This window comes from Cavia porcellus, unplaced genomic scaffold (assembly GCF_034190915.1).
Source record: "Cavia porcellus strain 051 isolate PalLab524CR breed Dunkin Hartley unplaced genomic scaffold, mCavPor4.1 scaffold_30, whole genome shotgun sequence".
NCBI lineage: Eukaryota > Metazoa > Chordata > Mammalia > Rodentia > Caviidae > Cavia > Cavia porcellus.
Genome location: NW_026947513.1, coordinates 4,467,525 through 4,611,703, shown reverse-complemented (window position 1 = coordinate 4,611,703; position 144,179 = coordinate 4,467,525). Strand labels below are relative to the sequence as shown.

The 144,179-nt window shown below is 37.5% G+C and overlaps 1 long non-coding RNA gene across 1 annotated transcript; it reads left to right on the top strand.

Moving 5' to 3' along the window:
* The first annotated feature begins 46,414 nt into the window (after positions 1 to 46,414).
* LOC134474091 (uncharacterized) lies at positions 46,415 to 119,664 on the top strand. Its single transcript, XR_010044695.1, has 3 exons — positions 46,415 to 46,751; positions 82,025 to 82,163; positions 114,821 to 119,664. It is a non-coding gene; the product is annotated as an uncharacterized LOC134474091 (long non-coding RNA).
* The last annotated feature ends 24,515 nt before the right edge of the window (positions 119,665 to 144,179 follow it).

Genomic DNA, 144,179 nt, shown 5'->3' with positions numbered 1-144,179 from the left:
CTTAAGATTCAGAGAGATAGGTTGTCTTTATCTCAATTTTACAAATCAGAAAAGGGAGGCAGATAAGTTATGTAAGGTTACTGTTATGGTTTATTTCTACATGTCCTCCCTTAGCTTCATGTGCTCGTAGGCAGGTCTTAGGCGAGATAAGAGCGTCGTGGGTGAGTGATACTCATCAGTAGATCAGACTGCTGATGTGTTTATAGCTAAATGTGATGTGGGGAGGTGAAGCCTGATTGGAGGAGTTGGGTCACTGAAGGTGTAGCCTGGAAGAGTCTGTTTCCTTTCCTCCTTCCTTGGCCTCTTTCTGCTTCTGGGCTCCGCTTCTTGAACTGTTTCTCCTCTGCCGTGTCCTTCTGCCAAGCACTCTTACATTGGAGCCAGCCAGCTATGGATGAGCCTAAATAAACTTTTCCTCTTTTAAATTGTGAGTGTTGGGTATTGTATGTTAACAACTAAGACAGTTACACATCTCCAAAATGGTTCACCCTGTAATTTAAACTCAGATTGCTGCTTTCAAGAATATCAGTCTCATCATGATGTTACCTTACTTGCAAGAAAAAAAGTTTGCAGCTGTAATTCAGTTACCCTTAGTTACCCTTGAGCTAATCAAAGGAGAGGTTATCCTGAGTAGCCATGACTTAATCAGATGAGCCCTTAAAAGGAGGCAGAGCCATGCAAAGTCTGAGAAACTCTCCTGTTGGACTTAAAGGAGGATCAACAAGCCATGCTGTGTGCCACAGATAACTCTAACACAGCATGAGGCCTGGGGGTAATACTGGTCTTCATTTGGGAGCCCAGCTAATTAGTAAGCAAACTTTATGTGCTTTCCCCTTTCATTTCTCATTTGACTAAAACTACAAATGTCCTTGGGTCATTAGCTGCAGTGACTTACATACTCACATATAGAATTAACTATTGCTGGTCATTCTGTGACTGGGACACACAGACCTTTAGACCCCAAGGCAGCCCAGTGAACTGTTTGCATGTGTTATTCAACATCTTTCTTTTGCTAAATTATGTGTTCCATTGCTGGTAGCAATGGACCTGTTAGCAAAGAATTTGTTTTTTGTGGAAAAGAAGGAGAAAAGGAAGTTCCTGGCTCCAGCTCTAACCACTGAATTTGGCATGTTCTGCATTAGGCATGAAATAGAATAAAGCAGGATCTCAACAGCCTGGAGTTTCATATTGATTTTGTAAAGCTTTAGTTTTTTTCATTTAAGTAATAATTTTTAAAAGTTAGGACTGGTGATAGCTATGCTAGTGTCACCCTGGGAGAATTCTGAGGTAAAATTGAATTGTCATGCTGAATGTATCTTATCTGTGTGAATGTATAGTGCAGTACAAGATGTATTTGTTTAAATTGCTGCATAACAAATTATCGCAAACAAATGGATTATAACCATGTTTATTTTTTCCTCCCAGTTTTGTAGGTGAGAGCAGGGCTTAATTATGTTCTCTGCTCCGTGAGTCAGAAGACCAGGACTTTGTCCTCATCTGAAGGATCTGAGGATCTCCTTTGTTGTGCCAAAATTTAGTTCCTTGTGGTTGTAGGAGTGAATTTCCCCTCTTTTGCTGCCTGTTGGCTGGAGGTCATCTCCTAGAGCCTTCCTGCCCTCCTCAGCTATGTGGCATTTTTTTTTTTTGGACCGGGGATCGAATTTACCACCACGCACTTGCAAGGTAGGTACTTATGCTGCTGAGCTAAATCCCCAGCCCCATGTGGCAATTTTTGTTAAGAGCAGTAGGAAACTTTTTCTCACTTTTCATTTCCAGGTTCACCTGCCAGGACAATTTGTCTTTTAATTAGTTCAACCGATTAGAAACTTTAATTACATATGTAAAACTCTTTCTTTAATCTACGAATACATCATCATGAGGCAATAAGTCATCAAACTTACAAATCCTGTTTATAATCATGGAAAATAGAGAACATTTTCCACATGTAACTGTCAGGACTTGGCAGTTTGGGAAGACATTTAGAATTCTATCTATCAAAGAGCATCTGAGGAAGACAAAGCTGATGATTTATCATATTTTTATTTGCTGTCTGGAACATTAGCGTGAGACTGGTTAATTCTAGAAAAAAAAAGTCAAGTTCTTGAAAATATATTCAGTTCCTCTAAAACAAATATCCATGTTTTGAGAAACTCTGATATTCGATCTCAAATGATTGCATTTGAATTCTGCGGTTGCAACTTAGCATAAATCAATAGCAATGTGACTTTTGCAAACTATTTAAAATTTCTTGGCCTGTTTTCTCATCTCTCATATGGGAATTTATCTCAGAAGGTGTTTTAAAAATTAAATGATTTAGTATATGTAGAGTATTTAGAAGAGCGGCAAACATACCACAACTAACATATAAAATTACAGTTTTAATTTTATTTAATCAGTAATGATATATACTGTCTTCCTTTGAGAAACTAGGGTCATAAGAATTCTATTAGTTGGGACTGGGGATTTAGCTCAGTGGCATAAGCACCTGCCTTACAAGCAGGCGGTCATGAGTTCAATCCCCGGTACTGATTAAAGAAAAAAAAAGAATTCTATGAGCATCATTACTGTCTTCATTTTATAGGTGAGGAAGCTGAAGCATAAAAAATTTAAATAATTTGTTAAAAGCCAAAGTTCTGGGCACAGATCCAGGATTTGAATCAAGACAGACAGGTCTCTAATGAAATTTTATTAGCAGAAAATGACAATGGAGATTGTCAGGGGCAAATTCCTTGTGCAAGAAGGAGAAAGCTAAGCTATTATAAACCAATGCCTGGGCTTAAGATGTTGTGTGTTGGGGATGAGGAAATTGGTCCTAGTTCAACAATGCGGATGAAGCTGAATGCCTTTCCTAGTCAGTCACCCTCACATACGTGACGTACTTTGAATAAAGTTAATTGTAGGACAGCAGAACTATTGCTTCTTGTTCATGATGGATTCTCAACAGCTGAATCAGAGTCTTGCTTATGGTCAACACTTTTAATGGACTAAATGTTTATGCCCCCCCATCCATATGTTAAAATCTTAGTACCAATTGTCATGTTAATTAGGGGACTTGGAAGTTAATTAGAAGGTGAGGATGGAGCCCTTACAAATAGGATCCGTGCACTCTACAGTTTGAATTTGTCCTCTAAATTTTGGTGATGTTAATGTGAGAATATTAACTGCCTTTAAGAGGTGGTCATTTAAGAATTATTGCTCCCTCATGAGTGGGATCAGGTACCTTATGGGATGGCTTCCAGAAGGAATTAGTTTCTATTACTAACCATCTTCTATCATGTGAGAATACAGCTTCTCCCCATTTCAAGCGTGCAGCATCAAGGGTGCATTTTGGAAAGGAACAAAACTCTGAATCCTCAACTGAGCTTTTCAGATTTCTGTGCTTATAAAGTATGACACCTCAGATATTTTGTTATGGAAGCAAAAACAGACTAAGGTGGTGTTTGATGAAAGGAACCCCAAAGAGCTCCTTTGCCAGTTTGTACCACATGAGGACATAGACAGATGTTGACAGTCTCCAGTCTGGCAGAGGGTTCTTTTTTTTTTTTTTTTTTTTTTTTTTTTTAATCAGTACCAGGGATCAAACTCACAACTGCGTGCTTGCAAGGCAGGCACTTATGCTACTGAGCTAAATCCCCAGCTCCTGGCAGAGGGTTCTTACCAGCAAATGTAGGCCTCTTGATTTCAGGTATTCCAGTCTTCAGAATGACAAGAAAGAAATCTCTAGGGTTTATAAGCCCTGTGGTCTGTTATATTTTACTATAGGAGTCCAACATGACACAGGCAATGCTCAAGAAAAAAAAATGATTAAATGATTGTGATTTAATACCTTGACTTTAGGAAGCTCAAACATTGAACAGCCTTGGCCGATCGTAATAGTGGTAAAGGAATGAAATGATCTTTCAAGGAACACACAGATCTGCCATAGCAGCACTGTTTAACATGTCATAACATCAGGTGTTTGACTCAAGTTGTTATGTGACGTCCTCTTCCAATACCTTGTGGAAGAGAAGAGTGGGGCTGGACAGTACAGTGCCTTCACCACAGCCAAGAGAAATGGCAGCAGCAAATGGGACCTCCTGGTGGGTCATCGCACTGCTGCACATAGTTGTCCTGGTGTAAAGGCATTTTTAAGCAAGACAGACCTCTGTAATTTAAGGAAACTAAAACTGAATAGTTCAGAGATGAGAGAAGAGTCTGAGAGATGCTGAGTTATAGTTAACTTTTATGTATAATTTTCAAAATAAAATTTGACTGTATCTGAGATATAGGAGTCATAGTGGTTGATGTTTGAGGCTTTGATTTGAGAGCAAATGTTATTTATTTTAGAAGAAACTGAAATGCCAACATATTCGTGAAATAATCTGGACAATCTCCTAGGATTACATTCTTCCAGAATATTTTATTTTGCAGAGTTTTTATGTCTCAAAACTCTTACACAGCATATCAAGTATGAAAGTCTAATCTGAGTAGATGCCTTTATCTTACTCATGATAGTGTCCAGACACATCTCACTTCACTGCAGAGTGTTCCAGCCTGGGTTTGAGAAGCATCACTGTTACCCAGGTAGGCAGATTTTACAGTCTCCTCCTACAGTGTCCTCCACTGCTGCATTTATCTCCATGCTGCAGACCGAGGAAGCACAGCAGAGTGACCACAGATGAGATACCCTAAATGAAGTTCATCTCGGGGTCTTCGCTGATAGCAATCCTATTTTTGTCTGTCATGTCCAGCTTGATAGGGATACGACTGGGAACTTGTTAACTCAGCACTATTTATCAGGATTCAGTTTTGTTGTACAAGAGACGCTCTTTGTTACTCCATTTAATCAATAACTAAAAGGAGGAGTGGTGGGGAGGTAAGAGCATTCATGGGTGATGAATAGTTTCTGACTTATGGAAAAATTCAGCTTGGATATTGCACTCACTGTTTCATCTGAAGTGGCCTTTCTTAGAACAAAATATTCCCAAATAATCCAACAGTGTTGCTTGTATAGATCATGGCTGCTATTTCATCCCTTCACAGATGGAAGATTCAAGATGCATCTTAATGCATCGAGCACTGCGTTATTTAGAAGATAGTCTTCTGCAGGCAGAATGATTACAAATTGGGGGAAGAGGAAAGAGGGAGAAAAAGAAGGGTAGCACTAGAGGACTACCTACTATTTAATTAAAGAGGTATTGAATGTCTGTTTAACTTCCCTTATGTAATGAAGCAGGTTGTAAGCTTATTCTATACACATTAAAAAAGACCCTGTGTCATGGAAATTTAGAAAGGTTGACTAATAAACCCAAGGGCCCAAGTCAAATGGTGACAAACTTAGTTTCAGACTAAGCACTCTGTAATTCAAAGGCCAGGGGTTATTTTCCCGTATGTTTTTCTTTACCCAGTAGATCACTGTACTTTTTGTTTGGGCTTGTTTTTATAGTAATAGAATTTTCTCTCATGATCTATGGTGAGGAATTTTGTGAGAATTTGCCATAGAATGGAAGAGAAGGATCTTTGGTATTATGTATGTATCTCTCAGTATTTTTCATAGCTCATAAAATGTGGAAGAACTAGATTTAAAAGCAGGAATAATTAGTGGCTTTTGTGAATATAAAAGCGCATTATAAAACTAAAATGAGCTGAGTAGTATAAGAAATACCAAATCTTGTGTTGTGGTTTGGATCTGAAATGTTCCCCAAAAGGCTCATGTGTCAGGGGAAGGGTGGTGGTAGAAGGTGGTTGGGTGATGAGGTCTGTAACTCTTTAGTACACTGATTTATTGATGGAGTCCTGGTAGGATAATATTATAAGGGTGTGACAGAAACCCTGAAAATAGAAACCAGAAAAAAATTACAAAAACAAGTGTAAAAATGCTTCCAAATATGGCCAGGATGTGGGGCCTACTTGAAGGGAGTAGGTCATGTACTCCGCTCTTGGGAACTATATCTCATGCCAGCCTCTTCCTCTCTAGTTCTTTTTCTCTGTGTCTCTGCCTGTCTCTCTGTTTCTATCTTTCTCTGTCTCTCTGTCCCTCTCCCCTACTTTCTCTCTGCTTCCTGACAGTTTTCCTCCACCCTACCCTTCTGCTATGGGGTTTCTATCTCACCACAAGCCTGAAACCAATGGAGCTAGCAAACTGTAGGTTGAAATCACTGAAACAGAACCCAAATAAGCATTTTCTCCTTTGTGATGGTTTTATCAGGTATATTGTCACAGTGACATAAATCTGGCTAACACATCTGGTTTAAGGGTCCTAAGTAAATAGAAAAAGAAAATGAGCTGAGTTCTGGTGGTGGCCGTAGTGAAACTGGGCCTTGTGGTTCCTTTGTTTGTGCTCTGAGTGGTCTCCAGAGTTGAGAGACAGGTTATATTATTTTTCTAGGATTGGTGTAATAAGGCTGAGTGGTCTGAAAGAAGCAAAGATTTTTTGCTAGAGGGCAGAAATTCAAAATCCAAGTGTTGGAAGGATTGGTTCCTCCTGAGGGCCGTGAGGGGAGGATCTGCTGCTCTTCCCTCTCCTTGGCCTGCGGATGCCTATCTTTTCCCTGTTCCTCTCTACACTGTCTTCCCTTGGTGTATGTCTCTGTATCTAAAAGTCTTAGCCTTTTCATATTAGGCCAAGACTCACCCAATTACCTTATTTTCACTCTACTGTAATGAAGACTATCAGTAAGTCAAGTCACATTCTGAGGAACTAGGGATAGATTGCTAGCATACGAATTCAACTCATAATAGCCTAAAGTGATATGTGGGAAAGAATATAGCTTTGGGTTTAAATTAGGAAGGACTGTTTTGTTTCATTGGGCAAAATTAACTTAACTTCCTTGAACTTCAGCTTCCTTGTCTATAAAACAATCACAAAGACATCTACATTGTTGGATTGCTATAGATATTAAATGAGATTTAGTGGATATGAAACCTGTGTCTGACATGTACTAGACGATTACTAAAAAAAAAAAAAAAAAATCCAGATTTTTACTTTAGACCTAAGTATTCACTAATACAGGAAATAAAAATGTAGATGAAAAAAGTAGAGGAAAGAGCAGAAAAAATTACAAAAACAAGTGTAAAAATGCTTATAATATGGCCATCCTTTGTACAGTAATATGGTCAGCCTTTGTTTGTAAATATAATATGTGCTGGAAACATGATTGTAATACAAACCACTTGTCTATCAAAGTAAATTTCCCCATGAGAAATAATGGAAACTCAGATAATGCGTTCCACAACCCAAAAATAATTATACAAATCATAATATTGCACTGTAATACAAGATAATAAAGCAAATGCAAAATATATAGAAAAAACAAAGAAGTTAACCTGCATTTGTCTCTGAGAACCTTCATGGCTGGTATAAGGGAGACAAGAGAGGAAGATTACTGTGTGGGATCACATTCACTATCACTAATGGAATCACGGCTGTCTGTCAGCTCAATGGAATCCTTTTCTTTTGGTGCAACTCTAACAAAGAACCCATTCAGTGATGCTTCCTTTTGCCTAATTTGAGGATTTTGTAGACTTCCATTGTTGTTAAACAGATTCATTGCTCACACTGCTACAGCTTTATTTTTGTGGTGCTTTTCTATAACATTTTGTACTATTTCCCAAATGTTATACATTCCCTAATCTCTTTGGAAGTAAAGAATTCCTGTGCCTTTTTCTCCTGCTCCTCTGCAGTTGAAATTTCCTCCTCTTGCTGGTGGAAAGTGATCACCAACAGTCCTAGAGCTAGAGAGAGAACCACCATTGGCTCAGTTGTGATCATGTGACAGTGGGTGTTATTTGCTACTCTTTTGGCAAGACTGCTCATTTCTCATTAAAATTTATTGGAAATGTTCTTCTTGAGGAACACTCACAGAAAAAGTCACAGTTCAAGATTTTATAGTAGCATGGTGCTATTAAACATGACTTGCTTGGTTCTTGAAAGATCTGGGTCTGAAAATTCCATTAGATTTCTTTTGGTTCTTTTATCCTTAACAGAAGAAAGGGATGACAGGGAACCCAAAAGCAGAGAGATAAATCCACACCAAGCCAAATTTCACCTGCATCATGATCTGCTCAGACCAGTTCTGCTCTAGAAATGCCCTATTAAAGTGCACTCAAACACAGAGGGTGCTAAATTTAGAGATATGCTACCAACTCTTGATTCATTGTGTGAGAAAACCAATCAAGGAAAATGAGTTAGAAAGGATTATTGTTTTAAGTAGCCTGAGCCCAGACTTCCTTTTACTATTACATACAATTTCTCCCCTTGCAATCATTTCCAGAGAGAATTTTACATTCAAATGCTTTTCTTTCTCCTACTTCCTTTGGAGCAATGATATATGAAATCATTCTGAGAGAGAATGCCCCTTCTGTGAGGAGATTAGTCTGACATGTGATAGAAAGTAATGGAAGATAATAGAATGTCAAAAAAGCTGGGGCATTTCTCAAAATGAGATAGGTTTTACACTGCACTTAGGAGTGGGTATTCAGGACCTGCTGAATACACTGCCCTAGCCATGACTCACTCCACTTAGGACAGACACCTGGAAATTTCAGTTCAGACATAATTATGACAAAGTATAATTTTCCCAGGCAGAGCTATTCGCTCTGACTCAGCTGACACAAAACCAACCACATTTCCTTCACTTGGATCATGAGTAACACACGGGCACTGAATAGAAAGAGTTATTATGCTGTTCCACCAAAGAACCAACTTGGGTTGTTATTATCAGGAAGGGCACATTTGACAAGATACATTTACCAAAACATCAAACCAAAATCCACTGCTACACCTCCAAGTACAAATATTTGCTAAGTGTTGCATATTTCCCTCCTGGGAAGTAGCATACTATAGTATATTAGTTCTTTATTCTCTATAGGTGGCTTGAAACTAGTATCAAAATGCTTGAAATCAAATAATTTAACTTTGATCTGTAAAAAGCTCCCCATTAAAACATAAGAGTATGGCCAGAAAGCTTTATTAGTTTAGAAATGCTAGATTTAAGAAATAAGGTTGTATTCTCTCTTAGACCTAAGCATATATTATGATGCGATAACATTAGCTCAGATTTGCTAAAGCTGTGCCTCCTATTACAAGAGGTGTAGAACACCTAATTAAAGGCAAAAGATTTATTATTTTGAAAATGAACCAGCTCAAATAGTTTCTAATTGTTATCATCCAAAATAAGGCTAAATTAATAGAATCATTCACTGAGATATTCATAACCATTGTAGACACAAGAAAAATATTTTTAGTAAGTGTTCTGATTTGATTGAACTGTTTATTTATATCAATCTTTATATTTTCCAAATCCCAAGATAATGGCTTACCTCGGAGTTAATATGTCTACTTGAATTAATGAATGGATAAATAAAAAATGGGAAAGTATATTATTTTGAAAAAAGAGAAAGTACTATGAACATCTTCACTTTGGAGAAAAAATTTCTGTTATGAAAGGTAATTTCTTTTCATTAGGACAGATGGCAGTGGTGTTTTTGACATTATAATGTATTGGTTTGCAAGGGAATAGATTTAATATAGGACAACTAATTTATAGGATTATTTTATAATATTCACTTAAAAACTCAAATGTAAAAGACTGTAAAAGATCTCACTGCACTTGAGTCTGGCTGAGGATTTAGACCCCATGGAAATGTTCCACAGTAGGCCCAACTGGAGGCCTAGAGCCCACAGCAATGTCTCATGCAAGTCTTTATCAAGGACCTGCACTGGGAAGGTCCAAAGGTCAGTGGCAAAGCTAGAAAGTCTGTGCTAGTGAGTTGAAGGATTTGTGTCAGGAGGTTAAGAGATTTGCACTGGAAGCGATGCTCAAGATAAGGACCAGGTCTCTCCCGAAAAAACCCACAGCCAGCCTCAGTGACAATGAGAACCCGAGCTCCTACCTGGAAGCCAGCATGACAAGCTTCTCCAGGAGAATCAACAGGGCACCATCTTCCCCTCCAGGTCTCCTTTTTTGCTGTTGGTAACAATCCTCAGGCCGGCCTTCCACAGCCAGAACCAAGCTGATTCAGTTCATGCAGATTCAACCTGGGCACTACAGGTTGGCCATTAGGTAACCCACCACAGAATCAATTGTTCTTTTACTTGGGCGTGATCTGTATAATCAAGCCCCAGAAAAGGTTTTGTTGCTCAAAACAGTTCAATACAAGTGCATATGGAGAAAGAGCCAGAGAGAGCGAGAGAGAGACAGAGAGAGAGAGACAGAAAGAGACAGAGGCAGAGCCAGAGCGAGCGAGAGAGAGAGAGACAGAGAGACAGAGACAGAGACAGAGACAGAGAGACAGAGAGAGAGAGAGAGAGAGAGAGAGAGAGAGAGAGAAATTAGAAGAGTTTGAGTAATATGACCAGCGAGTATCCTACAGAGGAGTATGGCCCACAGAAGTTTTCTTCTCATAGAGATTAATAAGAGTTTTAGGACAGTAAAATTTAATGTTTCAGATTACTTTTGCTATTATGGTAACTTCTTTTAACTTCTCTCTTTTATCTTTAACTTTATTCAAAAGATTAGCACATCTAGAAACACTGGGGTAGTGTTTATTTTTTAATCGGCATCCAAGGTTCATGAGTTGCCTTCGCTGTCACGTGTCCATTCCTTAGGTGTTTTTGTTTTTGTTTTGTTTTGTTTTAATTTTTAAACAAGGTCTCACTATATAGTTTAGGCTGGCCTTGAAGTCATGGTGATTCTCCTTTCTCTGCCTCCGGAGTGTTGGGATTACAACGGTGTGCCTCCATGCACACCCAGCTCCATGTTTGTATTTGAGAATGAAGAAATTCAAGATTTATACAATTTGGAGCAAGTGGTAACGTAATATTGAAAATAAAAAGACAGGCAACAAAAACGAGATGGTATTCATTTTCTTCTAGTGCTTTTCAGAAACCACTAGAAACAGAAAACCCAGAGGAACTTAAATCTGTCTTGAATCTTTCAGATCCAAAATAAACTGATTTAGGTGTAGTAAAGAGGTACTTTTCTCCTCAGGACAAATATCTGTGTTTATGTACTCAGTTTCTGTTAACTAATTGTAATCATGCCTCGTAGGAAAAGCTAATAAAAAGTGCACAATCAATATAGTTAATACTGCCGAAAAGTCCAGCCTTTTGGCAGCAAAATCTATTTTCATTTAATTAACTAGTAGCTGGCGGATATATTTTGCTATAATTGTCTAGAAGTAGGAGTTTCATATGTGCTGACGGTCTGATTAGTTCTGGCTAAGGTGCATTCTCTACCGTGTTTGGATATGCAATTTTTAGGTAGCTGTCAAATTCTCTAACAGAGAATTGTATAATCTTACAATATTTTTAAAATAAAACCTCAGTTTACTGTGGTCACTTTTCTATGCTGCAGGCAGTCTGTATCGCAAGTCTGTGCCTAGTTCGCAGAAAGAAGCTGAGAAACAGTTTTTTAGACGGATTGATAGTTTCTGGTAAAAGTTAGGGTCCAAGTTTTGTTCGGAAAGTAAAGGGCAGCTGGCTACATGGATTCAGGTTTCATTTTTCTATTTCCAAAGATGTCTAGTATGAAATATCTGCTCAATGTTCACTGACTTAAAAGGAAGAGGCAGACTCTTAAGGATACACAAATTTCTGTCTTGTCTTTGGCAGGAAAATCCTTCTCTAATTTTTTTTACCATGATAAACTTCCACCTGCTATTGAGGTTGACATTTCTGGATAACTGTAAATTCTACAGGAGACAATATTTCTTCTGGAAGATTCTCTTATCTCATTACATGGAGGGTACTACTGCCATGGAGCAAGCTTACTGAATTAGGAGGTTCTGGGTGACACAGAAACTAGGAGATATTTTTTTCTACAGGCTTCATTCTTTCTTTTTATTTTAAACTAATTTTTGTTGCGTCTAATTTTTCTAATAGAAATAAAAACTAAATTTTGAACACTCTAAAAGTTTTTTTTAACTCCACCAAGATATTGAAAAAATACTCCCTTTGCAGGATTTTATCTGGTCTAAATAGGGATATTTTAATCAACGGGACAGAGCTCAAAGAGCTGTTTTCAGCTCCAAGTGCATGAAACTATGGTGCTCTGAGGATGTAAAGCCTTGTAATGAGCTTCTTTCCTTGGAGCACAATTTCCTTTTTGTTTTACTACAAAGTTATTTTTTTAAAAAAGGATTTGGAGAATAAATTGTATGAATATGGCTGAAAAATGGGAATCATATCTTTATATGCCAGTCATTAGTTCACTGTTCCAATAACCAGGGTTTCCAGCCCTCAGTTATCATCACTGTATCGTGCTACAGCCAGAGAGAACAACAACTTGAAAATCATAGGGAAAAAACAAAGTTGATTGGTGTTTATATTTTCAAAGAAGATATTACTTGGACTGGAATGAAATCCAAAATCTCTGAAAAATCAGTTAAAAGGCCAAGAAGAAAAATAATTGGGGGACATTTTGATAATTTTAACTTGTGATTGTTTACAGTTATTCCTTAGTATTCAAGGAATATTCCTTTTAGAACATATCTGGGGGTAGAAGAATCTGTGAGTCACCAAGTCACATATAAAATGATACAATATTTGCATATAATCTATACAGTTCTCTCATCAGTTAGCTCATCTTCACATTTATTATAGAACAAAAGCAACACAAATGTTACACAGTTTTCTGTTGTATTAAGAAATAATGACAAGAAAACATCTACGCCAATGAAATTATTTCCCTAAATGTGTTCAATTTGTGGTTGCTAACCAGTCTGCGGATGCAGCAGCACCCAGCAATACAGAGCACTGACTACTATTCCCACAGATTTTCAGTTATTCTGAGAAAGGGATGTACACCAAAGAATGTCATTTTACCACCTATGAAAGATTTTACAGAGAAAATAATCAAGCTGACATAAAAAACTGTATGTAAAACATGTGTAACTATATCTGTATGTTCATGTATATGTGTGTTTGTATGTATGGATGTAAGTACATGTATATATACAGAATCACCTGTACTAATTTTAATGCTGGTCTTCTTCATTTAGACCTGAATTTTCCACTTGTGCTCGCTGTCATAAAATTTGTTTATCATCACAGTCTTGAAAGTTCTCAATGGATGTCACATCTGCAGATCCAAGTATTTACAAATAAATGACCCAGCACTGTCCAGGAGTTCCCTGAGCCTCTCAAGGGTTGGGCTTCAAAGCTGATGGCACCCTTCTCACAGCCACTTTACTTTCTAAACAAATATTTTTTATTGAAACAAGCTAGTGCATACTAGCATACTCTGGTAAGGGAAACAATATAATGTATAATAAAATAGTAATTTAAAGCAAGAAAGAAGACCCAACCTATGTAATCCTTTCTGCTAGTCAATTTTTTGACTAGCAGATCTTACAAAACTTGTCTCCTGTCCTTATGTTCTCTGAGTCAGATGCACATGACAGTTTAAGATGCTTCCGCAAATGTTAGTGGTTTTGGTGGGACGTGGTCTGGAGTATGTTCTCTGGCTCTTTGTGTCTTGAAAAACATGGTTTTGTTCCAGGATTTGGCAGTTCTTCTGACGTCTGTTGCCAAGTTCATTCAGCCTCTTCACAGCAAATGAATGCCATTAAGTGCTGACTCTGCCTTGTCAGGTAATGTGACCCTACATGCACTATCTTTGGATGAGTCCCTTCTTTTGATCACGTTGTCCACAAAATCAACAAAGATAGAAAAGTCAATGAGAAGTTTCCTCCTTTCTAAGTGAATTTGGGTTAAACACCTACTTTCCTACATGTGACCAGTGACTCACACTGTCCCTAGTTCTACACTCTTTCTGCCTCTTAACCTTAATTTTAGACATTGCATGCTGAGAAATGTTTCTGAATCCTGCATTGGATTTAGTCTCTGTTACTCCAGTAAGACATCTATCAGTCTTCCTTTTCCAAAACGTGATCTTAATGCTCTCCTATTTGCTCCCATCAATTCTTGTTATGACGACTTGTATTATAAAGGAACTGTCCATTTTACAATGTCATACTGAAAAGACAGGATTTCCTAAGAACAGAAACTGTCATATTTTCTGGAATTCTCAGCTTCTAGGACAGTTTTAGTGTAGAGAGAACATGACATTGAAATCAATTTCATTGGCTTTCCCAATGAGACAGATCAGAATAGTCAGGACTCTTTCCTACTTCTCATTGATGACCAGAAAGAGGTACGTTCTGAGCAACAGCTCCATACCTCTCCCCACACTCTCCTTTGTTCTCCTTCACCTCCGCGAAGGTCAGCTTAAGGGCCAGCTAGCCCCACTGTTTGCCCTTCACCACTGATGTTACCTTAGGGCCGTTCTCCAAGCTACACTGACAGGGGGCCCAGATGGGCTGAAAACTCAGAAGCATCTCTCCTGCTCCTAGTGCTCCAACCATTGCTGCTGCCTTTAGCAGCAGCATGGAAACTCTTCCTGATGGGGCAGAGGTTGGGGAAGATCAGGGACAACTGTTAAGATCCCTGAAATGTCCAAACTCCAATAAGCCATTACTTGCATGGCCAGCCCTCTTAGAGATTCCTTGAAAAGAGCAGTATCTCAATTTTAGCTCATTCCATTTTTGCAGAAATTTGTTAGCTATCAATTAAACAGCCATTTAATACTGATGTCCTGTAAGCTGTAAATTCTGTAAGCTATAGCATCTCTATAGCTCAGGAAGCTATAGCTTCCTGGCTCCAGGAAGTCTCTGTTTTGATTGCAGAATGCTGGAATTTGGATCATTCTCAGAAGATACTATAGCAGGATTGAACATGGAGTAGTCACAGCCCTGTGAAATGTACAAGATGCACAGGTGCAGTCCCACTTCTTTGTTCTAAAAGCTTTACTTCCTTCACACTCTTTCACTTAGTTCATGGAAGCTTTCCCTGGTACACTAACACATTTTCACCCCTGTGCTGCAAGAGGTCCGTATGCAGACTTGCTCTGGCACTTCTCTAAATCTGCTTAGGATTCTTTTCCAGGAGAGTGTGGGGGAAAACAGATCTCATTAAAAACAGTTATAGCACTAGGAGCTCTGTGACCATTAATTGTGTTAACTCACAAGTGCACTTCTGGGTGTGCATGAGTAGATAATGGAGGTGTGAACTTCAGGACTATATATGGTCCCTGCCCTCTTCCTGCAGTATACTTGCTTTGCTTAAATTCCCAACCAATGTGAACTAAGCATCTTTGCTCTGCCATTCTCTACTGCTATGATATTTCTGTCTTGGAGCTAGAGGATCATGGATTGAGTCATCTGAAACTGTGAGACAAGTTAAATCTCTCTTTTATTTTGTGGGTGTTGGGTATCATGTCTCAGTGAAAGGAAGCTAACTAATAATGGAAAATTTCTAGCAGAGAAGTGGAATATTTTCTCTGATCATTTGTGGTCCTGCAGTTTAGAAGCCTTTGGAACTGGCTTGCAGGAAGAGTTTGAAAAGGTTTGGAAATGCTGATAGAGAAGCTCAAGGGTGCTGTAAACAGAGCCTGATAGATGATTCTGATCAGAGTTCAGAGGACCAGAACACTGAAAAGAATATGGAAAGTTAAGGCTAGAGTCAAGAGGTTTCAGTTGGTAGCAAAGTTTTCAATGACAATTGAAATAGAGACTGTGCATGTTACGCCCAGAGAACCTGCCTCCCACTAGTTTTCAACATTTGGCTGATGTCTGGAGACTTTACAGGAAACTCAGATGAAGGGAAGTGGACTGATTGATCTGGCACAGGAAAATTTAAGACAGCCCAGTGTTCAGGCAGTGGTATTGGTACTGTTGGTTGCTTTTAGACAGATGTACAGTGAAAATTTGGAACAAAAAAAATAGTAGAACAATCTACAATAGTTAAATTTTGGCCCCAAAGGAGCCATATGCATAGTTGGGTCAAAAAAGGTAAAGAAATTAGTGCTACTGAACAGAAATCATATGCTTTGTAAAGGGAAAAGAAGATACATTGGGAGCATCTCAGAAGTCAGCAAGACTCCTGTCACCATCCACTGCAGATGCAAATATGCAAAATTATGAACTTTTTGAGAATTAAATTATTCTCAAATATTCTCTTTGGGGGAATTGATTCTCTGGGATTCATTTCACCATGTTCAGCCATCTAGGTACTCAAATACATAATGGACCTGGCTACTGTTTCTGCTGCAGCAGACCTCAGGATCAATCATATGATACTAGTTTTACTGGCATGCAGAATGTAAGAATTGAGGGGTCAAGGGGGCTTCTAGATTTCAAAGAAAGGTCTATGAAACCAAGGAGAGAGCACATCAGAGGGAAGTGCATGAAGCCATGGAAATAGAGCCAGAGTTACAGTGGAGCATCTAGAAAGTTGAAGATGAAAGTTGAATAGCTGATAAAAGCTTCAGGTAGTGAACAGAATGAGCCCAGGAAAAGGGTTATGTAGCAGTAAGCAGCACAGCCATAAATGTGAGAATACTATAGCCCCATGAAACTCACATCTTATCAACCTGTGTCCCAGATAGTGAGTATACAGGACTTCATATTCCCTTGCTGTATTTCAGTCTTGTTTTGGTCTGATTCTTTTCTACCCCCACTATTGCTCCCTTTCAGAGGAGGAATATTTACCCTGTGCCATTGTACCTTGGGCTTCTGTAGCTTCTTGTGGATTTTTATGGAGGTAAACAGCTCAGAGTTTGCCTTAAGTCTCAGAAGACATTTTGACTTGAACTATTGATAAATGTTAAAACATTGATGTTTTAAAAGGGAATTAGTGCTTTTCTTGTTTTTACAGGATAGTTGTATCTGGTTACATGCAGTTATGAACTTCCTATTGTCTTTATTTGGACATTAAGTGTGATTTTAAGGAATGGTTTTGGTTGTCAAATTGAGAGGGAATGATTGTGACTATTAATTATGACATATCAATTTGACAAGATTAAGAAATTTGTAAGGGATTAGTAAAGCACACTTCTGAGAGGGTCTAGGTGGATATTGGAGGCATCAACTTGGGGATTGTAAGTGATTGTTGGCTCCTTTCTTATTCGTGAAATTTCCCTGTTCTACTTCCTGACCAACAAAAAATCTTTACTTTCAAATGTCCTTTAGTCATGATGTTTCTGCTTTTGAGACAGTAGACTAAGGACTGCATATTCTAAAATTATTAGTCAAATTAAACCTCTACTTCTTTAAATTGTGGGTTTTATGTATTGTCTCAGTGTTAGGAAAGCTGACTATATAAGCCTGTAGCCTCAAGGAGATTAAGATATTACTATGGTAGAGACTGCAGTAACTGATGATGATAAGCAAGACCAGGGGTAGATATCAGAAGATTAGAAGTTTTGGCTGGCAGCAACTAGAGATAGCCTTCCAGCATCAGTGGCAGTCAGTCAGTAGGCAGCAGCACTTGGCAGATATCATCTCTAGAAAGTCACACTGGTTCAGAAAAGCTTCTAGAAGATTTCCAAGTAGCTGTCAAGGGGATCATGAGATTGGCTGGTGAGAAGCTAATAGAAGTGGCTATAAAATAACAACAACTCTGGTTACTCTAAGATTTGAGCAACAATGGCATTTAAAGCTCAGAACCACTAATGGAGTTGTACTTTGCTGATTTGTTGTTTTCATCCAAATTGAACAACAGCAACAACAACAAAATAACTATCAACATATGAACTACGGACACCAAATATTTAGCATATTTAGAAGATGGCATAGCTTTGCAATAAAAGGAAATACATTGTTTTTAAAATGCCACTTTAAAAATTATGACATGTTTGTAGTCAACCATACAACACCAGCCAGCAGTTTCTCTATTTTCCTCTGGACGTATATAGCTCTAAGAGTAGGTGGGGAAAAGGTCTCCAGTCTCTTTGAGTGGGTGTCAAAGTAAGACTGAGGATGAAGAGGGAGCCAGCTTAACGTTCCAATCTCTTTCCAGGTGCTCTACTTTTATGGTCTTGCATAAAGACTACACATTTTAAGAGACACATTTCAAGAGAAATATAGAAAGCAACAAAGAGAAGCAAGCAAGGAATCAACTTTTTATCAAGAGAAGGAAAGTGCCCTGCCACTTGTTACAGAAGCCTTAGGGACCCCGTTAGACCAGTTATACCATCAATAAGAAACTGGTAGCATTGGCTTCACTCTAAAGTTAGTATATATTATTATTCTTGGCTGGACAACTCTGAATTCATCTTCCACATTTGTCTTCGCCACTGTTTGCCCTACAGGGATGAAAACAGCATCTGAGATCCTAAGCCATTGCTCCAAACTATTGAGTCTGGGAGCCTCTGAAATGTCTTTATTTGGAGACTAAGAATCATCACTCAGCCCTCATTATGTCATACTTACAACTTAGTTATTGCTTTCCAGATTTTAGCTAGTAAATCATTAATTGATCATCTACAGCCCATTGAAATGGATGAAGGGGTAAACAGTGCTCAGCCTGCCCTTCAAAGGTATTGTGGCAGCAATAATAATCTTTAGTACCTACTATCACTATTAAAATACCTGTTTTTATATCCCACTTAACCCTCATGTAATCTTTTTATTGCTAGGTATCTTAACCCACTCATCTTAGAAACAGTGAAGAAGTGGAGTCAACACTAAATTTGTTGTTTTTCTTACTCACTTGCCCTAATATGGGTTTAAAATATTTTTCTCTAACTGAAAACGGGAACAGTTGTACAGTGGTTCTGATGTTGTGCACCCAAGCCATCTTAGAGCAACTTTAGTTCATCTCATGTTACTTTATGATGTTCGGTCTGGCTATTGTTTAAATCCTGGACAGTTTGTAGTCCTTTTTCTAAAATAGAGACAATGGAAACAAAGAAAAAAACAAAAAACACACACAAAAATGCAAGGCCAACCAGAAAAGTTTAATTTCTGATTGCATCAAGGAGAATCATTCTTCATTGTCCCTCTTAATTTTCAAGTGTGTTGAATACACTTTCCATCACATAGTCTGGTGGTCATGTTGCAGGAGAAATTTGCATTACTTAGTTTCATTCTCACAGTGACTAAAACTCCAAAATTGTTTAGTAGAATATTTCAGTTCAGATTTTCAAAAAAAATATGCATTAAGTGCTAATATCAAGGTCTTTTATCATTTTCAGATGAGTAGAGATAGAGGGAAAATGATACAAATGGTAGATTCTGATACAAATGAGTTGCTCTGAAGAAAATGGGAAGGAGCAGGACAGAAGTTTTGGACTGAGACCTGAAAGTTGAGAAGGATCCTGATGTATGAAATATTTGGTGATGATGATGAGAACAAAGAGCAAGTTCAAAGACTTCGAGCCTGGTCTAGCACTAGAGAATCTGAGAACTGAGCATGAAATTGTCATAGGAAGGAAAACGGCATGACCCTTCAGCAAAACAGGCGGGGCTTGACCCTTAAGACTTTCAGAAACCTATCACTTTGTTCAGTATGGAAGAGGAGACCAAGAAATGATTTAATCATTGAATTAACAGAGTGGGAAAAATTATATTTTCTCCAAAGCTATCTTAACCACATTTAAGTTAGTGTCTAGATCTGATGGATACCAAAACATTTAGTTCTGTCTCTAAAATCTTTGTCCAGAATATTAGGCTCCAGCTTTGGCTTCCTTTTAGTTTTTCAAATGTTCCAGGTTCCTTACCAGTCTACGACTTTTGTTAAAGTGTATACAAAATAACTGAAATGTAATCCATCTTCATTTAGGTTGACCAATTCCTGCTCATGTGCTGGTCTCTGACATCTCCGGAAGGGAAGCTTTGTGTTCTAGTCTGCCTACTTCCCCTGTATTTTGCAGACTAGACTCTGTTTTATAGAATAAATTATCTCTTCAGTGTTTACCTCTCTCAATAAACTGTAAGCTCTCTGTGATTTCTTTTTATGTATCAGTTTGGTTATTCCGTAGTACTCAGCTATTAGTTAAACTCCAGGTTTTGCTGTGAAAGTGTTTTGTGACTAGGATCTACAATGACTTGATTTGAAGTAAAGGAGAGGCCCTTTGATGATGTAGTGGGCAGCCCCAATCAGTTGAAAGGTCTTAAAAGCCTGAGGTTTCCTTGAGGAAAAAGCACATCTACCTCAAGACTCAAACGTGAATTCCCAACAAAGAGTTTCTAGCCCATCAGTTTGCTTTCTTGATTTTAGTCTTGATGGACCTCAGAGATCAAAATAGACAATTCCTTCAAATAAATCTCAATCAAAACCCGTGTGTGTGTGTGTGTGTGTGTGTGTGTGTGTGTGTGTGTGTGTGTGCGTGTGTCCTACTCTCTCTGTTTCTCTGAGAATCTGGACTGACATTCGATCTGAGTGGAGGGATCTGGTTTGTCTCTCCGTCACTGTGTCCTTCAAACTTTGCACAGGGCCTAAATATACATTTTTAAAAACGAATGATTGAAAGAAAAAGATTATGAGGATTCTGTGTGATGCAAACCCAAACTTTCATCTTGGTTTAAATCAGACACAGAAGTCCCCATCATTTGAAGTTCACTCAGAGATTCAACTCATGCAAAACAATTCCTTCCAAAGGTTTGCCAGCTCAAAGAAATGGCAGAGCTGAGCTGAAGTCAGGTTCTTTCTTTCAGCTTCTCTTTTAATGCTTATTCAGTCTCTCTCTCAATCTCTCTCTCTCTCTCAATTATGCTGCAGAATTGTGACAATTGTTGTACTAGACAAGGAGCATCTGCATATGCAGAAAGCCTTTGCAGATAAATCTATTCCTACAGCAAATTCATTAGAATTTGTTTTACAGTAGTCAAAAGTCATCCATTAGAAAGAAATATTAAGCTAAACCTTACATAATATTGGGACATGTCTTGTTTATCTATCATGAGAATTCATGCCATTATTCTCCAGCTGCTGGCAGAAATAGAAAAAAAAGTTATCTGTACATAAATGAAAATTTTAAATTATTTAACAAGTTTTCAGTTAGACTTGGGAGAGCCACAGTTCTTGACAATATCTTGGGAAGGAGAACAGCTCTACTAATGCAGTGATTCTGAGCCATAGGCAATGATGAATCCATGATTACTTGGGCTGTCACTTTCCAGCCTAAAAATCATTTAGCCAAAATAAGAATTAGTATAATTTATAGTTTTGTTTTTACGACTGGGACAAGGGAGGAATTGATCAAGAAGCAATCTATCAGTCTTGCTCAAGGCCTTCAGTGTTTTCTCCCTTAAATTAAAATGAAAACCATGGAGACTATTGATTCAAAAATCTTCCAAATTATATTTAATTTCTAACTCAGAAATTATGATCCCCTTAGAGCTGGAATTGATTGCACATTAGCTCTTTTAGTGAGGGTGTTTCATCCCCCCCCCATTACCCCTGCTTGACCATCAGATAAATTATATTGGTCCTACTGTTTGTATCAGTCCAGTTTAGGCTTGTTGGACATAAGCAAGTATTTACTGAATGCCCTTGATGTTCCTGCTATTTTAATACACTCATTATGAGGTATGTTGAAGAGGCAAATAGCCTGTGTTTTCGAAAATTTGCATTCTGAATACATAGGCATGTTCATATTCAAAAATAAATTCACAAAAGATAGATAACTGCAGACTCTGAAGAGCTGAGCCCTACTTTTGGAATTTTCTTTAAGTAACAGCATAGCCATTGGTCCTGTTTGGGCCTTGGTTCACTCAGATAATTTCCCGAGTTTCTTGTTTAGCATGATATATACGTATGGTAAATGACATAAGGATCAATATAGAAAGACCACTACAGAAAATAATGCTATGTAATGGCCAAGAACAAATACAAAGATGTATGTTGAGCACTTCCTGTGTGTATATGGTGGTGGTGTAAATATATGCAAGGCACATAACAATCATGTCTTCAAACAGGTCACCTGTTAGAGCAATAGGAACAAGTAGCAGACTGGGAACCAGGACTAAAGCTCAGACTTCAAATCTGCATTTAGATCTTTACTCTCCAACAGCTGCCTGAGAATAGAGGATATAGTTAATTATCCTCTTAGAGGAGGGTAAGAGAGTCCCTGCCTTAAAGATTACTGAAATCCTTAAGTGATTTAATTCATTCAATGAATAAATCTCTATTGAGTGCCTACCCTATACTCAATATTTTAACAAATGCTTACTATATATTGATGAACAAAAGAGACAAAGATAGCTGCCTTTGTATGGCTTAGTTTTCAGTGGGAAGAGATTAAAAATAAACAGTAAGTATAATAAAGAGGAGAACTACATGTGTTAAGTTGCTCAGCAATAATGAGGAAAAAGAGCAGAGCAGAGAAAGGCAGCTGGAAGTTAGATTCCGAGAGAACCACACTTTTAATTTGGTAATTAGGGGGCCTCACAAAGTTCTATTTTAAGAAAAGACATGAAAAGGCAATGAATATTGCCATCATATATCTTACAGGGAGAGAGAACAGCCAATGAAATACCCCGAGGCAGGAGCAACCTGGAATAATAAAGGAATAAAAACGTCAGTGTGACAGGGCAGAGAAAGTGTTGGAAGCATTTAAGAGATTAAGTCAGGACTGTGATGAAGGATCACCTTGTGTAGAGCCTTCTTGGCCAGTGCAATGACTCTGGCACTACTTCAGGGCCTTGGAAAGTTTTACTAAGAGGGAAGTACTCTAAGCTGGAGGCACAATGCAAAAGATCAGAAGGAGCAAAATTTAGGTAAAGATAAGCAAGAAAGAAGGATGAGAAGGCTACTGAAATTCAGTAAAGAGACAGTGGTGGCTTGATCAGGGACCATAGCAGTGGAAGGGATGGGAAAGATTTAGAGACTGTATTTATTTTAAACACAGTCTACAAGATTTTTTGATGGTTTGTAAGATGTATATGGCAGAAGCAATGAGTCAAGGAAAATCTTATAGCTTTTATCTTGCATGAAAGAAAATTGTAAAGTATAGAAAGCATGTTAAGATATTGAAAGTACTTAGCACAGTATGCAGTGCGCAGGAGGTTAACAACTAAGGAATTAAGGTAAGCGATGTTTAGAAGTAACTTGCCAATCTGCTTCTCTCTTTTCATCTATTTTCAATTCTGTGTAATCATCAACTTTTGTCAGCTCCCTCTGGGTGAAGTGCTGCTTCCATATAATCTCAGGTCTTTGCAATTTCTCTTCCATATTGACTCTTATCTTACAATTTGTATATAGCTGCTTCAGGGAGGAAAAACAATGCTTGAAACAAGAGTCCTTTTTGCTCAGAGATATCAGTAAAGAGTTATGGGAGAAGCAAACATTCAAGATGATTGGGGGAGATGGGATGGAGGCGAGAGAAAGGGAAAGTTAAAAGGATCACGTCCAATGTGTGTAGGTAGCAAACCCCCACAATGAACGTACTATGGAATTATGTATCACAAACATATACAAATAAGAATTTTAAAAAATGATTTTAACAATAAAAAATTGAGACAAACCTTGAAAAAATGATTAACTGGAGCATGTGGCAAGAGCTGAAGGGATAAAATTAACCAGAGTGTGGGATGCATTTTCTTGCTCACTGGTCAGAGAATTTTACACAGCTTTCTAACTCCCACTAAACTGTCTCTGGTAGCAAGCAAGCAAGAAAATAAAAAAAGTTCCTAATTTGAGATTTCCATTCCTATCTTGTAGTCTAGATAAAGGCCACTGGATTGCTAACAGTTTTCCATCCTATGAACCAGCCTGTATGCCTGTCACCTGTAGTGAGTAAGGACTCATTAGTGATGCCACTGCTTATAGGAGTTTGTGGATGTGAGTATAAGGGGGAGGCACCAAAATATAAGATAGACCATGGTGTTAAAATTTTATTTCTGGCTTTGAGTATTCCATACTGCTTTGAGACAAAGTAGTTATGGCAATAATATCAACACCTGCGGTCAACATCTGCACATAAGATATCCACACTCTCACATAAGACTATTTCAAGCTAGTATTTGTGTAAATAGGCAGCTTATCTTTCTGTGGCCATTGTAAAGGTTAATGAGGTCTATATCATGCACATACATAGTCTTATTCTACACAAAACTTCATAAATGTATACACTCATTAAAGGCACAAGTCTTCAGTTTTTCATGATGAAATGTTATAAATGCTGTACCATGAAGCAAGAAAATCAAATGCAAATATATGGTTTTATTCAGGTAATATATAAAGCCAACCAAAATATAACCTCTTTTGAATCTGTTCCCATTGAGGGATTTTTCTTTCTTGTATGAAGTTAATCGTTTTTGTAAAATATGAGTCCAAAACTTTCAATGCAAGTTGCTATTTTTGAACCTCAACTGCAGTAAGTAAGATATTCTTTGCTGCAACAAAGAATTTTAAACTATTTTCAGATTAAGCTTTGCTTTTTGAAAATGTTGATTCAGTGTGCAGTATGCATGAACGTCTTTTATATGATTGAATTTGCAAAAATGAATTCTGGACATTGGTGGCAAGATTTTTATTACATTACATCTTTTCTTTTATAATGGTAATGTAAGTCAAATGTTTAACTTGGTGGTGGCCTGTAGGGAACTATCTTCTGAGTAAATAGTAACTGTGACTTTAGTGTAGGTCTTGAGATGTACAAAGAAGTAAATGTATTAGACTTCTACATCGGTAGTTTCCAAGATGGAGCCATATCCAGAAGTGGTACTCACAGGTGAGTCTTCAATTCTGAGGATGGTAGTATTTAGCACTTAAACAGGAGTCTCATTGGTAGGAAACTGGGGCCCTAAACAGATTATCAGAATAGAGACCAGCAGTACCTATGTTAACAGGGCTCAGCCATACATCGGGCAGATGATGGAGTTGCCTCATAGGAAAGGTTATCATTCTCAGAGGTCATGAACGTAGCTCTGAAGGAATCCTGTGGTCTTCAACTCAAGTATGGACTTTACGTGAAAATAGGTAAGTTAAACCTGCAGGTTGGCTCAACAATGAAAAAGAAGGAAGAAAAAAACCTGAGATTTCAATAATTACATTGTAAGTGCCAAAAGCATACACGGTATTACTCTCATGGGCTCCTGGTGGAATGAAAACTGATAAAGCCATTCTGAGGGGTAATTTCACATTCAATGTGTATCAAAAGATAAAAAGAAAAAGTGGATCAGAAGACCTTGGGCTCGACCTTCAGGAGCATTAAAAAAAGAGAAATACGCACATTTCATTTCAAATGTTTATTCTAGGAATTTTATTATGTGCAAATCATGAGGAAATTATAGGTGAAATTCTTCAAAGATACTGTGGTTTATAGTTATAGGTAGATATTTGATTCCAATTAAAAGGGAAACACTATGGAATTTTGGTTAAGTGTATTATATTTCCTTTTGTTTGAAAATATCTCAACTGACCTCTCTGTCCCTCTCACTCACCAATCTGTTCTCTTCATTTTTCGAATATTAGCTCGAGTGTCACAGACACTGTAAACCTTCCCATCTCCTAACCTGGGTGATCCCTTCTTCCATACCCTCTCATAACCCTTTCCATTCCTTCTTAGTATCTATTCATATCTTACTTTCTGCTAAACATATTGTCTATTTTCATAATATGTTTCAAAAAATGTTATACCATATATATAAATATCAAAGAGAGTTTTATCCTCCAAGCGGAAATGATATTAAGTGAAAACTCAAATAAATACACAGAAAATTCCACTGGAAATAGTAAATGTGTGGCTTACACATAGATAATTTTTGTTCTCTTAGTTGAAAAGCTACTTTGCTTTTTAAAGCAAATTAATGACAATGAATTCTATAGATCATAGAAAATGTTGAAATAAAACCTATGACAATTGACCATAAAAGGAAAATGAACAACAGGAAATATATTTTGTGAAGATCTTATATTACAAAAGAAATAGTATAACATTAGTTTTAAAATGTTACTTTAATATAAACTCTGACAAATCAAAGATATATATATATATATATATATATATATATATATCTTTGAATATATATATATATCTTCCTAGGCCAATGATAAATGACAGCAGTAGAACATTTGTTAGCAGAGAGACAAAAACAAGAAAAAAGCAAACAACAAATGGGACAAATAGAAAACTAGTAGCAAAATGGTAGCTCAAACATATCAATAATTAGATTAAGCATAAATGGAGTAAATGGTCCAATTAATTGGGAGAGAGTGACAGTATAAAATTTTAAAAAATATAATTATACACTACATTTTAAACTTGAGGAACAGACTCATTAAAAGTAACAAGATAGAAAATGTTAGCACCACACAAACAACATTCATAAGTTGCTTGGAATGATTCTGTTAATACCAGACAATGTTAACCTCAGGGCAGAGAAAAAATGCCATATCAGTCAAAATTTTAGCAAGTCTCTGGCAGAAAGTGAAAAGATTCTAAGAAAGTTCAAAGACCTAATGTAACTAACACAATTTTAAAAAAACTACAATAGTTGACTTACATTATCTTGTTTCCAGACTTACTTTGAAGCTACAGGAATTGTATAAGTCTACTGCTGGCTTAAGTGTAAACAGAAATATCAGTGGAAAATGATCGAGGTCAGACATAACCATCACCCTGAAGTCACCTGGTTTGCTACAAGAATGCCAAAGTGATTTAGTGGGAAAAGAAAAGCTGCTCATCAAATGGTACCGGATCCACTGGACCGCCACATGGAGGAAAACAGTGAGCTCCTACATCGCACCTTTTACTTGTTAAGTGTGTGCTTGTGAAATGTAATAATCATATTCATTTAGAAGGAAATGGTACATACACACATTGTGTTCTGATAAATTTTAATCATTTCCTCTTTGCCCTCCTTCCTCAGGTCTCGTTTTCCTTCTCCTAAAAGTATACTTCTCTGTTTCCTATCATTTCTACTTTATTTTGATCTTTAAATTATTTATATTTTGGATTTCTCATATAAGGGAAACCATGTGATATTTAATCTTCTGTGTTTAATTTATTTCACTTAGCATTATCTATCTCACGTCTTATCCAAATATTAATTCGATTTGAATCACATATACAAACATAAAAGTTAGAATTACTGAGATTTATTGAAAACTTAGAAATTTGAAAGAAGCTAAGTATTTGTCTAAAGAGAAAAGGTAGCTGTCTAAACAGGACACAGAAAATAGCAAGTGTGAAAGAATGAAATGATAGACTGAGCTCCATGAAAACTAAACACTCAGCTCATGAAAACACACCATTAAGAAAATAAATATGCACCCTGCTGGCTGAGAAAAAATGATTTCAATGCATAATCTGACACAGAATTTGTATTCAGAATGTAAGACTCTTACAATCTAATTTAAAAGTACACAAGATATTTGAACAGACTGTTCACAACCAATAAGCACATGAAAATACGGACAACGTTGTATTTGCCAAAGAAATGCAAATTGAAGCTAGGATGTCATGCCTTTGTACTTTCTGTGAGTGGCTAATAGGAAAACAGTGAATATGACATGCTGACAAAGACTGGGAGAAACCAGAATTCCTGACCATCGTTAGGTGAACTGTAAACTGGTGCACTCATCCTGGAAAATGGCTCTGAAGTTTTCCTAAACTTAAATATTCTCCTATGTCTCAGGAGTTTTATTCCTATATACTTACCTGGGAGAAATGACATACCTGTCATTAAAAAGAGAGGGATAAAAATGTTGATAGCAGCTTTCCTAATAGCCAAAAAATGGAAACAACACCACATTTATCAAGAGGAGCACAGATTAGCAAAGTATTATAATCATATAACTCAGCAGAAAAAATAATATTCCTCTGAAACCCATAAGGACATGGATGAATCTCAAAAATATTATGCTAAATAATAGGAGCCAAGTATAAATGCACTCTTTCTGTGTGATACTTTTAATGAGAAGTTCCAAAATATACCAAACCAATCTATAGTGGTAGAATATGCAATGGGATACCCTCTAGAGGATGAGGACCTACTTTAATGGGTCCTGGGGGAGCATAATGGGGAGATGGGAATACTCCATATTAGGAAAGGGATGTGGTTGGTTAGACAGCCACAGATATTTGTCAAAATCTATGGGATAATTCAGGCAATTTAAGTTCATATCAGTGTATGAAAATTTCATCTCAATTTTATTCAAAGTAAAGAGAAATTGAAAAAGTCATTTAATTCTCTGTGTGATATTTTAAGGAGAATATATAAAAATTATAATTTAAAATGATTTCACTATGCAAGAAAGTATTTTATTGGCCAGGATTCATATTTGCAATCAATGGAAGCTATGCAGGGTTTTATCAAAGGATATTTAGGGAGGCTAAGAAATTAGGCTTGCTTGCCATGTAGGAGAAGCTCAATAATCACCCATCACACCATAAGAATGTTCTAGAAGTTCCACTGCTGCTGTCACTTGCCACTTGTTATCAAAGCTGCTGCACTGAACAAGCTGTTTTCTGTGTCACAACAGCTGTGAAAGCATGTGACTTTGTGTAGCTGCCTGAAGAGATGGGAGGAAACGTGATGAACAAAGGAAGTAAGCTTTGTACACATACTAACTCCACACAAGGAATGGAAAAGATATATACTGCATACAAAATGTATACATGTATATAAGAAAGACAATCAAAAAACGGATGGAGCCAGAGAGGGAAAGGAAATGGGATTTGAAAAATGAAGTAAGATTTATCATAATGTGTACCAGTTCCTCACAAGGTGTGTAAACATGTACTATCGACATGTAATAATGAAAAAAATGACTTCCCTATTGAAGGCTGCTGTCCCACACTACTCACTTTCTTCTTCCAAGATTTGGCAGAGGAAATCTGATGAGTGGAATGCAGGTCACCTGTGGAATTCCCACTTCAAAAAAAGCTTTGGGGAATATAAGTTTTATGGTTTCCAAACAACAGGAGGATATGGAGCATGATGACATGGTTACCCTTTGAGTACTTTGTAACATTTTTTTTCAATATGCAAAGTTGGAAACAACAGTAGCAGAACAATGTGTTCCCAAAATTAACTTCATACACATGTGCACACACAGGTGCATGCACACTCACTGAGAGAAACAGTCTTGCCAGTCATCCAACTTTTGATAATGTTCTTTCTTACCTTAACTGAATCATGGTCCTATCTTGGTATTTGTATTAGTTACTTTATGCTTGTCGCTGAGACAAAATACCTGATGCCCAAGTTGGGAAAGGAAAGCTTTATTTCTTACAGTTTTTGGAGGTTGGCACTCAGTTGGCTCCCAGGCAGGCGGGCATGGCTGGGCCGCCTTTCATGGTGGCTGCAAACAGCAAGCCAGAACCAGCAAAGAGAAAGACACACCTTCTTCCTGCCATGACATCACATCCTGGCTCCACCCCTATGTGGGCGGAGCACTGACACCATCAATCCAAGCACTAGACAATGAACCAATCAGAAATACACAATGCAAACTCATGAGGCCTGGGGGACACAGACATAAACCATGACAGTATTTTATAATATATGAGCAAAGTAATATATCTAATCACCAACAATGTATTCTAAAAACATAGAACCAAGAAGAAACTCAGCTTGATAACTGGTTTTAGAGGAAATATTTTATTTAAAGCTCTCCTTCTATTCTGCATTTCATGCTTTGTATTTCTTTTTAAATGTTGACTGGTTAGGATTCTTCACCTGGAGGGAATAATGAATCTTATAACCCTAAGATATTTCAGTTTTTTTTTTTTTTTATTTAAGAGGAAAAAGAGAAAAACACAAAATAAACCAAAGCGGCGTAAGGGTACACGCAATACAGAACTACAAAACAAAACAAAACAAAACAAAACAAAAAACCATAACAGTAAGAAATTACCTGCTAGTAGATTACACACTATTTTCTTGAAAATAGTTCCTCAAATCACAGTATCAAAGAACACAAGGTGGACATTCAAACAGGGAGACTGCAAACAGCTGTGTTCAATGTTCCAAAAACATTGATAAAGTCAGCTATTTAACACCCCCAAACACACTTGCTGTTATATCCGTTAGAGCTCCTTTTCTTTTTTTTTTTTTTCCCTCTCTTTTTTACAACAAAATTTACACATCTTGGATTTTATTACTCCTTAGTGCTTATTACTTTCTTTGGGGGGGGGAAGAATACAGTCAAATATGGCAAAACAAAGCTGTCAGTCAATACCAAGGATAGACGTAGCACATGGTGTAGAACAGAGTACAAGTTTATCAACAATGGTTATCAACGTTGTCCCTTGTTTCCTTAAAAAGAATTGTCTATCTTATTAGATATTATAAAGTTGGACAAAACAGTAGAGAACAAGACCAATAAAACTTAGGCGTTGTAAACATTACAGGACTTCCAAAGAAGACAATAGTCAAACCAGAATGGGTATCTTAGTGAATCTTATTGTCTTCAAAGTAGTTGCCTATGTCTTCAAACTTGATACTATCATATAGAATGGAACAGAGTCTAATCAGTCAAAACAAGATCGTGGGAGTACTACAGGACTTCAAAACAAGTTAATAGGAAATCGAAAAGAGTTACTATTTATATATCCTAATTTTTTTGAATTTTTTCTTTAATTAAGACAAACATAAGAAATGACTAAATAATTTTTTTTTTGAAACAATAAGGGGGAGATTGAGATAAAACAGGACATAACAATATAACAATAGAGGTCACAGCATGACTGTTTCAATAACCTAGTACTTCACCACCTTATAACCTGACTTAGTAGTAGTTACCATAGTGTCTTTTTCCTTGAAATATTTGGGTAAAACTTCATATACTCTAGCTTCAAATATTTTCATATCAAGAAGCCCAGAATAAAGCCTTTCTAATTAATGAGTGAAAACTTTATAAGGCTTCAAGGCCACCTAATGGGGAATCATGATTACCACATATTTTTATATATTTGAATCATTACTTACGTTAGGGAAACTATTCGGTATTCACACATGCGAGATTGATTTATTTCACTTATGAGTATGGTCTCAAGCTGTGCCCATTTATTGATAAATATCTCAATGTGATCCTTCTTTATAGCTGAATAATACTCCATTGTATAGAAATACCACAACTTTTTTATCCATTCCTCAGTTGATGGGCACTTGGGTTGTTTCCAAGATCTGGCGATTACAAATTGTGCTGCTATAAACATAGGTGCACATATATCACTGTGGTATGATGCTTTCAGTTCTTCTGGGAATATGCCTAGAAGTGGAATAGCTGGAATAAATGGGATTTCCAGTCCCAACTTTTTGAGAAATCTCCAGACAGATCTCCACAAAGGCTGTACCAGTCTACACTCCCACCAGCAGTGCAGGAGAGTTCCTTTTTCCCCACAGCCTCTCCAGCATTTGTTGTCGGTTTTCTTGATCCTGGCCATTCTTTCAGGAGTGAGATGGTATCTCAGTGTGGTTTTAATTTGCATTTCTCTAATGACCAATGATGATGAGCATTTTTTCATGTATTTATTTGCCATTTGCATTTCTTCATCTGAGAATTGCATATTCATCTCAGATGCCCATTTTTGGATTGGATCTTTGAATTTCGGAGGTCTGAGTTTCTTTAATTCTTTATATGTTTTAGACAAGAGGCCCTTGTCTGAGAGAGAGTTCACTAAAATCTTTTCCCAGTTTGTGGGTTTTCTTTTCACTATGCTGGAGATTTCTTTTGACATGCAGAAACTTTTTAATAAGAAGTGGTCCCAGTTATTGATTCTGGGAAGTATTTCCCGTGCGGTTTGAGTCCTGTTCATGAATTCTTTACCTACTCCTATGTCTCCAAGGTTTCTACCTATTTTGTCTTCCAATAGATTTAGTGTTTCTGTTTTAATATTCAGATCTTTGACCCATTTAGATTTTAATTTAGTACATGGTGATAGACATGGGTCTAGCTTTAGTTTTTGGCAAATGGAGAGCCAGTTTTTCCAGCACCATTTATTAAAGAGACTGTCGTTCTTCCAGTGAACCTGCTTGGCTCCTTTATCAAAAATAAGGTGGTTGAGTGTGTTCGTAGTTGTGGTTGTATCTTCTAATCTATTCCACTGATCTTCAGCTCTGTTTTGATTCCAATACCATGTTGATTTTACTACTGTTGCTTTGTAGTATAACTTCAAGTCAGGGATTGTGATGCCTCCTGCTTTGTCTTTGCTGCTTAGAATTGCCTTTGCGATTCTAGGTCTCTTCTGGTTCCAGATGAAATTTAGGAGTGATTTCTCTAGATCTATAAGGTATGTTGATGGTATTTCTATTGGGATTGCATTGAATCTGTATAACAGTTTTGGGAGAATGGCCATTTTCACAATGTTTGTTCTTCCTATCCATGAGCAAGGGATGTCTTTCCATTTTCTGAGATCATCTTCAATTTCCTTTTTCAGTGTATTATAATTTTCACTGTATAAGTCTTTCACTTCTTTCGTAAGAGTAATTCCTAAATATTTCATTTTTTTTGCTTGCTAATGTGAATAGTCCAGTTTCTCTTATTTCCCTCTCTGTAATTTTGTTGTTCGTGTATAGGAATGCTATTGATTTCTGAGTATTGATTTTGTATCCAGCCACATTACTGAATTTATTTATTGTATCTAAGAGTATTTCAATGGAGTTTAGGGGGTCTTCTATGTAGAGTATCATGTCATCTGCAAACAATGATAATTTAACTTCTTCTTTTCCTATCTTTACCCCTTTTATTTCTCTTTCTTGCCTAATTGCTCTGGCTAGTACTTCCAGTACTATATTAAATAGGAGTGGTGATAAAGGACATCCTTGTCTTGTACCCGATTTTAAAGTAAAGGCTTTCAATTTTTGGCCATTTAGTATGATGCTGGCTGTTGGTTTGTCATAAATGGCCTTTATTATATTGAGGTAAAGACCATTTATTCCAATTTTCTGTAAAGTTCTTATCATGAATAAGTGTTGGACCTTATCGAAGGCTTTTTCTGCATCTATAGAGATGATCATGTGATTCTTATTTTTGGCTTTATTGATATGGTGGATTACATTTATTGATTTGCGTATGTTGAACCATCCTTGCATTCCTGGGATGAATCCCACCTGGTCATGGTGTATAATCTTCTTGATGATTTGCTGGATCCTATTTGCCAATATTTTATTGAGGATTTTTGCATCTGTGTTCATTAGGGAGATCGGTCTATAGTTCTCTTTTATAGTTGGGTCTTTCTCAGGTTTTGGTACTAGAGTAATATTTGCTTCCAGGAATGACTTAGGAAAGATTGCTTCCCTTTCAATTTCATTGAATAGTTTGAGGAGTGTCGGCATTAGGTCTTCTTTATATTTCTTGTAGAATTCTGCAGTGAATCCATCTGGGCCTGGGCTCTTCTTGGTGGGCAAGGACCCAATTACATTCTCAATTTCATTAGCAGAGATTGGGTTATTCAACAGTTTTATATCCTCTTGATCTAGCTTTGGTACTTCATATGCTTCTAAGAATCTGTCTATTTCTTCTGTGTTATCAAACTTTTGAGAGTAGAGGTTTTCGAAATAGGTGTTGATGATCCTCTGTATTTCTATTGGGTCTGTAGTGATTTCTCCTTTTTCATTTCTTATTGCATGAATTTGAGCTTTTTCTTTCCTTTTTTTAATAAGGTTGGCTAGGGGCTTATCGATTTTATTTATTCTTTCAAAGAACCAACTCTTTGATTCGTTGATTCTTTGGATTGTTTTCTTAGTCTCTATTGCATTGATTTCTGCTCTGATTCTTATAATTTCCTCTCTTCTTTTGGCTTTGGGCTTGACTTGCTCTTCTTTTTCTAGCTGTTTGAGGTGTAGCATCAAGTTATTTACTTGTATTCGTTCTGTTTTCCTGATGTGGGAACTCAGTGCAATAAATTTTCCTCTCAGAACGGCTTTCATTGCATCCCACAGATTCCGGTAAGTTGTATCTGCATTTTCATTTTCTTTTAGGTATTGTTTAATTTCTTCTTTAATTTCTTCTGTGACCCACTGATTACTCAAGAGTGTGTTATTTAGTTTCCATGTGTTTTCGGAATTTTTGCAGTATCCTTTGTCATTAATTTCTAATTTCAGAGCGCTATGATCCGATAATATGCAAGGGATGATTTCAACTCTTTTGCATTTGCTTAAATATGTTCTGTGAGCTAATATATGGTCTATTTTAGAAAATGATCCATGTACTGCTGAGAAGAATGTGTATTCTGATGTTGTTGGGTGGAACATTCTGTATATGTCTATCAAACCCATTTGTTCACAGGTGTGATTCAGTTCTGTTATTTCTTTGCTCATTTTCTGTCTGGTTGATCTGTCCCTTGGTGTCAGTGGTGTATTAAGGTCTCCTGTTACAATTGTGTTACTGATAATTTGAGTTTTCATTTCTGTTAATAATTGTTTTATATAACTGGGTGCTCTGGAGTTTGGTGCGTATATATTTAAGATAGTTATCTCTTCCTCTTGGAGTTTTCCCCTTACGAGTATGTAGTGACCTTCTTTGTCCTTTATGGTCATTGTTGGTTTAAAGTTCACGTTGTCTGCAAACAGAATGGCTACTCCTGCCTTTTTTTGGATTCCTGCTGCATGGAGAATTGTTTTCCATCCTTTGACTTTCAGTCTGTGAGTATCTTTCTGGGTTAGATGGGTTTCCTGTAAACAGCATATGGTTGGATTTTGTTTCTTGATCCATTCTGCTAGTCTGTTTCTTTTGATTGGTGCATTGAGACCATTTACATTAATGGTTATTACTGTTAAATGCTGGTTAATTGTAGGAATGTTATCTCTCTGCTGTTGCATCTTTATCTTTTGGTTCTGTTTAATTATTTGCTTTGCTTAGTGGTTTTTTCCTTTGTGTATCTAAACTGTCTTTCAATATTTTTTGCAGGGTTGGTTTGGTGTTCATGAAGTTCTTCAGCTGTTCTTTGTCATGGAAGTATCGTATTGCACCATCTATTTTGAATGATAGTTTTGCAGGATATATCAGTCTTGGTTGGAAATCATTTTGCTTTAGGATCTGGAATACTTCACTCCATGCTCTTCTTGACTTTATCGTTTGTGCTGAGAAGTCTGCTGTGATTCTGATAGGTTTTCCTTTATAAGTGATTTGTCTTTTCTCTCTGACAGCTTTTAATAATCTATTCTTGTGTTGGATTTCTGGGATGGTGACTATTATATGTCTGGGTATAGTTTTATTTTGGTTATGACTGTTTGGAGTTCTATATGCTTCACTGATCCTGATGTCAGTTTCTGATCTCATGCTTGGGAAATTTTCAGCTATTACTTCTCTAAATATCCTCCTGACATCCTTCATGTTGTCTCCCTCTCTTTCATTAATCCCTATCATTCTTATGTTATTCTTCTTTGCATCGTCTTGCAGTTGTTGAATTGTTGTTTCCTGGTTCCTTGTTATTTTCAAAAGATCTTTCCTTTCATGTTCACTAGCTGCAATCCTGTCTTCAAGGTCTGAAATTCTATCTTCACTTTCATTAAGGCGGTTTTTACAACTTTCAGTGGAGTTTTTTATTTCCTGTATATCTCTGTGCATCTGCATTATGTATTCTGTTTGTTTCTTATATTGCTCGTCTAGGGATTCTATCTTTTTGTTTAGTTCCTCCAATTTTTTATCTGTGTTTTCTTTAGATATATTTAGAATCTCTTTCATTTCTTTTATCATTTCTTCTTTTATCTGGGAGATTATTTCGAGTTTGAATTTCTTTAAAGCTTCCTGGAGTTGCTTGTCAATTTCAGTGGCTATTGTGTCCAATATATGAGGTGGATGGGATATATTTTCTTCTATATACATCGCCCCTAGGGTTTCTTGAGATGGGCTGGAGGTTTGAGGTTGTAATTTGGTCTTTCGTTTTGTCATTTTCCTATATTTCTGTGTTTCAAGTGTTACTTGAAAGCTTCCTCAGGATCTGTTGAAAATCCCCTTCTATGTTTGGAGCTACTGGGACTCTGGCACCGCGCTGCTCCAAGCCATTAGGCCTACAGAACCAGTGGCCCTCCTCTGCCTGCTCAGAACTCCGCAGTTCCAGACAAGCTGGGCCTCAGGGACACTGTGTGCCCACCTGCCCCTTGGAAGCTCCACAGTTCTTCAATCGCAGCCGGGTTAGGGTACTCACCACAGGCCGCAGTGCTTCAGGAACCTGTGGACCCTCCCTGGTTGCAGAGATATCCACAGTCCTCCAGACACGCAGAGAGGCCAGTGAGGGCACCCCAGATCTGCCCAGCTCCTCCTCTGCAGACCTATGGCCAGGCGCGGCTGCTAAACAGGCTGGGCTAGGCTGGTTGTGTGGGCCAGCCCACCTATTGGGAGCTCAGGAGGTCTCCAAATGAAGCCGGGAATGGGGAGGCTGATCTGGAAGCCTTAAACCCACCTCTCTCCTTCACTGTACCTGGAAGCCTGAGGGAACTCCAGCAGTCTGGGCGCAGAAATCCAGAGTCCTCCAGACACGCAGAGAGGCCAGTGAGGGCACCCCAGATCTGCCCAGCTCCTCCTCTGCAGACCTGTGGCCAGGCGCGGCAGCTAAACAGGCTGGGCTAGGCTGGTAGTGTGGGCCAGCCCACCTATCGGGAGCTCAGCAGGTCTCCAAATGAAGCCGGGAATGGGGAGGCTGATGTGGAAGCCTTAAACCCACCTCTCTCCTTCACTGCACCTGGAAGCCTGAGGGAACTCCAGCAGTCTGGGCGCAGAAATCCAGAGTCCTCCAGACACGCAGAGAGGCCAGTGAGGGCACCCCAGATCTGCCCAGCTCCTCCTCTGCAGACCTATGGCCAGGCGTGGCTGCTAAACAGGCTGGGCTAGGCTGGTTGTGTGGGCCAGCCCACCTATCGGGAGCTCAGCAGGTCTCCAAATGAAGCCTGGAATGGGGAGGCTAATGTGGAAGCCTCAAACCCACCTCTCGCCTTCACTGCACCTGGAAGCCTGAGGGAACTCCAGTAGTCTGGGCGCAGAAATCCAGAGTCCTCCAGACACGCAGAGAGGCCAGTGAGGGCACCCCAGATCTGCCCAGCTCCTCCTCTGCAGACCTGTGGCCAGGCGCGGCAGCTAAACAGGCTGGGCTAGGCTGGTAATGTGGGCCAGCCCACCTATGGGGAGCTCAGCAGGTCTCCAAATGAAGCCGGGAATGGGGAGGCTGATGTGGAAGCCTTAAACCCACTTCTCTCCTTCCCTGCACCTGGAAGCCTGAGGGAACTCCAGCAGTCTGGGCGCAGAAATCCAGAGTCCTCCAGACACGCAGAGAGGCCAGTGAGGGCACCCCAGATCTGCCCAGCTCCTCCTCTGCAGACCTCTCTCCTTCACTGCACCTGGAAGCCTGAGGGAACTCCAGCAGTCTGGGCGCAGAAATCCAGAGTCCTCCAGACACGCAGAGAGGCCAGTGAGGGCACCCCAGATCTGCCCAGCTCCTCCTCTGCAGACCTGTGGCCAGGCGCGGCAACTAAACAGGCTGGGCTAGGCTGGTAGTGTGGGCCAGCCCACCTATCGGGAGCTCAGCAGGTCTCCAAATGAAGCCGGGAATGGGGAGGCTGATGTGGAAGCCTTAAACCCACCTCTCTCCTTCACTGCACCTGGAAGCCTGAGGGAACTCCAGCAGTCTGGGCGCAGAAATCCAGAGTCCTCCAGACACGCAGAGAGGCCAGTGAGGGCACCCCAGATCTGCCCAGCTCCTCCTCTGCAGACCTATGGCCAGGCGCGGCAGCTAAACAGGCTGGGCTAGGCTGGTAGTGTGGGCCAGCCCACCTATCGGGAGCTCAGCAGGTCTCCAAATGAAGCCGGGAATGGGGAGGCTGATGTGGAAGCCTTAAACCCACCTCTCTCCTTCACTGCACCTGGAAGCCTGAGGGAACTCCAGCAGTCTGGGCGCAGAAATCCAGAGTCCTCCAGACACGCAGAGAGGCCAGTGAGGGCACCCCAGATCTGCCCAGCTCCTCCTCTGCAGACCTATGGCCAGGCGTGGCTGCTAAACAGGCTGGGCTAGGCTGGTTGTGTGGGCCAGCCCACCTATCGGGAGCTCAGCAGGTCTCCAAATGAAGCCTGGAATGGGGAGGCTAATGTGGAAGCCTCAAACCCACCTCTCGCCTTCACTGCACCTGGAAGCCTGAGGGAACTCCAGTAGTCTGGGCGCAGAAATCTAGAGTCCTCCAGACACGCAGAGAGGCCAGTGAGGGCACCCCAGATCTGCCCAGCTCCTCCTCTGCAGACCTGTGGCCAGGCGCGGCAGCTAAACAGGCTGGGCTAGGCTGGTAATGTGGGCCAGCCCACCTATGGGGAGCTCAGCAGGTCTCCAAATGAAGCCGGGAATGGGGAGGCTGATGTGGAAGCCTTAAACCCACTTCTCTCCTTCCCTGCACCTGGAAGCCTGAGGGAACTCCAGCAGTCTGGGCGCAGAAATCCAGAGTCCTCCAGACACGCAGAGAGGCCAGTGAGGGCACCCCAGATCTGCCCAGCTCCTCCTCTGCAGACCTCTCTCCTTCACTGCACCTGGAAGCCTGAGGGAACTCCAGCAGTCTGGGCGCAGAAATCCAGAGTCCTCCAGACACGCAGAGAGGCCAGTGAGGGCACCCCAGATCTGCCCAGCTCCTCCTCTGCAGACCTGTGGCCAGGCGCGGCAGCTAAACAGGCTGGGCTAGGCTGGTAGTGTGGGCCAGCCCACCTCGATATTTCAGTTTTTAATGGGCCTTTTGCATGAGGAGTTTAGCTTTACATGAACATTTTACACTAGACTGAAAAACACTAAAAGTTAGTAAGAATGATCTCCACTGTTCTAGAATTTCTCTCTTTGCCCTCCTTATAGAGCAGTAGTTTTAACTGATAATTATAGTTTATAACCTCATTCATCTAGGACAAGGATGACAAAATGATCATATGGCATTTCTTATTTTAATGTGAACAAAGAACTACTCTCCTGGCACTCAAACCTAAATAAGAATAGCCTCGAGTCCTAGATACCATGTAATTTTTCAAAACGTTGTAAATAGACTAATAGATGTAACATTAAAGCGCTACACTCACTTTCACTCCTTATTTCCAACTATGAGAGAAATGTTGTCATAAATCGGTTGCTCTTTGGTTGCGTTATTCCTTAGTTTTTTTTTTTTCTTAAACATCGAAAGATGCTACAAGCAGAAATGTAACTAAAAACAGTGAACCCCTTTTCCCAAGCCCTTTTTCTATTGTGATAGGACAGGCCCCTCATCTTAGCATGAGGTAGCCTGTCAAGTTTTGAAATAACTATTGTTGACAAGAGCAAGAAGAACTTGAGAGTGAGACCAGGTATCGCGAAGGAAGTTTATGTTCTCCTCATGAACATTTTCCATTCTTGCTGCCTGGGTCACTTTGTTCATGAATTTTTGGAACAGTCACTTTCATGGCTAGGAAAAGAAGCTGAATGGCATCTGTAAAAGAAAGTATGTTTTTAAAATCCTTTTCTGGAAAATCCTCCTTTGTCTTTCTCCACAGTTGGAGACAAGTGATAAATATTTATATGCTCATTCATATTTTTATGATTTTCTCTCAGTAGTGGATCACCCACATATGTCTTTCAAAAATCTTCTTGCCACAATTCAAATCTTTTTCCCTAAAACTTTTCCACTACCAAGTTAATTTAGTCACCCCTGCCCCATGAACTGATCTTAAGATTCATCTCAGGTCTTTACTTCTTCCATGAACAGGGACCGTGAGATGTACTGACTGTGGCTGCACCCACTGGGAACACTTCTACTTCACAGTCCTTCAAGGCTTCAGCTGCCTGAGGATGTGTATCAAGCTTTCCACTTGAAGTTCAGTATATCACACAGAACTTTTTGCAAATTTTACCTTAGTTTTACCTTAGTCTACCAAGTTTTACTACCAAGTTTTACCTTAGTCAATCAGTGAGCCTTAGGAATTTTTTGTGAGCGTGTAGATGTGGATTGAGAAGAACAGAATAATGCATTAGGAGTAGGAAAATGGAGTACGGGCACCATTTCAAAAACTTCTTTGACCTCCAAACCTCTGCTCATTCTTGATCTTGTATATTCACCTGGCAGTCCATTGTGGTGCTGGGCACATTTGGTTTTATGGTGTTTCATCAAACCAAAACAACTTTTGATGGGTATCTCAGAGTACACAATTGCCTACTTTTCCAGTCAGGCTTTTTCATCTTTACAAAATTCCATTCACAAGTTAAGATCTGGTTCTCTGAATAATAGCACCTCCTTAAAGCCACCATGGGTGTCTTTCCTCAGCCATGATGTTTAGAGCACCATTGGCTGTAGTATGTTACAGGAGCCAGTGGGGAACTTGCTTGAATTGGAGTTTTAAAGCCCCTCACAAACCTGAAAACTCAGTACTGAACATTTACATGAGATGTGTGAGGTTTCTACAATTGAAAGATTATACATATTACCCCTTTTTGATGACTAGTGAGTATGAAGGGCAATAAATTTTACTCCAGTTTGGAGATGATATGCTGTTAGGACCTAGACCACAGTTCCTGAACTAAGATATGGGGATTAGACAGAGTGTTCGGCTGTGTTTAATGCACTGGAGTTCTGTGACTTTGTCACATAGATAAACTGGAATCTTAGGGTTCCATATATATCTTTCTCAGGGATCAGGCGGGAACTGTGTCGGACAGCTCCAGAAAATACCTGTAACTTGGTAATAGAGGTTGTGTCATCAAGACTTTTGTGGTTTCTACTATCATTTGTGTTTCACAAAACCTGTCGTAAACCATTGTGCATTGTCTTTTTGCCTCTGGTAGCTGAATCCCAATGGGAGTCCTCATTTTCATTGATTAGAATAAGAAAGACTGTTCAATGGCAGTTTTGTTGACCACTTTCCAAAGTACACCCCACTTCCATATGGAATTGTGCTCTAATCAGCATGTTTCCCAACGTCACTGTGAAGAGAATGTTCTCTTAGACGTCCCAGGAGATACCAGGAATGTGGGGTCTTGTTGATAGTTTCACTATTCAGAGTCAATGTCCTTCACTCTTTCTGTATTTTTACAGTATCACAAGGAATTCTGATGTCTTGATTCCATTTAATGCAGTGCATAATTGAATACTGATTTTACCAATGAAAAGCAAACAGCTATAATAATTAGAAGCTCCTGAATTCATAATTTTGAGACATATTAGTATTAGTAAATTAAGCCCAGCATACACTTTCTTCTCTACCTCCCTTGGAATCTGACTAATAGAATGCTCCAGCCTTTTTGTGGTGATAGATGAGCAGACACTTGCAATGTTTTGGTGGTCAAGCCTCTTCCTCTCAATTCTTACCCAGTAACCCTCACTCATGACCCCCAGGTATGGTGGAAGCTGCCTCTAGGTTTAGATTCAAAGGAAATGGGAGTTTGTGGATGTTGGATAATAATTACCTCCAAGAATCATGCCCATTGGAGGAAAACGGTATGTATTCTGGCAGAGTATTCAAATCATTGCAAATTATATTGTTCCAATTTTCAGTCATATTTTTTCTCAGTCAATACCTTAATTGTCATTGAAAGGGGCCTAGCAAGGCTTATAATTTACCGTACATTGTATTTTAATAATCTCCAACATCAAGCATTGATCTGATTACAGTGCTAGGAGGAAATGCTCTATTAGAATAGTTATAACAACCCCTCAGTTTATTAATTGCATCCTCAGTTAAGAATTTAAAACTGAATTTGTGTTTCAAATTTAGAAAATTTTCCTATCAGCTAGAATTTACCAGCCTGTTCCACTTGTTTCAGGATAAGGTTTTCTAGTGACCACTCTGCCAAAGCTTTGCCTTAAGTAGACATTGTGTTGCAAAAAACTACAAATCATTACTTGCCACCATCTGTAGGGGTGGTCCACGGTTCCTTCTCTAATGAAAACACAGGCTCACAGTCTCACACTGCGGTAGATCAGTACCACACTGATATTACTCCACTTGTCAGAATACTTGCTTAGAAAAGTACAGTTTGCTCTCGTTAGCTTAATTTTTTCAATGGGAATTCTGTTAAAAGAAGATTGAAGAATTGCTTTTCATTGCACAATGGTGCGGGAGAATATAGGGAGAAAAGTGCAGATGCCTTGTAACTAGAAGAAGCATTGGTGACTGTGTTACCAATGTCACAGAGCTGTGCTGGCAGGAGCTGCACTGTGCCATGGCCTCCACTTCTGTATATTCTGAGGTGAGACACTAGAATTTGCATCATGACTGTCTCAAGGAATCAAGCACTTCTGGTAAATTTGTCTCTCCCTGTGTCATCATCACTTCACTCTATGCTCTTCCATCTTCCAAATTTCATGTGAATTCCAACTCCCATGCAGAACTCAAGTTCCAAGGTCAGATCGTTCAGCTTTCCAGTGTACAGATTTCAGGGAGTTAGGTTACTAATATATTAGAAAACATGCTGAAGAGACACAAATAAATTTGCATACGATGGTTCTTTAAGGCAAAAATCACAGCATTTACTGGCTGGAATTATAGAACACAAATAATACATATCTGTCAACGTATAATTTTAAATTCTCAATAATAAATATGTATCTCTTAAGAAATAAGAAGACAATTAAAATTAAATACACAAGTGAATAAATGTCCTTTATTTTTCAAAGACCATGTTGGTCATATTAGTAGATATATTCAATAATAGAAGCCCATTCTTCTAGATCCACATATCATCACTATAGTATATTTTCTTCCCAGAGAGTTATAGACAGATTAAGTCAATGAGCAACAGTATATTTTGAATCATAGTTATCACTGTGTTAGGTTCTGGAGACACAAAGAGAGATGAGATATGATAACTTTCCAACTTTCCTGGGGCAAAATATCTTCTAGAATCAGAGATAGATAAAAAGTATAATAAAGAGATTTTGGTGCCAACATTTTATATATATATATATATATATATATATATATATATATATACACATATATATATGATGTGGTTTGTGATATATGCATACATGGCTTCATAATAGATATAGAATGGTTTCTACTAAAAAGAAAAAATGAGGGATCATGACAAAATTAGAGTCTGTCAGTTACTTAGAACTTCATCTTGTGTATTTAGAATATTTTTAATATGTGGGCCTAGGTAGGAGGCATAAAGTACCATCAATAATGCCCTGAGAAGATATCACACCGCTGTTGTTTGGCGGAACTCACTTTTGTATGACATGTCACCCCAGGATTCTCCTCCTGCTACTCTGGTAGGGAATACCTAAAATCTGTAACTGTCATAATTGACCCTCAACCAGAGAAGAGCACTGAGGTATTCTGGCAGAATGTGGGCTATGGGATATCTTCATTAACAGCACTACAATAGTCAGAGAGCCAGTAGAGTACAGAGTAAATCTAGGAGCTGTCAGCCTGAAACCAAGCACACTTCATTCCACCGAAAATACTGCACAACTGATCTGTGAAAAATGATTCAATTATTATAAGCCTTAGTTTCATGACAATATTTCTAACTATTACTATATACTGCATTAAAGTGTTCTCAGTCAGTAATTCCAAATGGTGTATATTAAATAGTATTTTCTCTTGAGATTAAGGAGATGATTTAATAAGTTATTTCATATAAAGTATCTACCTGCTCAGTTCCTGGCCAAGATGTACTCAATAAATATTAGCTAATATTACTGGCCTTTGTTTGACCTAGTATTCACTGATTAACTCAAGACAGCTAATACATTCTGTGCTATCTCTTCTTATTTCTCTGTGGAAATTTAATTAACACCAGACAACATTTAGATTAATTAAGAACACTGATTACTTGAACAAAACCCTCCAGATAGGTGTGCATTTTTTTCATATTAGTATTGCTGGAGCTACATATGCATTGTAATGCTGCTTTCAGTAACGCACCAGGATAATCAAAAACACGCTGCAGGTGGGCTCAAGCGAAGCTGAAGTAATTCAGCACCAACACAACCCATCATTTAGCAATTATATTGAAAACCAGTCAACTCTGTAAGAAGAAAAATCAAGCAGATAATTGTTAGGCAAAACATTTCAAGTGCTAAGGTTTTTTTCTGTTTTTTGTCTAGATGAGTTAGAGCCCTGCGCAAACCGCTTATGATTAATATATGCAATACCATAACCAAGCAAGAGACCATTGACTATTTCCGTATTCTTTTGCAAGATTAGCCTTAACTAAAATGTAGCTTATGTTACAAGAAAGTCAGTATGAATAATACGGAAGAAAGTGGATTTCCATGTGTTTTATCATGGATTGGTGAAGAGGCAATGTAGCATGATGATAAAAGATGAATATATGGGAGTCAAAAATTCTGGTTTGCAATTCCAGTGCATCGATTTATTGCCCATGTGAATTTGTACAAGTTTAATTTCTCTTTTTCTTGATTCTCTGTACCATAACGTGAGGATAAGAGTACCTAAAAGAACTAAAGTTATTAGAGCATGTGAAGTACACAGAATTGTGTCTGGCAGTTAGTAAGCTTGAAATAAACATTAATTATTTTTATCCTCTGCATGACTCATTAATTATCAGAGAAATGCAAGTCAAAACCACAGTGAGCTATCACCTCCCACCTGTTACATGCTTATTTTCAGGAGATGGAGGGAGAGAAGAGGGGTAAAGGGAGGGAGGGAGAGAAACAGTGGGGAGACACACACACACACACACCACACACGCGCGTGCGTGCACGGCGTGGGGTGGGGTGGGGGAGAACAAGTATTGACAAAGGAATAGAAAACTGGAACACTAGTTAGTGGTGATGTAAATTGGTACAACTACTATGGAAAACAGTACAATGTTTTTTCAAAAACTAAACATAGAACTAATTTGTCATCCAGGATTCCATTTCTGGATATATTCAAAAGAAATGAAATCTGTATCTTGAGGAGATACCTGCACTCCTGAGATCATTGCTGACTACAGCTAAGAAGATACAGTAATGACATAAGTAGAGAGAAGGGGAATTCAAGGTGGTATCCAAGGACTCCAACCTTAAGTCCTACTGGTATTTGACACCAGTCCTGTTCCTCGTGATGGTGTGAGTTCCCCCATTTGCTTTTTACATCTAAACCAGATTTCTCCTAAGCAATCCGTGTGCTTTCCTATTATCTTCTCAAAACTTACCTCTCCAAGGTCTTATATCAATTCTTCAACTTTTTGAGCAATTGGAACTCTATTGATAAAATCAGCTTGCAAAAGCAGATAATATAATCTTTCCAGATGATGCTATTTCTGTCATAATAGAGGATGCTTTCCATCAAAATATTGGTTAACAGTGTTTGCTGCAGTCTATTAGGGAAATGGTTTTAAAGGAAAAGTTAATGTGGAACTCTTCAAATTATATGCATGTCTGCACAACCTTTGTCCTGATGAATGAGATGATATTGAACAGGAGAAAGAATCTAATTTCCTATTGGTGGGTATTTTAAGTTGCAGTGAAAAGCTATTTTGTGCTTTTTCAATGCCACACACTGTATGTATGTTAGTTCATTTATTTCTCACAGTGATTCTGTAGAATAGGTAACATTAATAGTCCTCCATATAAATGAGGAATCTGAGGGACACACTAAATGCAATTACACTGCTAAGTTATCCTTTAACTTCAAAACCAGTTTGGAAACCTTGTTATTTAACCACTCTGCTATGATACCTTCTACAGAGTTGCTCTTTAAATTCCTACAAAAGCCATGAACTACGTAAATACTATTAGTTCTAAATAGAAAGAATGTGTGCTCATGGTGGGTCTCTCAATAAGGAAATAGAATTGGGATTCAACTTCAGTCAGCCTGTTCCCAAAGGCTGTGTTATTTCTTCCACACCAAATTGCTTCTCCATATTCTCAAAGGACTGGTTTTCTTCTTCAGTATCTCTTGTGTCTGTTTCCTTACAATGGGGTTGATTCACACTTTTCACCTCAGGCAAGGTGGCGCAGGAATTCGGCCATTTATTTTTCTGAAGATATCTCCTTATGGGTGGAATCTAACTTCTTGGGACTATTTTCCAGTGTGCCTTCAAGAAACAAATGTTTAGAAAGGTAAAGGTGACTTTACTCGGATAAAGCAATTCTGCCTGCACTACTCTAAGCGACTGAATGTCTTGTAATTCTGTGTCTTTAAAGAGTAATTAAAAACAAGCACAGTAGATTTTAATTCTCTAACCATCACACTGCAAAGTCACAGATTTTGATTCCCATTTCATTTATTTTAGAGGCAAGGCAATCAGAGCATGGATCTTTCTTATTTATTTTCCTGTTTCCAGTTACCTTTGCTATTTAAGGGGTATTTGCTGTATCCCTGTGAGGATGTTTCAGGAGAAGAGGATTAGCCATGGGACAAGGCTGGTGGGTGTCCTATTGTAAATAATGCCAACAGGAAAATCCCGAGAGGCCCTCATTTTCCCAGACCTTTCCTCCTAAATCCCTCCTGTCTGACTCTCTAGCCCCTCTCTGCACGTGACTGAATTCGCCTTTGTTAGGGGAGGGGAAGGCTTGAACAGAAACACATTTTTTTCCCTGAGAGAAAAACACTTATAGGTGGGATCGTAAACAAGAATATGTTCTAGCTTTTTTTTTTCTTTGAGGATACATTCTATTATGGAGAAAGAAGAAAAGTAGCTCATGGATTTGAATGCCTCTACCTCCCAAACTTATTAGGATAAACTCTTGACAGATACTTAACCTTCAGGAGACTCACCTGAGCTAGGTATTTGCCATCTGGATTTTACAACTGATGACATCAAAAAGGCTAAATTACTTGCCTAAGGGCTTACTGTTATAAAGGATCAGAAGCAGGTTTCAGAGCTGACTCTAAAAGCTGATCTCTCTTTGGAAGGCATCATTCTGACAGTTTATAACTTTATTTACTAATGTGTTTCGAGCTGGACACTGATCTTGGAGTTGTGGGAACCCCAAAAGTGCGAACGCTGCCTTCTATCAGAAGAAGTTGGAACTCTTCTCTCATTGTTTGGCTCTCTGGAGGAACCTCGGTTAGTAACAGTCCTCCTGGCTTCCGGTCCCATTCTTCCTGACTTTCTGCCAGGGCAGATGAGACATTCCCATATCGGGTAAGTTGAAAAAGAAGGCACTGAACACAGTGTTACCCGCTTCCTTCTGTTTTGGTCAAGAGAACCTCTATATCTTGTCTCACAGATTCTTCTGAGATCTCGTTAAGATCCTATCTGTGCATAGTGCCTCCAAGAAAATTTTGAAATTAAGGAAGAAGCCATGGGGGGGGGGAGTGTGTGTTCTATAGTTTCAGGTTTACAAGTCCTTCTATGAGCAAGCGTGGGTTTTCCAGTTGGTCCTTCAGGGAAGCCTACTTTTGTAGGTTTGCTTCTAAATGTCATACCATTTGATTTGTGCTTTTCCGTATCAACTCTGGCCCCGATATAGGTGACAATATTTAACCATAATCTCTGTGTGCTTGACTGTTGCTTTGCCTGTGTCTCAATCACTGAGTTGCAAACTCAGTGGTGGCCCCCAAGGCCTCAGGGGCCTCCCAGTTCCATGGGAGGCCTCAAATGTAGTACACGATGAGGTAACATTGTCGTCTGTCATTAGCGAGTGATGATTTCTATGGGAAGAATCACACAGGGCAGCTTCCTGTGTGTAGAAGGCAGCGTGCTTGGGTTAATGTTCCGCTGCTACTGGCACGAGATTCCTAATAATTTTAAAACACGGAGTCTTGTGTTTTCTTTTAACTTGGGGAAATACCATAAAACAGCGGATTCTTCTGACATTTTATTGAGACACTGTAGGAGCATAGTTCCTCTGAGGAAATGTTTGAAAATTGAGGGAGAAGAGTCATGGTGTGTGTATGTGTATGTGTGTTGAGGAACTCTGATGCCTAATCATCCAATTTTTTTGTAACACATTTTATATAAGCATTTTATATAATAGGTAACTTTATTGTAGTTGTCTGAAAAGTAGTGCTTTTTAGGAGAGTGATGTAGTTGATATCCGGAAGAACAGAGAATTAATCATTTTTTCCTACATTTACTGTGACTTAGAGCAGTAAGTTCATTATTTTAAAAAATGGACTGTAACCACTTTATAAGTTTGAGAATTAAAAATATAATAAACAATTGGTTGTCTTTTTATTGTTGATTTGTGGGGGTTCTTTGTGTTTTCTGGATAAAATCCTTTGTTAGATGTGCATTTCTTCCAGTCTGTGGTTTCATGTTTAATTTTCACTTAAAGAACAAAATTTTTCAATTTCATGAAGTCTTACTGAATTTTTAAATCTCATAGTTCTTGTGTCCTAATGCAAGATATTAGTACTTTTCCTCATGATTTCTTTTAGAAGTTTTACACTTTTAGCTTTGCATTTAGATTTACTGTTTCCAGTTCATGATGTGAAATGTGTCCACTTTTATGTTTTGCTTATGAATATCCACTTGTTATATACTATTTGTTGGACAGATAATTCTTCCACTGAACAGTTGTTAGATATCAGCTAACTATGGAAGTTTGGGTCTACTTCTAGACTCAGTTATTCTGACTGTATAATAATCCTGAAGTCTAAGAGTTTAAGCCATCCACCTTGATTCTTTTTTAAAATTGTTTTAGGTATTCTAGGGTTTGTTGGCTTCTCTGTATGGATTTGAAAACTATATGGATTGTGTTGTGCTGGATTGGTATAACCTTGGAGTACAACTGATATTTTCATTATTCTGACTGTTTAATGCTCAATCACCGAATATATCTGCATTTATTTAGGTCTTTGGTTTTTCTCACTGTGGTGGATTAAAAACTTGTGGTCAGGTTAACACAGCTGAAGTGAATAAGCACGGTGCTGAGTGTGGCTGGCCACCTGAGGACTGCTGTCAGCATAGAAAGGAGACCTGAGAGGAAGAGTGTGGTGGGTTCTTGTAAGAGAGCTTGCTGCTGTTTGGAACTATCGGTTCTCCCGGAGGAGTTTGTCATGTTAGTTTAGTGTAGATTTTATTGATTGCTTTGAGGAAAAATCCACTCTAAACCAGGTGTGGTGGCTCATGCCTGTAATCCCACCACTCAGGAGGCTGAGGCAAGAGGATCATTTCAAATTCAAGACCAGCCTGGGCTACAATGTGAGTTCAAGGCCAGCCTGAACTGCATAGTGAGACCCTGCCTCTAAAAGAGGAAAACACACACACAAAGAAAAGAAAAGAAAAAAGAAAAGAAAAGAAAAGAAAGTTTATAACCAATACTTTTTGTTATATCATGTTTTAATTTTATTCAATTTTATATACTTTCTCTTTTTTTATGTATTTCTATGTTGACAACAGCTGTTTAGAAACTTGCCATTGAGTTTCCAAATATTTGTGGGACTTCCAAATATGTTGTCACTGATTTCTAGTTTTCCATTGCAATTAAAAAAAACTATTAAATTTGTGAATATCAGTTTTATGATACAAAATGTGTTAATTTGCATACATATTTGACATCACTTAAAACGTGTATATAATCTGTTTTGGAAGCAATATGTTAGAAACGTTGCTTACGCCACTTTGGTTATGCTGCTTTCTGAGTCTTCTGTGTGCTCCCTAACTGTTCACCTGCCAGCTGGATCAGCGAGTGAGGGGAAGTCGCTGAAATTTCCAGTTCTTCATGTCCCTGATCACAAGTTCATGAGAGGGACTGAGTCAAAACCACCCCGAAGGCATTCGTGAATTCATACCTCTCAGAAACTGTGTGAGATATAAATTTTAGGTGTGTCCTCTGATACATCATGGGTTGATTTTTTTTTTTTTGACCCAGTGTTAGAAAAATAACAAATCTTTTATCTAAGATGAATTGAGTGTTTCTGTGTTTCAGTTTTAGTCACTTTATTGCCTTATTTATCTCTTTGGGCTTTTTGTTTTTATTTTTTCAGCAAGTTCTCTAATTAGGGTTTATTGTCTACATATTTAACATATCACTGTCTACTTTCAAATAATATATAACCATATCTGTAGCATAAGAACATTCTATTATGTTTATATTTTATTCTATCCTGGACTTCATACTGTTGTCACACATTGTATTTCTCTCTGCATTATAATCTTGAAAAATGGCCAATTATATTTAAATTTTTAAAAATACATTATTTTAACTGATGTGTGTGTATATATATTACATATGAAGAGGTAAACTGTGATGTTTGTGTTCATGTATACATCCTGTAATATTTATATTAGGGTAAACATCTATTACCACCAATATTGATCACTTTTTTGTTTGGATTACTTTTTAATGATGAAAATTTTCAAAATAATTTATTCTAGCTTTTTGAATATATAGTATATTATAATCATCTCTATTCACCTTACTATGCAATAGCAAATCAGAACTTCTTATACCTGTTTTTAAAGTGAGGTAAAATAAATTGTATGTTTACTTGCTTATGAATTATTTGAGTCTGTTATTTTTTAAGGTCCAGATTTCCTCATGAGGCTTTGTCAGAACTTCCTTTAAATTTTTTTGTAGTATTTGTCTAATAATGATGAATTATCTGTGTTTGTCTTCTTCAGTCTTTATTTTGCCCTTTTTGTAAAGTATCCAGCTGTAGATATACAATTCTTTAGATTGTTTTTTGCTTTCCTTTCATCTTGAATTATGTCCCTGCAGCACCTTATAGTTTGTGTTATTTCTGGTGATCAGTTGTAGAAATTTTCTTTTCATAATAATCTTTTTTCTGGCTGGTTCTAAAATTTGACTTTTGTTATTGATCTCTTGCAGTTTGACTAGGTAGCGCCTTTTTGTAGTTAGTTTTATATTTCTTATTTTTGGGACTCATTGAGCTTCCTAAATTTGTGTGTCACTCATTGTAGTCAAGGTTTACAGGGAAAATTTTCATACAGGATGCATAATTTGTAGGATTATTTTATAATATTCACCCACAGAGTCAAATGCAAAAAAGTGTAGGAGATCTGTCCACACACTTGAGACCCAAAGAATCCAGCTGAGGGCCTGAATCCCAAGCAATGTCCTTCATGAGTCCAGTTGTAGACCTAAAGCCCATGGTAGACCTAGAGCCCATGACTCCAGCTGGAGGCCAGAGCCTATGACAATTTCTCATGCAAGCCTGAATCAAGGATCAGCACCTGAAGGCCTGAAGGCCTGAAGGTCAGTGGTGGAAGCTAGAAGTTTCTGGCAACAGGGCAAAGCATCTGTGTTACCTGGCTGAGGAATTTGCATGGGAGCTCGAAGGTAAGGACCGCTCAAGGTAAGGACCAGAGCTCCCCTAAAGAGAACTGCAGCCATCATCAAGGACAGTGAGAATTCGAGTTCCTCTGACAGTAAAAGACAAGTTCATATCAGGAAATCCAGCATGACAAGCCTCTCCAGCAGAATCAAGAGCACACCAGCTTCCCCTCCTGGTCTCCTTTATGCTGTTGACAATAATTTCAGCCAGGCCTTCCACACCAAGCACCATGCTGATTCAGTTCGGGGGGGTGCTGCAAACTGACCATCAGTTAAGCCACCACTTTCATTTTCATCAAGTTTGGAACATTTGTAGCATTATTTTTGAAAAAAAAAAAAAATTTCTGCTCCTGTGGTTTTTTTCTCTCTTTTCTGATATTTTAATTTATGTTAGTCAATATTGCATCAGATATCATTCATATTTTGTTGCTCCTTTTATTTTTCCCTTTAAGTTTAAAAATTTCTATTGATATATGAGGTGTGAACCAAAAATAAGGTGAGCATTTAATTTTTTAAAAAATATGTTACAGTACAAGACACCTTGTGCTGATTCCCTTTGAAATTACTCTGCTCCACTTGGTGTGCCTCCGTCATTCTCGGCACTTTCTGAAGCAGTTCTAGCAGGTCTCAGTTGTGTCTTTCATTGTGCTGTCATCGCTACCTTGATGTCCTAGATCAATTCACAAGGTTTACATTTCATGGTCATTTTGGCCTTGGAGGAGAACCAGAGGCTGCACAATGCCAAATCTGGTGAATGAGATGGACAAAGACGCTCTCAATGTTTTTGTGAGCCTCTGCTTGACGTCACTGGAGAGCAACATTCACGTTATTTTTTATCATACTTCAAAAACACATTCATGAAAGAGGAATTCCAAAACTGATTCAGAAAGAGGCCTGAATAAGTATTTAATGGGATAAGTATGTTTCAAGGAACGTGGCACATTGTGAGCGGAATTAATGGCAATGTGTTTTTTACTACAATACATCAAAAAATTAAAATTTCCCTATGTATTTTGATCACCCTTTGTATCTTCAAGGTAAGGTTGTCTACAGAATCTATTGCACTAGAAATCCTATCAAATTTGTTTTTAATGTCAGGAATTGTATTCTTATCTTGAATTTTAAGAATTTATTTATTATATTTTTCTTCTTTGTTCATTGTACTCATGCTTTCCTTACATATGGCTTTTGGGATCATACAGAATCTAAATAAATGTCTTAATTTAGCAGTCATGTGGTTTTTATAATTTATGGACTGCTTTTCATTAACATTTTCCTTATTATACATCTTCCTTTCCTGCATTTTCATATGTGAACTAATTTTGGTTGGATTCCATTCACACACTTAGATTTTTCTTTTTTATTTTCCTTTGTTTTTGGTATTAGAGCTTGAACTCAATGCCTTTGTATCTTCCCAGGCATTTTTTAAATTTTTTGAGACAGAGTTTCAGTAAATTATTAAGTCACCCAGGCCGGGCTCAAACTGGGGATCTTGTGTTAGTGTGTAGTTAAACTACTCAAGCAGTGAGGTCTCTTTGAATCTTTCTTTTCAATTTTTTTGAAGGTTAGTTTTTAGTTTAGAGCTAATTTGGCTTCACTACAAGTATTCATCTCAAATCTGTTGTACTATCCTACAAAGCAGTCTGATAGAATTGTGGGGTGGCTGAAAAGATAAGAAGTATGAAATATAAATGACCTTTATTTTTAGAATGCCGGGAGAGACCCCCAGAGCCCCTGGGGTGTGGCATCTCCCCCTGGGGTCAATAATCTCTCCGTGGGACACATGGAGTGGAGGCATACATGTAGCTTAGGTTTGGGGTGGAAACTGAGGGGGCATTAGAGATGCACAGGTAGCCCATTGGTATTCTTTTGGCACCAGAGGTAAATTCCTAGGGGTGGGGAAGATGGAGCTCCTTGGTTTTGCCTCTAAGGCTTCACCAGCTACAGTGTCCTGTCTGGGCCAAAACTCTTTCACAGTCTATAGGGCATATAGATTTTAGGAATGACTTAATGGTCTTTATTATAGTATATATTTGATAGTATATAGTATATATTTGATAGGTAGATAGATAAGTTGAATGGTCTTAATTGAATAGTTGCATTTTTAAAACTTAAAATATTACAATTAAACTGGACCGTGTATTAACACAAAAAAATTCTCATTAGGGCAACATCAATTTTCTTTTCCCCCTTCAGGACCTAGAAAAGCATATTTTCCTCTTTTCATCAGAAGCTTTAGAACCCAGCGACCTTGTGTCTTTGACCCTGGGAGAAAGCTTATCCAACAAGATGCCATAATTCCTGAGTAAAAGAAACAGAATCAACCACATTAAGAAACATATTCAGATAGTTTATTGACACTGGCCTCTGAACATCCTAAAGTTTTGGTGATTTGGTAAGATGGCCATCTTCAAAGAAGTGTTTGTTTTGATAGCTGCTCCAATCATAAATATATGTAGAGTAGCAAGTGTTGCTGTGTTTATATGGTTTGGCAGATAGGAGTCAGTGGGTGGTAGAGAGGAGTCTTCATTTTATCAAATTATGTAAGTTATTCAGAAATTCTTAAAACTTTTATTTTAGTCTCCAAAATACTCTATTTACAGCAGTGTAGATCTCTTCTAAGTCCTGTGCTGTGAACTCATTTGGACATTGTTGAAAGGTGGTTCTAAAAATAACTAAAGACTCAAAAGAAAGATGACTAAAATCACAGGCTACATCAGAATCAATCACAGGTTCCTTTTGATCTGCTTGTTAAGTGGAAGCTTTGATGCTATACTTACTGCTTCATTTTAAAATTCAGACAGTAAAGGAAATACACAGAATCAGAATTTAACTCTCATGTATTTTATTGAATGGGTTACCTAGGTAACTCTAGCAATTTCCAGTGATTCTGAAAACTTACATTTTATCTGAGAAGAGAGATGGACTGTGTACATTTGAAGAATTTATAAATGGTACCTTAATATAGCTGCCTAGCCAGAATCTTCTTTTGGTTTGGAAAATAATTTACTGTTACTTTTGTGAGCAAATTATTTATATATTTATTTTAGCACCTGGATATTGTCTATTTTATTACCCAGACACTAAAATGGATATGGAAATAGACAATTTTTAATTATTTTTATTGCTCATCTCATTGTGGCTTAGGATTATGTATACAATTATATGTATCTATATAGTGATCTTCATATTGCATATATTTTAACTATGTAGCTTAGTTTTTTTCTATTTCTTCTCATTTTATAGGTACATTTTCATCATGTGAGATACCAATTTTGCCCAATCACTTTCATGATTGAAAACCAATATTGACCCTTCATCACCTGAAGAACAAAATGAAAACTATTCATACTTTTATTAAAAGCTCTTTTGGTTCTAACCTGCTTTCTGTTGCGTTCTCTATCTGATCCCTAACATGCCCTCTGGTACGGCACAATGCTTCTTGGTCAGTCTCACCACCATCTTTCTGCCAAGGATATTTATGCCTTCTAATAATGTCCTTCTGCTTACTTTGACCCTATCTTCCCTTCAAGGAAAACAAATACATCTTCTTACATAAACTACTGCCGCTACTACTACTACTACTGACATCACCACTTTATGGTCAGTTTAATGTAGGTTGCATGCCACTTATAAGAAAATATGGTGGCCTTGCACATTGTTACCATCTTCTATCACTCTGAACAGTACCTGGGATTATAGTGGGCTATCGGTAAACTTTTGTGTTCTTAGTGAAGGAATTGGATCAGGGAAAATAACACTGAACTGACAATCAAAGGCTTTGATTTTTATTTTTTTGGTTGTTTCCCTTTAGGAAAGTCCCATGCATTTTTCTGAAACTCTTTTATCAACTGTTTGATGAGAGACTTGATGACATCTGTAAATCTCATTTCTGTACGAACTATGTTTCCATTTGACAAATTCAGAGCAAGTGGCATTGTTCAGCTACACATGAACATTGTAAGGAATTGAGTTTTCTCGTGTAGTCAGGAGGATAGGCCAGGTCTTCCACATATGACTTTGATATCTTTTCTCGTTCGGATCTATAGTCTTTAGTATTTTTTTTCTCAGTCACAAGATGATTGCCGCATCTCCAAATACCTCCAGTCAGAAGAAAAGAAAAAATATGAAGGGTTATATATGTGTTAATAATAGTATGTGTTAACTAAGCATGTCCCTGCCTTTCAATCAGCAGACTAACTGGCTTGTTAGAAGTTCCAACTAGGAAAGTCGAGGAAAAAAGGATTTTAGGAGAATATTACAACATTCCTTATTAGTATCTCAGAAAAGGTTTCTCCCCTCGCCTCCCCTTTCCTCTCCCCTCCCCTCCCCTCCCCTCCCCTCCCCTTTCCCCTCCCCTTTCCTCTCCCCTCCCCTCCCCTCCCCTCCCCTCCCCTCTCCTCCCCTCTCCCCTTTCCTCCCCCCCCTCTCCCCTCCCCTCTCCCCTCCCCTTCCCTCCCCTCTCCTCTCCTCTCCTTTCCTCTCCCCTCCCGTCCCCTCCCCTCCCCTCTCCTCTCCTCTCCTTTCCTCTCCTCTCCTCTCCTCTTCTCTTCTTTTGTTCTCTTCTGTTCCTCCCTCTCCCTCATGGCCTAAAATGGAAGATAAATCAATACCATTGCTATAATGAAACATATAGCCTCTAGGAAAATAAGAACCAATACAATATTTTGAAGAGGGGAGATAAAAGACTTTAGACAGTTTTTGGATACATTATACTGTACTTCCTGATTTTTGGATTTCTTTCTTCAGAAGGTTCAATTGTATTTTTTAAAGTTGTAACTTCTTTGATGTATAATTTATAATCAGTAGTCCACATTCACCTGGAGAGATAGTTGGGTAAGTTTTGACCGTGTAGCCTTATAGAACTGCTACCATATCCAACACGCGAAAGCTTCCTAGGCCAGCCCTCTTCTTCCTGCTCCTTTTCAGCTCATCCCATTCCCCACTCCTACCAGACCAACCACTGCCTACTTTCTTTCACTGTAAATTCATCTGCATTTCTAGGATTTTATATATAGGGAGCATTCAGGATATAGTTTTTCATGTGTCAACAATTTTCCTCTTCACTCAGTGATTTTGACATTAATTTCTGTTGTTGGATTTTTATTTTTAATTGCAAAATAAAAATTATATGTATTTATGGTACTTGATATGTTTTGAAAAGTATATATCATTTCAATATATTTCAGCCAAATTGACTAATTAGCATCTATTTCTTCACTGTTTTGTTTTTTTGCTTTTATTTGGTTAGGACACTTAAATGCAACTCTTTCAGTAATGCCCAACTGTAAAACACTTCAAAATGGTAACTAGCATCACTGCAATGTACAATGTTGCTCTTAAACTATTTAATCAACCATTGTAGGTTGCATAATACATTTTACTTATTTGCTTATCGGTGAAAATTTCACTGCTCCTCTTTTGAGCTATTGTGAATAAAACTTCTCTATACAATCACAAGGAAGTCTTTTTGTTGTCATATAATTTCCATTTTTTTGTCTAAAAACTTAGCAATAGGAGTGTTATCTGACATTTCTTCTAAAATTCTTTTGAACTGACTTTCAAAGTTGAGGCAGGAGACAGAGGAAGTTTCTAGAGGGGGCCGGAGAAGCACAAGATAGAGAGGAGGCCAGCTCTTCAAAACTGCAGGCAGCATCGGGTTCATCAACTGGGCCACACCGGAAGGTGTGTACCCTTAGACTATCTTGAGCACCTAAAAGTAACCCCAGATTAACGTTAATAAATTACAATACCGTTTGCATTGTGATTTAACCCTTCACCTCCATCGGCTTTGAGTGCCATGACAGTTCCACAAAAGTTCATAAAAGGACAAAACTACAGAAGGGAGCAGAGTTGTGCTGGGTTAGAATAACTCCCTGTGACCGTTCCCAGAGCTACTCCCTCCCAGAAAACACCCTTGGAGGCGCTGATATGCAGCTGCTTGGGGCTGTGTGTTCCTACCCTTTGGAGTGTACTTTTGCTTTAATTAAACGTGTGCTGCTTTTACTTTGTCTGTGTGTCCTCTTCAGTTCTTTGGTAGAGATACCAAGAAAGTGGGACGTCGTCCAGACCACAAGCATCCAGTAATAAAGGGTTGTGCCATTTTATGTTCCTACCAGTGATTTCTTAGAATTCCTGTTGTTCTATATTCTTGGAAATACTTTATATTGTTGGTTTTAAGTTTTAGCTATCCTGATGAGACGACCGTGGATTTTATATATTTACTTTGATTTGTTCAGTGATATATTTTGATGATATTTAGATGAGCTTTTGAAGTAAAGTTATAATGGAAGATAATAATTTTGTTTCCAATTATATAAATCACTTTAATTTTACTTATTGTGATGTTAAAGCTTTTGAACTTAGATAGTTTTAGTAACAGTGGACTAATTTATTTCTTGTCTAATGACAGTGTCTTTACTGATTCAGCATTTAGTTTAGGCACATTAAATATAGCTTTTCAAAATTGTTGCCAAAGTATTGTTTTAATCATAGCTACATTATAAACTTTTGAAAATACCCTTTTGGCATCTACTGGCATTAGTTTTCCTCCCAATTTGATTCAAATTCCTTGGATGAACTCCTTATGAGTATACATAATTGCATATTTTCATTTAATATTTATAATTTTTGTCATAAGCATTCATAAATGATATTAGTCTTCATTTGCCAAGTTTTATTATATCAGCACTGTACTATCTTTATGAAAATCAATATGGAATCTTTCCAACTGTGCTTATGCTGAGGAGTAACTGATGCAACATTGAGGTTGTTGCTTGAATATTTGGAAGAATTCATCACATTAACACATAGTTTTTGAAAGAAAATTTCTGGCAACCTTTTGAATACACTTCATGGTTTTTTGATCAGCTAAGATTTCCTTCTTGGTGAATCTGTAATTATCCATTCCTTCCCATCTCCTGATCACTCACATAGACTTTAGTAGCCATTCATTTCAGTGCAGAAATCCATTAGTAGAAGGCATTATTTACATACCTAACCAGTTTTATAAATCTCTATATCTGTGATTTGGCCTATTTCTCTTAGTTTTTCATATTTGCTTTCATTTTATTAAATTACATGAGATTATTTGTATTTATTATAATTAGATTATTTTCTTAGTTTTGTAAAAATATTGAATGTATTTACTTTTTATTTTGTGAAAAATAAAGTGAAATCTCATTAACAGAATAACAAGAGAATGAGAATAGTTAATATACCACATATAACTTTCAAAGTAGTCACTCAGAGTATAAGACATAAACCCAAAAAACTATTACAAAAAAGAGATAGTAACACAAAATTTTCAATGAACTAGGTAAACTAGTATTGTAGACAAACAAATTAGTATATATACTTATGAAAATCCCAATTCCTTGCTTTTGAATTCCCTTTTCTGTATCTTACTATTAATAGCATCTGTTGTAGCCCGGGGTGATCCTTCTCTGTTCCCAAATCACAGGTGAATGAATTTCTAGGAGGATGGAATTGGGAAGATGCCATGCCAGTTTCTTGCTGTATAGTTTGTCAAGCTTTGTGTTTTCTGTAAAAAATTCCATGCTTCTCTTCTAACAGTATCCATTTTTTCATTCAATAAATATTTTTGAAGCATTTTTTAAAATTTAAAGGATCATAACCCTGAGAATAAAGACTTTAAGCAAACCAGATAAACTCTCCACCTTGCTGAAACTGATGGTTGAGGGAAAAGAAAGGTAATCAACAAGAATCATAATAAAATGTAATAAGGAAAACATTTGGAAAATACTGGGAATTATAGGATCATAGCAAGAGAACTACCCTGAGATTAAGGAAGATTTGTTTTGTTTCTAATTTTTGTTTTACTTATGTGTTCCTCTTAATCACAGAAAGATGCAACCCAGGGTCCTCTGCTGATTTTCAGGGGTAGGGAAGTGTTTTAAAACCATGCAAGGTTAAGTTATTTTTTTTTCTTTTTTCTTTTAAAGAGAATAAAACCAAACCAAATAGAGTAAAGTTAATCAGAAAAGAATAATGAAAGCAATACAAGATTTTAAAACAATAGGAAGTCAACAATGGCTACTATGATGTCTCTTGTTTTCTTCAAAATAGCTGTCTACACCATCACACAATAAAAATCAAATAAAATGAAACAATAAAACTTATCAATATAAAAGAATTGAAGTATATTTTAAAGAGAATAAAACCAAACAAAATAAAACAGAATAAAGCCAACCAAAACAAAATAGCGAAAGTAATACAGGATTTCAAAAAAAGATAATAGGAAATCAACAATGGCTACCATAATGCCTCTTATTATCTTTAAAATTGCTGCCCATTCATCAGACATAATAAAATCAAACAAAACAGAACAGACTAAATCCAATCAAAACAGAGCATTGAATAAAACAAAACATTAGAACAGAACAAAACAAAAGTGAGAACAATATTGGATTTCAAAAACAAGAAAATCTCCCATATTTGCTATATTGCAAATATCCTTTTAATAGACTACTGGCCTTACACCTGCAAAGTCAGTCAAACAATATCAGCATTACATTGTTTTTGTACTTCAGTTGCTATCAACTCAGTCTGTCTTCTAAATCGGCAGGCTGCTTACAGTGGGTAGGTGTGTGTGGGGGGTGGGGGCGTGGGGAGCGTGTTCTTATACTCAGTCCACGTGCCTATTAGCTCACAGAAAGGGTGAATTGGCTTCTTGTTACTCTTCCAAGGCCCAGCATTTGCCCTTCCCATGAATCTGCAGAACCAATGCTGTGCCTGGGAGAGAGAACAAGAAACCTGTATGCCCTTTCCATGAGCCCCTGCAATCAACGTGGGATCCAGTAGAGGAATCAAGCCAATTCACCCTTCTCATGAGCTGACAAAAGATTGAGTTGTTTTCTAATCCTCAAACGATTTTGATTTAAGCCATGCAGTGTGGGAGGAATCAATGAATCAGTGAATCAGCAATGTTTGTCCTGTATGTCTAAATTACAAGCAAATCCTTGCACAGAATTAAAAATAAATATAACAGTGGTAAAATTATAATTGCAAGATGAGCTAAAAACTGGAATAAAGACAATTACATGTAACTATATTCAAACCTGATTTGTGAGAGACTGTTAGTCTTCTAATGGGTAGAATTGGGTTCACTGTGTAGCTGTAGGTGAAATAGGCAAGAAGGCCAAGAATAAACACCACTTCTTCCTTCTCCCCAGTCTCGCTGCAGCTACTGAGCTGTGAAGACACTCAGGCTGCCTCAGGAAGCAGGCATATTGCTGCTAAAGGTAGAAGCAGCATTCCTTGCAGAGTGACTAACCTGTGGTGAAGCAAAACTCAAAAGTGGTGGCTGTGTCTGGAAAGTAAAGAATGATGTTTCAATGCAAAGTCGGTTGACAGAACCTTTTAGCATTGGTTGGATTTGCAGGGAGCGCACTCATTTCTCTTTCTTTCACATTCTTACCTGTGGAGAAATACACAGAGTAGCCAGATGAGATGTAAGGGCAATATGAATTTATTCCTGAGAAACTGAATTAAAGAAGTAAACTTCAGTGGGCTCACAAATAACCTCTTAGAAACATCAACCTGGGACTCCCTGGGGGATGGACAGGTGTGCAGGCCAGCTCTTTACTTAGGTAACAAGGGAAATATCCCACTGCCTAAGGTTTGGTTGAATGAGAGAGCCAAAGGCAACAGTTTAGCACAGGAACTGACCCTGTAGAGAAACTGCCGAAGTTTAAATGCCAGGCTCTCATTATCTCAGCAGTCAGATGCATCCTTGCTCCTCTCAGGGGAGGCTCAAGTGTGGGCCTGTGAGCAGCAGGGGCTCCTTCCCCCAGCGCTCCTCTGAGATGGAGGAATGGCAAGTGTAGAGGGAAAGAATGGGTCTCTGGAGGAGTTTGCAAAGAGATATAAGCTCCTACAGTTTAAATGCAAGATTTCCGAACAAAGGAATGCTGGAATGGAAAGCCATTCACATTTCAAAACACATTTCAGCTGAGTGAAATTGTGAGTGATTTTTTTCTTTCCATGTTTTCTAATTGTTCCCCAATGATCCTGTTTCTTTAATAATTGAGGGAAAAGCAACCACTTACTTCCAAACAGTGATAGCTTAATTTTGATTTCTCCCATAGTAAAATAGTTTCTGAAAGCACTTTCCTTGACAGAAGAATATAAATTCCAAAAGGGTAGGGATTTATAGTTGACCACCAATCAATTTATAGATGGTTATTTGATACTTCTCATATGGCGAGTTTATTTTGTGTGCTGTAGATATCCTCAGGAATAAAGCAAAGCCTTTTCCTTCCACAAACTTTTACTCTAGTAGAGAGACAAAGGAGGAATATATGAACAAACAAAATACTTGATTCCAGATAATGATAACTATTAAGAAAAAATTGAACAGAATTACTCTTCTGTTTCTAAATAACATTACATGCAGAAGGAGCGGCAAATAGAAGGGCTGGACCGTAAAGCCAAATGACAGAATGGGACCCAAAGATGAGTCGTGACAAAATATGATCTGCGAATGAAGTTCCCATCTGAAGGGAACGAGTGTACCAAACAGGGGTGGAATGTTGCTAAATTGTAGTTTCTCTATTTGTGAGAACCTGGAACCTTGTATTATTGAGAGGAGTCTTAACTGGTAAATGTTTGTAATCAGCTTATCTTTTCTTTGGGCCAAACTAAAGTGCATAAAAATCTGTCTCAATTCAATCAATGGACTGCAAATTCCTAACCTTTTTTATAAACTATGGAACTGAAGGGATTTTAAGAATTGTGAAATTTGACCTCAACAATGAATGTTTGAGTCAATAGAGGCTTCGACAAATAGAGTGATTTGACTATTCATCTACAAGTCAGAAAGTTTTCAGAGGGGATTCTAAAGAGCCATTCAGAGCTTTTTCTATTACACAGTTGTGTTTGATGCATGGAACATTTTCTCCAACTCAGGCATGCAGTGCCTCCCAGTATACTAATACTGTTGTGATTTGTATTGTTTCCTTTCCTTATAAAGATAACTAAATTAAATAAACATGTCTTAATCATGTTTAATAATCACAGAAATTACTCTTATAAAGGATTGGGTGATAGTACAACATTTGAAAAAGCCACAAAGTAAAATATGTAAGATGTACAGTATCACATTATCTAAATGGTAACTAAATTCATTTAAAAATGAGTCAAAAACAAAGAAGTATGCCTCTTTGATGCTGGACATTTTATTCTGTAGTTTTCCTATGAGTGGGACAACAGGATAATGCCATGTTGGACTCAGGATGGCTGGTAGAGAAATTCTGAAATTCATGCAGTGTGTTTGCTTTCCCTCTGCAAGTCTCTATGAATAGTCTTGTGCTCATTCTCAAGCTGGCTTTTTATTAGAGTATCGGATGGCAGAGAAAGGTGAATGAAACAGTATAGAGAGTCAGGAGAAAGTCAGCCCAGGCAAAGCATTTTACACTTTTTAAAATTTTACAATTGTGCTTCATTAATCACTGAGCTACATGGTGCTTTTCTAGCAAAGCCTAAATGATTCCCCCCCCCCCATGTTCCTAGTTGTTGAATGAATGAAAGAATAACAAAAAATAGGGGATATCACTTGAAGGAAGAAAATCTATCCTAACAATAATTTATGATTTGAATACCCTGCAGGGAGCTAACTATGTGGTAGGAAACTGGAAGACCAGCAGAGCTGGAGAGGAAGAGTCTGTGAGGCACTCACTGATGCACTGATGGGTGCCATATTGGATCCTGGAGGTGGTTCTGCTGTCAGACTCAAGAAAGCCATGCAACTCTGGAAAACAAGCCTATAGTATGGGTTGAGTGGACACCAGATGCCACTTAGTTCCCAAACACTTGATACTGGTTTCCTCGTGTGATAAAGCCAATAACAATAGAAAATGGCATTCCAGACCAGAAGCTTCAGAAGGTAGAAGCACCAAACAAATTGCCAGCTACTAAAGAATCTTAACCCATATAAAGACTCTTAGAGATAATGGGTGTTGTGAGTTTATTCTTTAATGGTTACATTTACTTTGTTGGGATTTGCCCTTTGTACAAAAGCATTCATATACATGTAGCAGTTTTTGTGAACTCACTCCTGTATGTACTCTGCCTTGAGAATACATAGCAGGTTTAGTTGATGCTGCCTTAGTAATTTTAAAAGGAAGGTTGACTGGATTTTATATGCATGACCTCCCAGTTGAGTCTTAGCTTGGTGATACTACCACTGGACTGTGTGGTCTGTCGGTCATTTAACATCATATATGTAGAAAGGATTAGTAATAGGAGACTGACATTTTATCTAAGTTATGAAGAGACTGATGCAAAACTAGTTTGCCACTGACTGTTAGTTACATGATTTAACAGCTGTCTGTAACTGCCTCATCTAATTCACCCTTCCTAAAAGGAAGGCCATTGTCTCAGTTCTACCCAAAAGCTTACTGTGGCCTGAATGTTGCTCCCTCTCTAAAACTCCTGTGTTGCAACTAAAATCCAAAGGTGATTGGAATAAGAAGAGGGGTTTTTGGAAGGTCTTTAGGTCTTGGGGGAATCTAACATTATGACTGGGGTTAGCACCCTTATAAATCAGTCCAGGGAGCTAGTTTACCCTATTTCTGTTCTACTGTCCAATGAAGAAAAGCAACAAGACCCCACCCATCGTGGAAATAGAAAGCGTGCTCTTATCTGACTCTGAGTGTGCCAGTGCCTTGATTTTGGACTTTTCAGCATTCAAAGCTGAGAAACCAGTTACACTTGTTTAAATTACCCAATCTTTGGTATTTTATTATAGATGTAGGAGTAGTCGAAAACACAAATCAAAGCAGAAGTTGCTATTTCAGGCTTTCCAGAAAGTTTCTGATTTCTTGATTAAAGGGGACAGATTTACTCACTACCATAACACCTCGTCTTTCCTCTTTGTTTCTATGTGGAATGAGTGGATGATGCTTGGAAATACAGCAGCTACCTTTTTTAAAAGTTTTATTTAAGGAGAAGAAACAGAAAATGGGTACAAGTAATACACAATTTCAAAAAAATAAATGGTAGGAAATCACTAGTTAATAGATTACATACTGACATCTTAGAAATAGTTGTTCAAGTTACAAAATTAAAGCATACAAAGTGGACATTCAAATAGTGAGACTGCAAACAGTTCTGTTCAATGATCCAACAAAAACTCAGTAATATGGTTATCTATCTTATACACTTAAATGTACATACAGTTATATCCTTGAGAGCACTTTCTTTTCCTCTCATTTTTATAATAACAATTACACATTTTGGGTTTTATTACTCCCACAGTTATTATTACTTTGGTTTGAAGAGAATAAAACCAAATATGACATAACTAAACAGAGTCAGTCAAATCAAAAGGATGCACATAGTACATGATTTAAAAACAGAATACAAGGTGAGCAACAATGGTTACAATAATGCCTCTTGTTGTCTTAAAAAGAATTGCCTATATCATCAGTTATAATAAAATTGAACAAAACAGTATAGAACAAAGCCAATAAAACTGAAATGTTGGAGACCTTATAGGATTTCAAAAGAAGATAATGGTGAAACCAGAATGGGCATCAAAACAAGATGATATTAAATCAGCACTAGCTATTATGATGTCTTGTTTTCTTCAAAACAGCTGTTCACACCATCACAGACAATAAAATTAAACAACCCAGAATAAAACTATTACAATTAATGAATGAAAACATTATAAGGCTTCAAAGAAATATAATGGGGAATCATGATTACCACATACTTTTATGTATTCTTATCATTTCTTACACTAGGGAAATTATTCAGTATTTACACATGTGAGTTTGATCTATTTCACTTATGAATTAATCTTATGTTGTTTTTGTTTGCATCATCTTGCAGCTGTTGAATTATTTCCTGATTCCTTGTTATTTTTAAAAGATCTTTCCTTTCCTGTTCACTAGCTGCTATCTTGTCTTTGAGGTCTGAAATTCTATCTTCACTTTTTTGAGTGGGTTTTGACAACTTTTGATGGAATTTTTGATTTCCTGTATATCTGTTTGAATCTGCTTCATGCATTCTGTTTGTTTCTTAAATTGTTCATCCAGGGATTCTGTCTTTTTGTTTTGTTCCTCTAATTTTTTAACTGTGTCTTCTTTAAATATGTGCAGGATCTCTTTCATTATTTTTATCATTCTTCTTTTACCTGGGAGATTAGTTTTAGTTTGAATTCCTTTAAAGCTTCCTGGAGTTGCTTCTTTATTTCAGTTGCTATTATTACAGGTATTTCAGGTGTATGGCATATGTTTTCTTCTATGTACATGGCTCTTGGGCTTTCTTGGAATGGGCTGGAGGTTTGAGATTGCGTTTTGGTCTTTCGTTTTGTCATTTTCCTATATTTCTATGTTTCAAGTGTTTTTCTAAGGCTTTCCCTGGGTGTGTTGGAAATTTTCTCGTATGCTCTAGGCTCCTGGGACTGAATTGAGGTTGCTGAGCATGGTCCAGTCAGGCCGTCATGCCCTCCTGTGCCACCTTCAGTGTTCCAGGTAGCTGGGCAGGCACCTACCCACTGTGGATGATGGGCTAAAGCTCTCCTCAGGCAAAGAGCAATGCTCTGGAACTCACTTCACCTGCTCTCAACTCACTTTATTGAAGAAAGTTGCTGGGGGTAATCTACTCAGGCTGCAAAACCTCCCAAGGCGAGCCTAGTATGACTGTGCTCTGGGCGGCCTCTTAAGCTCTGGGAGCGATGGTATTAACACCGTCTCCTGGGCTCTGGATGGGGAGCACTCTCACACCAGCTGCCAGCTGAATTTCCTGCTACATCAGCTACCTTGACTATGAAGTTGCTCACCTGAAAACAAAAGCTAAAAGAAATACTTAAAAAACTGGATTCTATAAGAAATTGCTTTTTACCCTACATCTGGTTTGTATAAAACTAAAAAAAAAAAAAAAATTCCTAGTTTGTTACAAACAGAAATGTAAAATGAAAAAGAAGACATAAAATATAAGTCTAAGTATTTTCTTGTTAGATTCAGTAGGGGTAAAACAATTGTGTCAAACTGGGATCCAAATTTCTATTACTTATTCTGATATTCTGTGCTTGCCTTCTCTGTCTTTATGTTTGTTAGGACTACCACAAGGCAATGTCATGAACCGCTGGATTAAACCAAGAAACATTTCTCATAGTCCTGGGGACTGGAAATCCTAAGATCATGATGTTGGCTGGTTGGCTTTCACCTGAGGGTTCTTGACCATCATTTGCAGGTGGCTGGTTTGCTCTGTGTTCTGGGATACTCTCTTTTTTCCTGTTGGCACATCTCTAACGTGTGTTTCATTTTTTATAGGGACATAAGTCATAGTGGATTATGTTCCACCTTTAGGACCACATTTAGTTTTAATTACCTCTTTAAAGGCTCTATCTATAAATACAGACATACTTTTGTGGTTAGAAATTCAGCCCAGGAGTTTTTTAAGGATGTGAAGCCTCAGATGAGGTTTGAGCCAATTCTTTGTAGTAGAACCAATGTACACAACTGTGTGATTCCCTTTGACATTCAGCTACAGAGTTTTAGAAGCTGGGGATGTTGGTGGACATCATCCTTAATCTAACCCTCGTGTGTTACTGGGGCATTAATACTAAAACAATGGCATTGGGTATGTTAATGACACAGTGGTTCAGATGATCAACCATGAAGTCCAGAGTGCTGTGCAAGAAAATATAAACAAGAAGGAGCTGAGAGAAATGGAAGAGACCATGGATGAGAGAGGTTCTGCTGATTCAAGGAGCTAAAAGAGCTACTGGTATATGTCTCTAGTTTACATACCTCTCATACCTCCTCCTTAAAACAACTCAAGGAAGGAGATGGCTTTATTTCCTGCATTTTTTTACGTTAAAAGAAACATAGTGGGGACAAAGCTGGAGCTCAGTGGTACAGCACGTGCTTAGCACATGCAAGGCTCTGGGTTCAATTCCCAGCCCTGAAAGTAGAAAGTAGAGGGGGTAGGAAAATAGTGGTCATTTCCCTTAGATCACACTCCCAGTGCAAGTGGAGCTGGCACTGGGCCACTCACTTGACCTGAGAGTCTAAGCTATATATTCTGTTTTAAGTAGGGCTTTCGTAAGAGATTTGCATTTGAGTGAAGCTGAGGAAAGAAGATTGGGGTATGCTAACTGGTATGGGGAGGCGTCTTCTAATGTGAAAGCTCAACAGAACCAAAGAGCAGAGCCAGGACAAATTTCTTCACATGTTCTCCTGGGATGTCCGTCTTCCGCCTTTGAATATCTGACTGTACTAAGAGTTACACCGTTAGCTCCACTAGTGCTCAGCTCTGCAGACTAGGACCAAATCATACCATCACTTTTCCTGGCTCTCCTGTATGCACACACCACGGTGTAGGGTTTCTCAGCTTCCTTAGTCACCTGAGCCGGTTGCTATGGTAAATCTCTATACCTGCATCTGCATCTGCATTTGTAGCTATAGCTATCTATGTTATTAGTTTGTTTTCTCTGAAGAACCTAACACAAGAAAGCATCCATAAATATTTGATTTTATAAAAAATGATTTCTCAGTAGGTAGGTTGAAGTGTTTGATATTATTGAAATTTTATCACTCCTACCTACAAAAACCTTTACTACAGTTTAGCATAAGAGTACAATGTGGTGCTGTGCTCTTTGTACAAATGTCATGTTGCTGGGCTTATGATGTTGTGTGTGGTTAAGTGACAGTGTTCTTCTCTATCTTATTCTATTCTTATTTTTATTTGGGTGAAAACTTGGAGATATGGTAAAAAAAATACAACATCCAGCCACCTCTTCTGGTTTGGTCCTTTGGCTAGGACCAGTGAGTCTTTAATGAGCACCTTTGTGGAAATAGCTCCGAAGTTTGCTATGCAATCCCCATTCAGTAAGATAATTTATGTGAACTGAAAGGCATGGGCAAAGTTTCTTATAATTGACATATTATTCTGGTCTTACTATTAAAATGGTAGATGGTGGAGTTTTAAATGTACATGAAAACAGCATTAGCTGAGATTAGGATCCCACTTTGGAATGATCCAATATAGTATAATAAATGAAAACTTCACACAAGGAGAACTCTTTTACTGAAATGTGTTATGTGAAGACACTGGATTTGATGCAAACATTTACTAAAAAAATGAAAACCTCAAATGCTGTCTGACCTTCACTTGCAACTTATTAATATTGCATAGAACAAATTGAGGTATTGGGAGGAGAACGAAAAGAATACCAATAGAAAGCCATTACAGAAACATTGCCCTTACTTATCTTGTAAAATAAGCTTATTTCATTTTGTCGCTTGTGAAAGTGCTGTCATCAAAAAGCACTGACCTAATTCTGTCTTATTTCTGTTGTCATTCCTATTAGAGAAAGGTAGGGGAGAAGTACATTTGCTGTGTTAATTCAACTTAATCTTTATTCACTGACAACTAAAAGAATACTTATTAATTTTCATTATGTAATTGTCCGTTATTGCTAATTCCAAAATCTTTTCTCCCATTTGCATAAGATTTCTAATCTGAGCAATACAAATATGCCCAGCCATATGTTTAAATTAGAACAAATGAAATTTTCCTAATCCTTTGGCAGCAACAACTTGGCAGCAAAAATGAACATTAAATTCCAGTGCTTCTTTAAAGGTATCATAGGCCATAGAACCCTATAATGGCTGTCTTTCTCTTATGATAACCTCTTTTCAGAGCTCTCATCACCTTTTTATTGTGAAATGGTATAATTTTCCCCAAAATAAATATGACTGTTTGCTTAAAATGCATGCTGTGAGCGAAGATGTCAGAGCTGGTCAGGGTATTATGTCAATTAACAAAAATATTTACCAGAACATTGCTTTTATGCAGCTAATGAAAAACATGTTTGAAGGTCAGGGGTATAGTTCAGAGGCACAGCGCCTGCCTGACAAGCGTAAGGTCCTGAGTTTGATTCACAGCACCAAAAAATATACATATATACATTATACATTTTAAAAGCTCCTTTTAAAGGCACATAGTTTTTCCTTTCCATTAATAAAGAAGAGCATGTTTAATTGGGTAAGGTTTTGATGGATGGGAACATGGGGATGCAGTGTGGCTGAGCAGATCTTGATGTTTACCCTGCTGGTAAGTGGAAAGTCAGGTAAAATTCAGACCTTTGGGCACCCGGGATACTTTTGTTTTAGAATAGCAAACAGATGTATTTATTTGTAATGTCTGTTACCTCTTGTGTTTCTGTTACAGAATGACCACCAAAAAAGGGTTAGCTGTACCCTAGATTCACATGGCATGAATATAAAACTGAATTCTTTCTTCTTTCTCTCAAGTGAAGAATCTTCTGGTGATCATTTGTGATAAAGGGATTATGTGCCTCCAGTTGGGAGGCCTAATCCTCTGTGATCTTGTAGCAATTACTGTGAATTGAAAGTTGTTACATGAGGGACTGGCTGATTCTGCAAAACCAGGGATCCCAGAAATTATTGCTGTGAATTTTAAAGAATTCCATGGGTGAGAGTTTTATTTCTTGTTTTAGGTACCATATTTACATCTATGAGATCACTTTGATGACTTCTGTTTAAAGGTTTCCTTTATGATACAACTCCCTAATCAATTTCTGTTTATTCTTTTTAAAATCAGCCTAATTTCCTTTGCACATGACTCTGTGAATCAGTTAACAAACAATTATTAGATGACTACCAAAGGTTTAGCCACTATGAGGATTTTATTAGGAGAAATATGACATACCTTTCCATTCTATAAAACGCTGCTCAGGAATTCCAAAAGAATATACAGGAGGAGGGAATGAGAAAATACATGTGTAAAACTCAGTTAAGTAAAGTTAAATTATATTCTTAACTGTAAGTCACTTCAGGGCCTTAAATGTGCTAGTGTGAATTGTAATCTTTCCCAGAAGAGACATATTATGCAATATTTTCCAAATGTAATAGACCCTTTGAAGCTACTCTTTTATGGAGTGACTCAAAGAACTAGTTTTCTTTGAAGATACTTAGGAAAGTATTCCTGTAATTTGAAGAAATATATTTAATATATTGACACTTCATCATGAAAATCATCTCCCATGTGGTTTAAATCTCATAAACTCCTCAGGTGAAACTCCTCTTGGTGAACCTTCTTGGTGAAAACTTTTCAGGTCAAGCATAATCTAAGATGGTCCAAAAATAATACCTGCCTCTGAAAGATATTTGGGAAATGGAAGACTTTAAGGGAATAAATTTCTAGGTCCTTGATTTCAGCTTCCACATTTCCACATTATATTCATGTTATCTGGGAGAAAATAAGCTTGGTTTTGAGAAATCTCATTTCTTTTTACAATTTGCCTTCTCTTAATTTATAAGAATACTGCATCTCTATCACCTAGATTTTTTCTTCAGTGCATTGCCGTGGAATGAAAACCTTACCTTCAAACAAAAAAGACAGGTGAAATTGTTGAAAGGACAGTGAGTTTTGGTGTCTAGATAAAATGATTTTTTATTCAATGTTATTAAAGAATATCTAATTAATTAATTGGCTGAGATGTCATGAAAATAATTTTGATATAATTTCTATCTGTTATTTTTTGGTGAATATAGGAGTTGAATTAATGATCTACTAAAGTCAAACTCCTTCCACTCGAATCAATTTCTTTGGGTCAACAATTCCTTTTTATGAGTTTAAGTCTATATAAAAGGAAAACAAAGAATGAAATTATTATTATATTCATACTTCTGATTAGTATTCTTTGTTGAGTATATGAACTATATAAAGGAAAGGACTCAGCTCCATCCATTTAATTAAGAAATTATTACCAATAACAGTTTACTTTTTGTAATTATATATGATTTTAGAAAAATCATGCTAAATAACTTCTATAATCATAAATCAATATAGAAATAATTTTAGTACTTAGATATTGGTCATTGGATGTTGAAAAATAACCTGCCATTCAATTTACACACATACTTTTGTTATATTAAGTATGGTTCAGTAGTCTTTAAAGAATATCATATACAACATCCTTTTTTCTGGATGAAGTTCTGGTGGGGTTGGGATGTAAATATGATTTTAAAGTGAATAAAGAATAATGAGAAATTTTTTACTGCAAGAAAAAAGTTTGCTTTTATTTATAAAAGGATTCTGATTTCCAGCTTTCTCTAGTGTGTTTAGATTACCTTGGATAGGATTTTACAGAGTACCTGACAATTTAATTTAAAAATACCATTACTTATAATTTGTCAGAAATGGTAATTTTGCAGTAGTTACACATCAAAGGTGAAATTTTAGATGTCAAATTAAAGATGTGCAATTTTTTTTTCAAAATCACCTTAATGGATAAATGATCTACCAAAAAATGTTTAAAGACCATGGATATAAGCCAAATCGCATGATTACTATTCCTTATCACAATCCCCTCACTTATTGTCTGAATTTGCAGTTAACTCTGTATTTTGAATCTTATTGGATTATTTTGAATTGTGATCTGTAATTTCTTATCAAGAATAAGTCCTCGCCTTCAGATATATCACACCTACTCACTCTGTGTAATCTTTCTGAAACTGGTAACATGTGTTTTCCAAGGCAATCTATGTTGTTATCATCATCCTTCCCAGTCTTAAAGTATGAAGTGGCAAGTGGGCTTATGTAAGAGGCCTCAGGTTTAAGAGATTTGGTAAGGTAGCATATGATAGTAATGGGAGGATATAGGGTTCAACAGACCAAGACTCAAGCCTTGAAACAGTCCTGATACTCTGCTTTATAATGTAAACAATTTATCAGTGAGCTCTCTCTCTCAGAAATGAGGTTATCTTCTGTAAAAATAGTATAGTAGTAAGAACAAAACATGATGTCTACCTTCTTAACACCTTAAATTAAAAAATTTACTTGTCATTTTGAGTTATTTTGGGCCAAATTTGAGTTGCCAAATTAATACAATGGATTTTCTTTTTTTTGCCTTTTAAAAATTTTTATTTAAAGAAAGACTAAACAAAACAGAAAATAGGTAGAAATAATACATACTTTCAAAGAAAAAATAAGCAGTAAGAAATCACTAGTTGATAATTACATATTGTCCTCTTACAAAGAGTTGTTCAAGATACAAAAGTGAAACATACAAAGTGAGGATTCGAACAGTGAGACTGCAAACAGTTCTGTTCAACTATCCAACAAAAACTTAGTAATATGGTTATCAATCCTATACATTTAAACATACATGCAGGTATTAATATCTTGATTTATGTTGAGATTAAACAAACCATAACAGGCTAAAATCACTCTGAACAAAGAATAATAGTATTGCTGGATAGTATTTCACATCATGACACTACAGAGTCAGCACTGGGTACTGTAGTGTTTCTTTTTCTTCAAAGTATTTGTTCATTTCATCATGCATTAAAAAATCAGTTCTTATAAACTGTTAATAGATTCTATGCATGCATGAGTCTTTTTTATTTAAAGAAGGTAAGATTAAACATAACAAAACAGATCATAGGAAACAATTTTAAGAAACACGGATTTCAAAGCAAGTCCACTGGAGATCTTCGCTGTCTATCTTATTGTTTCTAGTTTTATTCCAAGTAGATGTCCCCATCTTCACATGCATTGAACACATACTGAACATTATAGAACTAATCTAATCATGACAGGATGATGAAGGCTTTTTAAGTCTTCAAGACCTGACATTGGGTAAGTCAATAATGACTGCCATAATGTCTCTCATTCTCTTCGAAGTACCTGTCCTTATCTTTACGTATACTGAAGTTAAACGTAAGAGACTAGACGAATGTCACTCTTAACAGTGAATAATATTATTGCTAGATATTTATATCATAATGCTACAGAATTAGCACTGGGTATCTTAGTGTCTCTTCCTTTTCAGAGTATCTGTTCATTACATCGTGCATTATATAATCTGTTCTCATAAACTGTAGAAATTCTCCCCATGTGTGAATCTCTACATGTATATCTATCCTTTCTGTATTATAAGGAAAAATAGATCAAAACAAGACAACAAAACAAATTTCTAGAAAAAACATGAAATGAAGAAGACATATAGGACCACAATATTAGGTGATCTACAGTAGTTACTATGCTTTCTCTTATTATTTTCAATAGAATTATCCACATTATCAGACATAATATAATTGAACATAGCATTACATAGCTATTTTAATAAGAATACTACTTTGGAGACATTGTAGGACTTCAACAGCAACTAATAATCAAACTGGAATGGGTATTTAATTGCATCTTGTCGTCTTCAGAGTAATTGCCTCTACTCTTAGACTTGATATAAAATCAGTCAAGGCAAAACAGCGGTCTAACAAACCAGCTTCAAATAAGATCAGTCATAGTAAGATAGTGTAAGTAATACAGGGCTTCAGCATAAGTTAATAGGAAATCAAGGATAGTTACCATGGTATAGCCTGCTATATTTGGAAAAGCTGTCTGTGCCCTCAAATCTAGAATGAGTAGACAGATTGGAACAAAATAAAATCAAACTAAACAGAGCGATGAGGCTACTGTGGCTTTTAAATCCTGATACATTATTAACAATGTCCTCTGCCTTCCTTTTATAGGCAATTCCTCATTTTCCCCTTTCTCAGGATGCTTTGTATATTTTGGGTCCCACTAGCTCCCTTAGATTTTAGATTAGGGGGCCAACCTGTTATCTATCTGAGTGGTACTAAACCTTTTTACCCCTGAGCTTGATGTTGAGCTGTATTCCTTTACTTACTAAAGCCACAAGTTTTTCTTCCTTCTAGCGGTGTATTTCTACACTGCACAAAAGTGTCATAATTTTCCAACCCAACTGTGGCTGCTGGACCAGTTGTCCCTATTTCTCTCTGGCTCCCTGTTATATAGAGCATCATTTTTTCACCTTTGACTTTCAGTTTATTAACCCTCTTTCAGGTTGAGTATATTTCCTATTGAGAGCATCTTGATGGATTCTGCCTCCTAATCTACTCTCTCTGTGTTTCTTTTTGTTAGTGTATCAAGGCTATGTTCGACATTATAGCCCACCTTCTCTGCCTCATCTCTGCTATTCTATTTTTCTGCTATTTTTGTCCACTTTTCTCCTTCATTCCACTATCTGCCCCATTTATTGAGGCCTCTCTGCTACTGTTGCTGGAATCATGGTATTATTTTCCCTCTCTCTCTAGAATATTCTTCAGTTTTTTCTGTAGGATTGGGTTGGTGGCCATGAACTCCCACAGTTCCTCTTTGTCTTGGAAATATCTTGTTTCTCCATTAATTTTGAGACAGAGATTTTCAGGGTACATTAATCTTGGTTGGAGGTTATTTTCTTTCAGAGCTTGGACTATTTCCCCTTAGGCTCTTCTCGATTTAATAGTTTGTTTTGATAAGTCTGTCATTATTTTGATGATTTGTCCTTTGTAGATGATCTGCTTCTTTTCTCTGGGTGCTTTTAATATTCTGTTCTTGTGGTGGATTTCTGGAATCTTGATTATTATATGTCTGAATGTAGATCTGTTTTGGTTGTAGTTGGCTGGAGTTCTGTATGTCTCATTTCTGTATGTCTCCATAAATGGACATACAGAAAAAGAAATGGATATCATTTCTTTTTCCTATGCTTGGGAAGTTTTCCTTAATTATTTCTGTGAATAGTCTTTGTAATTTGTTTGTAGTTACTCCTGCTTCTTTGCTTATGTTTTTTATTCTTAAGTTTTAGATCCTCTTGTCATCTTCTAGCCTTTGAATTGTTATTTTTTGTTTCCTTGTTATTTTTAATAGGTCTTTTCTTTCATGATCACATATTGTAAATCTGTCTTCAAGTTTCAAAAGGCTAATTTTAGTTTCTGTCCAGGCATTTTGCCAGTTTTCAATGGAGTTTTTAGTTTCCTGGTAGTCTCTTTGGATCTGTTTCATGTATTCTAGATTTTGTTTATATTCTTCAACAAAGATTTCTCTTCCTTTTCTGGGTTCCTCCCTTCTTCCCTCTGTGTTTCCTTAAGAGGAGTTTAGCACTTCTTTAATTAACCTTTTTATTTCTTGTCTCACATGGGTTAGAATTTGTTTTAAGTTCATCTATGAAGTCACGAATGTATTTCTTTATGTCTGCTGATGTTGTGGCTAACACTGCATGATTGTTGGACTAGTTCTCTTCTGTATTTTCCTCCCCTGGGCTTATTTTCCCAGAGTCAGCAGCTGGAAGTTTTTTATTGTTTCTTTGTCTTGTCATGTTTCTGGTTTCTTTTAGACAGGTGTGTGATGGAGGTCTCAGGCCCTCTCCATTTGATTTTTCCAAAGCCTGCTGGCTGGAGTTTTGCTGCTGCCCTCTCTGGTTTGCTGTTATCTGAGGTGCATGCAGGGATTGTGGGCTAACTGCTTTTCTCTGAGCCAGTCAACTGGCAAGTGCCTTCAGCAACTTAGGCTGTGTTGTGGCTGACGTCACAGGGTTGAGACAGTTTTGTCCCTGGCTGTTGGGTCCCAACCAGGGGCATGACTCAGCCCAAGCTGATACCACCAGTCCTCTCTGAGCTAGGGGCAGCTGACTGATACCACGATGGTGCTGGACTCTGCCCCACTCCAAGATGTCTTCCGGCCAACCTCACCTGCCACAGACCCAATTTCCAGCACTCACCGAGAACTGATGCAGCTCTCCACCTTGGCTCTACTCCACGCTGCACTGCATCCTCCTACCAAGGGCCCAGGGCTCACCAACTCCCGTTATCAGCGGCTGTGGCTTCAGCGCAACCTTGAATCATCTGACTCTACGGTGCTCCCAGCACAGCGCGGGACCAGTCTCAACAAGTGCATCTGGCTCCAGCCCTCCACCCACATTTTTCCTTCCTCTTCCTATTTTTCTTTTTCCTTCGGTTTCCTCCTGGGGTTGTGAGAATCTCTCTCCACTCATCTGGCCCTCTCCATGTTGTCAAATTCCAGCGTCTGAGCTGTTTTTCCCAGAGAGGCTCTCTACCCAGCTACCTAGTAAGCTGCCACTTTCTTGTCTCCTACAATGAATTTTCACATATCCTTTGTATAGTTTTCAATAATGTTAACATAAATAACCATGCATTTATAAAAATCAGGAAGTTAATAGTATATCTAATCTAGATATTACATTAAAATTTCATGAACTGTCCTATTAATATCCCATTAGTATCAATCATTTGTTACATCTAGATGTGACATCTCCTTGGGTATCCTTTAAATTGGGACAGTCCCTATGCCTTTCTTTTTTTCATGCTACTGATCCATTAGATGCGTACACACTACTTATTTTGTAGTATACGTGGTGATCTTTTTATATGTCCAAATTCAGGTTATTCATTTTTGGACCAAATGTCATGGAAATTGTGTTGTAGCCTTCCCAGAGCAACCTCTGAGCAGACACCTAATATCAATCTGTCTCAATACTTTTGGTTAAGATACTCTCTCCCAGATTTCACCAATAAATTAAAAAAAATTATTTTAAGATTTTTGTTGACATAAGCACAATTTCCCTTTCCAAATAAAATTCCTGCATAGAGATTTTCAGTATTTGTTTTCTTTCTTAACTCATCAAAATGTATGGAATTTGAAGTTAGAGTGATTGATATTCATCTCTGCTTTCACATTTCATTTCAAAGAATTATAAAATGAAACTGTATCTGAACTTTTTATGGTGAGTTCTTGCCAAAATAAGGCATAAAATCAGAACATGACATTTTAAAGACCTTATTTGGAGTATATAATTCTATGTTAAAATAGTTACTTTTATTCTGTTATCCAATTCTGTACTTTTAAAAGTGGTATTTGAAACAGAAAATGTAGGATCATTAAATCTTTGTTCTAGTCCTTATTAGACTTTCACTATTATTTGTACATGCAATTCATTCTTTTATACAGTGAAAATACTTAAGTCTATCAGGACTAAAATTTTATAAATAGAAATAAATAGACCAGAACTATGTCTGTCATATAGCTCTGGAGACTTTCCTGTATATGAAAGTATCCTACACTACATTAAATGCAGATTAAATTAGAATATAATGTTAAAGCACTGGTACAATTCTTAGATATCAAGGGCCACAGGAAATATCTGCACACTCTGAGATGCCCTAAAAAGTGTCAAATCCTCCTGTATTGAACTGATGACTTTTTATAATAGTCTTTTTTTAGTATAAAATACTAATTTTTAAATATAGAGGGATAGCTATTGAGTTTTTAAAAAATAACATTAGATCATTATTTCCCTGTGTGTTACTTTGCAACTCTGTTTAAATGCACAAAATCTGGTAACAGTGACTGTATTTTAAAACATTATCAAATCTCCTTCAGAGAGCAACCCCAAAATCTTCTCCTTTTCACTACCCTTCCTATGTGTTTTATTTATTTATTTGTATTGGTCAATTTTCCTGCTGTTGGACACTGTACCTGTTATGGTTTGTGTTTAGATAACCCACCAAAGCTTCATGTCATCATAGAGATGGCTGAATCTAGCATTTTTGATTGGTTTGTTGTCTGGCGCTGGGGTTGATTGGTGGTATGAGTGCTGCACTTGCCCAGGGATGAGTAGCCTGCATACAGTATAAGAGAGGGAAAGATACATGCTTTTCCCTTTTTTCCTTTTTTGCTTTTGTCACCTTTGGTACCTGCTTCTCCCATGAATAATTTCCTGTGCCATGCCATACTGCCTTGGAACCAGCTGATTATGGACTGAAACCTCCATGAACTGTGAGCTAAATAAACCTTTCCTTCCTTAATTTTGGGTGTCATGTATTTTGTCCCAGCAACAAGAGAAAAGTAACCAGGACAATACTCAGTACTTACAATTTAAAGGACGAAAAGTTTAATTTGCTTATGGTTTCAGTTCATGGTTATTTGGCTTCAACACAGAAACCTGATAGTGGATGTTTTGGTGAATTAGAGTAGTATGGTTTCTGGTATCCTGGAGGCACAGCAAAAGAAGAGTCAGAACAGAAGGTGTGATGCATCAGACATATGCCCAAGGCCACACCTTCCTGACTCACTTAGATAACCTAGAAGTGTGCTCCACCAGTCCTTGTGATGGAACCCAAAGTCAATCAAGTTGAAGCTCCATCTTACCCTTTACAGTACTTGAATTCCTTACATGAGGAACAATATACTGTCAGATATTATCTAAGAAAGCACCTTCCTTTCATTTATCCAAGTTATGTTTTTTTTTTAATTTTTTTTTTTTTTTTTTTTTTTTTGTGTGTGTGTGTGTGTGTGTGTGTGTTTCCTTTTTATCAGTACCGGGGATCGAACTCACGACTGCCTGCTTACAAGGCAGGCGCTTGTGCCGCTGAGCTAAATCTCCAGCCCCCAGTTATGTTTTTTTTTTTTTGATATCTCCTTTATTGTTCATTAATTTATTAACCACTCTACCAATATTATTAAGCACTTAGTATAAGCCAGTCACTTGGAGGAAATAAAGATCTCAGATTCTTATGGTGGTTACAGTCAAGTTCGATAATGAACATGAAACTCTGACTTTCTATAATCTTACTCTTTAACCACTCTCTACCCATTTACATGTATATAATAAAATACGTTTTGAAAACTATGAAGAGTTATAAAAATATATTAAAATTGTTGCTTTTGTTATGTTTATTGTGGAGATACCCTGGACTAGGTTATAATCAGTAAATAGAAGCACAGTTGTACCTACTGAATGGCTTTTATATCCTTTGTCTCTGCTTTCATTTCCTCATTATAGCTTTTAATATATAGAAAACATTTCAAGTTTTATTATCCCCATTCCCCTACTAGGAATTGCCATACATAACCAAGCCACAGCAGCTACATGTCACTATTATGTTTAGAGGATTTCCAGATTTTAGTTCATTACAAGTTTACATGGTCATCCAGTTATTGGCAGGATATCTGTACTTGCTGTGTGGTCTCAGTCCTTCTGTGTCCTGTCAAAGGACCCCTTGCTTGGTAATTAGTATAATGCAGTGGATTCATTTGGTGGGATAGGAGTGAGACTCAGAAATCTGTATTTTAAATGAGAACCACATATAATTCTATTGTAACTAGTCAGCATTATGAAACTTGACAAAACACAGGCATGAACCATGTGTAATTTTTTTCACAGTTTCTAGCCTGTCTAAATTGTTTCATTCTGTTTACATGGCTGATATTACATCCTTATACCTTCGACTTACTCTACATTTCTGTACGGCAGGTGCTTGGAAAGGATAAACCAAGGTCTTCTTGCAAACATGACTTTTGAACAATTACTCAAATCGAGAAATTTGTCCACTGAAATTGGTTCTCAGAGTCATATTATTATAAATAGAGAAAAAGATTGAAAATTGAAAAATCATTTATGTTTGGGGTAGAAAATACTGATACAGACTTCTATCAATTCTGTTTTATTACCAGTGAAGACCCCATTTGAGCAGCCCACAACTGAGCTGAGAATCACTTATAAGAAGAACCTAAAAGACTGAATTATAGGGAACAGTGTCTAGACCTGGGCTGTTGCTTTTTACTATATGAGCTTTGCTTTTGTATTTTGCACTATCACTAGGTTTATAGCCACCTATGACATTATTAATAACAAAGCCTCTCATTGGCAAAGAAATGATTGTAGCTATTTTTATATCTGAGATTCAAATCTAATATACCTAAGTGGGTATGAGTTACAGTTATTTAAATGTGTTGACTTTGTGTGTGTGTCTGTGCAGAACACAGTGGTTGCCATGGAATCTCCATGCCTGATTTCTGTGAAGGTAGTGCTGATTGAATCTATAAAAAGATGAGTAAAAAGACTATGTTGATAAAAGCCATTTTCTGGTGAAATTGTTAAAGTGATTCAATCTCCTTATGTGTTTTGTTTCAGTCCATATTCCTTTATTGAATGTTTTTTAGAAATGTAGATATTTAGACTGTTGGATGCTTGATTGAATCTTGTCCTGATGATTTATTAAATTATCAATGGTTGCTAATATGGGGTGAAAGGAGAGATAGTTTTTATACCATCCTGTTTACATATATTTTTAGATTTATGCATATACTATATCCCCCAAAATGTGTGCTTAACTGAATTTTTATAAATTGAGAATACATGTGTCTGTCTAAAACAATTGTATTGTGATTTTATACATAAATGCCTTTTTTTCCCTTTGGGACGCTAATAACCATTCTTCCTGCCTCACCACCATGAGCCTGAATGACAGAGAATGGATTATTTTAAGGTTAGAGTTTGGAAGTCCAAGATCCAGTTTAAATTCTATCACTGTCTGTCAGATGTTAGGCAAATCACTCTTCTACTTTGGACATCACTTTTACTTACTTCCTTTTTTTCTTTCTTTTTTTCTTTCTTTCTTTCTTTCTTTCTTTTTTCTTTTTATTTTTTAGCAAAAATCTCAAAATGATTGAACAAGTTATCCGTAAGTTCCTTTAGGCTATTTAATAAGATTGTATGTATGCTTGTAAATGTATATTGTTAGATGCCAGACTTGATTAAGGCAGGACCATTTTTTCTTAAAAAGCTTGTACTTCACACTAGATGTATTTCAAAAAGACACGATTTGGTGAAATGAAGAGGACAGCATGGAATTCCATCTTTATTCACAGGTTCTACTACTGATGGCCTGAATATGTATCAGAACCTCAATTTTGAATTTAAATAAAAATTTATTGCCATTTTAAAAATTGTAACTCATGATACCCATGGTTTTCTCTCACACACACACACACACACACACACACACACACACAAAACCCTTGAAATACAAAACTTAGAAAAGTTTTCAGAAACAGAGATGTTCATAATGAGAAAAATTATTAGGAACTTGGACGATCGATTGTAATCTGTGAATCAAAAGTCTCACATGCACTAGATAGCAAATAGGCTTTTGTTAACACAGGCATAAATGGATCAAAAATTCATCTGAACTCACTGTCTGAGATTGGGTTCCTGAGAAACAGACTTGTCAAATGTACAGAGAAATAGTATATGAGTGTACTCTTGGGGAGATTCACACCTGTAAGGAAGTGGCGAATGTAGACTGGACAGAGATGCAGCTGGCCTACCTCGTGGATGGTGCTGATCTCATAGCATGTTCTGTGACCAACATGGCCCTTAAAATTTGTCTCACTGAGCCAGTGGAATGGAACTTTGTATTTGTTTATCACCCAGATACTGGCCATAAGTCAGCTTCTGGTGGGTAGGTCCCTGGAGCTGCTAATGTTGCCTCTTGAAAGGGTACATTTGTGGGCATTGACCACCAGTGTGTTCAGCTGCTGAGAATGAATGCAGTCATGGATTTCATGTGGTAAAATCCTAACCCCTAGCACAGAGTACTCAAGATGGGGACCATGGAAGAGAAATAGGTCGTGGAGTACAGCCCTTATGAATGAGATTAGTGCTTCTAAAAAGGGACCTTAGACAACTCTCTCTTCCTCTTCCAACCATGTCAGAAAATAATGAGAAGCTGGCCATAAGGAAATCAGGAAGATACCAGATGCCAAATCCACCAGAGCTTTCATCTTGGGCTTCCAGCCTACAGGACAGTGAGAGCAAATGTCTGCTGCTGAGTTGCTTAATCTATGCTGCATTTTAGCAGCTCAGAGTACTGAGACAATATTGTCCACCATCTTTTTTCACACAAATATATTTTGCCATAATGTCAAATACAATAATGATAATTAGATTCTGTAAAAAGTTCTTTGAGAAATGCTGATTTATAAATAAATGACTAGGGTAATCATTATTTAATTGAATCAGTGGTTAGTAATGATTTTATAATTTCATTTCCTAACTCACGCACCATTCCTCAGTCTGCCTCTCTATCTCATGAGTTACATTCCTGAGCCGGGTGGAAACCACACCAAACTTAACTCTCTATTCAAGTGTGAATTACCTTTGTCCTATACAAATTTATCTATTTGCTCATCCATTTATTTGTTCATCTGCTGAACAACTGCTACCAAAGAAGGCAAGACTATTTTCTACTTTGTTAGTCACTTCCCACAGTGCCAAGCATAATACCTAGCACCATGAAAAACTATTTTGTCAAAGAATGGATGTTAAGGAAATGTAATTAAGCACATGGTAGTCCTGGGAACCTGAAGAAAACAAGGACTGTGGCTCCTATAGAGCAAAGGTTTATAACTTGTGGGACTCTTCACAGTAATGAAAGGTTTAGCTTGGAACTTGCTATGTGAATGATTTCAAAAAATATCATTCAGAAGACCTCACCTAGGTACAAACTGTGACAGATGATTCTCTCTGCAGGAGTATGTAATACTCAAGATTTATGGGCAATAATAATCATTGGAGGAAATAATACTACTTGAAGGCCGTTGTTTCAATGTCATGATTTTGTGTGCTGCTGAGAAGGGAGGTTGCAAAACAGGAAATGGAGGATAAATGGGTAAGTTTTGGCATTAACATCAGGCAAGTAGCACAGTCATTATATGTGATGCTGATCTATGGTCTCACTAATTTTCTGAACATGTAGTTAAATGGCCTGAGAGAATTAAGGGAGAGTGAATTACATATGATTTGGAATTGGGCCTAAACCATAGGTGCGTAATGGAATTCCTACTCTATTTTCTTTATCCTTTGGCTAGTATTAGGGCCAAAGCATGCAAGCATCTCTGCCAGGACAGCCTTTTTTCCAAACTGGAGGTCTCAACTTTTCCATTCTGGCTCTTCTTGAAGAAATCCCTTCCTGCCCAATTACATGAAATTCATCCAAACCAACTGGAGCTCAGATTTGGATTATCAGAAGCTGATATGCCTAAGGACAGATGGCTTAGGATTCAAAGGGGGTGAACACCTGTAGTCTGGTCAAGGCCAGAAAATATCCAAAGGTAAAGTGAAAAGATAATCTGGCAATAGTTCCTTGTATGTGAAGAAATGAGATGAAATAATGGTGACTCTATTTGGTATGATCTGATATTATCTACATTTTGTGATGAAAATTTACACAGTATGCTATAAGCCTAAAATTTAGCATGGAGATCTCTTCCTGTTTCTGATTTATGCTCTTTCTGATCATGACTTCTGTCTTCATACAGTTTGACATTTTTGCTTCTCTCCAGTTCATAAGAATATTCATCATAGGTTTGAAAATAGAAAGTAAAAACCCACCAAGTTCCATGTCTTCCAGTTTCATATTGCTTCAGTATATTGAAAACTATTTTTTTTGCTAGCAAAAATTACTACTTTCTGTCGTGTTTATTTATTTGCTTTGTACTTTTCAATAATAAATCTGTACCCACAGCACTATCATAGCTCCTTCCTCTAAAACAGACTTGAATTGCTGAGAATACTTGAGCTACTTCTAGACTCTATATTTCAATCTTCCAGATAGATGTTTTGAATTAGTCAGGATCACCTGAATACATTTAAATATACAATATCAGTATGAAGTATTACCTGTTGTTCATAATAGAAGTGAAACAGTAATAGAGATTATAGATTAGAGTTCAAGGCAATATTTTTGGCTAAGTACAAATAAGCACAGACTGCTAACTGATCTGTTTTCAGCACAGCATAATTTAGTCTCAGACTGATAATCTATTTTGCCTTAGTTGTCAGAGGCTTTATCACTGTATGCATTCTCAGTTTCTACATCTACTGGATGACTACATCCCAAACTCAGATGCCCTCATTGGCTCTTTGAATCCCTTGCTGGTACTATAATCTTCTGTCTTCAAATGAGCTCTGAATTTTTAAAAATTCCAACAAAACAAGAATACTGTAATAGCATTTTAAAAAACCCAACACTGGGTGTTTTTTTCTCAGCAATAGACATCAAGTAGCTCAGTGAGTTTGTGGAAATGACAGCTGTCAGTGGGAGTCCTTCCTCCTTTGGACTCATTCATTTCCCCCTGAAAAGGTAGCTCCCATTTTCAATCTGCTGTCTCCCTCCAATTCGATCTCTCCTCATATCCTTTTCTGGGTCATAACAGAAGGGATAATGAGCAAAAGGAATTCATTTTATCTGTTCTATTGGTGAGTTCCCACGTAAGTACCTTCTGATCGGGAAACAGAGTGATTTCCAAACACTTTTCTTGGTGTCCTTCACTAGATCACATCCTTTCCTTCCTGATCAATAGCTAATTAAACTAGGAAGCTTCATGTTAAATGATAAGACACTTTGGAGTTTTAGAATATTTCTAAAGTTTCTTGTATTTACTAAAACAAACACAATAATTCTCAGTGTATTTTTAGCCAGTAAAACAATTCTTAAACAGTAATGTAAAATACCAGTTTGTTGTCATGTGTCTTTAAATATATTTTTAATTGAAGACAGAAACATGTGGAGTAAAACTATTATCAATAATTTTAAAATACCTGAAGGAGTTTTGCCTAATAATGTAATATCAAATAAGGAAAAAGGATGAGACTTTCAATCTCAAGATGATACAGAGGGTTTCAATTCATCCACTGAGTTCTTTCTTCCAGTGGGGCAGTAAATATAAATGAGAGCACTGACTTTGCAAACTGCCCCCTGTGGTTCATACAGGGACTCTTTTGCTTTTCAGCTGTGAGAATTTTGGCAAGTTATCCAATTTCTCTGTGCCTTTTCTTTAAAAATGGAGATATTCTTAGCATCTGCCTCCTAGGGCTATTGTGAGCTTTCTGTATGTTAAGACCCACAGTGCACTGAGAACCATTCTTGGTGCAGGCTGAGGGTTCTGTAGGCACCTTTCTATTGTCAGACATAATTTACCAGTATAGTAAGTCAGTTTAGGAGATCAGAATGTTCAGTGCTTAAAATCTGAATTTTAGTTGAGCAGCTTTGAATTTTACCCAATATTAACTACTTTCCTTCTCTTCAGATTGACTTTACTTGAGTGAATTTTTATTTCTTGGAGATCAGAAGAAAAGCATTTTATGCCCTGCCTCATCCTGGGATGGGCAAAAGGGACAATGTTGAAGGGCCAGAGAGGAGTTTTCCCTAATATTCCTATTTCTTCCTTTCTAAAATTTAGATAAGGTTTTCTTTAAGCTTGCAGTTCCCAGTGGAGTCCTGCACTGTGCTAAAATGGTATTGTTAAGTAGAGATGACATGGAATTGGCCTAGTCCATGTGGGTTTTGAGAGCCTGGTAAGTCCAGATTTACTGTCATGTAAGAACCAGAGGATGCTGGATCAGAGAAGTTTAAAAAGTGTGTATTCCTGTTCTCTTTTTCTCATTATATACTTTCTCTGAACAGTCTCTAAAGCTAGGTCACATGGTTATATTTAGAAGTTTTTCATAAGACATTATTTTTAAAATGACTATGTTATAACACTCATCAAAAAGTGATATGTCTGTGACATAGATTTGGAGAAAATAACACAACCAGATTTCGGTGCCAGTTGTTCCTGGTCTATTTCACATAATGATGGTGGTGGTGGTGGTGGTGTTCATAATAAGACGTGGAGCTATTTAATGAGCATCTACCAGTGGTTATAGGTACATTCTACTATGTTGATTTGGTTTTCATAACAGTCCGGTGAGTTATTCAAATTTTATCAATAAGAAATATAAATTCTGAAAGGTAGTAGCTTTTTACATAATAGTACACCTAATGAGTGTTCATTTCTCTCCAAAACCTGGCTTCTCCACATGCCAGCCTCACCCAATAAGCACCCATAAACTACCTATTTATAGACGGCTGCTTAGTCAAAGAACTTTCACCCTCTCAAAAATCATGATACCTTGCTGTCTCCTTTCTGTGCCTTTCCTGCTACTTGCTAGTAAATTCATGTTTCTGTAAATTGCCTTTGTTGACTCAAGGTATTAGGTTATTTGATGCTGTTATTCTAATTTATGCCCTTTCAAGATGCAGTCACAGAGGAAGAAAGACCTTGCAGAGCTTATGCATTTTCAGATGAGTTTATAAATAGAAGCAACATCACCATCTCTTCTTGAAATAAAGTGGCACCACAGAGAGGCCAGTTTCAGATGCCTCTTACTTTGACCAGGTCACTTATTTTGTGTCCTCATTCACAACTGAAAGCAATTGATCCTTCCGTTTTTTTTTTTTTTTTAAACTATAGTGAGCTGTTTGCTACAGAGAGAAAAATCAAAAATTCTTTTAGCTTCTGTCCATTCATCTCCTTTTAGCAGCAAGATAAAGGCACTCTGGGAACTTGAAAGAAAACAGTGGAATGCATTTAGCTCAGTTTTATTTGATTCAACAAACATAAGCAAATGATTAGTCAGGCTTTAAGTGTAAAATACTATAGAGCACATTTACAGAATTGGATCATATTTAACTAGGCAGCAGTAATAATAGTAATTCAGACTCATCTTATACTGAGTCACATTCTAAGGGGCGTAACTTTATATAGAGGATGTGCACTTAAAAACTAGCAATCATTAAGTCCCAACTACTTTTCTTTAAATGAAAACAGGGAATTTTCTAACAACATTTCCTGACCTTTTCCCATCTGCAGTTTTCCCATCTGCAGTTTCTGAAATGCACTTTTTCATCTTCTTCCACCCAAGATTTATTGCCTAGGGTGAGACAGAGTGTTGAATCCATCTAGTTATCTTCTTGACAATGCATGGGGACCATTGTTGCAGAAGAAAACAGGGGTTTTAAAGATAAAAGGGCAGTAATTCAAAACTTACTCCTGTCTCTTAATATTTTTTCCACTGTGGTAATTAGGTTAAAGTGTCAACATGATTGACTGTGAGATCTGCCCAAGTAACTGGTGGAGCACATTTCTGGGTATGTCTGGGTGGGTCGTGGAGGCACTGGCTTGGAGGTCTGTGTCTAATACCTTGATACTTCTACACTGTTACCTTTCTCACCTGCCAGAGGGTAAACATCTTATATCACCCTCATGTTCCTTTCTTGACACCAGCTGACCATGCGCTGAATTCCTCTAAAATATTATCCAAATTGTACTTATCTTCCTTTAAGTTGTAGGGATTGGATATTATGTCCTTGCAATGAGAAAGCTGACCAATATAGAAGATTGGTACTGAGAAGGGGGTTGTTGCTATGATTGTATTTGACTATATTGTGGTTTAAAAGCCTTTGGAACTGTTTTGTGGTAGAAATTTGGAAAAGCTGAAGATATTAGCAGAGCCTTATGGGTGATTCTGGTTGGAGCTCAGAAGACCAGAAAGCTTCCAGGGATGGGGACAGTAAATTCAGGGCCAAGAGTTTTCAATTGAGGAAAAAATGCCCATTGGCAATTGGACTACAGGCAATGTGTTTTATACTGGCAAAAAATTCACTTTGACAATGTCCTAAGACTTTGTAGGGACTGGCATTGTGGATGGGAGGCTGCTTAACTTTGTGGAGGAAATTTTAAGATAGCTCAACATTCAGGCTGTGGTGTGAGACTACTGGCTGCTTTCAGAGAGATGTGCAGTGGTAGCTCAGTTCACAAGCTCTTTTGTTTAGTAAAATTTGTTTCACAAACAGAAGTGTTTGGTAAAATTTTGTTTTTATTTGCAAACTGTATATCAGGTGATGAACACAACCCTGATCCTCTTTCCTACATGAACAGGAATGTGGTCAAGATTTTCAGAATTGTAGAACAAATGAAGTTCAGGAACAAAGGCACCACTCTGTAATGAGTCTTGGGAACAGAAGAGAGCAGAAAACTTTGAAAAACTGTAACTTTAGCTCAGAAGTAACCACGTGTAATGCTGGAGCCAAAAAGAATTCTGGTTATTGAAGAAATGTGTACCGTTAAACAAAGAAACAGTTAACAAACCACTTTGTACAAGGACAAAAAATAAAATATGCTTTGAAGGCATCTCAGAAATCTGATCTCTGAGGCCTCTGCTCAAGAAGTCTCCTAAGAATTTGTTGCTAGGATTTACTTAAACCATATTCAAGTACTCAGTACTCAGAGGATGCTGCCCGGGTTCTAGGAGGCCCAGGTACTGCTTGAGCTTGAGACTGACCATGATGTTGTTAGCACAATCCTTGTTTACCCACACGCAGAATGCAAAAGTTTTAGGTTCAGGAGTCCAGATTTCAAAAGAAGGCCTGGGAGGCAAAGAGCCCCTGAAAGGGAGTGCTTTGAGCCCTGGGAATGAAGCCAAACATGCAGTAGTGTCTCCAAGAAGTTGGAGATACCAGGAACATGGAATTTCTGGTGCAAATAGCTGCAGTCCAGGAGTGGTTGGCAGCCCAATAGCAAGGGTATGTGGGCTGCAACTAGCAAGACCGAAGTGGTGAGGCTTCCCAAGGCCTGTACAATTTATATTTCACCAATATCTGCCCTGGGTGCTAGACATGGAGCTATAGGGTTTAATGTTTGTTCTGCTTGGTTTTCGTCTTGCCAAAGAATGGTTCTTTTCTATACTCCCATTTCTACCTTTTGGATTACAGATGTTATCCTATAATATTTTATCTTGAAATTAAGCAGCTTGTTTTTTTATTTTTACAAAAACTCACACAGAGGGTCTGTCTTTAGTCCCACAAAGACTTTAAGTTGGATTTTTGAGAAAATGGTAGAATTGTTAAAACTTTGAGGAGGCTTTTGTTGTACTTCTGGTTATACACAAGATGATGTATTATGTTGGGTGGAATTATGAACTTGCTGTTATCTTTATTTAAAAACTCAGTATGGTTTAATGAAATGTGTTTGTGTATGATATTGATAAGGGCTGAGATATGTGATTAAGCTCTAGGGTGTAGTGTCAGCTTCAATGGCTTTGGAATATTCCAAAATGATTGGCAGATCATATATCTGGCAGTGTCTTGATTAGTCATGGAGGCATGGCCTATGTCTGGACCCTCACCTCTTCCTTTCTGATACTTTCATGCTCTGCTTCGTTGATCCTCTGAGGTGAGTGGGTTTCCTTGTGTTTCCACCGTGTTGTTTCTGCCTTGCAGCCATCCAGCCAAGAACTGGATCACCTCAAAATGTGAGTCTAAATAAATCTCTCCTCTTTTAAATTATGAGTATTTTATTGCTTCTATTCGATTCTGTTCTGTTTGATTTTTACTATGTCTGAAGTTAACTGTAGGTATTTTGAAGACACCAAAAGGCATTATGGTAACTATTGTTGATTTTGTAATGCTTTGAGGTCCTGTGTCTCCTACATTATTTTGTTTTGATTGGTTTTATACTGTTTTATCCTCTTTAAAGTAAAAAAAAAATATTATGAGTATTGTGTCTAGCAGTGGGAAAACGTAACGTATCTATCTTTTCCAACTTTATGTGGTTATTGTTAGAGTTAAATGGAATGATATATGGAGGAACACAGATTGGTGTCCAACATATATGTGGTGCTTGATATGACTGAACTTTCATTTCCACATTCCTGCTCACCTCTCTGGGGAGGAGTTGAATTTCACAGCTGGATGACAGTGTACCTTTAAAAGGTGGACTCAAGACTTTGATTTCCATGTCCTCTTTTTGGTTTTTCAATTTGGCACAGATTTTATCTTTTTTTAAATTTCTAATGACTTATTTGTAACTTATGACTATTAGTAACACCTACCTTCTATGGTTGCTTTATGCAAGATAATGCACATAAGATTCCAAGCATATAAGAATCAGTTAATGCATGTTTGCTACTAACATTCATAATGGGGGAAATATTACTCAAAATGCCCCTGCCTGATAATAACAATAAATATTAGCCTGACAAGGCTCTGTGTGTGTGTGTGTGTGTGTGTGTGTGTGTGACAAGTTCAAGAATTTATTGACATTACGTTACATGATTATCTTCAATAATTTCCTGAAGTAAGTATTTTTTATAAAAATTCTTTCTTCTTAGATGAAGAGGCTAAAATGAAAAAAATGAATTTGGTCAGTGATCTACACTGACTGACATGGCTGATATTTGAAGTTTAGTTGTCAAGATTCGTGGCCTATATTCCTAATCATTTTCTGTATCTACTGCAAATTAAAATGTCAGTGAAGTTATTTCTCATTTTGTAATAAGGAAACTGAGGGTCCCCAGGGTCAGCCTTTCTGTGTAAAAGCTTCTTTTCTTGATCTTTGACTCATATACATTATCTTTCTCTACAATGTAAGTATTTCCTAAATATTAAAATTTCATTGCAATAAGTATAATGGATATTTCAAGAATATATGGCATGCCTCCCCTGTGGATATGTGAATTCATGTCTCTTTGGCAAACTGAGCCCACCCGTTTGTGAACTTGGTCTTAAATTTAATGCTAGCAATGCTAATTTGTAAAGATTCTTGAGTGTCAGAGTATTATTGACAGCTAAATTAGGCAGAAATATTATAGGCAGTCAGATAGGCCTGGGCCCTCCAGAGAGTCAGTGCAGAAGATGAAAACACATCAAAATTGTGGCTATAGGTCTATCTGAAGAAGATGAAAATCACAATGGTTAGATTTGCATACTTTCCTAAGGGATAAACAAAAGCTTGAGATTATTATCTTTTGAGATTTCCCATATAAATGAAAAATTATCTCATTAAGAATATGCCATCTTCTCCCACCTACTAAGAGTGCTAAGAATAAAGATAAGAATGAAACTCTAGATTATCAACCAAGGTTAATGATGTCATCCATATGCCCTTGCTACTATTGGGTCTCTATTAGCTAAGCAAGTAGTCACAGTATTATTGATTGATTATATTGACCCAGTTGTACCCACCTTGTAATTTTTGCTCTATAAAGCAAAAAAATATGCTGTATGACAACTCACTTTTGGGTCCTCTTGTGTCTCACAGGAACTATCTCAATATATTTTCCCCACTCTTAAACCCTATTGTTCCTTAGAATTCATTCGTTGATTTTGGGGGACATGAACTTGGTATATCTGACATCTAGCAGGTTAAGAGTTGTTTGAGTTATGCTTATTTCCCCTGTATCATCCTGGAGATCCCACTGAGACAACTGGAAGGAGGTGAGTTTGCTTTTGTTTCATGGATTCTGGATTGTAATTCATTTAGGTAACCAGAAATTGTCATTCTTGTTTACCAGTTGCTTATACCTTGCTGTGCTTGTCTTTTATGCCTTATTTTTTTTTGTCAGATAATGGTAAATTTAAACAGAGAACATGGGAAAATTACAATGTTTATTTGATGGAATGTGTTTATTTTGTCAAGCAGAGTCCTGCATTCCTGTTTCATGTATGGATTTACAAGATGCTAAATTTACTGGTATTTCTTCTTTGAGCAGTTTGACTTGCTTGACTCTTATGGTTATTGTCCTAACTCAGACAAGTGGTACTAGGGAAAAATAATGTTAGAGTATCCCTGTTAGTTTGATACTAACCAAAATGTGAATCTGTAAAATGCTGCAAAATGAACTTCTTGATGCAATTTAATTTATGAAATGTGAGTGCCTTTTATACATTCAGGACTCCCTCAGCCAATTAGTTGCATCAGCACAGCTGCTGACCTTAGATCAGGGAGGACAGGATTTACTGAAACAATCTGGCCTGATTACCACTGTATGCTCATGAAGGGGAACATTGAGCCTATTTTGCCTCAGTTTCCATTATGGCCTGATCTTCTGCTGGTTTGGAGACAATCTTAGCTCTTGAGATTCTTCATTCTCACTTTTCTAATATGAGAATGATGACTCATGGGCAAGTTGTCTCCCCAACTCACTATGAGTGTGAGAAGAGACTTGCTTTTCATTGATCTCATTTCTGATCTTTTTTTGGTCACTGTACTTTCCTTTTTTTTTGGACGCATGTTTCTTCTAAAGGTCAGAGAGAATGAGAGTGATTCTGAAAAAGGTTTTAGCTTCAATTTGTCTCAAATTTTCCCTCCTGTCTTACAACTAAAACCTTTCGAGTCGAGTTCATAGAAAATGAGCACTGAATACCGGACACAAAGAAGGCATCTTAAATGAGGAACACTCTGGTCAGATGAAACACTGGAATTTTCCATTTGAGAGAACACACATGAAGCAATGTACCCTCGTAGTATTCTGTGCACAATTTCCTGTCCAATGGGTATGAGAAATTGGAATCTGAGACTCAGTGCAAAGAACCAACTTCTGGGTGACATCAGAATGAACTATTTTCTAAGCGTTATACTTAAAGGTCAAAAAATTCAGTTCAGGGGAGAATTTCTAAACTACTCCTATATGTCACTCCTCTTTACTCTCAAAGATGGCCCAACTTTTCAGCTCTGTCTCATCCTAAGCCAAATTCTTACCATTTATTTGTGTAGGGGAGGGAAGTACTTTCACGAATATGTAAATTGTGGTTGCTGGTCAGAATTACTTTGTGTTCAGATTTCCTTTGCATTAAGAGATAGTCCTTATTTGTGGTCAAAGTGTAGATGTAGTCCACAGGGAGATCAGACACTGCTGGCCTTTAAGGCACCATCTGATGCATCTGCTATTACTGAGCCTAAAGTTCCTCTCCCTTACCCTCTGGATCCTAAGGGCAAAGTTTCCAAACCAACTTTAATTGAAGGCTCCACCATGTTGTATCCATCCTTATCTGATTTTGTTCATGTTCCTCAAGGACAACATCCCTCAAAGGAGGTGGATGGAGAATTTGGTCCTACCCATGTCCAAGAGTTCTCTTCCCTCAGTGACCTCAAATAGATGAAAGAAGATTCATGTTTTGTAGGTTCTATTTGGGATCCTCTGCATCTTTCCATTTTATTTGATTCCCTGACTAGGAATTTCTGGGATACAACACAACCACTGGTGACAAATTGCCTCCCCCATGGGTGGAGTGGGGAACTTGGCTGGCTGGACACAGAGCCTCTTGCTGAGCACATGCTAGCAGAACATATCCTATTGTGTAAGAACATATCCACCTGTAGCCTAGGGCCTCAGCTGGATGACTGAGAAGAGCTTATACAAAGAGGACCAAATGGCATTTAGCAAACACCTGAGTCACTTGAAAGACAGGGGTCCTGATTTAGAAGGGGATCTGAAACAGAATCTTTGTTTGAAGAGAGACTCACACAAAGGTCTCCAGAGAACACCAATTATCCTTCCGTGCTCCCAGAGTAGTTGCTGCCGAAATGCAGTGAAACTGGAACACTAAGTCTGCGGCTGGAGGATGGGAGTCTTGTGAAGTGTGTGTGTGAGTGAAAGTGTGTGAATGAGACAGACACTGAACTCCAAACTCCACTTTAAGTGCACAGGGTTGAATCAAGGTGAGGAGTGCTCAGAGGGGCCTCAAACATCTCTATGAGAAGACTGGCCAGTGAATGTGAAAAGTGATTGGTGTCTTTCTGTTGTCTTTGTGTGTGACAGGAACTGTCAGAGGGAGTCAGAGCAAGTCCACTCCATTAGAAGTTACGATAAAAAAAAATTTAAAAAGACTTTTCATGAAGCCTATAGGTAGAAACTCCCAGGAAGCTCCAGAGCCTCTGTGAAGTGGACTGACCATCCTTCCAGGTTGAGTGGCTCTTCCAGTGTTCATTGGAAAGGGTTCTAGTCCAGAAGGTTTGGTAAGTTGTTACAGGAGATTCTGGACACCAAGATCAATTTCCCTATGTGGATTCATGGCTGTAGCTAGTTATTTGTCCCCCATCTTGGTTGAGGGAAATCCTTTCCTGAGCTCTGATTGCCACTATGACCTGCTAAACAAATGACACCCTGAAAGAATACTGTTTATACTCTCAGGTGATTCAGAGGATCCTTTTCTAAAGTAACTGCCTCCTTATACCTGGGGAACACTAGCTCAAGGTTGGAGCCAAAAGCCTTGGCACCCTCAGCTTCCATCTCTGAGGCTACCCCACGAATACACCAGGACCCATCCAACCAGAAAGTGCCAGACTCTTCTCTATCTATCCCTGCCACATTCTCTAGGCTGTACTGTGCTCCTACTATGCCACACCACAGTTGGGCTTATGATTTGGCCTCAAGTTCCTATCACTGGGCTTTCCCACCTCTCTGGACCTGATGAAGGCATCTTCTGGATGGAGTTCACCTGAGTTAGGAGACTAGCTCCCTCCCCAAGGAGTAGCAAAGGCATCTTAAATGGTCCATGCAGATGGTTTTAGAGCTCTGGGGCAACTCACTTGCATTTATCAGCCTTCCACGATACCTACTGCTGAATTGGAAACACCACACTCCCTTATACTACAAGCACCCACTGACTTGTTCCAGTGCATCTTCCAGATTCATAACGCCACTCGATTACTGCCAGCTTCTGACTACTCTTTTCAGCACTGAGGAATACCAGAATATTCTGGCCACTGCAATTAAGTAACTAGAATAAAATGTCCATGCTGGCACCCTGGATCCAGCAACTCCCTATGCAGGACCAAAGCTGGGACCCCAATGTCCCTGCACAAATGAAACACCTAGTGAACTACAGGACTACCATGTTATAAGGGCTAAGAAACGAAGGCCTGAAGGTGACCAATATAGCCAAGGTAGGAGAGACCCTAGAGAGACCAGATGAAAGTCTAAGCATGTTCCTAGAATGACTCCGTGAGGTGTACTGTACCTACACACAGAGAGCCCTGAAATCAGAGGGAGATCAACATGACTTTTGTAAGGCAGAGTGCCTGGAACATTTGTTGAAGGCTCAAAAAGCTGGAAAGCTTCAAGGCTCATCTTTTAGAAGTCACTAACAAAGTGTTTGTCAACCAAGCTGTGGAGGAATGCAGGGAAGCTAAACGAGAGGTGAAGAAAAGGCCAACCTCACGACCAAGGCCTTGGCAAGAAGACTGGAAGAGAACCCAGGCACACATAAAGGAAGCCAAAAGAGGGAAAAGAACTGCACGGCAAGCCATGCCCACTCCTGGAGAAGGAGCAGCATGTCTATTGCAAGAAAAATGGCCCTTACAAGCACAAATGCCTAAAGCTAAAGAGAGGATGGGTGAGTGAGCCATCAAAGGTGGCTTGCTCCACTTACACAGAAGGAGGAAAGTCTCTCTTTGAGAATATGGAGGGACCAAGTTCCTGATCCCCCACAGCACCCATCGGCTCTGCGAAGGTGGAGGACAAGCCAATAAAGTTCCTGATAGACATGGAGTGAACTACTCGGTTGTGACATCTTCCATCTGTTCGCAGACCAACAGATTGATAATACCAAAGGGACCATGAATTGATCTACAGCCCAAGCTTTTTGTCAGACGTGAGTTTGTAACATAGGAGGCTACACAGTGATGTATCAGCTCCTGCGCATGCCCTCTGTTGCATTCAGATTTGCTGGCCAACTTCAGGGCAAAAGTTGACTTCAGGATGGACAGATGCAACTGGAACTGCCACTATGATCAGTCATGACTGATCATAATCCTGACTGTCCCTTGAGAGAGAAATGAAGACTTATGACAGGCTGATTCAAAAGGCCCCTGAGAGAGCCAGGGACTTGCCAAGTCCCATCCAACCTTGCCACAGATCAGTCCTCAGCCAAGGAATAATTCAAGGCAAGTGTTAAGTTAGAAGGAAATTCATGCATACTTAGACTATGTTAGGGTTTGTGTCTGGGTGGCCCCCCAAACTTCATGCAGTCTTGGAGATGGCTGAATCTAGTGTTTGTGATTGGTTTGTGTTCTAACTCTGGGATTGATGTTGTGCGTGCTGCACCTTCCCAGGGGTGGAGCCACTATTTATATAAGGGAAGGAAGAAGGCATGTTTTTTCCTCTTTTGCCCTTTTTGCTCTTGCTGTTTGCAGCTGCCATGAACAGTTGCCCCTCAGCCATGCCTCCCTGCCTTGAAGCCAACTGAATGAGTGAAACCTCCAGAAAACTACAAGCCAAATAAATGTTCCTCTCCCTAATTTTGGGCATCAGGTATTTTGTCACAACAATGAGAAAAAAGTAACCAAGACAGAATACAAACCTATAGGATCCTTGTTCTTTGCCAGTCATCCTGGAACATTTCCTTCCAGTAAGGAAAGAAAATATTGGAGACTATTGCCCATTTCAAGATCTCTGAGTGTTTGATGAGACCACAGTGACCATGAAGCTCACCTTTCCAAATCCTTATACTCTACTATGACTGTTGCCAGCTTCAGATTTAAAAGATGACTTTTTCTACATATGCTTGCCTCTGAGAGCCAGCCTCTCTTTTGTTTCCTGTGGAAGTCAGTCAGTACTGGACAATACAACCAACTCACCTGGACTTGGCTGCCACAAGCTTTTAAAAACAGCTTGATCATTTTTGGAGACGCATTAGTACAAGACTTTTGCTATTTCCTTGAACAAACCCTGGGATGCACTTTATTACAGTATGTTGATGGTCTCTTTCTAGAACATAAAATCAGAGAAGGATGCAAGAAAGTCATGGAGGACCTACTCAGACACCTGTGCCAGAAGGAATACATTATAAAGTGCCTCACCACACACACACACACACACACACACACACACACACACACACGGGACAGTTGTGCCTCACAAGGCTCAAATGCTTGGAATTCTGTCTGTGCAAAAGAGAAATAAAGTTAGGGGCATTGCAGAAAGTGGTGATATAGAATATGGCCAAACCCAAGACATGAAGACAATCACGGTTCTTGAATGCCTCAGGGTTTTGTAGAATATGGATTCCCAACTATGCTTTTTTAGCAAAACCCCTCAATGAAGCTACAAAGATGAGAGAAAAGTACCCACAAGCAACAAAAATGTAATCTATGGGATGCAATGAAAGTGGTCTTAAGAGGGAAATCTATAGCAATAAATCAATGTCATATCAAGACATCATATCAAAGCAATGTCATATCAAGAAAACAGAATGAGCACAAAGAACCTAATGCTTCATCACAAGCTTCTAGAAAAAGAAGAGAAAGTTAAACCCAAAGCATAAAAGACAGGAAATTGTAAAGATCAGAGCAGAAATCAATGCAACTGAAATTAAAAAACAATATAAAGAATTAATGTATCAAAAGCTTGTTTTTTTGAGAGAATAAAAAAAACTAAAAAACCTCTAGCCAACCTTATAAAGAAGGAAAAAAACCCAATTTCACACAATAAGGACTGAAAGGGGGGAAATTACAACAGATCCCATGGAAATTCAAAAGACCATGAATATCTACTTTGACAATCTCTACTCACATAGACTGGAAAACACAGAGAAAATGGACAGATTTCTAGAAACATATGAACTACCACAGCTCAACCAAGAAGATATAGCAATCTTTGAATAACCCAATATCAGTTATTGCAATGGAAAATGTAATTAAAAACTTACCAACAAAGAAAAGTCCAGATCCTGATGGATACATGGCTGAATTCTACAAGAAATTTAGAGAAATTTGATGCCAATATTCCTTAAACTCTTCACTGAAATTGAAATGCAAGTAATCCCCCCTAACTAATTCCTGGAAGCAAGTATTATTCTCATACCAAAACCAGAGAAAGACCCAACCAAAAAGGAGAACTATAGGCCAGCCTCACTAATGAAAATTGATGCAAAATTTCTCAATAAAATACTGGCAGATAGAATGTAGCAAATCAGCAAGGAGATTATATATCATGACCAAATAGGATTCATTCCAGGAATGCAGGGATGGTTTACATACACAAATCAATAAGTGTAATACACGCCATCAACAGAGGAAATAACAAAAACCACATGGTCACCTCAATAGATGCAGAAAAAGCTTTCAATAAAGTCCAACACCTATACAGGATAAAAAACCTTCAGAAACTCAGAGTAAACAGTATCTACCTCAATCTTATAAAGGCCATCTATGACAACCAACAGCCAACATTATATTAAATGGAAAAAAACTGAAAGCTTTAACTTTAAAATCAGGAACAAGACAAGGACGTCCACTATCACCACTCCTACTCAATATAGTTCTGGAAACATTAGCCAGGGCAATGAGGCAAGAGAGAGAAATAAAAAAAAAAATAAAGATTGGAAAGGAAGAAGTGAAATTATCACTATTTGTAGATGATATGATATTCTATTATAGAAGACCCCAAAACTCCATTAAAAGTCTACTAGAAGTAATAAACAAATTCAGCAGTGTAGCTGGATACAGTCAATGCTCAAAAATCAATAGCATTACTGTACACAAACAAAAACTTACCAAGAGAGAAATTATGGAAATATCACCCTTCACAATAGCATCTAAAAAAAAATGAAATACTTAGGAATCAACCTAACTACTTAGGAATCAATGTAAAAGACCTATATGCTGAAAATTCTATTACACTAGAAAATGAGATTGAAGAGGATATTAGAAAATGGAAGGATATTCCTTGCTCTTGACTAGGAAGAACCAACATTGTGAAAATGGTGATACTCCCAAAACTGTTATACAGATTTAATGCAATCCCAATCAAAATACCATTAACATACCTGATAGATCTAGAGAAAATATTCCTAAGATTCATTTGGAAACATACAAAACATAGAATAGCAAAGGCAATTCTGTGCAACAAAGGCAAGGCAGGAGGCATCTCAATTCCTGACTTGAAACTATACTCCAAAGCCACAGTGATAAAATCAACATGGTACTGGCAAAGAAATAGACCTGAGGATCAATGGAACAGATTAGAAGATGCAAACACAACTACAAAAACACTCAGCCACCTGATATTTGACAAAGGGGCTAAACATGTTCATTAGAAGAAGGATACCCTTTTTAATAAATGATGCTGGAAAAATTGGCTCTCCACATGCCAAAGACTGAAACTAGAGCCATGTCTATCACCATGCACAAAACTAAAGTGTGAATGGATCAAGGATCTAAATATGAAAGCAGAAACACTAAATCTACTGGAAGACAAGGTAGGTAGAAGTCTTGGAGACATAGAGGTAGGCAGAGAATTCAGAAACAAAATGCAGGCTGCATGGGAAACACTTCAAAGAATGAACAACTTGGGTCTGATATTATTGAAAAGCTTCTGCACTTCAAAAGAAATCACCAACAGACTGAAAAGAAAACCCACAGAATGGGAAAGAATTTTAGCCAACAATCATTCAGAATTGGACTTATATCAAGAACATATAAAGAATTGAAAAACATCAAGCCCCCAAACTCAAAAACCTGCTCCAAAAATGGTCATCTGAGATGAACACAAGTTCTCAGGTGAAGATATGCAAATGGAAAATAAATACATCAAGAGATGTTCACCATCACTGGTCATTCGAGAAATGCAAATTAAAACAGCATTGAGATTTCATCTCACTCTGGAAAGAATGGCTGCCATCAAGATATCAACTGATAACAAATGATGGCAAGGCTGCGGGGGAAAAAGGAACACTGCTCCACTGTTGGTGGGAGTGTAGACTGGTGCAACCACTATGGAAATCAGTATGAAGAATTCTCAAAAGACTAGGATTGGGAGTTGCATGTAATCCAGCTATCCCATCCTGTGTATTTTCCCAGAAAAACTGAAAAGGTCATATCACAGTGATATATGTGCACCCATGTTCATAGCAGCACAATTTGTAATAGCTAGATCTTGGAAACAACAAAGATGCCCATCAACTGCAGTGTGGATGAAAAAGATGTGGTATTTTTATATAATAGAATATTACTCAGCTGTAAAAAGGATAATCTTGAAGCCTTCATAGATAAATGGAGACATCTTGAGACTATCCTCATTAGTGAAATAAATAAGAATCACATTTATAAATATCACAGTGTGTATCTAGTATAAAAAGTAATAAGAAATTTAGTAGTAATAAAACCCAAAATGTGTAATTGCTATTATAAAAAAAGAGAGGAAAAGAAAGTGCTCTAAGGGATATAACTGCATGTATGTTTAAGTGTGTTGTATTGATAATTATAGTACTTGGTTTTTGTTGGATCATTGAACAGAATTGTTTGCAATCTCACTGTTTGAATGTACACTTGGTATGCTTTACTTTTGTAACCTGAACAACTGTTTCTAAGAGGACAACATGTAATTTATCAACTAATGATTTCTTACTGCTTATTTTGCTGAAATTATATATGATTTCTACCATTTTTCTGTTTTTTTTTCCTTTAAATAAACAAATTTTTAAAAAGGTGGGAGAAAAATGAGCCTTTGAACTGGAAAAAGAACAACAAACTGCCTTCAAGGATTTAAACTAAATACTTCAAAAGGTGCTAGAATTAAGCCTCCTTGACCTGAGCAAGCTATTCACTCTCTACATGACCAAGCAGAATAAGACAATCGTCAGGATGCAGGGTAGATCCTTGTTCCTGAGACAGGCCAGTAACCTTCTTATTAAAATAACTGAATGCAGCAGCATAGGGTTGGACCCCTTGCTGGATAGCCCTCACTGCAACTGCCCTCCTAAGCAAGGAGGTGGACAAGCTGACTCTAGCCCATGATTTGTGAGTATGAATTCCATATGCAGTGCTTACTCATGAGCGCTAAAGGCCACCAGTGGCTCACAAATTTGTACCTGATCCAATACCTGTTTGCTCTGTAGGAATCCTTGCATTCAGGTGGAAGTTTCCAAAATGAAAAAGGAGAACCCAGCCACCTTTTTCCTCCAACATGAAGGGCTGCAACATGATTGTGAAGAAGCCACAGAACAGGTCTATTCTAGCCCCACACCTGACTTACAGATTTTCATGGGTGGGAGCAGCCATGTAGACGAGATGGGGAGGAGGCAGGCTGGCTACACGATTGTGACCCCCAACAGAAGTCATAGAATCTTTCTCATTGCCACAAGAGACCTCAGCACAGAAGGTAGAATTAATCACCCTCCCAAGCACTGGAGTTAAGGAAAGGAAAAAGACTGAATATCCACACTGACTCTAAGTATGCCTTCCCAACTCTGCATGCACTTGGGACCTTGTATAGGGAAACAGGCATGCTCCCTGAAGGGGCAAAACAATCATGATATTCTTCCACTCTTAGAAGCAGTTTAGGCTCCCAAGGAAGTTGCTGTCATTATTGCAAAGGGCACCAGAAAGAAAATTCTAAGGAGCAATTGGGCAATGACAAGCTGACTGTGAGACCAAGGCTTCCAGTGTGAAGTCAGATACTCTGCTGCTTGCCACAGTTCCCTGGGAGCCAGGTGAGAAGCGGTGCATACGTAGAAGAGGCTCAATGGATGGAACAAGAAAGGGAAACTGAGGGACAGGATGAATGGTATAAGCTCTAAATGGTTGAGTTGGGGTGCCTGCCCTCCTGGGGCACTGGCTGGTACAGATGACTCATGAAATCACCCACGTAGTAAGGGAAAGACTAGAAATTCCGCTTGCCCAGTATTTCTATATTCCCAAAATGAGTGTTCTGATTAAACAGATTGTTCAGTGCTGTGCGACTTGTTCAACCCTAAAGTCAGTCTGGAGACTCTGGCCGGAGTCCAAAAAGTAGACTCAGCACCATTTAGATATTCAACTTGATTTCACAGAACTGCTCAAATGTGGAGGTTTCTGCTACCTCTTGGTGTTGGCACCTATTCCAACTGGGTAGAAGCTTTCCCTTGTTGAACTGAAAAAGCCCAAGAAGTGACAAGGATGGCTGCTGCTGGAGATCATTCCTTGCCATGATCTCCCTTTGGAAGTGGAGTTTAACAATGGACCTACTTTCAGGGCATTAGTGGTGGTTCAGCAGCTGGTGTGATCACTGGGAATAATTGGAATCTGCATGTGGTGATCAACCCCAGAAGTTGGGAATGGTAGAGAAAGTATTTAGGACCCCAACTACAGGGATAGGAAAACTTTGCAAAGAAATAGGACTCATCTGTATAAAAGCCTTGCCTTGCCCATAATACTCCTCTGGACTCAGTGTACTCCTAATAAGAACATATGCTGGTTCCCTTATGAGATTTTGTATGCCAGACCTCCTCCCATCCTTAAGGACTGTCTTATTCAGTAGTAGTAGGGGGAGAATGTTTCCTAGAAAAACAAGTAAGTGATCTGAGAAAGGTCTCCAAAAAGATATATGTTTGAACATAGATAGAGCTCCCAGACTATAACTATTGTCTTACACTACTTCTGTCTCAGAGCCTTAATCTAAATAAAATATTGGTATCAGAAAAGTCTCAAATCAAGACAGAAGGGGTCACAGACAGTTATTAGTCTACTCCTATGGCAGTGCAAGTGGAGAGAATTTCCATATGGATTAACCACATTTGAGTGAACATGGCAGCAATTCCAGAATGGAGCTGCTCTAGGGATCCTTACTATGACATTAAAATCATTTTGACCTGGAGAATACCCTCATTGTACTGAAGAACACTGACCATGACCTGGGGAATGCAGCTGAGGGACACTGGCCCCACTCCAGTTACACTGGAGGATGATCAGTCTGTGCACAACATAAGCCTGAGAGTGCCATTCTCAGGACACTTCCCTTTGAAATTGTTTGCAATGAGCTGTTGCCCCTGGTCTCTAACCACACTTGGGTCTCTAACCTTTTTATAATTTCCTTGCTAAAAATGCTCTAGCTGACGGGAAATGTGGTAAAAGGTGTCAGTTAGTTCTCATTTTCCTTTTGTGGGTGGGGTGTTTCACTGGTATCAGCTGCCTATACTAGATATCTTCATCATTTATCTGCCATGAATAACATATCTGGAGGCAGAGCCAGTAGAGGTGACCGATAATTGTGCCCCCTGCCTTCATGTCTCTCAAATGGGGAACTCAGTTATGACAGTTCTGCTCTTTTGCACTTACTATATCTGTATGGGGGAAATCACTGGAACCTGTGCCCATAACCTAATAGTTTACAAAATCTGTAAGCCTAAAGATGGTACTGCATCTCTCTGCTTCAAAACAGCGATGAAAACCATGTGGGTGTTTGAACTTCAGGCTGTGTTTTGATGGGAGATAATGTGGGGAAAGAGGAAAAAGTGGCTTGGACACTTGATAAACAGAACTATGGAAGCAAAACTCAGAGACCCAGTAATCCTATATTTTGATGACTATGAAGCCATTAATTCTGCCACTGAAATAAGCTATAGTCTTCTAATGCAACAGAAAATAAATTTCCTCTTGTAGAATGTGGAGACCTAGGATGTGAAAGAGACTGCAGTTATAATGAAGATTATATATGTTCATGGGAAGGGAGTTGGTGCGGCAGCATAGGCAAGTTTGGCTGTGTATGCTGGTCAAATGTAGGGCAGGTTGCCTGGCAATCAGGATCCCCCTAAAGAGACTAACACTCCACCCTCTTGAACCCTCAGGGCATGTGATCCAACCATTCTTAGTATTCTAGATCCTCAGGACCCAGGATAAACAGAAGGCAAATCTCAGGATTTGAATAGATAGTTGGCACTGGGACCCAAGGATGGAAGTTTATATCAAGAGACATACGTATGCCCCAGCCATGTCTAGCTTCCAGGTTTTCCATTCTGTTTATACGGAAATGATCAACTCTTGCTGGAAATCTACACTGTGACCTGAAACCTCTTCATGGGGCTAGCAGAAACTAGCAAATTCTCTAAATACCATCTCATGCCAGGAGTGTGGGGCACTTTGATGGGAGACCAATAGTCCTAGTGTACCAGGGAATAGGACCCAGCCAGTCATGAAGCTCTCAAGTTGGAGAAACGTGGTAAAAGCAGGGTTACATGGCCGTCTCTACAGGAAAACAACCCCTTTTTAAAAATGGGACATAAAAAGCAGTATCATTAGGAGACACTGGATCACTTAAAAGGGAAAAAGACTCCAGGTCCAGGTAGGATAACTGACTTGCCTGGTACAGAGATGCTATAATGAGGCTAAAGGGAATACAGAATGGTGGGGAGACAAACCTGAAGCCCAGTTCTCAGACTTGAGCCCCAGAGGGGACAACGTAACTGTCTCCTATCATTGATCAGCTCCTAAGGGGTTGTGTTAGATATGTGGGAAGAGAATCTATGCTCAACTCCCAGCAAATGGAGCAGAAAGTTGTGTCCTGGGCATGATCAAACTGTCCTTACTCCTGCCCTTATGCCAAGGGGAATTGCAGAACTGCCCTGTGTATGCTCATTCCTGTAAAAAGCAGTATAACCACAGGTAATTGGAAAGTTGATAAGTGGGCACCAAAGAGAATAATCCAATACTGTGGGCCAATCATGTGGGCTGAGAATGGGATGCAGGGATATCAAACTCCCATTTTATGTTAAATAGAATAATTAGACTACAATCTGTTATAGAAATTATAACCAATGAAGCTGCTTGCGTGCTGAGTCTCTTAGATAACCAACAGACAAAAGTGTGCAATACAGTATATCACAATACACTAGCTCTATATTACAGTTAGCTGAAGAAGGAGAAATTTACAGGAAGTTCAACTTAATCAATTGATGCCTTCAAGCAGATGATTAAGGATGAGTAACAGAAGAAATCACCAAGAGGATGCAAGAGATAGCCCATGTGCCAGTTCAGAACTGGAAGGGATGGAATCCACAAGTGTTTGGAGTTGGTTCTCAACTTTGGATGGTTTTTAAATTAAGGTAGAATTCCTTACTATCATGGGGATCTGCTTGATTATTCCCTGTCTGTTACTGGTGGCAATGTGGGACTTAAACTCTGTGATAGGAACTACCATAGAGTGAAGAACAACTTCCTGTATTTTGTGGGCTAGAGGATATCAGTCTAAGGAAGACTATGTTAACGTGAGTATTGATCAGATAGAACACGGTGAGGAAAGTTGACGTGAAATGCGAGGCTCTTCAACAGAGCCACTAAGGGAAGAATGAGAGATGAAGCCACCTCCAGCCACCTCCTCCAGGCAGCTGTGGGTTAACTGTGCAGCTAACCTCCCTGAGGAAATGGATGTTTATGACCCTCGCTATTTACCAGTGCAGCTGTGATGTACTGTCCTCAGAGCACAGCAGACTTGGAAAGCTCCACTGTGTTCTCCTCTTTTCCTTGATCACTGTTCACCCTCTTAATCACTGCTTTGCTTCTGTAACCCCCGCTTCATACTGATTTCCAGCAAAAAATTGCCCTGTAGAAAAGAAATAGTATAAAAGTAGAAATAAAGCTTTGTTCAGGGCTCTCAAGGAGATGTCAGTCTCTCGGAGACCATGGCAGAATAAACTGTGTTTTATTCCTAAACTCTGTGTTTTGTTGGTGCTGTCAGGATTCGCGTGCATTTTCCTGCTTCACTGTAGTATACATGCATTTGGTCAAGTATGCTCCTCCTTCTTGGAGGGAGGAATCAGAAATAAATTCTGAAGTATGGGCACTACAGGTAAAATAGGAAGAACAGTAAGAGCTACTCTTATATAAATACATCATAAAGACTACACCAGTTTTTCTCACTAAAAACAAAGCTCTCTAAGGCCTGAAGTTAAAAAAGAAAAGAGGACCATTGCCAATAATTGACAATTTAAGGGTACACAGGTTTTACACAGACCCTGAAACAGCATATCAATACTTCAGTCTTGGGAAATCAAAAACCCAGTGGAGAGTTGAGGTTGGTTTAGAATCTTAGACTGGGAAATGAGGCAGTAGTGCCAATCCACCTGGTAGTACCTAACCAAATCCAGATCCCAGAAGATCCCAGAAGATGTTGGTTGGTTTTCAGTATTGAATTTAAAAGATTCCTTTTTTGTTTTGTATTCCTTTGCATACAGATTTCTAGTTTCTTTTTGTCTTTGAAAATCCTCACAATCAGGCCTTTCAATTAAGTTGGACTATGCTTCCTCAAGGACTCAGAGACAGTCTCATCTTTTTGGACAAGTGCTTTCCGATGGCTTGGCCTGTTTTGAATTTTCCCAAGTCACAGTCCTGCATTATGTAGACAACGTACTGTTACGTACACTTTCAGAAGACCTCTCCAGCCAAGGCACCAATATCCTGCTGCATTTTCTACCAGGCAGAAGTTATAAGTTTTTTACTTCTAATATACAACTTTGTAGTTTTGAAGTAAAATGCTTGGCATTACCATATCTAAGAGAACCCAAAGACTTGGGGAAGAAAGAATTAAGCCAGTACTCTCATTCCCCAGCCCAAGACCCTAAAACAAGTAAGAGAATTCTGCTTGAAGCTCCTCCTTTCAGACCTCCAAGCTGGGAAGGGTCCCTGGATCATAGGTGACCCCAATAGTCTAAGTCAGATATTTAATAGCCTCTCTGCCATAGGTTTAGTTCCTCCAATCAGGTTACAATCAGATGATGGTAAATTGTTCCTTCCTAGTGTTAGTCAATGGAGAATTCTTAAGTCTTTGAATAAAATCGTTTTCTGGACAGAGAGAAAAATAAAATCGTTTTCTGGACCCTCCATGAGACCTCAGAGTTATTAATGGGGAAGGGACTTTCTCAGACAATACAAGACAGTTAAGATGTGTGAGTTCTGCCAAAAGAATAATCCTCTTTACCAGACCTTATCACTGCCAGGTACTCAGAGACATGGTTAAATATCCTAGAGAAGATTAGCAGCTGAATTTTACTCACATGCCAAAGAATAAGGGGCTGCAATACTTGGTGTGGGTAGGTATTTTCACTAACTGGGTTGAGGCTTTTCCTCCTAAAACAGAAAAAGCACAAGAGGTGATAAAGGTTTTGGTCTCAGAAATCACCCTCAGATTTGGACTTCCTAAGAGCTTATAGAGTGATGATAATGGGCCTTTCCTTAAAGGAGCAGTCACACAGTGTGTCTCTCAGGCTCTGGTCATTCTCTGTTACCTTCATTATGCATGGAGGTCACAATAATCAAGAAACATAGAGAAAATGAGTAAGATTCTATTAAGATATCTTTGCAAAACAGCCCAGGAAATCCACCTACAGTGGCCTTACTCGCTACCTTTAGCTTCTACCAAAGTAAGAAATGCACCTGAAATTCTAGGCCTCAGTCCTTTAGAAATGCCTTATGTACACCCTTTTCTCATTAATGATGGAGAAACAGATGGCTTGCTAAGAAATATCACCTTGCTGGCTAAATTCCAGCGAACTATGTAACAGCTAACAGAAGCTCACCCTTAAAGAAAAGGGAAATCTTATATTCCATTCTGGAAATTTACAACTGGTAAAATCTCTCTCCTTATCATCTTCCTTCCCTAGGACCAACTGAGGAAAAACCATACACCATGATCCTGACAGCTCTATTACTTGTCAAGGTAGCCACCCAGGATTTCTGAATACACCACATTCTCTTTACCTTCTTTGTGGAAGGTTCTTCTTGGTGGAGAAAACTGCAGAGTATATTAATAATTGTCTTGTTGATTTTATTATTTGGCTCGTGCATATGTAACTGTCAGTTGGCCTTGTCTCCCCCAAACATAAAGCTATATGCCTATCCAAGATGAGAATGCCTGATATCTACTGAGGGCCTTTAGGCTGGCTCTCTGGAAAGTAACTCTGATTGCCAAATGCAACTACAAACCCCTTTAGCCAAAAATAGCTGAAGTGGCCATTACTTCCTGCCCTCTCATAGTAGTCAGGGTATCTTTTCAGAGGGGGCAATATTATAGACAGCTAAGTCAGATAGGCCTGGGTCCTCAAGAGAGTCAGTGCAGAAGATGAAAACACATCAAAACTGTGGCTGGAGGCCTCCTTGAAGAAGATTAAAATCACAATGGCCAGATTTGCATACTTCCCTAAGGGAAAAACAAAAGCTTGAGATTATTCCCTTTTGAGATTTCCCATTTAAAGAATAATTATTTTACTAAGGGTATGCCATCTTCCCCATCCACTAAAACTGCTAAGGCTAAGACTAAGACTAAAGGTAAGAATGAAACTATAGGTAATCAGCCAAAGTTAGTGATAATCATCCATATGCCCTTGGTACTATTGGATCAATATTAACTAAGCAGCTGTATTTGATTTTGTTGGTTGATTCTAATTTGACCTTGTTGTACCCATCTTATAATTTTTGTTCTGTAATGCTCAGAGGAGTAGATTCAGTAACAACCCACATTTGGGTCCCCTCCTGCCTCTCAGGAGCTATATCTTACAATCAATTTTCCTACCATTAACCTCCATTGTCTCTTATAGTTCATTCTTTGATTTCAGGGAGCACAAACTTGGCATATCTAACATCTAAAAGGTTGGGAATTATGTTTATTTTCCCTATATCAAGAGAACTTCATTAAACTTAATGTCTTGGGGCTTCTTTCTATGCAGTAAAAATGTCACCAAAAGTTATGCATGGGAGAAGAATCAAGAAAACATAGTCTTCTGGCAGCAGTCCTGGTAAAGAAATGGGCTCAGAGTGAACTGTGGAGCCTGTGCAGTGATCTCTTGGAAAACCAATTCTTAGCACAATCCGAGTAATAGCTCATGCATTACTTACGGTGACTTAAAGGAGCTCAAGACTAGGGAGTACATCCTGCCATCCTGCCTCTCTTTGTGTTCTCACCCTCGTACTCCAGTGGTACCAGGTAACTATAGTTCTCTAAGTGCAAAACAGTTCCTAAAACCCTAATTCTGTACCTGCTATTCCACTGTTTGCAGTAGGCTTGCCAACTTTGAAATCCACTCCATGTGATACTGATTTTTCTAACCTTCAAATTTTGAGTATTTGGAATGATTCTTCAAGGAAATGAGAATGATAGTAGTTATTTAAAAATTCAATGTAACAAATGTTTATTGATTGTTAGCTGAGTGTCAGATACTGTAGAAGGTACAAAGGTAAATAGGAGGTAGAAAGAAACCAAATGATTTAGATTCAAATTAATGCATAACTATTGGATATGTTGGGGAAGGGAAACAATTATTTTTGCTTTGCCCATCTTAGATTCACAAAGAAATCCTTGCAAATTAGCAGACAGACAAGAGAAAAGAGAAGTTTATTAATATGTACAACATACATGCACACAGAGACCCTGAGATGAGTAATACACAGGAGGGTTTTGAACTTAAATTAGTGTTGCTTCTTAACAAATATGCAGTACAATTTACTGAAGTGACAAAACAAAGGAAAAGGACTTCGCATCCTTCAGAGTTTCTCGTGGCCAGGGGAACACATGGAGGGAGTGGTGGAGAATAAGGGCTAGTCAGTAAAGTGTGGTGTGCTTTGGCATCATCTTTGACATCATAAGCATTGGGAGTTGTATTGGTCTGCCTGGTACACACAGAGGGAAAAAAACATTATAAGTTTGAACCCTTGTTTTTTTTTTTTAGAGAGAAATAAGGGGAGAGCAGGGAAATTTTTCTTATGTTTACTTCTCAGTTGCTCTCAGCTCAAAATAATTGTTATGTCACATTAACGTATTTTGGGGTGATGTGTTCTAATACCTTTCTAGCATAAACTGTAAATTTGTAATTTTATAAAGTGTTGGAAATACAAATATAACTAAAATGTGTTTTTTGTTTTGGAACACCTTATAGTTTTTCAAGAAAATCAAATATATAAACAAAAACCACCTTAATAGGTGGTAAGCAATGACGTCAGATAGACCTTGATAAATTCTGTGTGAAGTAAGTACACTATTATAGAGATATACAAGTACAAACAGAAAAATACGAACCATAAAGAAAAAATATGAGTTTTCTGTGAAAGAGTGCTTAGCTGAGGAGGAAGTTCTGGGGAAAGACAATAGTATGGTCGTGTCACAATTACAGGGAAACCAAAGAGGGAATTTTACTGGAGAATGAAATGTATACAAAAGGATTAATAGTATACACAACTATTGAAAATGGGAGAGAAGAAGTTAGGATTTTAGGTTTTGTTCTTATGCTTCTGTATCTATGACCTATAATTATTTTCTGATGCTCAAAGTAAAAGATCAGGCTCTAGTGAACAGAATTCAGCTGATACATGTTCTCACATCTGTAGAGCTGACTTTTCCACTGCCATCAGTCAAGATACAAACACTTTACTCTTTCTCCAGCTTCCAGATCTTGCATGCCTATCTCCTCTTAGAGAAACTCCAATGCACTCACAACCATATGCACAGAGGAATCTGGAACTTATTGGTTTTAGCTTTGCACTCCTTTAATGCAGTTTGGAAAGAATATAAAAAGAAATGAGAATGGATGCTAAGGGTCACCTTACACAATCTCACTCATGGACTGTAATGAAAACCCTGTGCAGGGAGGAAGTATCTACTATGAATCAGGCACAGAGTGCAGGAAATGTTAAGCTGAATGACAGCCTCCTTTTAGGCTGTTCCCTTTGTTAACAAGAAATAGCATGATGTAAAATACACTGTACTGAATCAGAATAGAAATTTAAAATTTTCTTTACAAGGAGTGATTCAAACAAATAAACTAGGTTGAGAGTCATTCATAGAATTAATTGTCATCTTGGAAATCAACAAAAACCTCTCATTCTCAAGAATGAGAAATCTAAACACACCTGTAATCAGTAGACTCTGGGTCTTTAAGAGAAAAAAATTAGAAAGTATAATCAATAAATACTTCATACAATTTGAACTGAATTCTCCAACTACCTAAGAATAAATGTTGCATTTCATGCCAGGAAGCCTGTTTGGCAAATTGTAGCGTAGCAAACAGTGTGAAGACATAAGTCACCTTGAAAGTTGATTGAATATAATCAATGATTAATGGCAAATTTGTGGTCCCTTTAATGACCCTAGTTAAATAAAATAAAATAAAATCATAAATTTTGATGCTTTCTGGAATTGGGTCATGTAGAAGTAAGCTTTATGTAGAAGAAAAATCAACTTAATAATATTTCTATGATCAGACTCATAATTCACAATTTGAAGCTTTTAATTTAAATACAGTTTTGACTATTCATTTTACATAGCCACAGATATTGAATTAGGTTGGCAAAGTGTATAAATGTAATGTCAAAGGGTTCAGTCAACAACCATACGTTTTCTTTGTGTTTATTTTATTTCACCTACACCTGCTACAGTCAGCATGAGTTCAATCACTTAAGAGTAAAGATGTTTTAATCATCATTCCAATGCAAAAAATAAGGAAGTGGACCAGTTTTGCTTTCAAAGGCCTATTTCAAATTAGTTGAATGGTTTTAGATCCTCTAAACATTTGCTGACATATTATGTTTTCTTCAGGATAAACTTAGCAAAATGATAATTATGTATTTAAAATATGCCATTAAGGTAATGATACTAGGACTTATTATAATTTCATGGGTACCATCTCTGAAGCATCCATTTCTAGCTGAAATTTAGAAGTAAAATGTGGAGAGAGTGGATTTGGGGATATAGACATTTACATCAAATGCTGCCTTGCTTAAATTGTTAAATTCCACCAACGATAGATTTTATACACCTGGTTCCACAACTAAAATGTTTCCTTAAAGTCTTCTGGGGCACCAGGGAAGAAGACCAGATGATCTGCCGTTCTCTTCTGGGAGGAGAGCCAAGGCTCTAGAGCTTCAGCCTGAAGTCAACAGGAAGGATTAGGGCATCAAGTTTAGACTTGAGAAAGGGGGGAGTGAAACCAACTGGCAGAGGGTATCTCCGTCCTACTGAAGTCATTCTTCATCTCTCAAATGTAAACCATTGGAAATAGCTTTCTCCATTTCAATTAAATGACACCAATGACAGACATTTAATTGGGAAATTTTCATTAAATAAGTCTGTGGTCTTATCAACATCATATTGAAGCTTATGATATAGAAAAGGAGGTATGTTGTAAAGTCCTTTGAAACAGCAGGGATGATCATCACAGAGAATGTAATCTTCCTCTTTCTGAGCTAATAATAGCTGTTCCTTCAGACGAGCTGCGCACTCTGACTCGCCACAGTCTCCAAGGCTCTCTGTATCTAAAGGGTTGAGCATTCATCCAATTGCTCAAGCTCCCGATATTGGAGTCCTCTTTGATGATTTTCTTCTGTTCCTCATCCATTGTTTTAGCAATCTTTAGAGATTGCCCACCATCATGAACTCCATCTCTCTGTTCCATGGTACCCTCTTCATGGGAGTTGGTATTGTCAGTGGACCATTGTGATGGCCTCTTCTCTGGCCTCTCTTTTTGTATGGAAACCAAAATTTAAAGGATGAATTTTATCATATCTCTCTGACTAAAAGACTTTCACCTGTGAAAAATTAAAAATGAAAGCCTTTAGCACATTTAGCTTCAAGTGATGTGTTCCTTTAACTCTTCCCATATCAACTCTTGCCTAATATTATTTGCCCTGCACTGACTTCTCAGTGTCATTTGGTCATTCCTGGATGCCTCTTCTCACAGCCTTTGTGCTTGCCCTTCTGCTTCCTGGAATATTGCTTTCCCTGCAATGCTTAACCATTTTTCCTGCACATCAGAAGAAGGCACATTACACAGTAAGTCATGAAAACTTATTAAATAATGATACAGACTTTTACCTAGAACGAAGCCTATTTCACACTTGTATGTGGATTCTCGGGATTCTTGTAGGCATCAGGTTTGAGAATATGTCTTCAATACTATAGCAAGAAGGGCAATGTATTATATAATCTACCAGCATAATTTAATCGCCAGAGACTGGTGCAGCTTCTGTGTCACCTACTTTGAGCCACTTGCTCCAGACCTGCTTTTTCTCTCTCCAAACTGCCTGAAATATCAATGAGTGAAGTCACTTTGAAGGCCACACTTTGTTGGCACAAGACCAAGTAACCAGGATGGGTGAAATATTTTCCTCAAGCTGAGCTTGCCTTCTCACCTTGGGCTGATGTGAAATGATAATCAACTTGATTTTGTCAGAGCCATCTCCTTTATGTCCATTTATTTCAATAACTCACCATTCACTCTAGAGTATTTAAAAGTTTTATCTGAGCTCAATTTTCCTCATTTTAAGAATATTAATGATAACTTGTTCAGACCATTGTGATAAAAATAATACCTATATGTGAGAGTACTCATTGTAAGTATAAAACTAGAACTATAATGGGAATGATATTTTGTATTGTACTTGGAGAGAGGCCTTGGAGAGTTTAGGGAAAGAGGCTGGTGAAGAAGGATGTATCAGTTCTAGGGGACACTGCTGCAAATTTCCACCTGTGCCTCGAATTCTAATATCTCGTTTCCCTTTGATCTCCTCAGGGTGGCTTCTCTCTCTCTCTCTCTCTCTCTCTCTCTCTCTCTTTCTCTCTCTCTCTCTGTATGTGTGCTGGATCTTATAAAATATACTAGGTAAAAAAACCCAGAGATTTTCTCTTGCTGTGTCCTCTGTGAACGATAAAGCTGAGACCAGGGAGAGAAGGGAAATGGCCCAGGTCACAGTGTTAGACGGGCAGAACCAGGCTGGAATTTGACTGCCATGTTCTCTCCGCTACACTGTATCAGTTACAGCATCATCATTCCCAAAGAAACTGTGAGGCCCCAGGTGAGAACTTCCTAGCTATCGGAGACAGCAAAGTTTTACCACTTGTTTCTTCTTCAATGATCATTTTTATCAATGCTAAATATATCTGGAGTTTGAAGAGTCAAGTAGCTCTACAGAATTGGGTATGAACAATAGTTTCCTGTGACCTTCTACTTTACTTCACCATTACTAACAGTAGTAAATTTCTTTTTCAGCTAATCATTTTGTTGTTATCATCCAAGGCTCCAAATAGCATGTTCAGTTACTTTATTCCTCCAATTTGGGGCATCATCTACTTTTCATTTTCCAGTTTAACAGATGACATTTTCATGCACAGTTTAATCCTTATCGTCTCTCCCTGCATATTCTTAGCCTTCCTATCTTCCATCCCTTCAGTTCACCAACCTAGAATTTTGCTTATGTCAGTATTCAGTAATTGCATTTGAAGCAGTATACTATGGAGATTCAAATCATGGAAACTGGGACAAATTTCCTTACTTCAAAAATTGCCTTTACCACTTACTAACTATAGGATCTGGGGAAACCCACCAAATTTTACGTGCTTCAGTTCTAGCTTGTATAAAATGTAACAATAATAGTACCTGCCTCATACATTAGTGGATTAAATGAGTTGATCAAGTAACTTAAAGTTTTGTTACTTAAAATTTTCTCCTATATTTACTTGTTGACTTGTTATGTATATATATATATACACATATATATACATACATACATACATACATACATACATACATACATACATATGGGTAATGAACCCTAAAGTTTAAAAATTGTCCAAATTTCCTCCCAGGATAGTTTGAGGTACTAAATAGTTTATTTATTTAATCATCTGAAGAAGTCTTTCCTATACAGGTTGGCACAACTTCAATATGAATTGATTGTTATCCATACCTCATGCTTAGCTGTCATCATGCAAGTCTGAGTAACTTACAATGAAAAGTAGTTTATTTGGCTTCTGATAAGTTTTATAGTTGTTTCAGATACAGCATTATTGAAATTACTTCTGATGAAGGCTAATAAACTCTTGCAGTGATAGATAGTTTAAGTTGATAATATGGCTAATAGTGTAGATTTCTCTCTTAAAATATTCTGTTCTTGTTATCAAAGAACTCTGTGGTTCCCTGTTACAATGATTGAGTTGTGACACTATTGAATGTCTTTTTTGTTTTATGCCTGTCTTCTTTCTTCACTCATCTCTAAGTTGTATGTATTATGTCTGATTTAGTTTTTATCACATCCTTTTGATCACTTTGGCATCTAGTATAGTGAATAAGATATAATTAACATTAGTTAAAATGAACAAATGAATGCAGAAATAAAAGCTTGATGAGAGGCTACCAAAATGCTTGGATAAATTATATATTATCCATCACAGAAGTGAACATATAAATATGCATAAACCTCGCATATAATATAAAGGAGTTCATAAGACTTTGCAGTCTGTTCACCTCTTGGGCTGAAAGCTTAGAGCCCATGACCAAAACATCATGGGACATTTTCAGATCCTGTAGCCTGAAAAGCCCCTGAGTTTTGCTGTGGCATCTTAGGAGTGGATGCCTGTATTCATTTGGCAAGGCTCAGTGATTTTCCAGGGGCAGGTTATTTGGCTCGGTGAGTCATTTTCTGGTCATGCTGTGCATCCTTCTGTATGTTATTTCATAAGGGAAGGGGTGGGCCAAGGAAAAGCAGAAAAGGACTAAAACGTCATTGTTGAAGGATCACGAAGGAAAGATAAGACAGGACCAGAGAAAGTCAGCCATATATAAAAGCCAGTGTGCTGCTGATGCATGGAGTTATACTTGGAGAGTGGAAAATGTTCAGCCTGGTACAGAAAGCAGAAGAGTAAAAGAAAGACATTCTTTGAGGGTTTTTACCCTTCTACAGAGAGTGAGAAGAATGCTCTTGTTCTCAATTGTTCCTATTTTAGAAAGCTGTTACCTGTTACTTTGAGAAAACAAAGTTAGCTTGTGATACAAGATGAATAAACTGCAGGCCAGTGAGTATCTCTTTTCTGGAATCATATTTTAATTATGCAATGCAGAGAGAGTCATTTCGTCCTGTTACAACACTCAATATTACCCTGAAGTTGATTTTTCACCTCTAAGATTAGATCTCTTGTGATTTCTCTGTATTATAGATTCTACAAGTGACTCTCAGGGTGGCAAGGTGAACAAAACAACAAGGATAGAGAAAAAATGGATGCACAAATTGAAGAAGGAAGACATATGGCCTGCTCCTAACGGAACAACCTTCACCACAGCATTGCTGCCTTCCTGGGGCTGCCTTCTGCATCCCATGAGACTACAGCCCTCATTATTTGCTTCCTTCCTAGTGAGATAACTCTCGACACTGCAGGTCCACAGGAACCCAGCCATCTACCAAGTGACAGTGACAGTGACACAGACCTTCAAACCCATTCGTAATTTTAAGCTGTTAGTAGGAAAATTTTTCTTTCTGTCAGACACAGGAGAGGGAGCACATGGAATTGTCTGAAGTTCTGGCTAAGTGTGGCCTTTCATCATGAATGATGGATGGAAGAGCCGTGTTGAAAACAGCATCGTTTAGTAGTGGACTCGGGTTCTTAACCCCAAAAGCTTCTCCAGCTATTGTTGAGTTTGTGAAATGCTTGTGTCTTACAGTATAAAATGTTATGTTTAGATGAGTTAAACATGTTTCTGCCTGTTTGACAGACTGTACTAATTCTATCATTCCTCAATAAGAAATCACTCTTATTATTGTAATTATTGTAATGGGAAGTCAGATGGCACACTTTTCTTCTGCCTTCTTTATTGATTATCTGTCATCTGTATTTCCTGCTCCATTTAAAATTTTCTAGATGGTTTCAGATACTCCATAAAGGTCGGATGAACTGGTTGTTAGGAAGCAAGTACATTAGGAGTCAGTAGTATCTGAATTAAAATCCAAGCAACCTGTGAGTAAAGGAAACAACTTTAGAATGCTGATCTGGGTGAGACTTTTGTTATTCACTTTATGATTTTTCTAAGTCATGTTTTTGACATAGCTATATTTTCGATGTACATATGTATATTTGAATGTACTCAAAGATATGTGTATTTGTGTGCATGCATATGTTTCTGCTAGGTCTCAACATGACAGAGTGGAAGGCAGATGGTCATTTAATGATATAAAAGGCCACAACCAAACCTTAAAGACAGTCCACTTAAAATTTTGAGACTTTAGAAAAGTTTCTTTTTCACCCTCACTGTTCTAACTGATTAAATAGGAATAAAGAATTTATAGGGCCTAAGATAATTCTGGGCATATGTAGTTGTAGAAATAGTAACTTTAGGGGCCAGAAATTTAGCTCAGCAGCACAAACACCTGCCTGGAAAGCACCAGATCCTGAGTTTGATCCTTGATACAAAACCAAAAAAAAGTAAATTTATTTTTCTCCTTCTTAGTATAGTATATAATCTAGTCTTTTCATTCTTTTTATCTTATTAAACTCATAACTATTAGAAATATAGAATTTATTATCATGCGTAAAAATGACTAGAAATTATTTCTTTAGCTGAATTATTTTGGCAATTTTTGTTTGTATTACTTAGTTCAAGAAGTATGAATACATAAAATATATATTCCTCCTGCTTCACTTATATAACTGGTAATAGCTGTCATTACCATTTATCCTAGATGAAGTCTCAGAATTCTCAACACAGTGCCAGCCTCTACCATCAATCCACCAGACTCAGCTGTTAAAATGATTTTCAAAAATCCTGATCATTTTTTTACTGGCTCACACGCAGGTGGACTGAGAACAAGACAGAGTGATCCCCTACCACTTCCGCAGGTAGTAATGAGAGAAATCTCCAGATCTTTTTTGGAACAGAAATATTCAATAGCAGAAAGATCCCAGTGAAGCCCTTTGTACATCCCCTCATTTCTTCAGCCAGCGTCCTTGGTCCCCATGCCAAGAGAATAAGCTGACTCAGCTCTGCTGTTCTTGCCAAGTCTATAAACTATTCTCATCAACCCTTGGTCTGAAAATCTGTCTTCAGTTTTCATGTTTATTTCAGAGTGTAGATGCCTTTTCCCTGTTCTTTGTTCTAGAAATATATTGGATCCAACGTAGAAAGCTGTACTAAGGACCTACTATGTGTTGAGTACACTCACTATTCATGCCAGGCACAAAAGGCTATCTCATCTCTCATGGTGCTCTGAGGCAGATGGCAGTAGTCAGATGCTGACGCAAGTAGGTATGTTAGAATTGCACTGCTGAAGAAAAGCACATTCATTCATTTAATTACTGGCTAATTACCTTCAAAACTCAGGACAAAAGTAGGAATGTAGTTGATTTGGTTTGTTAAAATCTAAACCTTAGATATTACCAACTCGTAATGGATGCAACCTCAAATTACATCATCTTCATCTACATATGTTTGCCTTTAAAAAGTGATTTAGTCCCACTGGCTAAACAGATTTTTATTTTCTGAATGTGCCTTTGCAGAAATGAGTTCATTCTTTGGAATAACCTTCAAATTCATTCAACAAGCCTATTATTTCCAGAAAATGGACTAAGTTCTAAGGAGAGGGAAACAGCTCCAAGTCCAGAAAGGTACCCAAATAAGTAATTAACATAAAGTGGAGGCCAGGTGTTCCATGGCATTTGAACTGATACTGATTGGATGGTCAGATGCTCACTGAATGATGCAGGGTCTCGGGAGAAGGACTCAGCCAGTCATCAAGTGCTGGAGCAATTTATGAAGCAATAAGGTGAATAGTCTGTTAGATTTGTGGGGTGAGAAAGGAGAAGTTAACAAGATGGAAGAGTGGGAAAAATGAGATAGAACTCAGGCTCAAGACATGAGGAGTCCTGAAGTTCATGTCAAAGAGTTAAAAATCTTAACTATAAGTAGTTAGAAAGACATTGCTGTAACAAAAGCCCCTGAGAAAATCTACTTAAAAGGAAGAAAGGTTTATTTTGCTTCAGAGTTTCAGAGGGTTCAGTCCATGGTTGCTTGACCCTGTCACTTTGGGGCAGTAATGACACAGGTAGGAGATAAAGAGAGCCACACCAAAGCAGAGATAAAAACTCTGGTATGACATATTTTATGTACAGATGTTTTTCCTCTGCCATCCCAGAGGGAATTAAGGATTCTCATTTTAAACTAATTCTGTTTTTTTAATTTTAAAGTGTAATTACTATATTTTTGGCTATTAAAAAATAGAAGATTAACGGATTAAATTATGCAACCTTTAAAGGAAATCTAAACAAATTTATTGAACCTAAATTCTAAAGCAGAATTTTGAAATGTTCTGAACCATCACAATGCCATTGGGATAATGTATGACCTGACTAATTTTCTCAACCTTTTGTTTTTCACTCAACACTCAGTTATAAAGGCCCTATTTTATCTTGAGTTCTGAGCAATATGAATGATGAGGATATAGTCGTTTGGAAGGAGCCAAATAGAGAATCTTGTGCATCAGGTTACAAAATGTTTGCATTGTTTTGAAAATAATTGTAAAACAAGAGTTTATTTTGGAGACTGTAGGTATGATTGTTAAAATAGTTTTTAAAAAAATCACTCTTATACTTTAATTCACACTTTATACTCCAGGCAACGTTAATACTAGAGGAAAGGTCCCCATGATGTATTTTGCACATTTATCAAAGAACAGATTGTAGCAAAAGACTCTGCTTCTGTGACAATAGCTTTGATTAACACCTATCAAAATAGAACCATCATTTGCTCACTTAAGCACTTATTAAATAACCCAATCTGCTACTGAATTAGAAGACAGATGCCTCTATTTCCACACTCCACACCTGCTGAGAGGGCAGTTGCCACCTTCCTCTTCCGGCCCCAGCCACAAGTGACCTTACCCACAGGGAGTCTCAAGCCTGTGCCAGCGAGGTTCTCAGAGCTTTAAATGTAGATACTTTCTTAGGGTGAACCCTGCCATGTTATCGGTGCCGTTGTATAAGCCTACAAGGTAAAAGTCCAGTAATGGTATCTACCAGAATGGTAGCCATTCGGAATGACTAAACACTCCGGTAAGCTTTCATTAGTCTGGACCAAGTGCTATGTCATCTGTAAAAGTATGACAATCGGGATCCTGTAGAACCCATGACAAGTGATGTCCAACCGTTTACTACTCCTGGGACCAACTTACCACTATACTCCCTTTTTTTGTACGTGGCTGCATTTTATTCTGTAATATCCATTTTAGTCTTGCTCTTTGAAGCTAAACAATACAATCATGCTAAAATTCCTGACAGCTTGTCTGTAGTGGGTCTTCCTTTTCCTCAGCTAAGCAACTAGCTTTCCTATAGTCTTCAGTAGCATCCTGCTAGGCCCTCTGTTATCCTCAATACTTTCTGGGAGACTCACTCCACGTCTTCAGGGTTCCCCGTTAAAATGTGAAACCAAGGACTGCACTGAACACAGTACCCTAAAGGCAATGTCACCAGGAAGCATGTACAGCACTGTTAATCCCTTGTATTCTGATACTGGACCAAAAATCTTCTTTGTTCTTTGTCTAGCAGCCATATTGATAATTTGTTGTTTTCTCAGCAGCTTTGCACTTGCCGTTCTGTCTGTCAGGAGAGCTCTGTCCTCATGTGGCTCTGTGCTCACTTCATTTTGTCCCAGTGTCCTCTCCTCCATGCTTCCCAGCTTCCTTCCTCTCTTGGGTGGCTTCATTTTTCTCCTGAATCTATTAGCATCTGCTATAGAATCATCTTATGAATGTGCAGTTTGTCTTCTTAAAATGTGTACTCCCTGTGGCAAGAGGTTGTTTTGTTCTCCACTTCATCTCTCTGGCACATGGAATATAGAAGACATTCAATAAATAATTTTGAACTTATTGAAAATCGAGTGTGCAGTGAGCTGCAAGTTCTGGTACCTTTTCTCACAAAATGCTGTTAGGTTAAGTCCTTTTCCACTTGCAATTGATTGCATTAAAGAACCTAGATTTGTTGTTAAACACAATACAAATAGGGGAAGAAAACCTCAGATTCTCTGATGGCTATGTGGTATTTTAACACATAATTTTCTAGGCATTTCATTTAAATATTTTTTCTTTTATTAAAATGAAATAATGTACATGTTTTAATTTTAATTACTTTTATTATATATTTCCCTTAACAAATATTACTACTAGATAAGAACATATAATATTTAACTATGTAATTATATCATAATGGATCAATAACCAATCATTTAAAATGTAGAATGTTTCCAGTTTATTGTGAGTTTAACAGTATTATTGGAAACTGCTATAACTAAACTTATGAAATATTTGTGATACTCATAATTACTTCCTTACTATAAACACTTGTTGCATCAAGGTATAGGAAGCATGCAATGCCGCTATTATAAATAGATACCATTTGAAATTTAATTCTTTGGCATTTTTGGCTTTTGAGAAGGTGGGCTGAAGACATTTATGCATCGCTGATGAAAGTGAAAATTGATGTAATATTTATGTAAGATGATTCAATTATACTTTCCAAACAAGGAAAAACAGAAATAAGTAATACATTTCTTTTCTCACATGTTAAATTTTAGCATTTTTCCTTTGGCTTAAAAGAAAAGTTAAATACATGCTTTTTGTCTTTTTTAAGCTGTGTTCCTTCTGTGCTGTTGACTTTTTTAAAACTTTGTTTGCATTTTTAGACAGTATTCAACATAGAAAGCCATCACTCCTAATCCGTGTATCTGTTAAGCAAATTTTCTAAGTCTTTATTTACATGGATAGATTGTGAAGTTTTGAACAAGACATGCCAAACATGAAATAATATCATGAACCAGGTTTAACCTGGTTAAAGGACTCTTTGTTTGCTTTTACTTTATTTTAATGAAGACTAATGGGGAGATATGAAATGACTTTTATAGGAAGTAACAAAGAAGAGTGAAGCGTCTATAAAAGAACTGAAAACAGAGTAAAATACAAAGGAAGGCCGTGAAGCCAAGAGGGTCTCTCCAGAGCAGAGGAGGGGCCGGCCTGGCTGTGCTCACGGACCTTCCTGAGTCCTGGCTCTGCTGCTGAAGGGCGAGTGTGGGACACACACTGACGTGTATCTTCTCTGAGCCTCAAATTAAAGATAGTTGTTTTGATAAGACAGGCACAGAAATTCAAGCACAGTGAATGAAGGCTATGAACTTCATATGTTGTCTTTAAGAATTTAAACTGGTCCATTTAAATAGCAATGATTTTATTTTTATTTATATTATTGAAAAAGAAAAAAAATAAAACAGAATTTCAAAACAAGATAATAGCAGAGTAACAATAATTAATATACTTCATATTGTTATCTTCAAGGTAGCTACTCAGGGTATAGGACATAAACATAAGATATAGTCCAAACAATATTAGCATCAGCACATATCTTTCTTTTCAATGAACTAAGAGAAACTAGTAGTATATCTATCTTAGATATCATATACATCTATATGAGATGTATGTATATATATACATACATTTTTCCCCTTTCTCTTCCTTCCTTTCTCCTTTCCCCCATCCCAGTTTCTCTCTTGTCTTTTAAACGGTTTCTTGCCAATTCACATTATCTGCTAAGCATTTTGGGTCCTAGTTATTTGTTCAGTTTCTCATGCTAGTGAGACACTTTTGGGTCTGATTTATTTCACTTATGAGTATGGTCTCGAGTTGCATTCATTTACCTAGAAGAGTCTCAAGTCTATCCTTCTTTATGGCTGATTTTATAACCAACTCTCCCTCTCCCCATCAAAAAAGCCCATCCAGGGGGCTGGGGATTTAGCTCAGCAGCATAAGCGCCTGTCTTGCAAGCAGGCAGTCGTGAGTTCCATCCCTGGTACCGATAAAAAGGAAAAAGACAAAAGAAAAAAAGAAGAAAAAAGCCCATCCATAGTAGCTTAACATAAGTACCTTGTTATTTCTCATAGTCTGGATAGGTTCTGTTCACACTGATTAGACTTGCTTGAAGGCCTGCAAGTAGCATGTGAGTAGCCTAGTGGCTGACCAGTCTAGGAAGGCCTGTTCTACAATGATTTAGCTCTGTCCCATTTGGGTCCTCATCCCATAGGAGGCCAGCACAAACTCATTTTCTAGGAAACAGAGCTGAATAGAGGAGCAGAAACATATGGGCATTTTTAAAAACTTTGCATTGATTTGTTACTATCTCATTGTCTAAAGTCAGTCACACTGTCAAGCCAGCCAGTGGGGGAAGGCATCTACCAATGGTTTGGGTGTAGGAAAGTATGAAAAATATGGCCATTAATGTTTCCCAGTCATTTGAATGAAAGTGTCCTGTAAAATCTCTGGCTTGTAGAAAACCCTATGGTTATTAATTGTCTCTGAGCTGATTAGAACAATGAATCTTGATGGATCAGGTATAGTCACACCTCAAAAAAGAATGATTGGTTATTTGAAGTGTCATCCAAATTTATGACTCTGTGACCAGATACCTGGAAATTACATTTGCATGCTGTAGGAGATCTATGAGATTGATGTACACCTTTACAGGAGGAACATATTATGGCCCAAGGTCAACATCTCATTACGGGCCCATATTGGTAATCCAGATTCTTAGTGCTTTCAGTTGATCTTGAATACTAGCTCTTATATGATAGGTATGCAGTTTCTGTGTTTAATGTGCCTATGTTAGAAGATTAAAAACATAAAGATATAGTTGCTTAAAATGCATTAAATGTACTCTTTTCAAGTTGGTGAAATTGTTATATGCACATCTCAAAAGTGGATAACATCTGCTGAAAATATAGGCAGTATACATAAATGTAGGATTCCACAGTTGAGTGGAAAAAAAAGAAGATCTATAAATAAAAAGTGTCTCAAAAGCAATGTGTTTGGAAAAGTCAAAGAGATAGTTGTTAACCAAACACATTTTTAAATTTCCCAACAGTGATGCAAACAAATCAGTAATATTCTTGGAGAGGTATGTATGTGTGTGTGGAATAAAAAAGATATTACTTTCTTTCCTGCCAGAATTCAGTTAAGAGATGGTGAATCTGACTAGATCCCACAGTTATTAATCTAGAGTGTGTGAAATGGGAACATTGCTGGAGGAAGAAGAGAAGATTGTCAGAGTGCTTTATCAGGTCCCATAATATGGAAAAGAAAGGACTGCTTTAAATCTCTGCCTCGCAGCTACAACTGCGACTGTTTATGCGGTAAATGTAGCTCCCTCCTTTTCTCCAGCAGAGCACCACAATGATATTACAAATATGGCCACCACTTTTTAATTACTCCTGCAGAAGTTCTTTGTTGAAATTGTGACCTGTGATATCTTTCCTCTCTTATAGATGATGAAATTAAGAACAAATGAGATGTGACTTGTCCAAAGTGCATTATCTAGTTGGACCTCTTTCCAATCTTACCTCAGTGCTTTTATGCCTGTATCTTATCCTTGTCCCAATGAGGTCCACATAGTTGTCTTCCCAGTCCTTTTGAAGACACATAATTGGCTTCCATGGTCACTTTAGTGGAGAGAAATATAAGTTCAGGGGGATCAAGCAAGAGGTCACTGAACAAAAATATTAAGAAAAGAAAACTCAAAGATGAAAAACAATAAAAGCTAAAAATTAGCCAAGCCAAATCTATTTTTCTGAGCAGTCCATTTGATCTGCACAGTATTTTGAAGCACAATTAGGCAGATATTTGGTTCCTATGTGGGCAGGTTAGCAGCCAGGCTTAATACTAACCCTTTTATATATATGAGTTAGTTGTTTGATATTGTAACATTTGGTATTGCAATTCTGAATATGGATTTTTAATTAATGAATTCAACTGTGCATTTTAGACTATTGTGCTTTCACAACATGAGAGGTTGGCTGTTGTTTGAGACTCATTAGGTTGGTAGGTGGTCTATAAATATCAATATGAAACAGAAATTTGCATCTGCATGAGGCAGCTGTGCCCCGGATGTGCACACGGATCCGGCAGCTCCTTAACAGACTTGCGCAGTGCAGCAGCTGTGAGTCCAGGGAGGTCAGCCTGGTTTTGACATGTGCTCCTATCTAGAGGAATCGGAGTTGTGTCACAGTATGTTTACTGAAAACTGGCTCTGGAAGAGAAACTACCATTGTAATTATGTCACAGACATAATTGGAGACTGCTTGTCTCCAAAGCTAGAAATAAACTCCCAAGGACAAGTAATGGCACATGAATTTGATGACATTTGCATCTGAGGTTTAGGTACCTGGGATATCAGTTCACCCAATCTTAGGACACATTGGGGAAAACTACATTCCACTTGGCTGAGAGAAAAAGAAACAGTCTTTCTAGAAATAAGCATCAATGTGTTCTAGAGTCTGTTTCAATATATTATAGAATATTCTTGTAGCTTTTTGACAAAATAATAAATGAATCAACTACATTATCCTTGATCTATTCTCTTTACATTGGATATCACTTTCTAAGCAACAAACATTTTCCACTCACCTTCCTTCCTCTATTCCCTATAATGTTACTTCACATCCGTTATTGAAGACTACTTAGGTTGAAACACACTTTGGACTTTCCATAAATGTAGATTTCTGTGATCTCAGAAATTAGGAAATTTCCAGGAAAGATCACGAGAAAGACATCATTCAACTCTCAGCCACAAATAATAAGACTAACCATTACGCTCTGGTTACCCTGTGCCCAGCACTATTGCATTAATTCCTTCAGAACTTAGAATGAGTCTGTTCCCAGCTTACAACTGCTGTGTCCATTCTCTCAGAAGCCCAGGTACAGAGAGATGAAGTGTGGTATCCAGAGTTGCACAATGCCAAGGCTTAGATTCAAACCTAGATTGTCTCTCTCTTGAGTTTTCACTCCTTGAGGAAGGAGACTAAGCCATGCGTCTTGCATTTGCACATTCCCACTGCCTGGAGAACTCGTGTATGCTGTAAGGACTGAGGAATGCACAGCAGTGCTTACTATATTGGATACAAATGACTAAAGCTATTTGAAGATGCCTAGTGGTAAATAAAAATAGGTTTTTAATCTTCTGTAATTTTAATACTCTTTTCTTTATTATCAGTCTCTTGCATATTTATTGGATAGTAATTAGATAGTTTGATTATTCTATAAGCATATAGTTCCCTCTTTACCTGTTTATTTCAATTCTCAGTTAGATGAGAGAATGGATAATCTTGACTTAGGTGAATTTAGGTAGCTTTTTTCAATCCTGATTTCTGAATTTTAATTAGCTGTACGCCCCCATAATTCAGTAATAACCTGTGAATTATTAAATGGTAAAATAAACAGTTTAGTGTAGTTCACTTATAGTTTCCCATGTTTTAGTAGATGTCATTGTTTTCCAGTGATTGCTTAGTCTGATACATTGACATTAATAGGAAAGTTCTCTGAGACCTCTTTCATTGATGTTTCTCTGAACACTCATGACATTAGACTTCTTTTAATTATTTTCTATGCATCAGCAGGCTCATTGTTTTCTCTGCCACTGTTCAGGGTACTTGTGATTGAACAAATCAATTACTAGCACTGAACCATGTTCCTTTTGTGAATCAATGAGATCTCTTAACAGTCCGCCTATTTGATAAGTGACTTGGAGAAATATTTAATTCATGCTGTTTGACAGATATCACGTGCTCAATATGAATGACACAAATGCTCTCCGATACTTTGGCACTCTGTTTACGATACTTTTTTACTCTGATTTCAGCACTGCAGGGGTTAGGAGGTTTCATTGTTTTGATCTCAGGCATATTTTGTCTCAAAAATTCTGATTGTTTTAACTTGCTGTCTTTATGGAGTACATTTAACACAGATATATATATACTAAACACACTTGCATATATGTATTTATATGCATATATATACATATATATATAGAAAGAAATTACATAGCATTGTAATTGGTATTTGCTTAATAACATTACTTACAACTCAAGCTAATGATAGAACAAATGAACTATTTTTGGGAAAAAGAAAGTCATTGCTATATTCAATTAACAACCATAGGTGAGTTTCTTATTGGAAATCTAACTGAAGATTTTAACAAAGAAGCATCACACAGTACAATTAAAGAATTAGTCCACCTATGGGATTCTTTTATATTTTAAAAATAATGGGAATTTTAGACATGTACTCAGTGGCCAGAGGCTTGATATTCATCTGAATTCTTGATTTCTGAATCTTATTTTCAAATTTGGAATAAGCTGAATTTCCAAAGGCCTCTGAAGCACAACTTGTCTAAAGTCTCCCCAATCAGCACACAGCATATCATGCAAATCGTAAGTGGTCATGGTCTGTTTTCTTGTGTTAAAATCCTGCCAGAGGATCATTTAGGACAGGGATTGTGCCCTGCCAACACTGTATTCCCAACACTTAATAGAGAACCAGGGCCATAATATAAATTATAAGGGACTACTAAAATAGTTTATTAATGATAGTAATAAAAAGAACCAAGAAAATTGTACTAATTTTTTTTCTACAAAATACAAGAATTCTAGTTCTTTTCAAATTGAAGCTCAGTTTTTGCTGACATTCTCTGAAGGTGACACTTAAAGACATCTAATCACTTCATTTTTCTTCTCCTCTGGCCCCAGCATGATGCACCTGATGCCCAAACTGAGGATGTGTTTTTCAGTTTGCTTCAACGTGACAAATTTTCTAGGAACTGATCTGCAGCTATTTTGAAGTCACAGTGCTCAAGGAATGCAGGTTTCTTGTGGAATTGGAGAAAATATCTCTTTTCTCCATTCTGTCATCTTGGCACTAAAGATAAAACAATACATCTCACATCTATTCATGTTTCCCCAAGCTCTCAGCAGAACAGCTTTTGATCCTTACTTGAGCCTCCGTTCTCTAATCTGCCTTGGATATGTGTCCATAGGGCTGAGTCGGCTACAAACACCTGGTTCCAGTGGCATTCTTTTCATTACTGGTGTACCTCAGGTTTCAATTTAAATATTTCCCCCTTTGCAGAGCAAAAAATATAGAAGTTTTTTCATTCTTTCTGCTTTTAGTCTTTCCTTCATTTCTAGAGTCATTTCTAGAGTCCTTCATTTTTAGAGTCATTTATTTCACATAGATATTGAGTGATTATTAGGTATAAAATACTATAATAAATTTTGGGAATGAACTTATGAGTAAAATAAATGGAATTCTTATCATTACAGCCTTTATAGATCTGTTCACTTGAAGAGGTCTAGCACCTTTTAGTCCCCCTTGAAACCTTTACTTAAAAACGAAAAACAAAACAAAACAAAAAACCATAGGGTCTCACTGTATAGTTCAGTCTGCTCTTGAACTGGCTATGTAGCCTAGGCTGGCCTGGAACTTGCAATGATCCTTCTGCCTCAGCCTCCTGAATACTGGGATTGCAGGTAGGCATCATTATGCCCAGGAGGACATTACTTTGATCCATGCTAAATCCTATAGTGTGACACATGTTCTAGTGGTCTCTTTTGCTAGCCAAGAAAACTTCCTCTCTATATTTTATTTGATATAGGAAAAGCATATATTATATAGTTTGAATATTTGTGAACACATTAAGTAATGAAAGACATATAGGCAGGTAAGAAAGGCATTATTTGCATATGTGGTTAGGGATAATCATCTACTGAAAATTCCCAAAGAAATATAAACATTGATGGGTTCTCAATTAGGAATCCAGGAGCCTGCAAAAGTTATAGAATTCAGAAAAAATCAACACAGCAGCAGGTACTGGGTCTCGGAGGTCAACTCCAAGGAAAAAGCAGTGCCATCATAGAAGGGCTGAAAAAGCCTGTCCAAGATCCTATCAAGTCACTAATTGATAAGCTGTCAGAAAGAAGATACAGTTAACAGGATGAATTTTAATTTTCTGCAAGCAAAGCCTAAATTCCTGAAGTATTTTGTTTAAAAAAAATGTGCTTGAAAGCAAGGTGATCTAGTTTCTAACAGTGCAATCAATCATGGAGAGCTGCCATTTTTGAAGAGTGACTCATCAGGGGAAAAATGACTAAGTAGCAGCAAACAGTTTGTAGAAAGGACCTGACAAGATGTTGTATCTTACTATATTCCACTATATGCTATAGTATAAACAAAATTCTTTATAGGCAAAGAGATAATAAAGAAATCATTGTTCATTTTCTATTAGTTGGCTCTAAATACCCTGTAATTCTTGCATTCTCTTGAATGGTTTCACACTGTCTTGATATGCTTGATATTATAGCATACGAAGTTACACTCAAATAATTCAAGGAAAGAGGCACTATGGCGACTACTGTTATGTTAGATTATCTGGTGGTGAAATACAATGATACCTGAATGGTTCGGTTCTGCCCTGCATTGTTCTGTTACAATGTCCTCTCTTATCTCAATTCCCCCCCCCTTTTAAAATTAATCTATTTTCTCTCATTTTTTTAATTAAGGGAAAACTAAATTAAAAATAGTGGAACATATTATAGTAACTTTCTTGGTTTTCCTACTAACCTGGTTTGAACCCCAGTATTGCTCTCCCAATCTTGTTCTGTCTGATTATTCTATAATCTATTTTGTTTGATAGTATCAAGTTTGAGGGTAACCAAGTCAGAGGGTAACCACTCTGAAGGCAATAAGATATACTATGATGCCCATTATGGTTTGACTATTATCCTTTTTTTGAAGTCCTGCAAGGTCTTCAGTGTAGGTTTTATTGGTCTTGTTCTGTGCTGTTTTGATCAATTCTATTATACCTGATGATACAGGCCACTCAATTTAAAAATAGCAAGAGGCACAATGGTAACTACTTTTGATCACCTGGTATTCTATTTTTGCATCATGTGCTATGCCCACCCTTCTGTTCTAACTGACTCTGTTTTGCTTAGTCACATTTAGTTTATTCTCTTCAAAAAAAGTAATAAGAACCGTGGGAGTAATAAAACCCAAAAAGTCTAATTGTTATTGTAAAAAAGAGAGGAAAGGAAGGTGGACTAACGGATATAACCGCAGGTACGTTCGAGTGTGTAGGATGAAAAACCATATTACTGAGCTTTTGTTGGATCATTGAATGGAACTTTCTCCAATTTCACTGTATGAATGTCCACTTTATATGCTTTAATTTTGTAATTTGGACAACTGCTCCTGGGAAGATAATATGTAGCCTATTAACTGGTGATTTCTTACTGTATATTTTTTTCTTGAAATACTGTATTATTTGTACCCTTTTACTGCTTTGTTTTTTTTATGTCCTTTCTTTTTTTTTTCTCTTTAAATAAAAAAAAAGAAAATAAGAAAAAAAAAAAAAGATTTCCCTAGAATGAAAGGTGGGCTATCCAAAAGGAATTTAAATGTTGTGCTATAACTGTAACGTTTTTCTTCTTTCTGAAGCTTCTTGCCCAAATGAGAAGGTGGTAAAATCAATCCACTAAATCATAGCAGATGATCGTGACCGATGTCAAGAAATGAATTATATCTACAGTTGACACTTGGAAGCTGCTCAACTCACCAATCGTTCCAAGAAGTGGGCCCTGGCCCAAGGCCGTGAACTAGAATCACTCAGACTTTCTAATGACCATGACCCTGAAGGGAAGTGTTACGTGGAGTCAGTGCCAAGAAAGTTCTTTATGAAAACAAAATGTGTAATCAAGGATACTCACTTACAGTGAAGTTCTCAGGATGATGTTACATCCCAAATACAATTGTGTTGTTGATCCCATAGAAGATACTTTAAACAGTGTGTTCTACAGGTATTCCTCGGAATTTCTATTCTTCATGCATAAAAAACTATTTTTGTCACTGGATCAATTGTGAGAAGAAAAATAGCATAAAGTAATCTCAGTCCCCTCATGATTCAACATATAGAATCACAGGGAAGTACAGTTCAACCACCTAATGGTTGTGCAAATTTTTCATTGATTTAAGTAAGTGTGATAAGACACTAATGCAGCACTTTTATTCTTTCACCCATTGCTTCTCCATATTTATTTAAAGATCTGTTTCTTTTCTTGACTCAGAATGAAAACTTAACTTTGTAGCAAAGCTTATTCATCTGTGAATTCTAAACATTGTCTCATTTTAGTAATTCAAGTATTCTGGTCATTGTAATAGCCAGAACTCAGATTTGCTGATACACACCTCCTATCAGCCTGACACCACTTCACATGTGGAATCCCCGTGGGGCAAGTGGCCTGGAGTTGGCATCGCCCATCTCTGAGTACATTGTTACCTGGACTTGTGACCGTTTGTGGTACAACCAGGAAGATTTGGATTACTAGAAAAACAGTAGTAGTATTAGTCAGCTTTATAGTTGAGTAATAACCATCTGTCACTGCCTTTTCTTTGTTTGGAAATTGGTATTAGTGCATTGTTTCACAAGACCTGTGTTGCTCTTCTCAGAGACTCTACCTGTGGTATAAGAAAAAAGAAAACAAGAATTTTATGCCTTCTCTAACTCCTGGTACACAGATCCTGAAATACTTAGAATCTCCAAAGTAATTAATATGTTTTATATGCAAATGAGATGATTGATATCTGGAGACCCCTGGATAGCTTCAGCTTGGCTGCTATCACAGTAAACTCAAGCTATGTTGAGATCAGGGTTGGAACTTTCATCCCACCTCAAACCCCAAGGGAAAGAGGCTGGTGACCAAGCAGGACCAATGATCCATCAGTCATAACTACGAAAGAAAACTACATAAAGCTGCGTAACTAAATGAAACCATACCTTTCATGCACCTGCTCGTTTGACTTTTCCTAAGTTGCGTCTTTTATAATAAACAAGGGGCTGTAAGTATCTGCATCTTATGAGTTAACCTAGTGATTTATTGGGTTTGAAAGGGTTGTATATAGAATCTCAGAATTTGTACTTGGCTGAGAAGAAATGGGGGTAGTCTGGGCATCCTTTTGTAACTGACATCTAAGGTAGTGGCATCTAAGATAGTGGCATTTTGTGGGACTGAACTCTTAAACTATGGAGTCTGTCTTTAACACCAACGTGATGATATTGTTTTTAGTGTTCCTTGGTTCTGTGTGAACGGGCCATAGTGGATTCACTTCAAAGCTTTTATTCCCATAGCACCTTGTCATGTATTACTATCTAACATAGTATATGATATTCTTATTTGTTATCTTGGTTATTTACTAATTATCTTGTTATTCACCACTTACTATATTGTTTCATTCCTACCTCTATTAAAATGTCACTTCTATGAGGTAGATATACATAGTCATTGGCACTTTCCAAGAATCAAAACAGTTCTTGAAACACAGTAAGCATACAAGTAAATATTTGCTAAGTTAATAAAAGAATATATATGTGAATATAAATACAGTAAAATATTCATTTAGTGTCCTTTGGCTGGCTGGTGAAAGTTAATTCTTTTTCGTTATTTCTTTTTTTATTTTATAGAGAAATGGTAAAGCAAAATTTCATAACACAATGTTAGGAGAATAACAAGAGTTAATACTTTGCATATTGTCATCTTCAAAATAGTTCTTCAGAGTACAAGATATGTGCATAAAAATATTCTGCAATCAATATTAGCTTAAACCTTTCTTTACAATGAACTAAAAGACACTAATAGTACAGCTAACTTACATTGTCACTCTTTTCCATTTTGTCCTCTCCCCTGTCCCCCATCCTAGTTCCTTTTTCCTTTTAAACAAATTATTCCCATTTCACAACACCTGTTGTACATTTTAGATCTTATTTACTCTTGCAATTTCTCACACTAGGGAGACAATATGATGTTTACACATGTGAATCTGATTTATTTTACTTATAAGTGTGGTCTTAAATTGCATCCAATTGCCTATGAAAGTCTCAAATGTATACTTCTTTATTGCTGAATGGTACTCCGTTATATAAAGAAAACCCATGTCATTTTTATCCATTCCTACTTTGATGGGTATTTCTGTGGTTTCCAAGACTTAGCTCTTACAAACTGTGCTGTTATAAACTGGGTGCACATATATCATTGAGGTATGATGTTTCAGTTCTTTAGGGAAGGTACTCAGAAGAGGAGTAGCTAGATTGAATGGCACCTCTAATCCAGCTTTTGAGCAAAATCCATATTGATTTCCACAGTGGTTACCCCAGCCTGCACTCCAACCAACAGTGGAGAAGGTTTCCTTTTTCCCCAAAATCCTTTCAGCATGTTATTGGTTGTTTTCTTGATGATGGCCATTTTTATGGAGATGATATCTAAATATAGTTTTAATTTGCATCTGTCAAGAGACCAATAATGTTGAATATTTTTTTTCATATATTTATCTCCCATTAGTATTTCTGCAACTGCGAACTGTGTGTTCATCTCAGATGCCCATTTTTGGATTGGCTCTTTGAATGTGATGTGGGGAGGTTCTGAGTTATTTTTTTCAGTTCTTCATATGTTCTAGATAGAAGTGCTTTGTGAGAGGGACAAATGAATAGATTTTTTTCCTACACTGTGGATTGTGTTTTCACTTTGTTGTTGATTTCTTTTGAGATCGTAGTTGTTTATTCTTTGATATAGTTTCCTTTTAGTCTGGGTTTTGTTCATGAACTCTCTGACTACACCTATGTCTTCAAAATTTCTACCTACTTTCTCTTCCAGATTTAGTGTTTCTGTTTTAATATTTAGATCTTTGATCCTGTTTTTTTTTTTTTTTTTTGTTTTTTTGAGACAAGTTCTCACTATGCAATTCAGGCTGGCCTTGAGCTCACTTTGTAGCCCAGACTGGTCTCAAACTTGAAACAGTCTTCCTGCCTCAGCCTCTCGAGTGCTGGGATTTTAAGTGTGCCCCACTACACTGAGTTCTTTCTTTGAACCATGTTGACTTTAGTTTAATGCATAGTGCTATACATAGGCCTAGTTTTAGTCTTCAGCATGTAGAGAGCCAATTTTTCCAGCATCATTTATTAAAAGGTCTTTCTTCCAATGAACATGATAAGCCTTTTTGTCAAATATAAGGTAGCTGAGTGTGTTTATAGTTGCATCTGCATCTTCTAATCTGTTCTACTGATCCTCATATCTGTTTTTTGTTTTTGTTTCTCTGCCAGTATCATGCTGATTTTATCACAACATCTTTGTGTATAATTTCAAGTCAAGAGCTATGTCTCCTGCCTTGCCTCTGTTGCTCAGGATTATCTTTGTATTCCAGGCCTCTTTTGTTTCCAAACGAATTTTAGGAATGTTTTCTCTAGTGCTTTCAGGTATGCTAATGAAATTTTGATTAGGATTCCATTAAACCTGTGTAACAGTTTTAGGAGTATGGCCACTTTTACTATGTTGGTTTTTCCTGTACACAGCAAGGGATATCTGTCCATTTTCCAATATACTATTTGATCTTTGTTTTTAGAATATAGTAATTTTTAATATATAAATCACTTACTCCCTTGTTAGATTGATTCATATTTTATTTCTCTTGAATGATACTGACAATGGTGTGGTTTCCTTAATTTTCCTCTCAGTGAGTTTTCATTGGTATACAGGAATGCTATTGATTTTGAGAGTTTATTTTATATCCAGCTACACTACTGTACTTGCTCACTAATTCTAGAAGACTTTTGGTGTAACATTTGGGATCTTCTGTGGAGAGTATCATGTATCAGTCAATAATGATAATTTAACTTTTTTCTTGTCCTTATGCCTTTTATTTCTCTCTCTTGTCTAATTCTACTAGCTAATGTTTCCAGAACTATATTGAAGAGGAGTGGTGATAGGGGGCATCCTTCTCTTTTTCCTGAGCTTAGAATGAAAGCTCTAAAATTCATTTAATATGATGTTGGCTGTTGGTTTGTCATTGATAGCTCTTATCATATTGAGGTAAAAACCTGATGTTCTGGTTTTCTATGGGTTTTGATCATAAGTGAGTGTTGAACTTCATCAAAAGGTTTTTCTGCATCTATTGAGATGATCATATGATTATTGTCTTTGGCTCTGTTAATATGGCATATTACATTTATTTATTTGCATGTGTTAAAACATCCTTGTATTCCTTGGATGAATTTCACTTGGTCATAGTGTACAATCTTCTTGATGATTTGCTGCATTATATTTGCTAGTATCTTATTGAGGATTCTTGCATGTATGCTCATTAGGGAGACTGACCTGTAGTTCTCTTTTTTAGTTGGGTCTTTATCTGGTTTGGGTATCAGGATAATACTTGCCTACAGGAATGAGTTAGGGAGCATTGCTTCCCTTTCAATTTTATTAAAGATTTTGAGGAATATTGGCATATAATATCTAAATTTTCTAAATTTTGTTAAAATCAGCAGTGAATCCATCAGGAGCTAAGCTTTTCTTTGTCCATCGCTTTTATTTTTATGTCTCATATAAATTTTACACATATTGTTATATAGAGTATAATAATAAAATGAATAAACAATAAATTTTCTTGTCCTTAAATGGCTTCATATTTCTTTAGTAATGAATACTGTTGTACACATTTATTAATGATATTCAACTCTGTCTGATGTTACGATTTCAGCCTAGGATGTGGTATTTCTCACTTTTTTCCCCGACCCTTGTTTCTGGCGTGAACACAACTGTCTCCCATATGGGAGAGGTTTCCTTGTCCTCCACTTCCCCTTTAGCTTGTGTTTGTACCACAGTTGCACCTGCTTTCCTAGCTTCCTCTTGCCTATCATTCAAAGAGATCCTATAAGAAAACCACATCTACCTTGTGTCCAGAGGCTGGCAAGTGTACAGTGAAATCACAATGTCTTATAAATGCTTCATTTGTAGTTAACTCACTCTATGAAGAGACCATACAAAATGATGAAAATGTCACTTTAAAATGCTGCTTTAAACTATAAGACTGAGAGAATAGATAAGTCCTTATGAAGTAGTCATTAAAAAATAACAAGTTCTGTGTCTTGGCTGACACAAAAGTACCAACATGAATATGCTATTGTTGAAGAGCTGTGACTTAGTGTTAGAGCTGAACAAAGTCATGTGTTTTTTTGGATTTCAATCATTAAGCAGCTTTCTAGGTTTTGGCACTGTTTAAGAAATTTCCGTGTACATGATAGTTGGGAATCTTATGAACTTTTGTGTAGTCACTGGCCCTTATAATGCATTACAGAACATAGGTAATTATGATCAAGGTAGCAGTTATCTTATTTAGATATGATGTTTTAAGAACATGAGTGCACTTAGTGTATTTTAGAAAGGGACAATGCAGGATGCCATTGTTCTTGGATATTTTCACATCTTAAAAAATGTTGTATATTTAAAGTGTAAAATTTAATGTTTTTGTTGTAGGAATGATCTCAGGACATCTACGTGATTCAAGGGAAATATAATTCTTGACTGGTTAGATGTTTAATACAACAAGTTTGTGTTTTCTAAAATCAAAGGATGAGTTCTGATGAACAAAAGATGTTAAGAGTAGAAAAATTTATTGAGGGAAAAATATCCCCTGCTTAAGAGGGACAAGAGGGGACCCAGAAAGTGCATTGCCCATGAATTTACTTCTCAAAGGAAGTTTTATAGAGCAAAATTACAAGGTGGGTACAAAATCATGATGTGGGTATTATGTAGGACAAAACTATGGGCAACCAGTACAATTGTTAAGTATAGTTGCTTAGGTACTATTGATCCACTGGGGAAACAAATCATGTAGCATGTATATGTGGAAAGAACTCAGACCTCTTGTGGAAGGGATCGGTCAAGGAACAAGGACCATTCTTGGAAGGTCTTGATCCCTCAGTCAAGTGACTTGATTCTCCACCCAGGTACTGATGAGTATTTAGAATATCAATTATTATTGGTAATTCGCTTGGGAACTATGTAGGTGTAACCACTTTATCTGTGTCATGAAGCCTGGCCTTTAAGGAATGTGCAATGTATTTTCATCTTTCACACTGACATCTTCAGGGCCTGTTACTATCTGACTGTCTATAATGTCTTTACCTAATTTAGCTGTCTATAATGTTTTGATGCTATGAAATCATTACTACAGTGAGTAAATTAATGCATCTATAATCTCCTATAATTACTTTTTCTTTTTTATTTCATGAGGCTATATCAGATCTACATTCTTAGCAAATTTCAAGCATGCATTATTATTAACTATGGTCACCATGCTCTGTCTTTCAAAATGTGTTAGAATATGGCAAATATTTAATTTTTAAAATTACTGTAGTGAAAAACATATTACCATTAATTTCCATCCAAAGACCCATCCCATTTAAAGCCCAATTATCCCATGAGTCTTTCCACTTTCCAAAGCAGTTTTAGAAATCCTCTCTTATAAATGTCTTTAATTTGGTTCTCCCAGCTGCCCTGATACCTTGAATCAATTCAAAATGTTTACTAATTTTCATAGTCATTTTGACACTGAGACCCTATGGAAGAGCCAGAAATCAGAGGGTGATCCATCAATGAATAAAGATATACTGCAGTATGTTTATTTGAAAGAAATTGACAGAAACATTTTGGATCAATTCAGGATATCAAGCCAGCTATGAAAAGACATTCATGAAAGAGAACTTCCAGAAATGCTTTAGAAAGTGGCAAGAATGATGGGATATGTATTCAAAGCACGAAGAAATATTTGAGGAGGATTAATGGCAATATGTCTTTTACTGTAATGAAACTTAAATTTTTTATTTAAAGATTCACCACATGTTTTGATCACACATCAAGTTATTCATCATCTAACTGAAAGTTTGTAGCCTTTGACTACAATACCCACCATTCCCCACTTTAGCCTATAGGAAGAGCCCTTCTATTCTCTTTTACTAAATCTAAAGGATATTATGCTAATTGAAATAAGCCAGACATAGAAAGGCAAATACTGAATGACTTCATTTGTATGTGGAGTCTAAAGAAGTTGAACTCTTTTGCATTTTTAAGAAATTTATTGCTTTCTCAAAAAAATAAGAAAAAATATTCATCAATAAGCTTTCCAGAATAGTTCAAAGAATGCTGGTGAAATATTTACATTTCAGTAATCCCAATTCAGCATTAATGAACTCATAACTCAAGATGAATTGAAAACTAAGCTATAGCACATTTTAATCATGTCCAAAGAAAATAACATTCAGCCTTATATTGTAGAAAAAAAAATGTGACATTAAAAAGTGTATAAGCCTGGCCCACAAATCACCTTTTTAATGAGACTGACTGTAATTTCTTCACTTGAAAGAAATGTCTCTTTTTGTAAACTCTGTCATCTGGTGCCCAGAACTGAATTAGGTGGTTCTAGAAGATAGAAAGGAGTCAGTTCCCATCTCAAGAGAGCTCATGTGTGACAACCATCAAACACACGCAAAGATTTATTTGTAATTATAGAAGTGAGTGATCATTATGGGAATTAAAAATTGGGTGCCATGAGAAAGACTGCATTTTTAAAATACTTGGACTTATAAAGAGGAAACGTTTAAGTTTTTAAATTGGCAGGTGTTAGCCGGGCGAGTTGTAGAGTGCACGGGAGTTATAGAGCATGGCAGACCAATTCCCAGGCTGAAGGTTCAAGGAAGGCCTGTATTGCCTGGTTTGCTTGAAGTTTTGAAAAGGCAGAGGGAAGGCAGGGTAGAGTCCTTGTAACTCCTAGAGCTAAGTCTGTCAAATGATGAGTTGAGAAATGCTAGGATAGATAGAGAATCTTAGGGAGTTTCCCTAAGAAAAACTACATTTCTTTGATTTTTTAAATTTGATTCATATGGAAAGATTGGGGGCAAGAAGAAATTGACTCATTCCTGGGTGTGTCACATAGTTTAGTTGAGGTACAACCATTCTAAGGAAGAAACATTTAAACTTTATGCCTTTTAACTGCTCAAATGCTACAAATAATACTAACAGCAACAAAACAAGAGCTAAAAATTATATAATCTTGCTATATAATAACGTTCCTTGATAAATTACATAACTTTACTCTGTTCCAAGAATACTTCTTAATATTATATTTACTAACTCTTTTGACTCTATTAGCTTATAAATACTCTTCTTTCCTCCATTTATAGCTGTAGACAAGGAGTAACAGAGAGTGGCTTCATCAAAGTCACACACTCATAGAGTGTAACAGGCCTGGAACCCAAACACATTCTCTTTTGTGTTGTATTGCAATATGGTGAAATACATTTCCAACCCTAAAGACGAAAATGATAGACAACATGAGAGCTAACCACAATATAAATAAAAATAAAGTAAATGAAAAATTAAAAAATGTATACAAACAAACAAAAAAAGGCCATTGTGTAGGTGGAGTTCTGACAGGAGGCTTAACAGGAGGAAAGAGAACTTCGGTTAAACATTGTCTGTTTCAATAAAGCAGATCTTCTTTTACAAGTAGGTCCCAACTTATTTGTTTTTTTAATTGCCAGAAAGTATCCTAAATTGCAGACAAAATCTTGGGGACAGGGACATGCAGTCCTCCCACACTCGATGAATGTGGATTGTAGGGCTCATGCCTACCGTGTGGCATATGTGGAGCAAAGGTTTGTTAATGATTGGCAGGACCCTCTCCCCTTCTCCTTTCATGATAAGTGATTGAATAACAAAGCTGGCCTTTGGTGTCTTTACACTGTTGAGTACAGACAGTGATGACCATTCATGCTGAGGTCTGGAGTCAAACCATCTGTGTCTATTGTAAGGACTCTCATGACTGGCAGTTTATAAATTGTAAGAGCTTTTCCTATAGGTTACAATATTTCAACTTCTGAAAATTGATTTATTTGTTCTCATTTGTAAAAAGCTGTTTTTACCAAAAATAATATATGTCTCTGGCTTAAAAAATTAAGTGGTATTGTTAAACTAATCATGAAAAACAAATGTCTACACCAAAATACTTCCTTCTCACGATTTCTGCCTCTGCAGAAGCAATAAGTTTTAGTTATTTTAGCTGTTTCTTTGGCATATGCCCTCATATGTCTAAGTAATATGCTTTTGTTACAATTTCTTGATTTTTACACCTTAGATATGTTGTGGTTTGTGTTCCTGTGGCCCTGTCCCAAGCATCATGCAATCGTAGGGTGACCAAATCTAGTGATTGTGATTGGTTCGTTGTCTAGCGCTCCAACTGGGGGTGTGAATGTATCACCTGCCTAGAGGTGGAGCCAGGATAAAATGATATAACCTTGGGAAGAAGGTGTGTCTTTCTCCTTTGGTTTCACTTTTGCTGTTTGCAGCAGCCCTGAATGGCTGCCCTGCCATACGGCACTGCATTGGAGTCAACTGAGTATAGTTGAAACCTCCAAGAACTGTAAGAAATAGACCATCCCTTCCCTAACTTTGGGCATTAGGTATTTTGTCTCAACAAGGAATCAAAAGTAATTATGACAACATAGGACCATTAATTACTCAGGAGAGAAGATGAGGTTTTAACTATTTGACAACTTCTGTCTGTTCTTCATGTTTTGCACTTGCATATATTTATGTATGCATCTCTTCTCTCCCTGGTAATGAAATTTTATTATGCTTTTTGGTTACATCACTGTCTTTGCTTTACAACTCTGAAATTTAAATGTAGTTGCTGATTTTAATATGCATCATGCCATGCATTTTATCACGTATTGTTCTCTTTCTTACACAATTCTGCTTGATCAGATAATAGCCTTCTTTGTTAATTACATAATTTTGCTTGAATTTACCATTATTCACAGAACTCAAACTTAGCTATTAATATATTCACATTCATTAAGCATATCATTTATCCAGAGCAATTCATTCCTGCAAGCTTTTGTCATCTACTTCCAACGGTGTGAATTTGGTACATCTGGTGACATCCTACCCTTTTACGTCAGAACTCCCTCTTTTCAAGAGTTCCACTGGTTGACAGGTGTTTTATGGCAGAACATTCCTTAGGAGCTTCCTGAGAAAGTCTGTAGAAAACATTTTTGAGATATTGTTTATCTAATCAAGATAATTATCCTTGGCACCACAAACACTGGACCAATAAACAAGTAATTCTTTGATGTGGGGTCTGTCCTCTGCATGTAGGATATTCAGCTTCACTGCTGGCCTCTACCCACTAGATGCCACTAGCATCTCTTCATTCATAACCAAAAGCATTTCTAGATGTTGCTGAATATCTCCTGAGGAGCAATGTCAACTGTGGTAGAGAAACCAGGTTTTGTAAACTAATTGGCAAATTTCAGTTGCCTGATCTGACAAATATTTTCTTCATGTTTGTGGTTCATGTCCAGTGTGAATTGGAATAGTGCCCCTTTCTGCATATTATTTTATAAAATTATGCAAGAAGTTAGCTGGGCATAATGGCACATGCTTATAACCCTAGAATTCTGGGAGGCTGAGGTAAGAGGGTTACAGCTCAAGCCTTGCCTGGAAAACTTAGTGACTTAATGAGCTCTTGTCTCAAAATTAAAACTTTTAAAGGACTGGGAATGCAACTTATTGTGAATGCTCAGGGTTCCATCCCCAGTGCAACAAAAATAAATAAATATCAATAAAAATAACAGTAAGGCAGGAACTCAAAGTGACAGACTCTCTCTCTCTCTCTCTCTCTCTCTCTCTCTCTCTCTCTCTCTCTCTCTCTGTCTCTCTCTCTCTCTCTTTATTAGCACAACAGTTTTATTCTAAAGTCAGAGGTTCCAGGTTTCTGGAAGTGGTCATCAGAATTGCCAAACATAATTTCTCATATTCCATTGATCAGAGTTAGTAAACAGACCTTTCATAATTGCAAGGCAAAAGTAAAATGATCTCTACCATTAATCTTCATTTTTTTTCTTTTCTCATTAGCAGTTTTTCTGGGTGTAGAATTCTCCACAAGAAAGCAATTTTGTGATATAAATCCCTGCATCACCATTTAACAGATAAACCAACAGCCTCAGAAAGCTGCAGAGCTCATAAGTATTACAATTGAGATGGAACCGAATGTCTGACTTAAATCAAAAGCATGCTATGTGTTCATTGCACCTGTTTCATTTTCCTTCTAGGTACCCAGAAAAACTGTTTGTCAGCCTCTTTCCATTGGATTCGGCTCTATGATTGAATTTTGGTCAGTGGAAAGAAGAAGAGGAAATATATCCTGTATCTAGCCCTAGTTTATAAAAATCTCCCAGGTTCAATAAGCTCCTTTCTTTTGCTCTCATGGTGAACTTAACTGTTCAAAAGTTCAATGGTAGCATCACACAATGGAAAGAACTTGAGACCCCAAAATGATGTCATGAAGCAGAGTTTTGCTTCACTTCATTGAACAGTAAGTGTTTAAATAGTAAATTTTACAGCATTAAGCCACTGAGGTTTGCAGGTTAGATGTTTTATCAGTTCATGCTGATTTCCCTGACCAATAGAGAAATGGATACCAGAAATAGAATGTTGTTCTAACAATCTGAAATAAGTATCTTTGGTTTGGTGGTCAGGTAACAAGTAGCAAAGAAACTTGTGACAGTCATGGCAAAGATGAGAACCCATGTACTATATATTTTGGTAAAACTTTTGGGTATACTAAGTTAGCAGACTCTGCAAGTAATACTAGGAAAAGTTTATGAAAAGAACTTAAATATTGCTGTGTAAATTACATGAAATGAGAATCAGAGAACCGACTAGTTTACTAACAAAGATGAAAAGGTACAGTAAGAATTGAAAAACACAAAGGTTTGAAAATTGCAAAAAACAATTTCTCGAAATCAGAGAGTGGAAAACACAACAGAGAAATACTTAAGAGTAATACAATTCTAAGAAGATTCAGCCTAGAGTTAAAGAATAGTTTAAGGGTGTAGGACTTCACAGCCTGATAACCTCAAGGCAGAATCCATTAAGAGACCCAGAATGATAAGGGAATGGGAAGGAGGGAGATACATGAGAAACATTTAGGTTTTGAATTAATTATTTGTCCCTAGACTCCAAAAGCCTGGGTTAAATTTTATTTGGATAGTTTCTTTCTTTTTCTTCACACACATTTGTTCACACACATTCCTTGGAAGTTATATATGTGTTTTATGCATATAAGAAACAGTTTATAAAATAATTGGTGACCTAAAGTGTGTATCAGTCCTGGTTTCCTTTCTGATCTTAATTATTAAATTACATAGGCACCTCTTTTGCAGTCAGGATGGCTCCTAACAGTGAATTCTGACCAACACAATCTGGGAAGAAGTAATATAAACCTTTTCCAAATCTGAACCTGTAACAGCTTTTAATATATAGGAACCACTCCAGACGTCATGCTTCAAGAAATGTAAACATGTTATTTGCATATTCTTTGAGGCTGTTCAGATCTCAAGATCTGGGTCAACCAGAATGACCTCTGGTAAATGTGTATATATATATATTGGAGTGGCATAAACTAGGATAATCATGTTTCTCTCATGTTTAGGCCTCACCTACTCCAAATGGAATTACTAGAATTCTCCCCAGATGGTCGCAAGTAGTTTAATCTTGGCTTCTTCACATAAAGAGCAAACCCCATTGTGCAAGCACTTTTCAAGCTTCTCCTTGTATCATATTTGCAATATCATAACAACAGAGTAGATCACACAGCCAAGTTAAAATTCAGGGTATAGGAACACTATACTGCATTTTTTGATGGAAAACTTTGCAGAATCACATTTCTAAGGAGAGCACACAGAGATGTGAGAAATTATTGCAGCCATTATTTGCATCAAATCTACCACAGTCCCTCAAAGTCTCCCACATTGAACATGATAGTAAAAACTTTGTAATTCTTCATAAAACCATCATGAGATCTTAATCTCCTTTTTCATGGAAACTCCAGCGACCTGTGAATATGTCAGAATTACAAGATAGAAGGTTCTATGCCTTTACTTGACTTTATTGAATGTGGGTTCTTCTCCATCCTCCTCCCCATACACATGCAAGTGCACAAATTCACCCTTGTACCTCTCAACTGTAGAGCAGTAAACGTTGGTTGTGAAAAGTCAGTGAAGGTTTAGGATTAGTATTACAGCATCCAGCACTACTTATCATTAATAATATGGTCTATTTTCCACAATTTATCTAGGATGCCAGGTGGAAGAAAATTATTACTGATTTCTTTAAACATACCTATATGATATGCCAAAACTGTCATAGTAGACTATGATATGGCTCTGAACAACAGTAATCAGAGTTTTAAGCAATTCATGTGATCATTCCACTTGTCTAGATGGAGAAATAACCAAAGTAATAATCCACTGTGAAAATTCAGGGGTATCAGATAATGGTTTGCTTGGATTATCAGGAATTTGGAAAGATCATATTGACAGTGTAGTGACAAAGTCTTTCAGGGGAAAACCTATGGATATAATGTATTTGGAATATATTAGTTCAATAGGTTAGCAAACAAGTTGCTATGACATTAAAGGTGGTGGGTGAACAAGACCTCAACTATTTGGACTTTCCATGTAAGACATGTGTTTTTCACTGTTCCTGAGTTCCCTGTCTGCAAACAGTGGGAGACAAAGCTGAGTATCCAATATGACATGAATCTTAGGGTAATAATCTGCCATCTCAGTGATAAGTTTTGTTTCCACTGGAAAAGACAGTCTTACCAAAGCTTTTGATGCTAGCCCATGGGTATATTGAATGCTTCAATATCACAATTGTGATTGACACCCAACATTACTTTTGTTTTATATTTTAAGAAATAAGTTATTGTGTTGTTTCATTGCAATTCACTGGCACATGTGCATGACATTTGCTCAGTTACCCAGAAGCACCTCAGGAGATTGATCGGTGGGAAGGATTATTATTAAAGTGCCTGACAGCACTTTGCAGATTTCAAAAGCTACCTTATCTAATGAGATATATTCTTAAAGCTTCTGACCAGTTTATAGTTCTCCCACAGCCGGAATATATAGAATAGGTCTTAGAACGAAAAAGGCAGAGAGAGTATGACTTTTCTCACTGTCCTCAGTGGCATACTTGTAAAATTTAATTCCTTATCCATTTAATGCTTGAACTTGCTGGTTTTGAAGTTTTAGTTCTTACAGGATAAAGGGTCCACCATGTATGCAACACATATTATTTTGACTAGAAATTATAAATGTCAGCTAGTCATTTGATTTTTTCATGTCATTGAGCTAACAGTTAAGACAGAGAATTACTTTTTAAATCCTGTTTATGAAGAACAAGTAAAGTTGCTGCTATGTAGTAAAGTAAGGAGTTTATTGGAATCTGGAGAATTCTATGGGATTCCACTTGTCAGGTCAGCACCTATAGGCCAACACTGGTGGAAGACTGAAAGCTCAACACATCAAGACCACTAATGTTTCACTCTCAGGAGTAGAGGTTTAGCTTTTATTTTTTTTCAAATGAGCAGGATTTTGCTGACAAAATTTTGCTAACAGCAAAAGAGAGCATACAATTCCAGTTATAGAGCTGAGGTCCAGGTTTCAATGTTGTGTATGAATATTTCCACTTTTGCATGCATGTGTAACATTTACCAAATACATTATTTTTTTTTTACTATATTAAAGACATTGGTGTTAAGTGCCTTAATTTAGTGTTTCAATTACATAAGGGGGACTGTACCTAAGCTACAAGAAAAATGAATATCATCTTGGGTGAATGCTACTACTGATGAGACTTTGGACTTCTTATTTTTAGGACAGGGTAAGCAGGTCATTATTTATATGAAGAATAATTTGATCATATTCAGCAGAAGAAGGATGTCATTGTCTTGTTCTGAAGTTTAAGTATCTCTGTTGGCTTATGTATTTCTGCTGG